Source organism: Pyrus communis, chromosome 14 (genome assembly GCF_963583255.1).
Source record: "Pyrus communis chromosome 14, drPyrComm1.1, whole genome shotgun sequence".
Taxonomy (NCBI): domain Eukaryota; kingdom Viridiplantae; phylum Streptophyta; class Magnoliopsida; order Rosales; family Rosaceae; genus Pyrus; species Pyrus communis.
The window spans coordinates 6,873,222-7,017,400 of NC_084816.1; the positions used below are offsets into that span (position 1 = coordinate 6,873,222).

At 36.9% G+C, this 144,179-nt stretch overlaps 11 protein-coding genes, 1 long non-coding RNA gene, 1 other non-coding gene and 3 pseudogenes across 28 annotated transcripts in view; 6 read left to right on the forward strand and 10 right to left on the reverse strand.

Annotated features, from left to right (window-relative positions):
* The window catches only part of LOC137716217 (E3 UFM1-protein ligase 1 homolog), an 8,316-nt gene extending 7,091 nt beyond the window's left edge, over positions 1–1,225 (forward strand). Inside the window, exons 19-20 of the mRNA XM_068455638.1 lie at positions 40–132; positions 228–1,225. Of these exons, the coding sequence (XP_068311739.1) occupies positions 40–132; positions 228–329 (195 nt within the window). The 3' untranslated portion in view covers positions 330–1,225. The remainder of the gene's footprint in view (positions 1–39; positions 133–227) is intronic.
* A 173-nt stretch (positions 1,226–1,398) lies between these two features.
* On the reverse strand, positions 1,399–9,107 carry LOC137716218 (probable NOT transcription complex subunit VIP2). 7 transcript variants are annotated; one of them, XM_068455645.1, is made up of 15 exons: positions 9,013–9,107; positions 7,385–7,517; positions 6,714–6,819; positions 6,465–6,643; positions 6,253–6,301; positions 5,920–6,138; positions 5,023–5,229; positions 4,844–4,945; positions 3,457–3,545; positions 3,166–3,351; positions 2,360–2,785; positions 2,214–2,266; positions 2,090–2,131; positions 1,696–1,840; positions 1,399–1,605 (listed from the first exon to the last, which is right to left on the reverse strand). In XM_068455645.1, the coding sequence occupies exons 2-15, from the start codon at positions 7,400–7,402 to the stop codon at positions 1,546–1,548; spliced, it is 1,881 nt and encodes a 626-aa protein (XP_068311746.1). In that variant the 5' UTR covers positions 7,403–7,517; positions 9,013–9,107; the 3' UTR covers positions 1,399–1,545. The 7 variants fall into 7 exon arrangements, with proteins under 7 accessions (XP_068311746.1, XP_068311745.1, XP_068311744.1 ...); XM_068455644.1 differs by having other exon boundaries at positions 3,457–3,548; XM_068455643.1 differs by having other exon boundaries at positions 4,844–4,927; positions 5,920–6,301.
* LOC137716663 (small nucleolar RNA snoR35) lies at positions 6,714–6,791 on the forward strand. The gene has a single exon (XR_011065728.1). It is a non-coding gene; the product is annotated as a small nucleolar RNA snoR35 (small nucleolar RNA).
* Positions 9,108–18,908: 9,801 nt separating the features above from the next.
* LOC137715496 (disease resistance-like protein DSC1) lies at positions 18,909–25,381 on the reverse strand (annotated as a pseudogene).
* A 6,083-nt stretch (positions 25,382–31,464) lies between these two features.
* On the reverse strand, positions 31,465–35,010 carry LOC137715495 (putative pentatricopeptide repeat-containing protein At1g12700, mitochondrial; annotated as a pseudogene).
* A 1,301-nt stretch (positions 35,011–36,311) lies between these two features.
* Positions 36,312–42,178, reverse strand: LOC137714759 (uncharacterized). 6 transcript variants are annotated; one of them, XR_011065458.1, is made up of 8 exons: positions 41,353–42,174; positions 41,212–41,277; positions 40,137–40,200; positions 39,924–39,988; positions 38,871–39,594; positions 38,492–38,541; positions 38,164–38,279; positions 36,315–38,069 (listed from the first exon to the last, which is right to left on the reverse strand). It is a non-coding gene; the product is annotated as an uncharacterized lncRNA (long non-coding RNA). The 6 variants fall into 6 exon arrangements; XR_011065457.1 differs by having other exon boundaries at positions 36,312–38,541; positions 38,871–38,957; positions 39,380–39,594; XR_011065455.1 differs by having other exon boundaries at positions 36,316–38,279.
* A 3,573-nt stretch (positions 42,179–45,751) lies between these two features.
* LOC137715080 (receptor-like protein kinase HERK 1) lies at positions 45,752–49,038 on the forward strand. Its single transcript, XM_068454302.1, has one exon. The coding sequence runs from the start codon at positions 46,182–46,184 to the stop codon at positions 48,681–48,683; it is 2,502 nt and encodes an 833-aa protein (XP_068310403.1). The 5' UTR covers positions 45,752–46,181; the 3' UTR covers positions 48,684–49,038.
* Positions 49,039–51,775: 2,737 nt separating this feature from the next.
* LOC137716223 (putative pentatricopeptide repeat-containing protein At1g12700, mitochondrial) lies at positions 51,776–53,822 on the reverse strand. The gene has a single exon (XM_068455648.1). It carries the CDS (start codon positions 53,657–53,659, stop codon positions 51,839–51,841), a length of 1,821 nt encoding a protein of 606 aa, XP_068311749.1. The 5' UTR covers positions 53,660–53,822; the 3' UTR covers positions 51,776–51,838.
* A 3,254-nt stretch (positions 53,823–57,076) lies between these two features.
* On the reverse strand, positions 57,077–58,992 carry LOC137716572 (pentatricopeptide repeat-containing protein At1g63330-like; annotated as a pseudogene).
* Positions 58,993–70,961: 11,969 nt separating this feature from the next.
* Positions 70,962–71,647, reverse strand: LOC137715380 (histone H4-like). Its single transcript, XM_068454684.1, has 2 exons — positions 71,610–71,647; positions 70,962–71,508 (listed from the first exon to the last, which is right to left on the reverse strand). Exon 2 carries the CDS (start codon positions 71,480–71,482, stop codon positions 71,171–71,173), a length of 312 nt encoding a protein of 103 aa, XP_068310785.1. The 5' UTR covers positions 71,483–71,508; positions 71,610–71,647; the 3' UTR covers positions 70,962–71,170.
* A 6,983-nt stretch (positions 71,648–78,630) lies between these two features.
* Positions 78,631–81,970, reverse strand: LOC137715937 (zinc finger protein CONSTANS-LIKE 4-like). The gene is made up of 3 exons (XM_068455300.1): positions 81,497–81,970; positions 80,843–81,064; positions 78,631–79,056 (listed from the first exon to the last, which is right to left on the reverse strand). The coding sequence occupies exons 1-3, from the start codon at positions 81,815–81,817 to the stop codon at positions 78,865–78,867; spliced, it is 735 nt and encodes a 244-aa protein (XP_068311401.1). The 5' UTR covers positions 81,818–81,970; the 3' UTR covers positions 78,631–78,864.
* Positions 81,971–98,422: 16,452 nt separating this feature from the next.
* LOC137714201 (chitinase 2-like) lies at positions 98,423–99,550 on the reverse strand. Its single transcript, XM_068453472.1, has one exon. It carries the CDS (start codon positions 99,545–99,547, stop codon positions 98,636–98,638), a length of 912 nt encoding a protein of 303 aa, XP_068309573.1. The 5' UTR covers positions 99,548–99,550; the 3' UTR covers positions 98,423–98,635.
* Positions 99,551–102,640: 3,090 nt separating this feature from the next.
* LOC137715247 (kinesin-like protein KIN-5D) lies at positions 102,641–108,991 on the forward strand. Of its 2 annotated transcripts, none has more exons than XM_068454501.1 (23): positions 102,641–102,801; positions 103,128–103,320; positions 103,397–103,526; positions 103,780–103,935; positions 104,030–104,506; positions 104,672–104,769; positions 104,872–105,028; positions 105,131–105,200; positions 105,338–105,414; positions 105,512–105,565; positions 105,656–105,736; positions 105,831–105,942; positions 106,258–106,344; positions 106,427–106,602; positions 106,695–106,856; positions 106,935–107,042; positions 107,144–107,302; positions 107,392–107,475; positions 107,593–107,798; positions 107,907–108,008; positions 108,100–108,209; positions 108,295–108,446; positions 108,615–108,991. In XM_068454501.1, exons 2-23 carry the CDS (start codon positions 103,148–103,150, stop codon positions 108,840–108,842), a joined length of 3,159 nt encoding a protein of 1,052 aa, XP_068310602.1. In that variant the 5' UTR covers positions 102,641–102,801; positions 103,128–103,147; the 3' UTR covers positions 108,843–108,991. The 2 variants fall into 2 exon arrangements, with proteins under 2 accessions (XP_068310602.1, XP_068310603.1); XM_068454502.1 differs by having other exon boundaries at positions 103,134–103,320.
* Positions 108,992–111,919: 2,928 nt separating this feature from the next.
* LOC137715874 (putative pentatricopeptide repeat-containing protein At1g12700, mitochondrial) lies at positions 111,920–116,128 on the forward strand. 4 transcript variants are annotated; one of them, XM_068455226.1, is made up of 4 exons: positions 111,920–113,890; positions 114,415–115,096; positions 115,191–115,400; positions 115,506–116,128. In XM_068455226.1, exon 1 carries the CDS (start codon positions 112,034–112,036, stop codon positions 113,864–113,866), a length of 1,833 nt encoding a protein of 610 aa, XP_068311327.1. In that variant the 5' UTR covers positions 111,920–112,033; the 3' UTR covers positions 113,867–113,890; positions 114,415–115,096; positions 115,191–115,400; positions 115,506–116,128. The 4 variants fall into 4 exon arrangements, with proteins under 4 accessions (XP_068311327.1, XP_068311329.1, XP_068311328.1 ...); XM_068455228.1 differs by having other exon boundaries at positions 114,415–114,843; XM_068455227.1 differs by having other exon boundaries at positions 114,779–115,096; positions 115,506–116,126.
* A 3,936-nt stretch (positions 116,129–120,064) lies between these two features.
* LOC137715424 (uncharacterized) lies at positions 120,065–125,440 on the reverse strand. The gene is made up of 3 exons (XM_068454753.1): positions 125,087–125,440; positions 120,666–124,907; positions 120,065–120,308 (listed from the first exon to the last, which is right to left on the reverse strand). Exon 2 carries the CDS (start codon positions 124,794–124,796, stop codon positions 120,678–120,680), a length of 4,119 nt encoding a protein of 1,372 aa, XP_068310854.1. The 5' UTR covers positions 124,797–124,907; positions 125,087–125,440; the 3' UTR covers positions 120,065–120,308; positions 120,666–120,677.
* Positions 125,441–127,822: 2,382 nt separating this feature from the next.
* LOC137714190 (putative respiratory burst oxidase homolog protein H) lies at positions 127,823–131,887 on the forward strand. Its single transcript, XM_068453467.1, has 14 exons — positions 127,823–128,226; positions 128,333–128,498; positions 128,575–128,623; positions 128,721–128,834; positions 128,920–129,723; positions 129,885–129,980; positions 130,061–130,176; positions 130,257–130,359; positions 130,591–130,685; positions 130,783–130,945; positions 131,034–131,207; positions 131,294–131,422; positions 131,510–131,588; positions 131,717–131,887. Exons 1-14 carry the CDS (start codon positions 127,842–127,844, stop codon positions 131,824–131,826), a joined length of 2,583 nt encoding a protein of 860 aa, XP_068309568.1. The 5' UTR covers positions 127,823–127,841; the 3' UTR covers positions 131,827–131,887.
* The last annotated feature ends 12,292 nt before the right edge of the window (positions 131,888–144,179 follow it).

The following is a 144,179-nucleotide window of genomic DNA, read 5'->3' on the forward strand; positions in this document are numbered from 1 at the left end:
TCTAGTATCCTGTCCCTAATAACAACACCATTTTTTCAGGATAAACTAGATGAATCAGCCTTCAAGATCCTGACGGATTATCAAACTGCAACAGTGACCCTGTTAACGTTAATATCTGCTGCAAGTGGAGACGTGAGTAGTTATTTTGCGGTTTTCCCTTGAAGTCTTGATTCTTATGTTACTCATTGGACTCATTATGTAATGCCAGCAATCTCTATTTGCATCAGGAAGAAGATTGTTCATCGGATAGAATTTTGAGCAAAAGGGAGCTTTTGGAGACCCAAATGCCCGCACTCAAAGGCCTGGTCTTGCGCAACTCACAATCTTGACTAACGTGAAATCAAGTTCCGAATGTGAAACGAACCCTTGAAAGAAGCCTGAGTTAAGAGATTCGGGACCCGATGGAGTGCTTTTCATTTACGGTGTTTGTGGAGTGGTTATATCTCCCAACTGATAGGAACAGACATTCAAGAAACTAGAAATGTTCTCAGTTCGGTTTGGTCAAATTAGAGATTAGCGTTCATATTTTAATGTTTAAATATCATCAGTACAACTTTATCTTGCCAAAAAGAGATTACCTAATACAAGCAGCAGCAGGATCGAAGTTCGGTTTTACGAAGCCATTTTGGAAAAGCCTAATACAAGCAGCAGGATCGAAGTTAGGTTTTACGAAGGCATCCGCATGGTGTGCAATGTTGAACGTTGGCAAGAGACGGGGGCAGCCCGTGACAGAAAACATACCGGGGAATTTCATGTGGTATGCTGCAGTATTGACGACTGCCAAAAGCGAAGTAGATCTTGAGAGCCTGGTTGGCGTACTCAGGAAGGGGGTCTAGGAATATGAAGAAGAGCAACCGAACGAGCACTGAGGAAGTATTTCAAACCATCAATCTGTTGGCTAGCCCCTTGGGCAATATGATTCTCCTTTGATTTATTCAATTCAAAAACCGAAAATACACATGGGGCGCTTCAGATGAGAAAGGTGTGCAGAAGTCGTTACCCTCTATAAAACACCAAGGAGATGGTAAGTGGGGCGCTTCAGATGAGAAAGGTGTGCAGAAGTCGTTACCCTCTATAAAACACCAAGGAGATGGTAAGTGGGGCGCTTCAGATGAGAAAGGTGTGCAGAAGTCGTTACCCTCTATAAAACACCAAGGAGATGGTAAGAAAATTTCTCACAATCCATACAACAATGGCTGGAATTTTACAGTACCGGTCACAAGTTCATAACACTTTTGGCCATACAAGCACTTTGATATCAACCTTTTCAAACAATTACTTCACCTCCAATGCTTAAATCTTCGCGCAGCAACTTCCAACAACGGTCGTCGCTCTAGCAGTTCTATTGGTTGCCACAGTCGCATAATTTGGTTAACAAAAAAGGAAAGGGTAAGAAGCTGATTAGCTGAACACTGCAATAAGGTGTATTAAGACAATGGCTTACATTGCTAAATTGAAAGAACATTGATACAGCAAACTGATTTACGTTCTAATGAATGAAATCCATCAACTGAAACTTTACATTCTAAAATATTAAAAAGGTCATCAACGCTGTGGTAACGTCGGTCTCTTCTCCAACAACTCATAATGCACGACAAAATTATCCTGCGCATAATTAAAACATGGGTTCGACTCAGGGAACTACAATGTGTCAAGTTAGGATACCATGCATGAAATATATTTCAATCAGTTCACCTTTCGGACTGTTTCAAATGTATTGGGATCAAAGCAGTGATAAGATCCTCTCTCGTACGTGTTGGTCTTCCCAAGTGGCTCCATGTTCGGTACCCTTATGAACCACAGACGGTGCTCCTTGTGATAAAACCAGCCTCTATTATTACTGCCAACAACAAATGTCATAAAGCGTTTAGTACGCACCATGCAAGACTTGTTCATATATATTTCAGAACATAAGATAACCCACGTCCCGAGAAAAAAAGGCACATAGGATTTAACATGATCTAAAAAAATTGTTCAAGGTCAAAAGTAATTCCATCACTACAAGCTCTTATGTAGACAAACCTATGGATATTATGGGGATTTTAGAAATTTTTATAAAAGGGAAATAATAGAAGAAATTAATGCTTACAGTTCATTGGCAGCATATAATTGGGCTTCGTCTTTGGGCATGCTGCAAACACAAAATAATGACTCCGTGAGTTCAATACTTCAAAGACATGATAATAATTTGAAAAAGGTCCAACAAGAAGCACCTGTAAAAGATATAGAACAACGTTTCCACAGAAAACTTTGAAAAATACCCTTTCTGCAGCCACCAAAATGAGATTAGATCGCACAGAGACAAAATACAGGAAGAAGGTTGAGTTTGTAAACAGATTTAATAAAAAGAACAGCTCACATGTAGTACAGGCGGTTGTTTAGTATAGTAACATTGAGGAACACCAAACTCTGGATCACCCTTAGCTGGCTCATCAGACCACGGGGAACCAAAAGTCTTGTGAAGATTTTCTGTTGAATTCAAGTTTAATCCCAGCGTTGTCAAATCAATTCCAAGTGCAAGCGATGTAAGATCAGGATCGCTCATCCTTATGACACTTAACAATCCAAGCAAACCAAATAGGTCTGGAGCAGATTGCGCTGACTGCATTGATTTCACTCCCTGATCCCTAAATGATTGATTTCCAGCTGACATCTGTTGCAGGCGAAACTGGGATTGATTTTGTTGTTGATACTGCTGAATAAGCTGGTCATATGAACCCATACCAGAAACTGAATTGGCAGAATTCAGAGGTCTTAATCCAATGCCAGGAGGTCCTCCATTAGTCTGAATCAAATGTTTTAGATGTTAGATCCCACAATTACTCAAGAATATAAATAAAAAATGCCTATAACTGAAGCTTTTCCGATCTGAAGATAAAAACCAATCCAACTCTCCAGATGTACTAGAATCGACTTATTTGGACCAGCAAATCATTTTGAATCAATTCACTTTTTGGAAACAACAAAAACAATAAAATTAAAAGAAAAAGAAAAAAAACAGTTTCAAGTTAACCTTTGAACATAAATGATTATCGGATATAATACCTACAATCATAAGAATATGTTTTCCAATCGACGTTGAATGACAACATAATAAAATCTCAATCCCCACGGTGAAATCCCATTATAACATTAACAATAATTTGTGAAACCAAACTACCACACCTGTGAATGATATGTTGAATGTGATGATGGGAATATGTCTGAACCATGCATATGGAGAAAATCCTGATTGTTTACTTGTGAAAACGAGACACCACTACTGCTGACTGATGGAGCATGTTGTTGCTGCTGTTGTGGCCTATGAGAAGAATAAGCTCCCCCCAAGTTAAATCCTGAGGACCTTCCCATCTACAAACAATATACAGAGATATAAGGGCTTATAGCAATTTGCAGGAAGTTATAGTCAAAGGGAAAGGAAGAAATAAGACATTTTATGTCAAGCTTAGAACTCACTGAGAAGTGCTGAGATTGCATCATCGACACAGCATTGTCATGGAGTTGTTCTTTCTGGTGCATATCAATCCCATATTCAGCATTACCACCTGCTGAAGATCTAATAATAAGGTCAAAAATGCGCAAGTGGGCAAGCAGCCTCCCCTACAGGAATGTTGTTCAACTATCAAGTAGTATGTCTATGTGATTAAAACGACAGAATTCTAAGTCCTCGCGGTTTCCTAAGTGGTGAAGGAGGATGAAATGGTTTAGGAGTATGATAGGTCAAGGGTTACATCCCTTCAATTGTAACCCAAAAAAAATGGTAGATGAGATATATTGACACCCATGGTTATGTGACACTGCCTAGTTCCTCAGCTCATTCACTGCCCTTCTATCCATCCTTCCACACCAACCTACCAAAGAGAAAAAATCCCCAAACCCAATTTTTTTCATTACCATAAGTCTACCTCTGTTGCTGTCTAGCATAAGTCTACTGCACTATTTTTTGTGAAGAGGCCAGCATACTAGCACAATGGCAAGTCATTTAGAATTATGTCCACTATTTAAATAGATTAGAACTAATTTAAATTGTGAAATACAAGAGGGAAGTCTGTTTCAAGATAGCATGTGGTCCAATATCCTAGTGGATAGGGTGTTGGGTTTCCATCCGTGTGTCCCAGGTTCAGAACTTTCCCATCCCCTAAATTATTGTAATAGTTTTGAACCCTTACCCTCATAATAATAATAATAAGTCTGTTTCATGATATAGTAGAGGTAGGAGAAATTGACTAGAATAACAAATATCACCAAAAATTGATGGGTCAAATAATATTTACATCTGAAAAGCACCTTACGGAAAACATTTCTCAAACCATTACATTTCAAACTCTAAAATAGATCAAAGTCTTAATTAGCTTAACATTTAAATTAGGGAGATTTAATGAAAAGCCCCTCACTAAATAAAATTTTAACCAAAAGCATTCAAAGAAATTTATTAATCATAAGGACAAAAACCAACAAAAGAGAACCACAAAACAAAACAAATGCAAACCACCAAACCAAGCCCAGCGGCAGCCCACTCATGAGCCACATGCACAGCTGTGACAGAAGACTAAAAGGGAACTTAAGCAGCTTTCAAAGCTGATCTTAGAGGCTTAAAGGAAAGGGAACATTAGCATCAACCAACAAGGCTTACACTCCTACTTTTGTCATGAAATAGGATCAGTTTTTTATATATGACTAATCTCGCACTGATTAAAATCTTGAATTTTTCCATTATTATTAAAAAGTTTAATGTGTTTTTTATTAAAAATTAGTTTTGTTCGGCCCTTTTCATTAGTTTCCTATTTAAATTATGCAACTTCAAAAATGAATATTCTAATCAAATTAAATAAATATATCACACCTTTAAATCCTGGTAAAGCTGGAAAGTCCTCATTTTGGATGCTGAACTCTTGGTTCTGTTGAACAATAGGACTAACGCCAAGGCCTTGTTTTCGTAGTGAACCTAAAAATTTTCTGTATATTATATTCCAATAACAGAAAAAGGATACATTCAAAACTGCAGCAAATTTCTTTACTAACCCAATTGCCCCTGAGGCCCTCCCGCAGAACTAGGACGACTTGTTAATGAAGGGAAATCATTGATGTCAAAAGGAGAACTGTCATTAGAATTCACATCATTCATTATTCCCATAGAGCTCAAATTATTCACTTGGACATGGCTTTGAGAAAGTGGACCTCCAGGATTAGGATAAGAATTTCCAAGCATTGAAATTACTTGCGGAGACCCTGAAACGAGAAAATTATGTAAAGGTAGATTTTGCAAGTAAACTTCAATAAAAAAATAAAACAATTTCATTTCAGCATCAGACATCCATGCGCAATAACAGCCAATAAAGCTGAGTCTGACAGTTCGTGGAACGATATTTACATCCAAAAACTAAGGCACTACACCAAACTGTGTTCCAATAGTTCAACAGAATCAACACAAGTATTAAAAAAAAATTGATAGTATTTAAATTAATTACCAAATTAATAAGCAAACGAACATCAAATAATGAACCAAAGTCAAATTTATTTCAAACTTCAAATCTTAGTAGAAACTCAGTCATATCAGTTTCATAGATAAGGCTTTCCACAGTAGGGCGGGAAATTCAGTTTGTTTCCAATTTCATAGGAATCAAACTCATACAAATAGACCAAAAAATTTGAGATCTGTGAGAGTGATTCTCGAGTTCAATATATTGAACTCATAAGTTTGATTCCTATACAATGAATGGCAAACTTTTTGGAGAAAAAAGAATACCTAATATTAGAGTAACATGGATCCCACAACTAATAGATAGAATTCACCTCTATCAAACTCATACCATTGTAGCACTTGCTTTATAGGAATCAAACTCACCTTAACCACTGCAGAAGGCATAACTATAGTTATAAAGCACTTAAAGAACTAATTCCATAAGGTAGCCAATATACCTTGTGGTAGCACACCACTCATCAAGCGATTTTGCCCTTGGACAGTTAAGCTTCCAGATCCACTATTTGCACTTAAATTTAGACGAGAAGCAAGACCAGGCACTGACAAGCCTCCACCAGAGCTAATACTCCTCCCAATGTTGCCCCCACCAACCATGTTTCCCATGGAACTTGTAATCCGAGGACCTGCATTTCCCAAAATTGGGGACACGCCCAACCCTGAAACAGCATTCCGGTTACCAATTGCAGCAGATGTAGGGAGAATCCCAGGAATAGAACCGCCAATTCCATTTGTGCTACTACTAAATCCAGGGTTTCCTACTACACTTATACCTCCTCTATTAGTGATTCCTGAATGTCCATGGGAGCTTCCATGAGATAACTGCAAAACAGTTTTTTTTTAAAGAAAAAAAAAATGCAATGAGGTAGAGCATGGGATAAGAGGAAAACACAAGACAGAGACAGAGAGGCAGAGAGAGAGGTTCATCGATTCTTTCAATACTCTCAAAACTACAATTAGCATATGAAATACTTATCCCCTGTACCTGAGACAAAGCAACAGGAAGGTTATTTGATGTGAATCGTCCGCCAGAGAGGCTTCCAGTTGGTTGTTGTACTCCACCGGAAGGCACATTATTTAATGTTGAACTTCTTGATGTTAAAGTACCTGGCATGTTGGGAACACTGAAGCTCCCATGAATGTTATGCAATCCCTGAATACTTCCTGCAGAAAGAAACTTGAAATTTCACTAACATTGACATTAACACAAGAAACTCAAGCAATAGTAACCCACCTGAGTGATGAAAAACAGGAGAAGCTGCACCAGATTGACCAGAGAAAGATGACGCAAATCGCCCACTATTGTCTGGAAGATTTGAGGCTGATCCGTTCAGAGAAGACTGCAATTAAAAGCAAATTAGGTTTCACGTGATAAATGAACAAACTATTCAACACATATTAAACATAACAACACTAGAGAAATTAAATTCCTCTTAATTCCTATATATCACAAATGCAACAATAACCGTTAGGATTACAAGATTTGGCACTATCTGTCTAAACATAAAATCAGAAAACTAATCAACATTGTAACATTTCATAATATACTGCAAAATAGTTATAGTTCATCATGCAAAACATAAAAGAAACGAAAGCACATAAAATCATGGTTTTGACCCTAAACTATTTGCAAATAAAGTGCAAATCCTAAAGAGCACCTCACAACAATGCTAAAATTGAAGGGGAAAAAAGTTGTGTATAATTGCTTGGAAAGATACATGAATAGAAAAATGACACATTTCTCTCAAAAGAAAATCCAGAGTTCAATCATTAAACAATCCAAAACATTACATAATTAGACAGACTTGTTGGGAATAAGATAACATTTTGAGTCAAGAAGACAATCTTAATATCTTGTATAAAAACTTTTTACTGTAAAGAAGTGATGTGGACAAAAGACTGTACATTAAGTAAACCCGACATTGCATGGGCATCAAAAGGTCATGCTATAATGCATTCCTTGCTTCCTTGCCGACAAATAACCCTTCCTTGTAAGAACAACTTGATATATCTTCTCTGTTAACAAATAACCTATAGCCTGAAAAGGACAACTTGATATATCTTCTTTGTTAACAAATAGCCTACAGAATGAAATTAACCCAAATACTGCAGCTAAGATAAACGCACAGTTAAAACTATCAAGCAAGCACAATAGATACATCCCTACAACCTGTTCGCTCTTTAAATTCAATAACCTGGCATCAATTTTAGTACAAATAAATCTGTCACACATACACAACCAACATACACACACAAAAATAAGAAAGGTTACGGTAACAGTACAATTTTTTTTTGCATTTTTTTTATAACTCAGGACTCCACATGCAGCTTTGCTGACACAAATAAGAAAGGTTACAGTAACGGTACATATATTTTTTTTTTTTTCATTTTTTTATAATTCAGGACTCCATATGCAGCTTTGCTGACACAGCTTCTAAACTGGATCCAGTGCCCAACCCTACAATCTGTGGGGGAATTGCAAGGTAGGTACCTTAGGGTTTCGAACATGAGACCACAAGATACAAACCCATGTGCTTCAGCCAATCCCACTGACACCCCGTTCGTAGTATAACAATTGCAATAAACTAGGTTTTCTTAGGCAAGGAATTGATAAAATATAATCAGATTTACAGAAACCCAAAATCTTCTACTTGTTCATTTTGCAAAAACTATTTTACTAATGCCATATATCTCCTTCAGCATAAGGAGCCCAGATTATTATGAACTCTCAACTTCCCATACGCAAATGAAACTATCAATTACTATAACAGCAAAAAAAATCAGAGTTGTATACATATAAAAACACAGATGGTATTTTCAATTACCGAATCAAATTCCATAAATTGAAAAGGTAAACTATACAATATTCTAAAGGTGAGCAATCCCAAGAAGCAAATCACAGAGTTCTCCAGGAACTTTCTCAGATTCCCACAGACTTCAACATCTGCTTTCCAATTTCAAATGCACCTTAACTCACTAAAAAGAATTTCTAAGACATCACACACCATTTCAATATCAAAAAACGACTCGGGAATGTAGTAGTATGCTTCACCAAAGATTAACTCATAATTCAAGAGCCGTAAACTATCCATTTCCTAAACACTCATACCCAGTAAGTTGGCAGTTAAGTTTTCTTCTCTGAGACAAAAACGAAACTTTTGAGAAAGAAAAGAAAAACACGAAAGGAAAGATCCCAAGCCATAAATCAAACAAAAACTAACACATAAAGCTTAAACTTCACTACATTCTCGTTTCTTCATCAGTCCAAATTTTCTCTACAACCAAACAAAATGTAACGCAACGGAAACTAGTCTCAGTCATTTCGATGTTAAAATCCTAAAATAAAAAATTTCTCTCCAAAACCCTAGGAGAGAGAACGATGTTGCTAGGGCACCAAAACCTAATTTCCACAGTCACAGGGGCAAGAAGAAGAAGGAACTCGGAGCGTTTGGAGATCAAACTCGGACCGAGTCGGAATCCAGTCCGACTCGGTGAGAGGTGAGAGTCGCAGAGAGAGAGGAGAGAGAGAGTACCTGAGGGAGCAGATCAGCGATAGAAATGGTTTGGGGTCTGAGTCAAACAGCGAGTTAGACTGCCCTAAAGAGAGAAGAGGAGGACGCCAGACACGAAGGAAAATAAAGATTTTCGATGGTAAAGTTTGACCAAGGGAGAAGAAAAAATATCGTATGCGGCCGTGAGTACGAGTGGTGGAGTGGGCCGCACTCTGTGGTCTGCTGATTGGGTGAACTGTTGGATCTGGTAATTTTGGTGGACCTGGGTGGACGGCAATAAAGGAAAGTAAGAGGTAGTCTCATATGAGATTGGTAATCTACGGAAGAAAATCTCGAATGTCAAATATCTATTGGCCGAAAGAAAAGTTATAATTTCCCGCATCTAGCTTGTGAAAATGCATTTTATGTCTTATCTTAATAGATCATGACGTGTCAAATTCGTTATTTTAACAGATTATGTCGTGTTTAATTCATTATTTTATCAAATTTTTAGTAAGTGACCTAGTAACAACCCGACTTGTTAATAGGTTCGTGTCGGCTTAAGGGGTCCTACAAGAAATTGTTATGCTTAATATTTATACATGTGTGTCGGGTTCATTTCATGCTCATTATCCTAACGGGTTCTTAACTGGTGACTCAATAATGACCTGACTCGTAATGCGTTCTTCGCGGGTATGATCATTAATGGGTTGGTCCGATACACGTTATTTTTGGGTCGTTTTGTGCAACCCCACTTTTAGAATTTTTGTAATTTTACATTTATCTTAACAACTTGTGAAATTACGATCTTGTCCCCCTAGCCTTACCTAATCCGGATCTACTTTATAGATTTCCTCTCAAATTCTCTCATCTCTCTACATACCACATGGTAGTTCCCTCACCATATCTTTTATTCTCTCTCTTTTATCCCCAATTCACTCTCTCTCACACATTCTCTCCCTCTCTCGGATGAACTCTCTTACTCTCCCCGATCGACACACACGCACAACAACCTTCGAACCCACACCCTACAAACACCAACCCTCAAACCCAATACCTTCCCTCTCTCTCGCTCGCCTCCGTGAAGCGCGAGGACACCCAACCCAACCCAAGTCCAGCCACCTTCAGCCGTTTCATGACGAATCTCAAGTAACAAACACTCTCTCCTATCTCTACCTTTATTTTAGGTGTTAGATCGTAGGTTAGTTTGGCATATTGTCGTTGACCGGAGCTCGGGAGGCTCCGACCTTCATTCCCGCCGAGAAACGAGTCTTTGACCCACACCCGGAGCCCAAGCCCTTTAAGCCCAAAGCTTTGGCCCAGGCCTTCAAGCCAAACCTATGTATAAACTATTCGGACCCTAGGCCTTTGGGGTTGTATAGAATTGGGCCTTCAGGTCGTTACTGTCATATCCCAGACCGGCTCTGACGTAGCACGATATTGTCCGCTTTGGGCCACGACCTCATGGTTTTGTTTTTGGGAACTCATGAACACTTCCTAGTGGGTCACCCATCCTAGGAATGCTCTCGCCTAAACTCGCTTAACTTTGGAGTTCCGATGGAACCCGAAGCCAGTGAGTTCCCAAAAGGCCTCGTGCTATGTGTAGGTGGGTATGTACATATAAGGCACATCACCATCTTTCCGTTGGTAGACGTGGGATGTCACAATCCACCCCTTTTAGGGGCCTGACGTCCTCGTTGGCACACTCGCACCACACGGCAAAGTGGCTCTGATACTATTTTGTCACATCCTAGACTGGCTCCGCCGTAGCACGATATTGTCCGCTTTGGGTCACGCCCTCTCGGTTTTATTTCTGGGAACTCACGAGCAACTTCCCAGTGGGTCACCCATCCAGGATTACTCTCTCCCAAACTCGCTTAACTTCCAAGTTCCGATAAGACCCAAAGCCAGTGAGTTCCCAAAAGATCTTGTGCTATATGGAGGTAGGCATGTACATATAAGGCATATCACCCTCTCTCTGTTGGTCGATGTGGGATGTCACAGTTACATTCGAGCCCAAACCCGTTGAAACCCTAACCCATAACCCTTTTACCTTGGGCCGGGCTATCTAGCCCAAGCCTATTGAACCCAAACCCAGAGAGAGACAGGCCCTTAGGCCATCCAATTTGGGCCTCTGGCCCAGTAGCCTCAAGCCTAAAACCTTTAAGCCTTTGCCCAGCCTATTGGACCGGTTTGACCCAAACCCCAGGCCCGGTCAACGTTAACTTTTTGTTGACTTTTTCGGGTTTCGGTCGTGACCCTTCCTAAGCTAATTTCGACATCTTGGATCTGTTTTTGACGTTTGTTTTCTAAAATTCAGTCGTTTGAGTATAGTTTTATTAATTAAACCTTTTATTTGCTTAGGTGCATTTATTAGCGGCGATTCCATCAGTCTTATTTCATACGGCTCTTCGACGACAGAGTATCTGTGAGTGGACCCCTTCTAAAATACATGTTTTAATAGTAGAAATGCATACACGAAAAGCATGATTCAAAGGTTATGTTTTATGAGTATATTAGATTTACACTTTATGAGTATCATGTTATACTGAGAATATTTTGGAATACCATATTTTATCGAACTTATGTTCCTTGTAGTATATATAATGGATGACTATATATTATTCCTGAACATATTTTTACACACTCTTTGAAGTATATATGATGGATGACTATATACTACGAAATGGTTTTGAGATATATGTATTTATGTTGGAAAGACTATGTTTAATGGTTTTGTGCTTATCTAGTGGTCACTGTTCTGCCTACAGGCAATGATACTTATATTGCCTTTGGGCGGGCGTGTGTAGGGCACTGTTCTATGCGTATGGGAGATGATACTTATATTGCCTTTGGGCAGATGTGTGTAGGGCATTGTTCTGTGCGGAGATGATACTTATATTGCCTTGGTGTAGGCATGTGTAGGGCACTGTTCTATGCGTATGGGAGATGATACTTATATTGCCTTGGGGTGGGCGTATGTAGGGCACTGTTCTGTGCATTAGGCGATGCTGATACCACTAGTTAGCACATTATATACTATATATGTTTTATGAAAGGTATTATGGCATGCTAGGGTTTTCGGCAAACCTATCACCTGTTATGCTATTAGTTTTCATAAAACTTTGGGGGTTATGTTGAATAACTGTTTTAGTATTATTTGTATATAACTTGATCCACTCATTTTTGTTTTGCGCCCCCTCAAGACATAGGAACGAGGCATACGATCCGAACTACGAAGCATTCCCCTACCAGTGATATTATATCATCCTCTCTGCTTTGACATCTATTGTAATAGCACCTCTCTACTTTACTTTCCACTTGTACTTTGGATTAGTTGTATGCTCTGAACATGTCATGCATTATCATTATATTCATTGTTAGCAGTTGAATATTATTATGGTATTTTGTAAGACTTATATTTGAATGTTACTTTGTATAGTTACGCGTTAAATTTATATGCATATTTCACATGTTCTCGACATATGCATTCATTAAATGGTTTTCATCACCCTCGGGTGTCAACCAACACGTGACCATCCTGATGTCCCTCAAACATCGGGATCAGGGCATGTCACGTTTTGTGTCAAGTTAAGATCATGCAAGAAATTGTGAAACTTACTCTAACTGTTAGATTTAATTTCCACAACGATCTAATATGCAATCTCATCCATTCATTCTCCATTAACCCTGCTTGTAGTGGTTGGCCATTAGGCATGCTGCCTCTACCATTTTGCCCAGTAAAATGCACAAAATAGGAGTCATGATAGTTCAAAATTTCAAGCAGATAGTTCAAAACTTCAAGCATATATACTAATTACTAAAATATCGAGTAAATCGACATGGATTGTCCTTCTATAACATGACACTAACATGAAGGAATCTTGAGTCAGGTCGTCGAATTACGTGATTGTTCCAACCATTTAACATTTGTAAGTATATCGATGCCTTATTGACTACTGACATGTCATTCATATTATTGATACTTTGAATACATGTTTGTTGATATGCTTGTCAGTCCTAAGCAAAAAGTAAATAATAATATGACAACATCTTATTAGGTGCCCCAGATAAACCCACAACCACACTATTAGACCTAAGATTTTCCCCACCATCAAAATCGAGACTTAAATACGATACGCTACTAAGGTAGTATTGCAAACTTGTCATGTGTATATAGTTTAGAGTACCATCAATGTACTAAATGTAGATGAGTCATTCGATGTAGGAGAAAATCTCAAGTGAAACGTTGTTTATCACGTGATAAGTCATATTACTTTTTATTTGACAGAAAGTCCCTACCTAAGTTTACTACCACTTTTAACGATGATGTAATACACAATACGATACAGAGAGATTAGGTTGTATGCTTAATTACTTGCATAGCGTGCTGCAATTGCTGCTCTTCTCCTGATATCACTGCTTATAACACAAACTATGCTCCCCGAGTTGAGAGTCCAACAACTGCTTCTTCACCTGAAGTTGATGTTAAGTCAGAAAAGCCTCAAAGTGCGGATGACAAGGTTGCATCATATGATAAAATGGGATGAATATAAGTCAGCAAAAAGTGCTCTGAACAATCCATTTGCCATCAGTACTTTTGGAAGCCCGTCTAGAGAATTTTCAAATTCTAAATATGGAAAGATCAACCGGTGCAAATGCCTCACCCGTCATAAGGAATCTCAAGGGTGTAGTTCTGGATAGTTTTCTACATATTTAAGATTACCGTGATACCTGCAAAATCGTTGGAATTCTAAACTTTCAAGCGCAGTGATGATCATGGGGGTGCTGGGTCTGTGTTTTCTGGTGACAAGGGTTTCGTTGAACCAGCATGGGGGACATTTGACACTAATGATGACGTCGACTCAGTGTTGAATGCAGTTAGTACCACCAAGGTAAGCCGATATTGTCCTTAAGTTTAGAGTGGATTCAGTTTTTATTTATTAGAACTCATTTCTTTGACATTAAGGTTATGCTGACCTAATCTTGCTTCATGAGTGTTGTTGGTACCACCTGGTTTTTATTTAATCAAGATCATTTTTGTGTTAACATTAACAAGAGATGGTGCCATATCGCGCACATTTTCGAATATTGATGGATTCCAAGTTAATCCATATATGAGTCATTGTTAAGAATAGTGACGGGAAAAAGAAGGGTAAATTTCAAATTAAAAAACTAGCATTCATTGTCATGTTATAAACATTTCTTGTTAACATTCTGTAGCCGATGTAAAGTATCCATTATTTTGCACCTTCCAAGTAGCATGGTTTCAAGGTTCCAGTGAATCTACTTTCCTTTCTAATAACATGTCGGTTACGTAGCACTTTGAAACTTTTTGTTTTTGTTCCGGACTGGGTCATCACAAGGAGATGGCTTTTCTTAGAAGAGCCACATTTTACTTTCGATGATTTTGTTCCTAGCACCCCATTCTCAGCCTTCAGTTCTCGATATTCACCGCCAGGGTACAAAGATAGTTCAGAACCTTCATTTGACACATTCTTTAGGTTTGATTCGTTCAGAAGCACACAAGGTACTAGAATTTTCCCTCAACCAGAAACACTATAAATATTTGATTCTATGCGCAGCAGTAGAGATTTTGGTCTAGGGTCGTGGTTTTCCAACATTTGATGACATCCCAGACTCTTTTGGCTCTTTGGCACCATTTAGTTTGTCACTGGACAGTCAAACTCCAAGAAGAGACTCGAACCCCTTTCCAATCTTCGGTGCCATTTCAGACATCATTGGACAATCAAACTCCAAGAAGAGAATCAGATTTTTTTCGGGTCTTCATCGCCATTTTGGACATCATTACACAGTCAAACTCCAAGAAGAGACTCGGACTCATTTGGGCCTTCTCCATTTAGGACATCATTTGACGGCCAAACTCTAAGAAGAGACTCCGACCCATTTGGTTCTTGAAGGGAAATGATCATCTCCGGATCCTTTCCACCAAGTCCACCAAGGCACACAATCTGTACCTTTGAAATTTGATCCAACGGCTAAAGTTATTATAACTTTTAAGGTGAACTCCTATGTGTAGCCGTTGAATCAAATTTCAAAGGTTTGGATTATGTGCCTTGATGGACTTGGTGGAAAGGATTCGAAAATGATTCTTTCTCGTTCTTGAGGTCCTCTCTAGATGTCAATGGAGATTCTAAGAAAAGACTCTGATCATTGGAGAACATTTTAGCCGGGTAGTTGTTCTGCTTCATTTTTGTGTTTGGTGTACCACTCCGTATACCGATCATACTGAAAAATGTCTCCTCCCTTTCCATTCCCTTATATTTAAATGGTTATGATTAAGCCATGTTAATATCTTGTTTTGAATTTTTTACATAGAGAAAAAGACAAAGAGGAGAATGTGGGATGAGGGAAGGGAAAATGATGGCAATAGGATGTAAGAGAATCCTACTCCGTTTGCTATTTGTCGTTCCAAGCTTTTCTATTATGGGTGGGGCTGGCCTTATGTTTTATGCTTTGAAATCACTAAGCTTTTTTTTTTTTTTTTTACCAGAAACGATAGCATAGCCTTTCATTAATCAACACCAAACGATTACAGAGTGTCATTGGGTACTTAAGTCTAGTGACCAATAAATTGATCTGGAATGAATTTGCACAAAGTAGACAAATAACATTAAACCCCTAGTAGACACCTACAAGGTCAATCACACAATCGCCAAATGCACAAAACTACCAATACAGATCTGTCACAATAAACGATAGCAGCAACAGAGAGATACCGGTAAACACAACGGTCATCGCCGAATAGCGAGGCCACAAAAATGATCGCAAAAGTGTGAGACCACAACAAAGTCATCGTTAGCAACTAGACTCATAATAACAACACACAAAGGTGAAGACCAAATTAGCCAAAACACCAGTGTCATCGCAGTGCACAAGGGTGACAGGAACTAAACTACACCAAGAAAGATCTGATGAACAACTCAAAAGTAGGGGGACCGAGGTGCTTAGGCTTAGACCACTTACAAAATCCGGATAGTGGGACACCGGCGTCCATGCTCAAGCTGAGCCGAGTCGTAACGAGACAGACTGAGCCATAACCAGAAGAGCCAAGTTGCAACAAGCCAAGTCGCACCAACACGTTCAAGCCAAGCTGAACCCCAACGAGAAGAATGTGTCAAGCTCTCAGACCAAGTCGAACCTCCAGAGCAGAGAGCACCGAAGCCGTTGAGGAGGGAGACACCACCATGGAAACCGAGTTAATGACGGGAGATCCAGCCCACTTGCAGCACATATCTAAACCCCATACTAGGAAACGAGCGCCAATTGAAGAAAATCTTGAACGGGCAAGGCCCGGATTGGGGTATAAGGCATAGATCCATGTATATTTGCACCCAAAATGGTGGGAGAGAAGCAAGGGAGGGGAAAAGAGGAAGTGAAAGGTCAGGAAGGAAGGTCGGAGAGAGGTGGTGGGAAGAAACGAGAATGGCGAGGGGAAGATGATGGCCGAGAAGGGGAAAATGGGGCGAATAAAGGGAGGAAGAGCTAGGAAATGGAGGGGATAGGCTGCCACTGGCCCCTAGCCATAGCCAGAGGCCGGCAACGAAGGGGGTGATGGCTAGGGTTTGTTGGAAGAGGGAAAGCTTTTTGGGAAAGGAAAGGGAGGTTAATTTTTGTTTGAAATCACTAAGCTTGTAATGTATCTTTTGTATTTCATTTCTTTGTGTATGCATCTTGCTTTGTCTCCATTCTTTCTTCTTTTAGCTTGTTGCACGACGTATAATGTTTCTCCTTAATTTTAGAATGTTCTTAGTCCTATTGAAGTGAAGATCCGCATAGTTTTATCGTTGTTACAAATTTGATGGTTGTATTGTTCAACTGGGGTTATGCCTTTCTTTTTTCGCCCTTAATTTGTTGTAAGTTTTTACCTTCTCTAATAAAAGTTGTTTTGCTGATCTTTTTTCAGCCATTGAACTATCGCATTTTTTTTGTTTTGTTTTGTCAAATGTTCTAACAATCGTTCTTGGTCGTGAGATTTTTATTTTGCCGTGGGCCTGGCATATTAATGTCTAAGTTTATGATATAAAGGTGAATTTAAAGATAACAAATGTTACACATTTGTCCATAACTTGTGCTTTATAATGTATAAACAATACCAAAATAACAAAAGCCTTGCCTCTGCTATCATTTCGCCTAAAAAAAAAAGCCTTGCCTTTTTCTTATTTTTTGGACAGACAAGTTAGCTAAGTACAAATCTACCGTAAAATTTTTCCTAATCTATTGGGGAATGGTGCTTAAGATTTTGGATTAAAAGTCCGAATCATCTTCGGTTCCACTGGGTTTAGGCCCATGATCATCACTTTGATTTGCTTCGGACTCATCACTTGATCCACCGCCTTCATAATCATCATCTGGTCTTGTTTCTTATACTTTTGGGGTGCGTTTGTTGTACCAGATTATCTCGGACTGAACTAGCTTTAGGGACTAAGCTGGACTGACTTAGACTAGACTAAGTTGGACTAATTTAATGAAGTGTTTGGTGCATTGTATGACTAAGTAGCAGGATAATGAAAATAGTTCCATTTTAATTTGTTTTCTATTAAGATAATTAATCAAAATTAAAATTGTTGGATGAGTGAGACTCAATAAAAAAAATTAAAAAAAAACCAAATTTAGAAAAGAACTCATGAATATAACAAAAGAAATCATGAATATAACAAAAGCACTATGTATTGGAATCTCAAAACAAACAGATTGCAACAGAAGTTACAACTTGTTTAGGATAATGGTACAAAATTGCAGTGTTCTAAAAAACGCTCAAGGCGGCCGCCTAGGCGTTCAACGATGGAAGCCCGCTGCGATTGGGGGAAAATCGTTTAAAAAATCTGTGGGAACTTAGGCGGCCGCCTAGGCGCTCTAGACGGCGCTAGGCGGCGTTCTAGGCGGTCTGAAATTCTTGTTGTCGCACAAGGTGCTCTGCAACTCTCGCCACCACCAAAGGCTCTGCAAAACTGCAACTATCTCACCTCGAACTCTCGTAGCATCTGCAACTCCAAGTTTCCAACACTTGCATCGCATCTCGCACCTTGCATTTGGCATCTGCACCTGCATCAGAAACTATGACTGCTTGCTAGAGATTTCTGGAAAAAGAGAGGGAGCGAGAGAGAGGAGAGATAGCGGTTTTGGGTTTTTGTGTCATGGGTTCACGGGAAGAGTGAAAATTTATGTTGGAAGAGAAATTTTTGTTTGACTTCGCCACATGTGATTTTTTATGACTAAAATAAATATATTTTTAATAAGAGAAACCTGGTCCAATTGTTTTTCCAATTAAAAACAAAGTCCAACCATGATTAATATATATGGGGTAAGTAAATGTTACAAATTTAACAAAAAAAAGTCCTCAAATTATACACATATACTCATATTTTATAATATATATTATAAATTTATGTAAATCCGCCTAGGCCGCTAGGCCCCAGCTTGTTGCTCGATTAGCGTTTAGCGTTTTTTAGAACCTTGCAAAATTGTATGAAAACTTTTTTTATTTTGTATTTTTTTTTATATCTCGTCATACAAGATGTTTCACCATGTAAGGCCCTTTAAGCTCGTAGCCTAATTTCTTATAGTAATGCCAAGTTCCTACTCCCGAAATATCAGCAATCTTTTTCGATCTATGCTCCTTGCTAGCGATCCATTCGGCCTCCACCGTTAAAAGGGTACCATAACCCTGTTTGAAACAATTACGGAATGGAGTTTGATGAGGCAGAACCTGCTCACAGGGCAAAACTCAAGCCATAAGACTCACAAAACAAGATGAAAGTCAGTGAAACAAGAAGTTCCAGAACAATGAGATCCAGAGTTCATCTATACATGCTGAAGCATAAATTACATATTCTACTCAGTCTTACAATCATCTTCTCAAGAATTCATCTTTCATCAGCCCCGCACATTTGCACATAGCAAGAATAGAATGATGATTTCATGTGAAAAAGCGCTTTCACACAACTAAGAGTTATATCAGTTACTCAGATGCTTCACTACAACCCTTGCATAAGTAAGCTTCACACAAAGATACAAAGATGCAAAATTACTTGGCCTCGGTTTCTAGAATCAGTGGGCTATGGTGGCTGAATACAATCTTACCCAAAATTCCAAAGTAAATACGTGTGATATAATATGTGCATGATTGTTTTCTCAATCCTACATTGCAGAGAGGATCATCATTGTCACCAGTTCCCTTGCATAAGCACTCAACTTGGGTTGTCATAAAGAATTCTTATCCCTTCTCAATGCATTTTTGTCCTCGTTTAACAACCTTCCTCCATCGAAGACAAGGACGCGGTAGTCGGTGGGATGGTCAGGCGAGGTCGTCCAACAGGACGAGGACAAGGACGCGGTGGGGAGTGGTGGGTGACGCTGGATTGGTCGAGCAGTTGAGCAGACGCCAGAGAGAGGACGACGGTCTTAGCAGTCCGTGGGTTTTCGGGAGGCTTCGCTAAGACCCTTCAGCGAGCCCCTTGATCCGAGCGAATGAGACTTGATCTCATTAAACTTAGTCCATGTGAGAAACGAACACCGGATTGCACTAATTTTGTGTCCAGTCTAATCCAGTGAACTCTAGTGAAGGGAAACAAACACACCCTTGGTTCCTCGACTCAGACATGATCAAATTTGAATTTCTCAGGATCTTCGGCATACAACAGGCATATACCACAACTTTCCACCTTCATATGGGAATAAGAAGCAGGTTCTCTTCTTAAAACAACCGGGCAGAATTCAACAGAGGCCTCATTGGCAAGTTTGTAAACATCAGGGGAGCATATTTTTGCTACGTCTTCACTTCTAAAGGCTCTATTCCACACATACACGTGATGCTGACCATAACAGTAGCCTTTCTGGCTGCTTCTTGGGATAAAGAATGAAGAAGTGAACAGTTCATGTCTTTCACCCATGAATTTGACAATGAAATTAGCTCTTACACTCAAGTCATTCTGCGGCTTTGAAACCCCAGAAACAACAGCAGAGAGAGCGAATCCCGAGAAACCTTTTCGAAACCAATCTGGACAAAGCTTGATGTTCACTGAAGATCCCTCACTTTGATCACTGAACCAATTTGGAATTTCTTTTCCCGGACATACAACGTTAATACGAGGCCGGGGGTACTTTGACGGCGCAGTTGCCACTTGCATAATTCTAAGCTGTGCATCGTCCATTATGTTGCTCCTTGCGTTCTTGTCCAATTCTGGACAATTAATAAAAAATTTGCAAAAATAATCATATTTATCCCAACCTTGCGTGAGCGCTGTCCTTGAACTTGACACCGTTTTCAGCGATGTGCAATCTTGTGCTTTAAGAAGACGTACTGCTGGGAGCTCTGGTAAATATTGAAGCTGCTTGCACCCATATAAGCAGAGGCTAGACAACTGAGATGCTTGTTTGATGCTTGCAGGGATGCTCCTAATCCTGGTTCCACACAGATTTAAGTCTTGCAATGAGGTTGAGCAAAAGAGACCATCAGGGATTTCAAATATACCGCTGTAGCTGAGAATTAGTTCTTTCAAAGAGAGAAAACCGACGGAGCTGGAAGGCAATTTTTCAAGTGCCCGACAGGCATAACAGTTGAGACTTCTAAGATTTGTTAAACTGTAGATATTTGTTGGGACATCCTTAAGGTACTTGCAGTCCATAAGGTCTAAAGTTTGAAGTCCAATTAGATTTTCAATAGACGAAGGAAGCATGTCCACAGCTGTCCCTTGCAAACTAAGAGACTCCAAATGTTCCATTGGCTTCAAGATTTCAGGGAATTTGGAAAAGCTTGAGCAACCTTTGAGATCAAGTCTCTCAAGATATCTCAACTTACATATGTTTTCTGGGATACTTGAAAGCCATTTGCAACCTTGTAGCTCAATTTTTTTGAGAGCAGGGAGAAACTCAATTGATGAATGTAGCTCTTGGACCGCTGTTCCACTTAAACAAAGAGACTCCAAATGTTCTATTGGCTCCAAGATCTTTGGGAAGTCTTCAAGTTTCGGGCACCCATACAGATCAAGTAACTTAAGATATTTCAACTTACAAATGTGGGTTGGGATACTCACAAGCCTCTTGCACTCCAATAATAATATTCCTGGGAAGCTCAAAAATCTCATTAAGAGATGTGCAAGAGTGTATGAGAAACAAATCGGATATGTTTAGCTTACACCTGTTGCTTGGAAGTTTCTCAAGGTCTTTACAGCCATTAATATTCAAGTAAGAAATCTTTTGGTTAGACCAAACTGATTTGGGCAACTCCTTTATACCACTGGTACATAAATCTAAATATTCAATATTTCCTGGCATTTCTGAAAGATACTTGAGACTGGTGCATTCTCCAAGATCAAGATGAGTAAGCTTGTCAAGAAGTTGAAAATACCAAGGAATTTCAACCAATCTGTAACAGCCACGAAGATTTATGTGCACAATTTTTGGACACCCAGAGAGATTTGGAACTTCGGTTAGATTTGTGGACCATGCCAGATCGATAACTTGTAAGTTCACAAGTCTCTGCAACAAATTAAATAGAAATATCAAGAATCAATAAGCGTGACTTCCTACACTGCATTTTATAAAATAACTAAATAAGCATATATACCTGGTCTTCTTTCCAAAGCTCCTTAACTTGGCTTTCGGGCATATGAAGCTCAACTAGATTTTCAGGAGAAAAGTTTGAGGGCAAAGATTTCAGGGGATATCCACACCAGTAAAGATAACGAAGAGAATCGGGAAGATCTAGAGAAGCGTTTAATTTGCAGTAATTGCCAAACTGTTGAGAGTTGACAACAATTAGCAATGTTAGGTTAGACATCTTTTTGAAATCTGCACTTTTCAACCGTAGCTCTTTAATCTTAGACCAATTAACCAATATGGCTTGAACATTTGGAGTTCTAAGAGCAAATTTTCAACGTGAATAAAACATATATACATAAAGCAAAATCAATCAAACCACAAATCTAGGAATCTGACTTCTTGATTATATATGAGTATTTCTTTGGTGTGTTTTCATCTAAAATTTGCTATTTGTTTTTACTCGTATAAAAAAACAAAACCGAATGCATTTGGCACTTACCATGTTACTTTTCAATACACGATAGACATCCTCATTGTTGAACAACCTATTACGTTTACCAGGATCTTCAATACATTGTTCTTGAACAATTGTCCTTCCCATTTCTTGTAGCAAATCATGCATCTCTATGGTTCCCAATCCCCTTTTTGAAAGAAGTGATATGAGAGACATATCAGTGAGAATTCTAATTCCAGCTACTGCAAAGAATCCACGGATATCTAACAATGGTTTTACCTCATCCACATCCCTCCCTTTATGAAAACATGCTATATCCAGAAATATCTCTTTCTCATTTCTTCCCAATCCCTCGTAACTTATTCTCAAAACTTTCTGGATATTTTCACTGGGGAATCGTTTCAATTTGTTCAATTCATCTTCCCAGTCTTCTTTGCTCTTGCAATCGAAGAACAAGGACCCCATAACTATAAGTGCTAAAGGAACATGTCCAGCATAATACACCACCTTTTTTGCCAACCTATTATGATATGTTCTAAGACTACTGTTATTCTTGAAAGCACGTGAACAAAAGAGCTGAAGAGCGTCATCTGTTTCTAATCCCTCAACCTCGTAGGTCTTATCATCTTCAACAGTTTGTCTAAGTATGCTCCTATCTCTACTTGTGATAATGATTCTACTTCCAGTGCCATATGGAAGATGATTGCCAGCTAAACGTTCCATTTGCAATGAACTACTCACATCATCAAGAATAATGAGAACCTTTGTACGGCTAAGCCTTTTTGAAACACTAATTGACCCTATGGATTGACTTTTTACCTTTAATATCTTTTGAAGAAGAAATTTTTCCAAGAGATCTAGTCCATTTATTTGTTCTGAGATCTCCTTAACATTTCGAAGAAAACAACTAGCTTCAAATTTAGAAGAGAGTCTACGAAACACAGCATCAGCAATCGTGGTCTTGCCAATACCACCCATTCCCCAAATACCTACAGTGATGCGAGCGTCCTGTGAATGAATGTCTAACAACGATTCAATTTGCTCGATGCGGCTTTCAATTCCAACTAGGTCTTCTAAACCGCATGATGATTTGTGACACAATTTGGTCGAAATATCCTCTACAACTTTCTTAACTAAATCAGCATCCGTCCTGGCATATATATATATGATTATGTAGGAAAGTAATAGTTAGTCTTAAATATATATACCTTACAAGATCTTAGCACAACTAAATTTGTCACAAGTTTAATGAAAATTTATATTTTATACAAGTAAAGAATTAGTTGGTTACCTAAAATTTTTTGAATCAAACCCAGATATATTTGCTGCTTTCGTCAGAGCATCCCTCCACTTGCGCACCTTGTCGATACTGTTCTCGAAACGTTGCTCGATTAGATCAAACGCAACCGCATAACTCCCCTGTTGTTTTCGTACGTCCGATGGAAGGATGTCGTAAAAAATGGGTATAACCAACTGACCATGTCTTTCCTTGCATTCTATGATATGCACAAGCTCATCCAAGCACCACGTGGAAGAAGCATAGTCTTTCGAGAAAATGATCACCGAAAGCTCTGATTCCTTGATTGCTTCGAGAAGGGCAGGTGCGATTTCATCTCCTCTCTTAAGCTTGTCATCCACGTAGGTTGTGATTTTTTTCTCAAGCAAGGCAGCGTGAAGATGGCTGGTAAAAGTACGGCGGGTGTCCTCACCTCTGAAACTAATAAACACATCATACGTTTTTGTATCATCAGCATCAGCAGCAGCAGATGAAGAAGAAGAAGAAGCCATATCCGTAACCTCTAGTTTTCAGATCCAAGAAGCAGTTGCTGAGAGATTAACTGTTAATTAGAGGGAGAGAGGGAGACTAGTTCAGAATTAAGGGGGATCCAATGAAGCAAGAAAGAGAGACGGAAACTAGTTTGGAATCTACTTCAAATTGGCTTTTGACTACATTGCACAAAGTTCCGAAGGCTCCTTTAGGAAAATCAATCAGTGAGAGAACAAAATTAGAAAAAGGGGCACATGGGATGGGGTCTCCTTTACGCACTTTACGTGCATAGTTGTGAACTAGAGATTTAGCCGCGCGTTGCCGCGGAAGTGTCAAGCAAATTATAAGTGTCGGTATATGGATATGTAGAGACTATTTATACAAAACATGTACAAAGTATTCACATAAAACCATACAGTAGTTGTTGATAACTTAACCATCTACACTGATATTATATTAAGAGTTGTTCAAAATATAACTGCTCCTATTTTACCGATGTACTCCAAAAATTGTAGTTTTTTTTTTTTTACCACTGAAGAGTAGCTAGTAGCTAAATTATATTTACAGAAAACAACAGGTTAGCATTCTACATTTAAACAATTGTTCAAAATATAGCGGCTTCTAGTATGAAGTAGGAGTTACCCAACTTGTTTGGTGCTGACCTTCAATGATTCTTCACTCTTGAGATTTACTCTTTTTTCTCTGTGGGTCCTCTGTTACAAATTAGATCACCTAAATAAAGAATCCAGCAAAAATTAGTCATAATTTTTCATAAGCTGCATGTGAATAATGGCTATAAAAATAAGTAAGTAAAACAAAGAAATGATATTGGGTAGAAAAATTAGTTAATCCATCCACAACACAGATTGTTGTACAATAATGTGCGAGAAGAAAGAATATGGTCATTCACAGTAAAAAAGATATCATGCGTATAATTCGTTTTAACAAAAAATTATTGTATATGTGTGTACTTATCTTTAAAAAAAAAAAATCAACACACACACATCATATTTGTTTCACAACACTACACACATGCATATAACTACTATCAAAGACAAATAGTATTACTCTCTTAAACTTTGGTTGTTAACCCTTTCTACATATTTTTGTTAAATTGTAACTTAATTGATGATTCAATTACAATATTCTATATGAAAAACACTTATTCTCAAGCCACTTGATTTTGGCATTTGGGTTGGGGGGCACAATTTTCCCCAGAAGGAGCCATCATGTTTTCCACGGGTTCCCCATTATTAATAGAAGGATAAGTGACAATTGAAGTCCTTCGGTTTGTATCACTGAGTAGGACTGCCAACCAAATAATTTTGAAAACATCATGCTTTTCAATCATTTGTCATTGTTCTTACCTAAATTTGAAATTCGGAGACAGTGAGTGATGTTGTAATGATGTATTATGAAATCATGTTGTAATTATGCATGGAACATAGAAGAATGCAGAAAGACGGTTTTCTAGTGCTGTTAATAACAATTCTTAAGCCAATATATTATAGATTTATTGAATTTAAAGAGTATAAATTTATGAGTCCTAAGATAATATATTACTTGAAAAGAAAAAGAATAGTTTTCTCTAATAATAGGACTACTGTTAGATTGAATAAAGATGAATGAAATTGTATATGAAAGTCAGTATAGCATATAATGTCAAATATCTCATGATTTCACAATCCTACTCTTTATATTGTCAGACAATACCATGATTCATAACTCTGAATTAGAACATGAAATGGTTGTTCGAGTAATGACACATACTTTTTTTTTTTTACCTGCTGACAGAATTTCGATCAGATGCTAGCATGTTATCTTTCTTATTCACATTTTAAATTCATCCTTTAACAACATAGCAAGGTAACCTAATTAAAGCATGAAAAAATGTAAATGCTTTCGAAAAAATTCCACTTAAAATTAACTTTCACGAATGTTAGTAAGGCAGAAGAACCTTATAAGTATATGCTAATACAGATTATAATTCATTGCACACAGAAAGAACTCAAATAACCTAAATAAAAAAAAAACTAACACACTTATTAAATCATTCAAAATATATAGAAAGGGAGAAATGTGAAGCAACCTGTTGGAGTTCACCTCTGCGATTAATTTCCATCTAGAATCCTACACCATAAAATAAACATTAAAACAACACCTTAGCTAGCTACCATGCTCTTTAAATTCCTCAAATCCCTTATACATCACAAAGAGAAGCACATGCATCTAGAGAATTGAATATTAGTATCACTACTATGGATTCAGTTTCATTGTTGTTTCTTCTCTTTGTTTTCAATTCTTTTGATCATCCCCCAATGAAGTCAAAACCTATTAAATCAATCTGGTCCAATCGAGTATTTTGGAGTTCTATATATTATTAAATCTTTGTAAAGTTTTATTCTCATTTTTCATAATGCATTTTATTGATCGAAACTGTGTTTATATTTAACCTTCATATTCAAGAGTTATTCTCGCAACCAATCATTCAAATCCTAAAACATACACAAAATCATGACTCATTAGACAAAATTGTAATGAAAATGTCAAAACAATCGAACAACTAATCAATTGTTGGTTTAGCTGATTATTTGTATTCTTGAAAGAAATTCTAAAAGTGAACAATTTGGACCATTGATACACATTGAAAAATAGGATGATCATTTTGTAGAAAACCTGTATATAGGTGAGTATGTTTATGAATTTTTGTAAGTGATTTGGTAAAAGCATTCTTTCCTTTTATAAAAAAAAAAGAATTGGTTTACTCAACAAGAAAACAATTGGTAAAAATATTACTCAAAGGATTGGAAGCTCATAAGTCATAATCATTCGGCTTGTCGGCAAAGGAAGATAGGATGTTTTATCGAATGTGCAATTGTAAAACTTTATTATCTATCGAATGTGCTACATCAGAAAGAGAAGCACATGCATCTAGAAAATTGAATATTAGTATCACTACTACGCATTTAGTTTCATAACAAAGCACATTGAATTGAATTACACAAAGAAATGGACAAATAGAAGCAGAGTATACCATCCAAATCTTCGTCCCCCATCAAAAATCGAGCCAAGTCTCCGGACCAGCTGCCTCTACCTCCTCTTCTAAACAAAACTAAAGCAAAGTTGAAGCGATTTTAGTGAACTCCCAAACCCCTATTAACAGATAGGAAAACCATAATAGTATACCTAACACAACCATCAAATAAAAGGAAGATTACTGCAATTTCAAATGCACTTTAACTCACTAAAAAGAATTTCTAAGACATCAAACACCATTTCAATATCAAAAAACGACTCCGGAACGTAGTAGTATGCTCCACCAAAGATTAACTCATAATTCAAGAGCCGTAAACTACCCATTTCCTAAACGCTCATATCCAGTAAGTTGGCAGTTAAGTTTTCTTCTTTGAGACAAAAAAGAAACTTTTGAGGAATAAAAAAAGAATGAAAGGAAAGATCCCAAGCCATAAATCATACAAAAACTAACACCTAAAGCTTAAACTTCACTACATTCTGGTTTCTTCATTAACCCAAATTTTCTTGACAACCAAACAAAATGTAACGCCATGCAAACTAGTCTCAAGTCATTTCGATGTTAAAATCCTAAAATAAAAAAAATAAAAAAATTTCTCAAAAACCCTAGGAGAGAGAACGATGTTGCTAGGGCACCAAAACCTAATTTCCACAGTCACAGGGGCAAGAAGAAGAAGGAACTCAGAGCGATTGGAGATCGAACTTGGACCGAGTCGGGATCCAGTTTGACTCGGTGAAAGGTGAGAGTCGCAGAGAGAGAGAGAGGAGAGAAAGAGTACCTGAGGGAGCAGATTAGCGACAACGAGGGTTTTGGGGTCTGAGTCAAACATCAAGTTAGACTGCCCTAAGAGCAGTTCCACCAGGGAGATGAGAGGCCGGCACCCAAGCTTTCCACTCCAGCCCAGCGGATAGGCTGGCACCCAGCCCGTGTTGGTCCCTAAGCCAGCCCAAAATCGACAGAGGTGTGGGCTGGCCTATATGACTCCATTTGCTAGGCGTGTGGCAATCACGTGCAACCCTGCGCAAGTAGCCAACACGGAATTAGACGGGGGCCCCACATGTGCAGGCGCACTCAGCCATCATATGGGGAAGCCACGTGGGCCAGCCTAGGCCAGCCTGGGCCATTAGATTTCCAACGGTAAAAAAAATTTGAATTTAAATTTTGATTTGGACCGTCCAATCATAGATCAACGATCCACGTTTGTCCCCCAAAAATTAAAGAAAAAAAAAAAGGCACAACGGTCAGAATTATGACCGTTGTCCACGTGGCACCTTATAGGCTGTTGGATTTGAATATTTTTCAAATCCAACGGTCTAGATTAATTAACTAAATTAAAATTTATTAAAAATTATGAAAAAATTTTAAATTTTTTTTTCTATAAATACCTAACCGTCATTGTCACATCCCGGCCCGAGGCGGATCACTTCCCTGACCCGCTCCACCACCGTAGCACGATATTGTCCGCTTTGGGCTTACCATTCCCTCACGGTTTTGTTTTTGGGAACTCACGAGCAACTTCCCAGTGGGTCACCCATCATGGGATTGCTCTAGCCCCCTTCTCGCTTAACTTCGGAGTTCCTACGGAACCCGAAGCCAGTGAGCTCCCAAAAGGCCTCGTGCTAGGTAGGGATTGGAATATACATTTAAGGATCACTCCCCTGGGCGATGTGGGATGTCACAGTCATCTTCCACCTTAAAGGAGTTCCATCCCTAAAAAAAAACACCAAATAAAATTACATAACCTCACCATATAAACTTAAGAAAAACACACTAAATAAGATTACATAAACACACCAAATAAACTTAAAAAAATATATATACCAATTAAATTTACATAACCTCACCAAATAAACTTAAAAAAATAAATAAATAAAACACACTAAATAAAATTACATAAACTTAAAAAAAAAAACACACTTTATTCTTCAACCACAAGCTCATTTTAATTATCTTCACCTTCTTGCAATCCCCATTAATGCTCAATTAAGTCATTCTGGCAGGTTATGTGCTAGTATGGCTCTTACACTGAAGTGTACCGCTGAACAATCAATTCATTGTTACGTCCATCCCGTTCCAACGGCTCATGTTGCAGGGGATCTTCGGTCCAGTCATAAGCACAGTAGATACGTGTTCTTGAGTTGTTCATCGGATCCGGCTCGTATTCATCGACGACATCATAATCATACTCATCTTCCACAATCATGTTATGGAGAATAATACACGTCATCATGATGGATCGAAGAGCCTTGACATCAAACATTCTAGCAGTAGACCTGACAATTGCCCAGTAAGCGTGCAGGATACCAAAACAACGCTCCACATCCTTCCTACACCCCTCTTGACATTTTGCGAAGTGTTTTTCTTTTTCATTCTGTGGATGTGGCACTATTTTGACAAACGTTGACCACCTTAGGTAAATGTCGTCTACAAGGTAGCATGGTCCGTCATATTTATGGTCATTAACCCAATATGTGCATCTCGGCGATTTTCCTTGCAGCAGTTTGTCGAACACTGGAGATTGGGTAAGGACATTTATGTTATTCTGAGCTTCTGGAACACCAAAAAAAGCATGTCAAATCCATGTATCAAATGAAGCCACCGCTTCCAAAATGATACTTTTGGCTCTTTTTATGTCGCCATAAGCTCCTTACCATGTACTTGGACATTTTTTCCAAGTCCAATGCATGCAGTTGATGCTTTCGATCATCAGGGACTCCAAAACAGTTATTTTTCCCATCCTCGCGATCTCTTCCAGTTGATCTGCAGATACTCCATATGCAAGCATTCGCAAGGCAGCCGTAATTTTTGCTCAGGAAGAAGACTTAGAACATGAAAAGCATCATCTTTTTGCACAAAGTATGGATCATGATTGCAAATAGCACTCATGATTTTGTCGAACAAACAACGTCTAAAAACATGATGAGGGAATACGATGTTAGGAATAAAATAATCTTCCAAGAGATCTTTACCTCGTCTTTCCTTTTTTCTATTGAAGTTTGCGGCACATCTGGGTTTGGCTATCTGACCCACAGCTTCCATGACACGGCGGGAATATGAGGCCCTCTGCCTTCTATGGTCATTATCCTAATCCTCCTCCATTGCGAAGGCCTCATCTCCACCTCCACCTTCCTCGAGATTGACCAATTCTTCTTGTTGTGCCAACAGTCTTTTATGTTGCTCCTCAAATTGTTTATACACTCTCCTTGAAGAAGACATTGTAAAATGAACTCGAGATTTGAAAACGATGAAGAAGGATTCTGAGCTAAAAAGAAGGATTGAGTTTGGTGTGAGGATGGATGTATAGATGTAGGGTTTATATGGACTAAAAAAGAAAGGATGAGGTTCTGGACAATGTCACGTGACACTACGTGATTGGTTGAAAATCTTATCGAAATCTTGGCTAAATTATTGCAAACAGGAAGTGACACGTGGCGCATTGGGATTGGTTGAAAATCTTATCGAAAATCTATCCACAAAATAGTACATTTGGATAATGACACGTGGCGTGATAAAATTGGTTGAAAATCTTATCGTAATCTTGGCTAAATTATTATAAACAGATAGTGACACATGGCACGTTGGGATTGGTTGAAAATCTTAGCGGAAATCTATTCACAAAATAGTACGTTCGGATAATGACACGTGACGAGACGAAATTGGTTAAAAATCCTATCTAAAATTAAAACTATTTTAATTATTTATTCTTGTATAAAAAAATTTAAAATATTTTAAACAGGCTGGGTCCAGGTGAAGATCGTTTGTGCCAGCGTATTTTTTTAGGGGTGGAGATGTATTTGGCCTATTACTGTTCATTTAGGAATGGAATTGCTCTAAAGAGAGAAGAAGAGGACGCCAGAGACGAAGGAAAATAAAGATTTTCCATGGTAAAGTTTGGCTAAGGGAGAAGAAAAAAGATCGTATGCAGCGGCGAGTACGAGTGGTGGAGCGGGCCGCACTCTGTAGTCCTCTATGAGAATGGTAATTTACTGAAGAAAATCTCGATTGTCAATCATCTATTGACCAAAAGAAAAGTTATAATTTCCAGCATCTAGCTTGTGAAAATGCTATTTATTTGTTACTTCGTGTCGTTTTCGTGTTATATATGTTTTCTTAACTGATCGTATTGTGTCAATGGTACAACTCGTTAACAAGTTGATTCTATACCTGCTATTTTCGTATTGAGTAAACAAGTTGTGCTAAAAATTGTCAGGCTTACTCTAATCGTTAGATTTGATTTCTACAACGAACAAACTTCTATCTCAGGCATTCATTTTTCAAGTGGTACATACTATTGAAGAAAAATTAAAACATTTAAGCTTTATGTACACTTTTTTATGACAATTATTATTGGTATTCTGAAATAGTCATCGTGCACTTACCAGAGTTTTAGTTTAGGGAGAGCTTAGAATTATGTTATAACTTTGTAGCACACGTTCAAAAATTCCAAAATGTAGCTTGTAAGAATTATTTGATACTTCTTGTTGATGAAGGCAAACAATATAATAAAATTTCAAACACAACCATGTATGAATACAATTTTGACTCGCACATACATGACACCAACTATAAACATAAGGTTCAAGCGGCCGTTTACCACAGTGAGGGAAAGGAACGTGAGTTCGAACCTAGTCGGTGACTAATCTAACAAAATCTATCATTTGTTAAAAGAACAAAAAACAAAAAAAAAAAAATTATAAACAAAAGGTGACCGGCCGGCGACAAGGAGCCAGTCAACGGTGCAGGTGGCACTCCTTGTAGTGGTTGGGCCATTAGGCATGTTGGCTCTACCATTTTGCCCTATAAAATGCACAAAAATATGAGTCACAATAGTTAAAACTTACAAGCATATATTCTAGTTAATAAAATATTGAGTAAATCCACATGGATTGTCCTCCTTCTGTAATACAACTCTAACATGAGAGAATCTTGAGTCAGGTCGTCAAATTACGTGATTGTTCCGCCCTTTTAATATTTGTAAGTATATCAACACGTTATTGACTATTGACATGTCAATTATATTATTATACTTCGAATACATGTTTATCTAGGTGAAAAGTAAATGATAAAAGGGCAATATCTTATTAGGTGTCTAGAGATGACCCACGGTCAGACTCTTCGACCTAAGATTTCCTCACTAACAAAAATCGAGACTTACATATGATACGCTACAAAGGTGGTGTTGCAAACTAATCATGCATTATTAGTTTAGAATACCATCAACGTACTAATTAAATGTAGATTAGATAAGTCATTCAAGATCGGAGAAATACTTAAGTGTAACGTTGTTTTTCACATGATAAGTCATGTAACTTTTAACTGGACAGATAGGTCCCTACCTAAGTTTACTACCTCTTTTAACGATGATGATACACAGAGATTAGGTTGTATGCGTAATTACCTGCATGGTGTGCTGCAATGACCACAAAAACACAAAGAAAGCTGGAATTGTAATTCCAAGAATTAATGGTAGCTTGCTGCTGTCACCACCACCCAACGACCTTCATCCCAAAAAAATAGAAGCTAAACTTGTCAACAACCAAAAAAAGCAAAGAAAAACGAGAAATATGCGAAAACATAATCGGTTTAGACACTTTTTTTTAATCAAAAAATTAAGATTTGAGGAACACTAAACAAACAATAATATGACACTAAATCGTTCATATACGGTTTATTGTCCGCTAAATTCTTAGTAGAGGACAAAAACTGTAGCTAAATATCTATAGTGTAATATATTAGGAGACATTTTCTGGGAAAATCTTACAATTGAGTTAGTTTAGGTAAGGTGCCAAGAAAATCAGGAACGGCTCCACCCAAGCTGTTGTTGTGCATGTCTCTCCTTCAAAACATAATTTACTAGTGACATGGATAGAATTCGAAAACTATTTATAGATCCCTTTATATTTAATCATATTTTCTAATTTAAAGTATTTTTTTTACCAACTAACTCTTGGTTCAGCGATAGTTTTTTACTTTGGTAATGTTGGAACATTCGAAGCCTGCATCTTCCATTGATGATCATATAGTGATATTTAAATAAGTAAATCATATTATGTTATAAAGCTATTAATAAAATCATCAAGCAATTGTTTCGACGATATCAAAATTTATACTAATGTATCTACCAAGTTCTCTAGCTAAGAATATGTCAAAAATAAAATGCAAAAACTTGTCCCAAACAACACAAAACTGATAATGTGTGTTTTACCTTGGACACCATGGTTGTCAATGGTGCAACAATTCCAGAGTTCTCTGCGATAGTCAGAAGCATCTCCTTCAACTTTCAAAGATGCAAATTAACTTCATTATGATCTTCTAACAGTGGCAACAAAGCAGGATCTACATCATCTTTAGACAACAAATTAACTATCAATTCCGCAGTTGACGCATCTGCAGAAAAACCGCTCTCCACCATTTCATGGATAAGTCTCATCGCCCTTGATGTCTTGTTCTGATTGAAAAATCCCCGGATAATTGTGTTATAGGTGCAACCATTTGGTGAACAGCCTTTTTCTTTCATTTCTGTAAGTAAATTCTCCGCTTCATTTATTAGGCCGGCATTACAAAGTCCACTAATCATTATGGTAAATGTCCTGACATTAAGCTGAAGTCCCTTTGATGACAAACCGTTAAAGAGATCCCTTGCGCATTCAACTTTTCCACCTATGCACAAACCTTCAATAAGAATATTGTAAACCACAATATCTGGATCCAATTTCTTGCCTTTCATCTCTCCAAACAATTCAATTGCCTTAGATAGTTGTTGGTTTTTACACAGACCATCTAGTAATATAGCATAAGTTTGAACATTTGGAAGTTGGCCACAAGCTTGCATCTCGGAAAACAGCTTTTGTGCATCGTGTATTCTACCCTGCTTGCAAAAACCATCTATTAGTGTGCTGTAAGTAACTGTATTCGGAACCAATCCTTCACCAGACATTTCCAGAAAAAGCATCACTGCCTCATCTATCATTCTCTGCTTACAATAGCCGTTTATCAGTATGTTGTAACTATGAATATCAGCCACGAACCCCTTGCTAAGCATTAGATCAAAGACTTCTTTCGCCTTACCCATTTCTCCTCGCAAACAATAACCATCCATAAGTGAATTGTGCGTAACCATGTCAGGCTCAATATCTCTTTGAGTCATCATTTCAACCATGTTTTTTGCTTCCCCGACCAAGCCCTCCTTACAAAGGGTGTCTACCAAGACACTGAAGGTGTGCACATCTGGAAAGATACCTTTGCTCACCATTTCATTGACCAATCTCGTAGCTTCTTTCCACTCCCCTAATCTTCACACTCCATGAATCAAAGAGGTATAGGTAATGACAGTAGGGGCAATACCCTTACTCATCATTTCAGAGAAGAGGTTCAATGAATCCACAACAAGAGTATCTTTACAGAGACTGTCGATGATCGTGCTGTAAATGACAATGTCAGGCTTGCAACCTCCTTCTTCCATTTTCCTAAGTAGTTGAATAGCTTCAGCGTTGTTACCTTTCATGCAAAGGCCCTTTACTAGTGTGCCGAAAGTAACCACATTGGGCTTACAATTACCACTTTCCATCATTTTATTCAAAATCCCGACAGCATCAGCCTCTCTATTCCGAAGAAGGAATCCATGGATTAGAGTGTTGAAGGTCGCAACATTCGGTTCAAAACCAAGTTTGAAGAATTTTCCCAAGACAGATAAACCAAACTCCATTTGGTTGAGATGGGAAAAGCAATTAATGATGATGTTTAGAGTATAAACATCAGGACGAATTCCCGACAGCTCCATTTGGTCATTCAGCGACATGACTGCCGGATAAAGTTTCAACTTGGCGACTTGAGTCAAGACTTGAGTGAAATAGACAACGGAAGGCAGTGGACGCATTTGAAGCATTTCGTCGAACACATGGAGTGCATCCTCAAGATTATTGACTTTGACAAGCCGATGCAATTGGGTGTTTTTAGATTTGGTTGGGTAACAAGGTCGAGAGTGAAATGGAGCCAAGTAATTGTTGAAGAATAGAAAAGGAGTATATTTATGAAGAAGACGAGGCACAAGGGACATACCTCTCACTCTGCTGCCGATGCCATAACCAACCTTCAAAGAAGAAGAAGCAGCCATTGTCGTCGTCCGCATCATCTTCAGCGTCTGGGTTAACAAGTAAGAAGATGATGGTTAGGGTTTTATGCATTTTTCAACGCAAACAATTACCACCAGCCCTTCTTTCTAACCGGTAATGTTATGCATACCAAATTTCTAACTAAATTGTATAAACTAATAATAAGAAGTCTGATGATTAAATTATTAATTAAATATTTATTTAACATGTTTTTTTATAATGATATATTATTTAGTTGTAAATTTAGTCTTTTTAACACTATTCTCCCTTATAAGTTCTCATAACACGAACATGACGTCTTTCTAAGCCTACTTTTGACTTTTTGTGGGAATTTTTAGAATCAACTTTTTATCTTAAACCTTTTTTTCAACATACAACATGAACACACGTCTTTCCAAGCCTACTTTTGACTTTTTGAGGGAATTTTTAAAATCAACTTTTTATCTTAAACCTTTTTTTTTCAAAACTAATATTATTTCAATGTATTGCCAACGTGGCCTTGTCTATATTTCACCGAAAAAGTGGGTCTTAATCCACTTCATAGTGAATAAAATGCGGTAAAATGAGCGAAGCACATGACTTATATTGGATGTGCGAGGTAAATGTGGTAAAATGTGCAAGGCACATCACTTATATTTAGGATCGACTAATAAAAATCATTAATTTGTCATCTCACCTTTATACAAAATATTAAGAGGATTACATAGTATTACGGTTTGTTTGGAGGTGAGACTTTTTACTAGTCGATCCTATCTGTATTATAGAAGTGATAAAATGTGGTCTACCTATTATTAAATCGTTTGCCACCGGCATTTAGGTCAAAAACTACCAATATGTCAACGAAAAGGAAATGACTTCTTTTGCCACAAACATCCTGGTTCTCCTGTGTTCCTTTACAATTTGAGAAGCTTGAGAGAAGAGCAGCCCATCACTCATTTCTCTTGGCGGAATCAGTATCAATTAATTTAATGAAAATAAAATCTAATGCAACAAAATTATATACTACGAAATAGATACGTATATAATTACAAAAAATAAAATTATGAAACGCAATGAACTAACGGAGTTTGCAAATAGAGGCTTGCAGATTTTCAATGTTATTGAAATAGAATTTCGGCCATACTCAATGCTTGTAGTTCTAAGGTGTCAGCTCCACCCGAATTCAATTATCTATAATCAAAGTTTTAGCACCAAAACTTTGATTGTGGCGAACTTTTGTGTTTTTCTTTCTCAGGAAGTTTGTATGGATGAATATTGCAAAATTGACGTATTAAAATGCATATGCACGTTAGAAATACATAGGTAGTCTGATTCAAATTCAAACAGACAACTGTTTGAAATAATCTGTAAGTTTAAAACAATTTAATTAATCCTTAATTAAACGTTCCAAATAACGTCATAATTCTTAGTTTTTACAAAGGCCATCAAGTAAAACATTGTAAGTTTCAACAATCGGAAGTTGGCCACAAGCTTGCATATGAGAGAACAAGTTCTTCGTATCTTTGTAGTCTCCCCATCTTGCATAAACCGTCAATGAGAGTGATAAGTAACAGTATCTGAACCAGTCATTTCCTAGACATTTCCAAGAAAAGCATCCAGGCCTCATCTTTTCTTCTGTGCTTACAATGACAATTTATGAATGTGTTGTAACAATGAGCATCAAATGCATAAGCCCTTAGCTGAGCATTAGTTCCAAAACCTTTTTCGCCTCACCCGTTTCTCCCCGCAAACAATAACCATCCATAACTGAATTGTACGTAACCGTCTTAAGCTGAATGTCTCTTTGAGTCATCATGTCGACCATGCTTTTTGCTTCCCGGCCAAGCCCTCCTTAAAACGGGTGTCTACCAAGACATTGAAGGTGTGCAGATTTGGAAGATACATTTGCTCACCATTTCATTAAACAATCTCGTAGCTTCTTTCCACTTTCTTAATTTGCATGCTCCGTCAATCAAAGAAGTATAGGTAATGACGTTTGGGTCAATACGTTTACTCATCATTTCAGGGAAAAGGTTCGTTAATGCATCCACAACTAGAGCATCTTTACATGACTGTTGATGATCGCGCGTAAATGACTTAGGTTAGGCTTGCAAGTTACTTCTTACATTTTCCAATGTAGTTAAATAGCTCCAGTGTTTTTACCAATCATGCAAAGGCCCCTTCATAACCAATTATGGCTACTAGTACCACTCTCCATCATTTTGTTGAAAAGTATTGCTGCCTCGGCCTCTCTATGCTCAAGAACAAGGAGGTGGATTGTGTGTCCTCCCATTTCCGTACTCTTCTCATGCCCTTCTGTTTGTGTGGTCACGGTTAAGCCACGTCAACATTTTATATTCCTATTACTTTTTGTTTTATTATTTCTATAAAAAATTAATATAAAATGTTGACGAGGCTTAAACGTGACCACACATCATAGGAAGACATGGGGAGAGTATGGAAATGGGAGGGTAGACAAGCCACCTCCCAAGAACAAGGCCATTGATCACAAAGGTCCAGGGAAATGCTAAGGAGTTAGACTCTTTATGGACTCTCCATCACCTCTATTTTTGGTACAATTCCGTGCTAACATTATAAAATATTGTGCAAAAAACATGAGGTGACGGAGAGTATAAGAGTCCCAATTTGAGAGAGTCTGATTAGCATTTCCCTACTAATTTTATAGAACATTGTGTAAAAAAAACAAAAGGTGACAGAGTATTAAGAGTCCCACTTCAAAAGAATCTGCTTAGTATTTCTTTTCATTACAGGTAGGTTAAATAACCACCACGGCCTTAAGTTACGGGCCTAACGGCCCAGTAGCCTTAAGAGAATTTTAATTTGAATTCTCTTTAATGTGAAATACTGAACATCGAAACTGAAGTATTAAAATAAGAGTCTTTATTTTATTAATATATCTTTGAATCAACAATACGACTCTGCAGATGAGATCTGCAACTAAGATTACATTAACTCTTAGATATATACTAGCAAGAGTGCCCGCGCGGTGCTGCGGGTTTTCAAACTGTACAAAACATGTAGAAAGTTTTAAATGTATATATGATATGCCATACTATTTACATACATGTGAAAAATGTACTTACAACACTATCTACAATAAGGAACAATAAGTAGGATTGGACTTCCTTAATCTGATGGGCTTGTTTTCATTTTGCTTAGCATCGTTGACTGAAATTATTAGAGAAACAGAAAAAGAATTTCAGAAATTGTTTATGAAGGAAACAAATTCAGTCCTTATTATATATAATAGATGATCTATTACCTATAAGGAAAAAGACTTGGTAAAACCATTTTACCACATCAGGAAACGTTTGTTTATGAGTTGTAATTCATTGCAACAAATTTATTTCCATCACCAATGCTTCGCACTTGAATGATCTAAATTAAAAAAATAATAGCTATAAATGGACATTCATCACTAAAAATGAAAATCATAGACCCTAAAACTTCCAACATGGTGAAAAATATAAACATTGCGAAATTGGAATAGAAATCAATTCTGAAAAGAAACTGAGCAGCGGGATTACACTAAATGGAAACCGTAAACATAAATTGAAACAATTCTTATCAAATGAGTCAGTCGAACTTACAACGTAGTGAGGAGTGCAATCTTGCTGCCAATTTGCTAAACCAAGACTACCTATACCAAATCAGAACATTTTAATCCTTGAATAAGTTATATTGGATGACGCTAAGCATGCATGCTTAAATTAGACAATGACTTGAAACATCTACTTAAAACTCAAAAGTACATCACTTCAATTAAGAATATCTCGAGACTATCTCTAATCTTTGGTTAAACCATGACTTGGAACATGTCTAAAAAGCCCCGAATTTTAATTGGTACAACAGGACAAAGAGCTTATAGCTCCAACCAGTAATCAAACTCTACTGAAATCAGCTAGAATAATAACTGAAATGAAAAAGAAACAAAAATATAGGAATACCATATTAATTTTCAAATCTTACCACCAGTCTGCAAGGTGTGCCGAAAGCTTGTGTCTCACCATGGCTCAGTCTTTGCTTTGTTAGTAACTTAACCGTCAAATCTTTCAACTGCAATGATCAGTTAGAACACAATCAGAGAAAAAGCACATATGGAAAAGCATACTACTTTCAAAATGCTCATGGAATCCACAGTCGAAACTTTTCACTTTGCTTATATCTGCAAGATACCAAAAGGATATTAACGATGAAGGGATGATAAGAAATCTTATTAAAGAATGCACTGCATTCATTACCAAAGTGTTAACCTGGTGAAAGTATAAAATATTATGGATTTACACAGCCAAATTCTACACTTGTTAATTCCGAAATTTTTCGTTTTTTGGCGTATTGAAACAAAAGTAAAAGGCGTGATCTAATCAATTTGAAAAATCTCAAGAATTCACAAATTATTACAAAACCAAATTCATTGTCAAGATTAAGAGCAACCGAATAACACAATAACAAAACGGAAAAAAAAAAAATTTATCTACCTTTGTCAAACCTCTAGTCAATTCAAGTTGATTGACTCCACCCCCATACTAAGTGGTGCCCCAGAAATTCTTGCAACTTTAGTAGCCTTGATCATGCATGTTTATAAATACATAAAAGAAGATAATTGCAATTTATTAGACTAAAGAATTTGGGATCAATAAACAGCTACTGAAGATAATTTTTCGTGTTGCTACATTGAGAGGGGCACCCAAACCTGATATTAAAAAACAAAATATTTAGTATAATGTAAACAATTCAATATGTAGTATCAGTTTAGGATGCATAATTCAAGGCTCTAAAACCCGCAAAATCACAGGAAAAAAATATCACATCTCATTGTAAAAAAGAAAGAACCGACTTAATCACAGTATAAAAGACATAAATACAAATACAACTTTAACACATGATGATATTTGATATACATAAATTTTTAAAAGGTGATACAAATACCAGAACATATTTATATATATGTACAAACAGTTATCAACATGATTAACAAAAATTTGTAAATTCTAAAGTTTACACTACTTGTCAATCACTTACACTTTTTTTTTCTTTCCAATTTGAGCAAAAGCACTGTAGCTTATATAAATTGTTGTGCCAATAATCTGCAATAGATAACATAGTATAAATAAGTTATACAAAACAATAGCATTGTAATAATCCATTTTTTATTTATTTAAAGCAATAATTATCAATACGATTAATAAAAATTTATAAATTGTGAACTTAACACTACTTAGTAAGTTGGCTAACCTTTTTTTTTTTTCAATTTCAGCAAAAGCACTTTGTAGCTTATATAAATTGCTTTGATAATGATCTACAATGGAAAATGCAGTCACAAATGAGATACACAAAACAGAAATAGTATTATAATGATCTTTCTTTTTTTCGTTGAAAGCATTGCATAATTGGGAAAAGAAATGAAAACTTAAATTAAACTATCAAGAACCAAATGATCCAACACATTTTAGTTCTTCTTAAACTATAACAATACAGTATATCTAACACAAATAATCTGTAAAGAGAACTATTAAAATCTCTTGACCCCAATAAGCATCTTTTACCTCACAAAAATTCTATGGATAAGTGACTTCTTTATACAACATTGCTATTCCGAATACCTAATCTCACACTTAGCTTGCAATTAAATTTTCCAAAGAGTAGGATGATGATGGTAACATACTTTCTTATTAAACAAACCATATACAATCTATTTTTCGTCATATTCTAGAAATGGGTAAATTTTTAATTGCCTTCTCAAACAGTATATCTATATTTGGGCAATTTGGGTAATTGAATCGCCTAGAAAATAAATTCACTGAACAGGATTTCATAAAATAAAATAATAATAATAATAATTGAAAAAAACAAAAAAAGGGTGAAACCGGATCGTAAAAAATGAATCATCTCAATCAATTTCCCAACAAAATCAAAGGTTAGGCTAGGAGGAACCCACATTTTCCTCACCCTCTCCGCCTATTTCGAAAACATTTTTCTTCTTTCCAACTTCCCCATCTCTGTCTCCCCTCTCTTTCCCTTTCAACTCCTTTTTTTCTCTGTTCATATCTTCTTTCCCATCTCTGAAAAACCCACCCTAGTTCAATTGAATAAATCGCAGCAAACTCAAATAAAAATTTGAATATTTCAGACCGAAAACGGAAACCAAACGACCACATAAAAATACGAAAATTGGAGATTTCCCAGATCACGAAAATTGGAGATTGCCCAGATGACGAAATTATGAAAGAACAGTAACCCAGAAGTTAAAATCGGAAAAAGCCGAAAACTTTGTAAGATTTGACCGGGACAGAGTAATTAGAGTTCATACCTTTTTCAAGAGAGAAACAAATAGAAGTCACAGCTACTGCAACTGCTCTCTCTAACTCTGGAGTTTCTGGGAAATTTAGAAAAAATCGTTAGGGTTTCATCCAAATTAGAAAAAATCCTAAACAATCATTATAAAACACACCTTAGCTATATAAGATTGATTCTGCAGAGATCTGAAGATAGGCCGCGCCCAAAGGGATGGAAATCGACCAAAAACCCAGCCACAACCCAGAAATCCCAAACGGAAAAAGGGGAAACAGCAGGAATTCTTTACCCCAATTAAAGATGTCGAAACCCTCGGAACGCAAAAAATCCCAAATCTAAATAGACGCACAACGGCCCGGTCATCCACAGTACCCAACCCCTACGGGTTTTAGTATATATGATATATATATATATATATATATATATTAATATTTATTAATATTTATTTGATATAATCAAATAAAATTTATAAAATATTATAATTATTAAAACTTTATGACATAGTTAACAATACAACCTATATGTATACTATTATGCTTAATATCACCATTGTCGATAAATAATTCGACATGTCTGATATAATTAGTAACGTAATGATCGACAATGGTGATTAATTTATTAATATTCTGTATATAATCAGTATTATATATCCATTCAATAATAATATTGAATAAAGGACAGTAACTGCATATTTCGACCTTAAAATTATTCTCTAAACATTTTATGATAAAATGTTTAATATAGATCTCTGAATCTTTCGGTAAAGAAAGATTTTGGTCAAAATATAGAATGATATTATTAAATTTAACAACCTTCTGAGCAAAGCTACGCAAACAATAATCTTTATAATATTCTAATTTAATAAAAGACTGAAGATCAGATGGAATAGCAGACCAGTAATCCATCGCTAATGGATGACTGAATATTTTTCCGGCAGAATATGTCTCGTCTCTTGCAGAGCTCCTTCTCCTTCTCTATATCAGATGCTAAATGAATTGTGAATTATGACCCTCGCACAAGACGAGTATATATAGGCGGACTCTCCATCACCTCTATTTTTGGTACAATTCTCTGCTAACATTATAAAACATTGTGCAAAAAATATAAGGTGACGGAGAGTATAAGAGTCCCAATTTGAGAGAGTCTGATTAGCATTTCTCTACTAATTTTATAGAACATTGTGTAAAAAAAACAAGAAGTAACAGAGAGTATAAGAGTCCCACTTCAAAAGATTCAAAAGAATCTGCTTAGCATTTCTCAGTAGGTTAAATATCCACCACACAAGTTCTGGGAAAGAAACTTTGAACTGACATCATCTGCCGGTCATTGGCACATACTTGGATGTAGATTCTCATGTCTTGTTCAATATCCTTTTAATTGGTTTTAATTTGTGTCGTCCTATGGTGCATTGCCGCGTCCCTTTGACTAATTGACACTCCCCCACCACGTAACACGTTAGTGATGTAGTTTTCGAGTTTTGTTTTGTTCTATGCGTGTAGGGTTTCCATTTGCCAACCAAAAGAAGCACAGTCCACGGCTGTAGCTTGCTAGCTAAGCTTGGCACACCCATCATCTTACAATTACTATTAACATTCAAATTATAGGCCCACTTGCCAACTGCCCAACAAGGACTTTCTTCCACTTTTTTCTTGTAATAATCTCCATTTGTTTACATTATCTACAAATTCAACTTCAACCTCCTTGGGTATATTGAAAAATAAGTGTTGCTAAACTAATAACTAATTAATTTTATAAAAACTGACAAGTAATGTTGATGAATTGAAAGGTAATATAAAACTATAGCCAGTGATGGAGTCAAAATTTGCATGGTGGGATCAAACCCAATGTAAAATAGTACTACAAAATATACATAAAGCATTATGAATTTTAAATTTTGCTTCACCCACGCGTCACATGTTATGGGCTCAAAAAATTATGATTCCATAATAGGTATACAGAAAGAAGCGCCACTTATGCCAACAAAACATGAGTAACAATTCCTCTATGCAACATATATGAAATAGTACACAAAAGAAAAACATAAAAAGGTTTCAACTCAAAATGAAAAATCTTCCATGGAGGCCAACCAAAAGTGGCTAGTAGAGAAAACACCAAAGTCTAGGTGAAGGATGACCTATTATGGTTTCCATAAAACAAATTTTGCACCACAACGCAACCATTGTTCGCCTTAAGTCATAACGTATACAGACCTTCAAAAGCCCCAAATAAGAAACAAAGTTAAACCACAAACATACAACATCAAAATACCAAAGAAAAACTGTAATTTATCATCAATTAACATACCAACCAAAAGTGGCTAGTAGAGAAAACCCCAGAAGTCTAGGTGAAGGATGACCTGCCGTGGTTCCCAGGTAACCAATTTTGCACCACAATGCAACCATTGTTCGCCTTAAATTGTAACATATGTAGACCTTCAAAAGCCCCAAATAAGAAACAAAGTTAAACCACAGACATACAACATCAAAATACCAAAGAAAAATTGTAATTTATCACCAATTAAAATACCAACTGAAGGGAGTAGTCAAACCTCACAGTTATATCCATTGTCCGAGACCATCAAGAACATAGTTCTAACACCGACAATGTAAGACATGAATTCAAAACCAAAAAAAGGAGGCGGGGAAAGTGAAACCAAGGTCTTGCTTGGATACGGGGACAATGGATGCTTTAGAAACGTACCATTGACTTTGAGTTTATTCTTTAAATGCTAGAGTGATCAAATTGCTAGAGTCATCAAATTGTTAGAGCATATTTTATATGGTTAAACTCATTTTTAAATGATCAATCGCCACACAATGTAAATCACAAAATATAATTTGAAAATTTGACCTCTCTTGTTAAGGAGGTCTGCACATTATATGATACATATTTTTCTATGTGTCTACACTTTATTGGATGATTTTGCTAATTGTTTATGAGATTAATAATTTTTCTGTCAATTATGAGATTAATAATTTGAAAAAACAGAGAACAATGATTAGCACTCTAAAGATTTAATTGTGCGTTAAAAAATTTTTATGTTTACAAAAAGAAATTCTCTTATAAAAGCGTAAATTAGATTTTTAAAGTACCAATAGTTCCGTTGCATTATTGTATAAGGAAAACTAATGAAAATGGTTTGAAAACTTTGAGTTTTAATGATAAGGACAAAATAAAAGGTAAAGTGAATAGTACCAGGATTGACTTTTTAGTGTAAAAATATGGTTTTTCGTTAAAGTGAACAGTTGCGTGAGCTTTTCGTTAAAACTCTCTATTGTATAACTACTATTGTTTTAGCCCTAGTTTGGTACTGAGGTGATTTTGAAAAAAATGGTTATAAAAAAATGCTGGGAGCTTTTTTATGTTTGGTAAACATTTAGCTTCAGCTTTTTTTTTACAGTTTTGGGTGAAAAAAAGCCAAAAACACAAAGCTGCAAAACCCAGCTTTGAAAAACCAACTTTTTTTCACATATTTTCTTTCACATAAAAGTTTATTAAACATTATAATACCGTTTTTTTTTTCTTTTCCAAAAGCACTTTTACAAAAAAGTTTACCAAACACTCTGCTGCTTTATTTCATATCAGCTTATTCTCATAGCACAACAGAAACAATTTTTTTTTTCAAAGTACAGTAATACCAAACCAGCCATTAGATAAAATATGAGTAGTGAATGATGCGGAGGCTGGGAGCTATTACATTGGGTAGAGAGCAGATGTGTTTCATTTATATGTTTGTATAAAAATTAAAAACAGACGTGTGCAACGGTGCTCAAAATTCAAAATAATTCTAAACACAAATCACATGACTCATTTTGGATGAAAAACTTAACTGAGTTGGTGAAATAACAAATTAATAATTTTGGAAAATTTATATGACAAATCACTTAAAATTTTAGTTCATCTGACAAGTGGAATCCGATTTTTTGAAGTCTGTGGCTGCCTACATTATTAAGGAGCTGGTTTTTGAGTTACAAGAATGTAGTAAATTTCGCGAAGATGTAATGGAGTGACTAATAACCTTGCCAAGTCAAAATTATATAGCGGTGATTTTATAGTTTAGTTTGAGGAACCTCAAATGTTATATGGGATGTACTCTATCAAGATTGGTACTCTAGTAGAGGTCTTCTTCATCAATAAAGCTAGCATTTTCTCTTAAAAAAATAAATTAATAATTTTGAAAATTGATATGATTAATTGAGTAAAAAGACAATGGGCAAAAACCTCTTGCCAAGAATAAACCCTCTTCATTATTTATTTTCTAAACTTTCTATAAATTAATAGGGAAAAAAAAAAAACAATGTAACAAAAAAAAAAAAAAGCCTTCATTATTTATTTTCATTTCGGACAGATATTTTTCTGTAGAGTGAAATCTGCACCAAACCCTTTTGTTTGTAATTTACCTTCTCCACCAAGCAGATAGATTCTCAATCTTCACTCTAGTTTCTACCAAACCAAGGTAAGCCCTTCTGAAACTTGGCCGGTTTTTAAGTAATTAATTAATTTAATTAATTAATTACTTATCTATTTATTAATTTTAAACTCATCTCTTTGCACGTCTGACGCCGTTTCCCATTTTGTTTGGTGCAGTTTCGTGGATAGTTTAATGCCTAAAAGAATCTTTGAACCTGTCAGTATCCATCTAGTTTGTCATCTACTTCAAACCAGCTTGTGTTTTGCCAGATTTGCATACAATCTTGATTGTTCTTCCTCTTATTTGCAATTTTTCATAACTTTAGAGGGAGAAAGAGAGAAAAAAAACTGCTACTGAAACCTCAAAAGATTGCATCAGATTTGTTTTGGAGCTCAGTTGATCTCAAAGGTGACATCTTTTCACTTCTCCAATCAATTCTGTTTCTGGGTTTTCATTAAATTTCTGTTTCTGATTGATCAGTAGAGTTCCTGTGTAAAACCCAGATTTTTTTGTTCCCAATTGAGCTCAAGAAACCCTAATTTCTTGGGTTCCTCAATAAATTTCCCAACTTTTGGATGATGGGTTGTTTTAAATTTGATCTGTTCATTTGGGTTTTATCCCCATTGTGTTTGGGATTGTTGTGTAGTGGATTTGTTCCTGCTGACAATTACCTTATAGACTGTGGATCACTTGCCAATACTACAGTGGGTAACCGTGTTTTTCTAGCTGATAACTTGGCTTCCAAATATCTTTCATCCCCAAAAGACGTTGTTGCCAATGTTTCTTTGAAATCAATCACTTCCTTTGATGATTCACCGCTGTATCAGACAGCGCGAATCTTCCCGGAATCCTCTAAGTACACCTTTTCCATAAGCCATAGCGGTAGGCATTGGATCCGCCTTTACTTCTATCCGTTTGTTTTTGGTAGTTATGATCTGAGCAAGGCGAAGTTCTCCATTTCCGCCCAAAACTTTGCCCTCCTTACTGATTTCAGTGTTCAAAACACTTCTCTTAAAGAATTTTCGGTGAACGTGATTTCAGATAGCCTTGTTATCACCTTCACCCCGTCCAGCAACTCGTTTGCATTCCTAAATGCTATAGAAGTTGTTTCAGTCCCCGACCAACTCATCACTGATGATGCCAGCTATGGGTCAGAGAAATTCCAGGGTTTGACGAATCAGGCTCTGGAGACAGCTTGGAGGGTGAATATGGGTGGACCAAGAGTGTCTTTTGAGAATGATACCCTGTGGCGTACTTGGGTTCCTGACCAAAGTTTTCTAGTAAATGAGAACCTTGCAAAAGATTTTTCGAACATTGCAGCTGTTAAGTATGATGTTGGTTTGGCAACTGAAGACATTGCTCCACAAACTGTCTATGGAACCCTTACTGAGATGAACTCGGCAGATAATCCAAACAGCAATTTCAATGTTACCTGGGAGTTCACAGTGGATCCAGGATTCCAATACCTTGTTCGATTTCACTTTTGCGATATAGTAAGTAAATCTCTCAATCAGCTGTACTTCAATGTTTATGTTGACTCTTCCAATGTTGCTCCAGATCTTGATCTGAGTACTGCGACAATTAATAAGTTGGCTGTGCCATATTATCTGGACACTGTTACAGCGTCCATTGTGAGAAATAAGCTGCGTATTAGTATTGGCCCTTCTGCTGTAAACAATGCTTATCCCAATGCCATTCTAAATGGGCTCGAGATTATGAAAATAAACAACTCAGCAGGCAGCCTCAGTGGAACAAACGCAGCAGTTTCTTCTTTGAATTCAAGTTCGAAAAGTAACATTGGAGTAATTGTGGGTGCCAGCGTTGGGTTATTTATTGCAGTGGCATTGGCTGGGGTTCTCTTTATTCTGTGCAGAAGAAGGAAGAGACTGGCAGATCAAGGCCACTCAAAGACTTGGAGTCCCTTTTCCATGAATGGAACCAATTCTCACACCATGGGAAGTAAATACTCATATGGGACAACTGCTAGTGCTGCTTCTAACTATAGCTATCGTTTTCCTTTTGGGGTAGTGCAGGAGGCTACGAATAACTTTGATGAGAGCTGGGTTATTGGAATCGGTGGTTTTGGGAAGGTATACAAAGGAACCTTGAACGATGGAACTAAAGTGGCTGTCAAGAGGGGAAATCCACGGTCTCAACAGGGACTTGCAGAGTTCAGGACTGAAATTGAGATGCTATCTCAGTTCCGTCACCGCCATCTTGTCTCATTGATTGGGTATTGTGATGACAAGAATGAGATGATTCTGATATATGAATATATGGAGAACGGAACCCTGAAGGGTCATCTCTATGGCTTAGGTCACCCCAGCTTAAGTTGGAAACAAAGGCTTGAAATATGCATTGGATCTGCTAGAGGACTTCACTACCTTCACACTGGTTATGCAAAAGCAGTTATTCATCGTGATGTGAAATCCGCAAACATCTTGCTTGATGAGAACCTCATGGCCAAGGTTGCTGATTTTGGGCTTTCTAAGACGGGGCCTGAAATCGATCAAACCCATGTCAGTACGGCAGTTAAAGGAAGTTTTGGATACCTTGATCCTGAATATTTTAGAAGGCAACAACTGACAGAGAAATCAGATGTGTATTCATTTGGGGTGGTTTTGTTTGAGGTTCTTTGTGCAAGACCTGTTATAGATCCGTCTCTTCCGAGGGAAATGGTGAACTTGGCTGAATGGGCAATGAAATGGCAGAAGAAGGGGCAGTTGGAGCAAATCATAGATTCAACTCTTGCAGGCAAAATCAGACCAGATTCTCTGAGGAAATTTGGAGAAACCGCTGAGAAATGCTTGGCTGACTATGGTGTTGACAGGCCCTCCATGGGAGATGTGTTGTGGAATCTAGAGTATGCCCTTCAACTTCAAGAGGCAGAAATTCCAGGCGACGCTGAAGAAAATAGTACCAATATGATTGGTGAGCTATCCCCGCAAATCAACAACTACAGTAACGTCGATACAAATGACTCTGCTGTGCAATTTGAAGTCTCGAGTGTGGATGATCTTTCAGGTGTTTCTATGAGTAAAGTGTTCTCACAGCTGGTGAAGTCCGAGGGTAGGTAACTGTTCCGAGATAGTATATGCTATGAGTTTAGCATCTCCTTTGATAGCACTTCTTTTGTGGTAGTTTGCTGATTAAACTTGATGAAGCATTCTGAGTTCTCCTTTTGTACAGAAAGGGTCCGCGGTTTGAGTGTGTTTAAGATTCATAAGGGTTTTATGTAACTTGTTTATTTCTTATTCATATTGCACACCGTATGAAGCAAAAGTTCTGGTGGGAGATGGCTTTGTAGACCTTTCTCCTCACAGCCATCCATCGCGCGTGGTTCGTATGATCGGTGATTGTGAGAGGAAGGCTTATGCGTATCCCGCTTCAGACTTTTACCATATGAAAGCCGGTAAAGTTTTCATTTTCGTACTCTTCCTTCTGCGGGTGTTTTGGTTTTTTGTTTGGTGATTTTGTGCATGATGGATTGTTTGTCGTTGTTTGGTTCTTAAACAGAAAAAAATAGTGCAAGAGAAACAGTTTCAGATGGTTCTCTGATAGGATAAGAGAATCAACATAACGGAAAGGGAAAATGCAGGAAATTAGAAAAAATTAAAGCAGATTCATCTTTTCATTCATAACCTTGCAACAATGCGTACAACACATATGGAAGGCATTTTACCTAAAATGGTATTTTAGATTGACTTAATTTCGTACTTTAGTCTTTGAGATGTGAAATCATTAGAAATAGTTTTTAAATTTGTTCACCGTCAATCATTTTAGTTCTTTTATGAAAATCTCTGTTAAATAGGGATCAAATTGACAAAAATAGCCTCACTGTAATAAATTATGGGCTAATCATTCAACAAAAATTTAGGTATTTTTGTTATTTTGTTATTATTTAACAATGATTTCGTATGGAAGGGCCAAAATGATTGATGGTGGACAAACTCAAAGACTAATTGTATCGATTTTAAATTTTAAGAATTAAAGTGAGGAGTTATGTTAAACTCATAAATTATTTCGGCCAAAATTTTTAGGTTAGACTATCTTGGAAGCTTTTAGAAGTCCAACAGCCCATGGCAGCTGTAATTGGGCCCAAGAGTAGCCCATGATACTAAGTGATCCTAACATGCTCTCAAACTCCCTACTAATTGGATGTGGTTTATAGAGTTTGACATAGAAACAAAAATGATCAAAACTGTAATTTCTTCCCATTAGTTTCTTATATTATATCCAAACATTAAGAAAATAAAAGACTTTCCATTTTCTCTTTTATTTTTCCATATCTAAAGTGAATATCGTATCGGTTGGACAAAAATAACAACATTGTTAATAGGAAATAACGAACAAGATTAAACAAGGGTGTGCAAGATGAGAAAAATTGTGTGCTTTTGTCATTTTTCTTGTTAGTAAGGCAAGTCTTGCAGCTTAAATGATTAAGATTGTTCACTTCTAACTCGATTCTCTTTATCGGTTCCCAAACATTTCTTTTTTGTTTAAACAGGGGGACCATCTGATGACCGCCACTGTAGTCTACTCTTTCGGAGGCCGAAAAGACTTACAGAGGCATTTTAGCTTTTTCCTGGGCCACCATCGTGTGCTTCACGAGCCCCATGAATTGAAACCAGGATGTGCTGCATAGAATATGGGTTTGAAATTCGTCCCTAACCACTAGGGCAATCCGTGCCGCTACCGTCAATATGTACTCTGGATGTGCAGTTAGTATATCGTCGACAAAGGATCAATAATCCATCACTTGTTACGCCACAAAATTCAGATTTGGAGTGGTTTGTGTACACCACGTTGTAAAACTCTGCATTGGATATGAATCATCAAGAAAAAAGGAAAAACCGAAGAGAAACAACATCCCACGCCCGAAAATTTTTATCTAAACAAACATCATTCGGATGAAATCCAGCAGCATTTGTGGGATAACAAGGCGCTTCTTCATGTGCGGGTTCTATAACCTATTGATCTCGTTGTCAGTTCTTCCAGCCAAGAGAGAGGATACAGCATCCTACCCAAAGTTTGTTTTCGGTTCAAGAAAGTTTTAAACAAAAAGAGTTGTCCGGCTCCTCATAAATGATGTTAAGATCGGCTAGCTCATCCTCGGAATCCGAAAATAAAACAGAGACAAAAAGGATTGTTTCAATGACACATCTAATCATAATCAATAGGATTTCAAGAGCTGTCATGGTTAATCACATCAAATTCAGCAGGCAGGAAGGGCGCGGAAGCTACGTATTGAGAATGCAAGCAAGGTAGCTTGCTTGCTCTCCTAGTAGCGTACGTTGGTGGCAAGGAAGGAGGCACAGGGACCATACTAAAGTAAAGAGGCATTGGGGAAGCAACTAGGTTCAGCTGAAAATTACAATCCCCCGCGTCTCAACCGAATTAATGAGAATCATATATTTCATAATCCATGGCTGGGGACTGCAAGTAACCATACTCAAATCGATCAGCATGTCTCCATTTTCATCCGCAAACAATATGATCCTCCATATCAGAGACTTCGTCATCATATCACACTAAATTTTTTGTAACTTTCTGAGCCCCTATTTCCACCTGAACGTGGAAATGGATGCTCCCGCGAAAGACATTGACATCAACGGTACACACGTGAAGTGTCTCATAAGCCCAAAGCTACTCATGCTTCACTTCGTGCAAAAGGATCACAACATACTATGTTTACAATATTATTAAACACACACAAAACACGTACCTTCACATAAGCGTCCAAGACATCTTCTAGCAACACTGTTTGCTGAATTTCATTCCCTGCAAAACAGTTGGCGTTGAGAAATCTAGCACACCCTTAGAGTCTTCCATCAAGATGAGAAATTAATTATTCAGATCGGGCAAGCCTTGGCACAAAGGAAAGGTTGCTCCTTTGTGACCGAAATGTCACGGGTTCAAGTTGAGCAAAGAGTCTCTTTGCAACTCAAGGGTAAGGCTGCATACAATAGACGTACTCACCCCCCGCGACCCTCGCAAAGTGGGAGTGTTGTTGGCTTGAGTCACCCTTTTATTCTTGCTATGCACCTCCACTGACATAAGCGTAAACCAAAAAAAAAAAAAAAAAAAAGCAGGGGGTCTGTAATTTTCTTAAGCTACAATGTATGCATAGTATTAAAATGCATTTATGGGATTGAAAGGTGCAACACTATCAAAATTAACAATAAGCATTAGAAGGATTTGTTTCAACTTTACAAGATAGAAATTAACTTCATTACGATCTTTCTATCAATGGCAACAAAGCAGGATCTACTTTATCTTTAGACAACAAATCAATTATCAATTCCGTGGTCGACGCATCTGCAGAAAAACCCTTGCCCACCATTTGTTGAATAAGTCCCATGGCTTCTGATGGCTCATTGTTATTGAAAAAGCCTCGGATGATTATGTTATAGGTCCAACCATTTGGAGAACAACCTTTCTCTTCCATTTCTTTAAGTAATTTTACCGCTTCGTTTGTTAGCCCTCCTTTGCAAAATCCACTAATCATTATGTTATACGTCCTGGTATTAGGTTGAAGACCTCTTGATGATAAACCGCGAAAGAGATCCCTTGCAGAGTCAATTTTCCCACCAATGCACAATCCTTCAATAAGAAAAGCGTAAATCATAATATCTGGCTTTAACTTCTTACTTTCCATATCTCTTAACAATTGTATTGCCTCGGGAAATTGTTGGTTTTTACACAGGCCACCCAATAAAACAGCATAGGCTTGAACATCTGGAAAATGGCCGCAAGCTTGCATCTGAGAGAACAACTTTTGTGCATCTTGTGTTCTCCCTACTTTGCAAAAACCGTCCATGAGAGTGGTGTAAGTAACGACATTCAGAATGACTCTGCTACTAGAAATTTCCTCAAAAAGCAACACCGCCTCATCTATCCTTTTATGCTTACAATAGCCGTTTATCAGTATGTTGTAACTATAGGCATCAACTGTGTAGCCCTTTCTGAGCATTAGTTCCAAAACCTTTTTTGCCTCACGCATTTCTCCTCGCAAGCAATAACCATCCATAAGAGAATTATAAGTAACAGTGTTAGGCTCAATATCTCTTTGCGTCATCATTTCGACCATGCTTTTTGCTTTCCCGACCAAGCCCTCCTTACAAAGGGTGTCTATCAATACACTGAAGGTTTGCAGATTTGGAAAAATACCTTTGCTCACCATTTCATTAAACAATCTCGCAGCTTCTTTCCACTCCCCTAATTTGCATACTCCATGAATCAAAGAAGTATAGGTAATGATGTCGGGTTCAATACATTTACTCATCATTTCAGAGAAAAGGTTCATCGCATCAACCACCATAGCATCCTTACAAAGACTGTCGATGATCGTGCTGTAAATAACAATGCCAGGCTTGCAACCTCCTTCTTCCATTTTCCTAAGTAGTTGAATAGCTTCAGTGTTGTTACCTTTCATGCAAAGGCCCTTTACTAGTGTGCCGAAAGTAACCACATCTGGCTTACAATCACCACTCTCCATCTTATTCAGAATCCCGACAGCATCAGCCTCTCTATCCTGAAGAAGGAATCCATTGATTAGAGTGGAGAAGGTCGCCGCAGTCGGTTCAAAACCAAGTTTGAAGAATTTTCCCAAGACAGATAAACCAAATTCCATTTGGTTGAGATGGGAAAAGCAATTAATGATGATGCTTAGAGTATAAACATCAGGACGAATTCCGGACAGCTCCATTTGGTCATTCAGCGAGATGACTGCCGAATAATGTTTCAACTTGGCGACTTGAGTCAAGACTTGATTGAAACGGACGACGGAAGGCAGAGGACGCATTTGAAGCAATTCGTCGAACACATGGAGTGCATCCTCAAGATTAGTTACTTTGACAAGCTGACGCAATTGGGTGTTTGTAGATTTGGTTGGATAAGAAGGTCGAGAGTGAAACGGAGCCAAGTAAACGTTGAAGAAGAGAAGGAGAGTAGATTTATGAAGAAAACAAGGCACAGGCGACATACCTCTGAGTCTGCTGGCGATGCCATAACCAACATTCAATGAAGAAGAAATTGTCGTCGCCCGCATCATCTTCAACGTCTGCCGGTTAATCAGTAGGAAGATGACGAATTGGTTGTGCGTATCGGACTCTTTTTCCCGATGAGGTTTGGGGTTGGTTTGGGCAAATTTTCATAAATAAATGATGATATGCATTTTCAACGAAAACAATTTTTTGTTCTTCTCGACAACTTAGTAAAATCAACGACCGGACTTAAGAGTCCGTTTGGTAGGTTGAGTGAAATAGGAACTTAAAAAATTTATTGGATTGACAGATACTGGTAAGATAGAATTTGTAACTCATGTATAAGGATAGATTAGATAACTCATTTTATTATGAAATTCTAATCCATTGTAACTCATGTATAAGGATCGATTAGATAACTCATTTTATTGTAAAATCCTAATCCATTATGTTCAGTCATGTTCATTTCACAATTTCATACAATAATATAATATATTTTAATATATTTTAATTGATTACAACTTATCCCAACCAATCAATAAACAAGTTTTATTGCTAATGTGTGACCTTTTCTTATTTTTTGAAGAAGATGAAGGGTGACCTTTTCTTAACTTTTCTTCAAAGTTACGTTTTAAGGGAAATATAGGATCAATATATCATTAAGATTTTCCTAACAAAAGCAATGTTTCAATTTGTGATTGAGATGCACGCCACATGGTTAATATCTACGCTTGATATGCCATTAATACATCAGGAGAATCCTTTTTGGATTTTTTTTATGAGGATTTTGAGAATTCTCAAATCATGTCTGTTCATTGTATATTATGCGGTCAATTTTCGTCAGGTATTATTTTATATTTAATTTAAAATAAAAGTATTTAAAATGATTTCTAGTCTCACGATGTACGATAAAAGAACAAGATTTAAGAATCTCCAGGATCTTCACAAAAAGGATCCAGAAAGGATCCTCATTCGTTAATATATAGTCGTCAAAGGATCAACGAATGCAAGTCTAAAACTTCAAAGTAGTCAGAAGAGCGTGTTAAACCCATCCAGTATTGTAGGGTTAGCAACTTGAGAGGCTCAAGCCGTAATAAGCACGGTTACAATTGGTGGGCTACGGGCACAGGCACATATCACTCTAACTTAGAAGTCCAAAGCACCATTCAACATTCGAAAATATTGTACAACCAGAAAGCTTGTGGATTATAACTTATGACATTCAAACATGGGCTTTGCGTCATTCAAGAGAATTGTCAAAAAGGCGATTTGGAAATCATCTGAGGGTGGCTCTGAACTCCGACTTAAGTACGACTATTTCTATTCCGGACCAGCATACTAACCCAAGTATGTTCTACAACACTTATGCCACAAAATTCAGATTTGGAGTGGTTTAAACTCTGCATTGGATTTCAAAACATCAAGCAAAAAGAAAAACATAACAGAAACAACACATCACGTCCGAATTTTTTCATCTAAACAAACATCAGTCGGATGAAATCTAGCAGCATTTTCGGGATAACGAGGCGATTCTTCGTGTGCGGGTTCCATAAATTCTTGATCTCGTTGTCAAGTCTTCCGGCCAATAGAGAGGATACAATATCCCACCCAAAAGTTAGTTTTCGATATAAGAAAGTAATAATTAAAGAGAGTAAAAGATCTGTGGAAGGAATAGAGAGACAGAATGACCTCAAAACTCAGTTATCTGGCAAACCCATTCAATGTTCACTCAATTGTTCACTCAAGCAAAACAAGCAAACCCAATTTCAATGTTCACTCAATTGTTCAGTTGACCCATGTTTTGATTGAAAAGGACAACGGAAGGCAGCTGATGCGTTTGAAGCATTTCGTCGAATTCGCTGAAGGCATCCACAAGATTTGTGACTTTCACAAGCTGATGCAATCGGGTGTTTGTAGATCTGGAGGATGTCGTATGTACTAAAAATACAAAAACTTCATTGTGCTGGGAAGCAATAATGAAAGAAACATCCATTCATATCAGCTTTCTAGACCAGACATCATCTCGGCCGGCATTGCTTGCTTTATTTCATCCCTTGCAATGCAATTGTTATCGTTGTTCTAAAAATCTCTGCTTAGGTCCCGCCTAGATCTTAGGCGGCTGATTATCGTTTCGATTAATACATAGATGTTTGAAAATTAATAAAGGGCTCCTAGACCTGCTGGCGCCCGCCTAAACCGCTTAGGCACCTGCCTAGCTAGGCCAAACTCGCCCTGGACATGCGTTTAAGTCGTGACTCATTTTGATAAAAAATAGATAACTTTAATTTTGCATTTAATTATTTTTTAATAAATTGTAAGAGACTTGTTGAATACTTAAATGAACACATATTATATGTTTGTTTCTCATGTTTTCATTATGTTTCAATACTTTATAATATATATGTCATTCTATTTTATAGTTTAAGACAAAGTTATATATATTCAAGTATAAATAGAAATTTATTTATACGAAATATAATAGATTTATTTAAATCCGTCTAGTCGGTCTAGGCTCCGCCTAGACGCTAGGCACTAACTTGTCGTCCAACTAACGCCTAATGTTTTTTTAGAACCTTCGTTGTTATTGAGAAAATAAGCAACATACTTATACTTGAAGGAAGTGCTCGTTTTCGCCATTTTGACGAATATCATAATCCATGGCTGGCGAATGCTGCAAGTAACCAAAACTCAAATCGATCCGCAAGTTCTCCATTTTCATCCGCAAACGATATGATCTTTCATATCATGGACATCGTCATCATATATCACACTAAAATCTTTATAATTTTCTGAGTCCCTATTTCCACGAGAACTTAGAAATGGATGCTCCTGCAAAATATCATATTGACATCAACGGTACACATGTTAAGTATCTCCTGAGCCCAATGCTATTCATGTTTCACTTCGTGCAAAGGGATCATAACATACTTTTTAACAATATTATTAATCTCACACAAAACATGTACCTTCGCTTCAGCGTCCAAGACAAGACATCGTCTCCTGGCAACATTGTTTGCTGAATTTCATCCCCTGCAAAACAGTTGGTATCGAGAAAACTAGCAACACCCTTAAAGTCTTCCATCAAGATGACAAATTAATTATTCAGAACATGTTTGAATGCAAAAAACCAGTCTTATTCTCGCTATGCACCTAAGGCGACCCTTGGCATAACGGAAAGGGTTGCTCTTTTTTAGGTTACAAGCTTGAGTCGTGTAAACCACCTCTTTGCAAAACAAAAGTGTGTGTGCTATAGACATTTTCACCCCCGGGCAAAGCAGGGAGCCTTGTTAGCTTGAGGTCACCCTTTAATTCTCGATATGCACCTCCACTAACATGAGTGTAATTTAAAAAAAAAAAAAAAAAAAAAAAAACCCCAAAGGGCAGGTGGTCTGTCATTTTCTTAAGCTACAATGTATGCATAGTATTATAATGCATTTCTGGGATTGAAAGGTGCTACACTTTCAAAATTAACAACAATCATTAGAAGGATCTGTTTCAACTCTATAAGATAGAAATTAACTTCATTACGATCTTTCTATCAATGGCAACAAAGCAGGATCTACTTTATCTTTAGACAACAAATCAATTATCAATTCCGTAGTCGACGCATCTGCAGAAAAACCCTTCCCCACCATTTGTTGAATAAGTCCCATGGCTTCTGATGGCTTATTGTTATTGAAAAAGCCTCGGATGATTATGTTATAGGTCCAACCATTTGGAGAACAACCTTTCTCGTCCATTTCTTTAAGTAATTTTACCGCTTCGTTTGTTAGCCCTCCGTTGCAAAATCCATCAATCATTATGTTATATGTACAGGTATTAGGTTGAAGACCTCTTGATGATAAACTGCGAAAGAGATCCCTTGCAGTTTCAACTTTCCCACCAATGCACAATCCTCCAATTAGAATAGCGTAAATCACAATATGTGGCTTTAACTTCTTACTTTCCATATCTCTTAACAATTGTATTGCCTCGGGAAATTGTTGGTTTTTACACAGGCCACCCAATAAAACAGCATAGGCTTGAACATCTGGAAAATGGCCGCAAGCTTGCATCTGAGAGAACAACTTTTGTGCATCTTGTGTTCTCCCTGCTTTGCAAAAACCGTCCATGAGAGTGGTGTAAGTAACGACATTCAGAATGACTCTGCTACTAGAAATTTCCTCAAAAAGCAACACTGCCTCATCTATCCTTTTATGCTTACAATAGCCATTTATCAATATGTTGTAACTATAAGCATCAACAATGGATCCCTTGCTAAGCATTAGTTCCAAAACCTTTTTTGCCTTGTCCATTTCCCCTCGCAAGCAATAACCATCCATGAGCGAATTATAAGTAACTGTGTCAGGCTCAATACCTCTTTGAGTCATCAATTCAACAATGCTTTTTGCTTCCCCAAGCAAGCCCTCTTTACAATGGGTGTCTACCAAGACATTGAAGGTGTGCAGATTTGGTAATATACCTTTGCTCACCATTTCATTAAACAATCTTGTAGCTTCTTTCGACCCCCATAATTTGCATACTCCATGAATCAAAGAAGTATATGTAATGACATCGGGGTTAATACCTTTACTCATCATTTCAGAGAAGAGGTTCATCGCATCATCAACCATAGTATCCTTACAAAGACTGTCGATGATCGTGTTGTAGACAACTAGATTAGGCTTGCAATCTGCTTCTTCCATCATCTTAAGCAATTGGATAGCTCCACTAGTGTTCCGAAAGTAACCACATTGGGCTTACAATTACCACTCAGCATTTTATACAGAAAGGCGACAGCATTGGCCTCTCTATTCTGAAGGAGGAATCCGTTGATTAGAGTGGTGAAGGTTGTGACATCAGGTTCAAAACCAAGTTTGAAAAATTTTCCCAAGACAGACAAACCAAACCCCATTTGGTTCAAATGCGAAAAGCAATTAAAGATAATGTTTAGAGTGTAAGCATTAGGACCAATTCCCAACAGGCCCATTTGATCATTCAACACGATGACTGTCGCATAATGTTTCAATTTGGCGACTTGAGTCAAGACTTGATTGAATCGGATTACGGACGACAGAGGACGCATTTGAAGCATTTCGTCGAACACATGGAGTGCATCCTCAAGATTATTGACTTTCACACGCCATTGCAATTGGGTGTTTTTAGATTTGGTTGGATAAGAAGGTCGAGAGTGAAACGGAGCAAAGTAACCGTTGGGCAATAGAAAAAGAGTAGAGTTAGGAACTAGACAAGACACAGGCGGCATACCTCTCCCTCTCAGTGTGCTGCCGATGCCAAAACCGACCTTGAAAGAAGACGAAGCAGCCATTGTCGTCGCCCGCATCATGTTCAGCATCTGGGTTAATCAGTAAGAAGATGACCAATTGATTTGTGTCTATCGAACCCTTTTTCCGGTGAGGTTCGGGTTTTTTTTTTTTTTTTTTTTTTTTTTTTGGGACAATGGTTGGGAGTTGGTTGATAAAAAAAGGAGTGAGGAAAGTTGTAATATGTAAAGGGAATGTGTCCAATTGAAATTTTGAGGGATTTATAAATTCATGGATTTGTATAGAGTTTAATTCATTTATAGAGATTTAATATAAAATTTTGATTCAATTATTTCAAAATTTAATGGGAAGGGGTGACATTTGTGGATGTTTAAAATACACTACAAAATATTTCTAATTCCCTCTAATTCCTCAACTTTTCCAAATTCTTTAAATTTAAATTCTAATTGAATACACCTGGAATGTTATATATTTCTTTAAAATTATAATTGAAAACACCTGGATTTCTAAGAATTTTAATAAACTATCTTAAAATCATAATTGAATACACATTAAATTTTAAAGAATCACTTAAAATCTTAATTGAAAAAATCCATCAAAATCTCATTGAATACACACTAGCTCTTATCTGACAACAAATTTGTTTGAAGATATTTCATTGTGAAAAGTGCGGCGGAGTGGGGCGCGTTCAAGAAATTAATGGGGCAAAAAAGAAGAGACCCGTGGACCCGGCCCAAAATAGGCAGGGTTGGTCAGGTTCTTGTATTAAAATATGTTGTACCTGGTCTGGCCCGACTCATTTCTTTTAAATTCAGATCCAGTCCGGTCCCTTCAAAATTGTGCTCGACCCTGCCCGTGCCCCAGCCCTACTCCAGATGAGGTAAGCAAGACCCTCTCCTAATTAGGAAAAAAGAGGGAAAACTTAAAAAACCCAACCTTTTATTCCTCCTGATTGGAGTGGATCCCATCATTCTGATGGCGTGGAGCGTCCTAGTCGGCTTACAAGTGGACTCTCTGCTCCCGCCAAAATTGAATATCTTTTGAATTGTTCTTCCAAATTGGTCGCTCAAGACCTTTGGTCTCTATCCCGACCCGATGAAAAAAATGGGACCACTTGTTATTGACTAGTTGAGAATGATTCTAAAGCTGAATTTCAATTCCCTCATCTCTCAAAAGAACGACCACTTGAATCGCTTTTGAGATTCACAATCGTTAGAAAGAAACAAACTAATTAGACAAAAAAGGTACACTTTTTCAAGTAATGAAACCGTGATCACATTACCAGAAATAACATAACTCAATTCGATGGGAAAAAGAGAATAGGACCACGAGAAGGTCATGTGATTCTTATAATAGTTTCGAGCTCTCATCCCTCTCTTAAAATATTAAAATTTTAAAATTTTTTTGATTTAGATGCATGCCACTATAATCAATATCCACGCTCGATATACAGTCAATATATAATCGACCATATATCACCCTTTCCCTTCCTCCCCCTAAGCACTTGTGCCACTTTGTGAAGAAGTCTTTATCTACGTATAGCAAAGTACTTATATGGCGCTCCTGCCTATGACAGGATCAATAATCCATTGCTTGTTACAGGGCAAAATTCAGATTTGGAGTGGTTTGTGTACACTATGTTGTAAACTGTGCATTGGATTTCAAATCATCGAGATAAAAAGAAAAAAGAAAAAACAGTACAGAAACATCCCAGAATTTTTCATCCAAATAAACATCATTAGCAGCATTTGCGGGATAACAAGAACATCATTCGGATGAATTCCAGCAACATTTGCGGGATAACATGGGACTTCCTCATGTGCAGGTTCCATAAATTCTTGATCTCGTTGTCAGTTTTTCCAACCAACAAAAGGATCCAACATCTGATCCAGAAGCTAGTTTTTTATACAAGAAATTTATAAACAAAAAGAGTAAAATATCTATTGCGGGAATACAGGCAACAAAGACAATGTGACCACATAAATCAGTTATTTGGCAAACACATTCAAGCTATGAGTAACAAAACTACTATAAAAAAGAAAATGAAAAAGAAAAAGCAGAATAAAAGAAGGAAAAAAAAGGTTGTGGAAGCACAAAACCTTCCTCTAGGCAAAGCCATTTATCAATATGCTTGCTGAAGCAAACTAGGTTTCTCCTCCCATCAATATGGGACTCATTCTGACGTGACGAATTTTCAAGGCTAATACGTGGACAACACAACGGATGACGTGAAGCGCCTAACACGTGGACAACACAACTATGGAGCGCGTGTTGCCTTTTGGCTTTACACATGGGACAACCTGCTCTAATATCATAAGAAAGTTAAGGTTCCACCATAAAACCAATTGGCAATATGAGGAGTAGCCCAACCTCTTATAAGCCCATGCAAGGTCCCTCCTCCCTTCAATGTAGGACTCATTCTCAACAGTTGATCATTGTTTCGACAACGCTTTTTGCTTCTCCAACCAACTCTTCCTTACAGAGTGTTCAACTAAGACACTGAAGTTGTGCACATCTGGAAAGATACTTTTTCCCACCATTTCATTCATCGCGTCGCTTCTTTGAAGAAACTTCCCAAGACAAACCAAGCCCCATTTGGTTCAGATGAGAAAAGCAATTAATGATAATGGTTATAGTGTAAACATCGGGACCAATTAGTCATTCAACGAGATGACTGCCGAATAATGTTTCACTTTGGCAACTTGACCGATGTTTTGATTGGAAAAGGACAACTGAAGGCAGATGACGCATTGGAAGCATTTTGTCGAATTCGTTGAAGGCATCCTCAAGATTAATGGCTTTCACAAGCTGATACAATTGGGGTTTGTGATTTGGAGGCTGTCGTTTGTACTAAAAATACACGAACTCCATTTGTCCTAGGAAGCAATTAATGAAATAAACATCCCTTACGCTTCCTAGACCAGACATCATCCCCTGCAAAAGAGTTGGTAATGAGAAAATAAGTGACATCCTTACACTTGGATGAAGTGCTCATTTTCGCCCCTTTGGAGAATCAGATATTTCATAATCCCCGGCTGGGGATTCCAAGTAACCAAAACTCAAATCGTTCCGCGTGTTCTCCATTTTCATCTGCAAACGATGTGATCTTCCATATCATGGACTTCGTTATCATATATTACAGTCAAATCTTTATAAATTTCTGAGTCCCTACTTCCAGGTGAACTACGAAATGGATGGTCCTGAAAAATATCATATTGACATCGACGGTACACATGTTAAGTGTCTCCTGAGCCCAAAGCTACTCATGTTTCACTTCGTGCAAAGGGATCATAACATACTATGTGTTAACAATATCATTAAACACAAAACATGTACTTCCACATAAGCGTCCAAGATGAGACATCATCTTCTGGAAACATTGTTGGCTGAATTTCATATCCTGCAAAATTGGTATCAAGAAAACTAGCAACACCCTTAAACTCTTCCATCAAGATGAGAAAATAATTATTTAGATCATATTTGAATGTAAAACCAGTCTTTTTCTCGCTATGCACCTGAGGGCGAGCCTTGGTGCAACGGAAATGTTGCTCTTTTGCGATGAAAGTAATAGGAAAGTTATACTTTCATTTCATGACAGAACAAGATTACATATTTACCCCTATCACCCTCCCCCCCCCCCCCCCCTTTCTCAAACCTAACTAAGGTAATCAAAGAGAGCTTGTCCCTGAGAAAGAGAAATATGTGCTTGGATAGTGCTTTAGTGCATATATTTGCAACTTTATCCTGAGTACAAACAAACAGAGTAGTCACTTGGTTTGCTAGCACTTTTTCCCTATATAGTGGTAATCAATTTCCACATGCTTAGTTCTTGCATGGAAAATTGGATTTCTAGCCAAAGAAATGGTAGAAATATTATCACACCAAAGCTGGGATGAAGAAGGAAGAACAAGACCAACATCAACTAAAAGCTTGCAAATCCATGTCAATTCTACTCCCAAATAGACACAAAACCCATCAGTGGATCTTCGATCAATACTACATCCTGCGCAATTTGCATTTGAGAAAGTAGTGAGGGTGAGAGGCTTAGAACAATTTTGGAAACCACAAACCAAGGGACAATGTGCTTTTTACATATCTGAGGATGCGCTTAACTGCTTGAAAGTCTGATTGTCTTGGACTTTGTATGAACTGACATACCAAATTCACTACAAAGGATAAATATGGCCTGGTCCAGATTAAGTACTACAATCCACCAACCAAGGACCTATATTATTCAAGATTATCAAGCAGAGGAGACTCATGATCCAATTTGGTTGTGCTGAGAGGTGTAATACAAGGTTTGGAGCTTTCCATATGAGCTTTTTTGAGTATATCTAGGGTGTACTTGTTATGAGATATGAATATACCAAAGGATGATTTCTTGACCTTAATACCAAGAAAGTAATGAACTGAGCCTAGATCTTTAACAGGAAATAATGCACTGAGTTGAGACATGATTTCTTGATAGAGTTGAGCATTAGGACTAGTGACAATAATGTCAATCAACATATACCAAAATGAATACCAATGCTGGATCCCTCTGGACAAATAAAGAGTGATCATTTTGTGCACCTGAGAAACCAAGAGACTTTAAAGCAGTGGTTAATGTGGAGCAAAAGATAATCAAGAAAATTATGAAGGTGACATGTGGACTTTTTGGTTAGAATGACAAAATCATCATTGAGGCACACTGGGATTCCCACGCATATGCAACGGACAATAACGGCTCAATCAAGGAAGAGTCAAAGGTGATCAATATGATATTTATTCAAATCCCTCTCATTACTCCTATCAGTCCCTTATTGATTTTATTCAAAAGATAACTCCCAAAACTTCCTATTTAATTTAGGAATAATTGCCATGTTAATTGCAAGATATTATTTCACATAATATCTTGCAATTATTTTCCAAATACCGCCATATATGGCTAGCCATTCTCCACCCTAAGGGTTGGCCACCCTTCTATAAATACTCATCTTATCCCACTAAAATGCTAAGCCATTTTGCTACCACAAACTCCTAAACATATTCTTTTTAGAATTCTGACTTTGGCATTAGAGATTCTTCTGGCAAAGCTCCTCCATTCATCATGGGCACGTGAGGCTTTTTACCTTAATCTTAGGTGTTATTATTTTGCAGGTGCATTTTCGTCAAAGGAGAAGATGATGAAAATTTACATCCATAAATTGGTGCTTTCATTGAGAGTTTGATTCACACGCTCGAAGAAGACTCTCGCATTCAAAGTTTCTCATTTCTCGTTCACTTGTAGATTTTTCTTACGTTCTTATTCCAAGAATTTTTTATAAAGTTCTTTGAATAAACGTAAAAGAAAAATACAATGACTAGAAATTCAAAAACCACAACAAACGGAACTTCCTACGTTCAAGGATTTGGACCAAGCGATGGAGATTGAGGCATAGCCCTACCATGATGATCCACGACGCTTAACACGATAGCTAGTGGAACGGCACCACCCCCATAGGGCACCACCTTGGTAGCCACCACGACAGCAACTACTATGGCAACCTTTGGCGATCCCTCTGCCTACGGTGAGCAGGCAACCATGTAGCAGCAAGCCCAGGCACACCCCACCTTGCAACAGTAGACCCAGGCCAGTGCCACAACGTTGCAAGCCCAGCGCAAAGCAGCCCAAAAGGATACGCCCAGCGAGCCCAAGAGATGCAGGCCCAAAACCAGGCGGCTACAGACCCAAGGCAACAACACCTAACGCAACTCTAGGCCACATAAGCCCATGCCTAAGGCGAGTCGGCTTGAGCGGTGCAAGAAGCAGCCAGAGCCGCGACTCAATGCGAGCTCATCGCACTCTAAGCCTGACGCAAACCCAATTCACCATCGGCCCAACACCAACCAGACCAGGCCGCACCGTGCCCACGCCCGCCGCACGCGGGGCAGCCCACGTACGTGCCCCTCATAGCAGTCCAAACTGGTCCAATACTAGTTTAATCATCATGGCTTTAGATATCTAGACCGACGATTGAACCGGGGGTATTTTCACCCAATTTCTCCATAAGACATAGCCCAACTCAAATCTCGCACCCGGAGTCCATTACACTTCCACTACTCAAGGAGACGCAAACCGTCCAAGCTCTTCCAACTAAAATGACGAACAAAACTTGTCTCGACAAGTCATAGAGTTGATAAACGCCCTCGCACACCAAACAACCTTGGTGAATTAGCTCTTACAGCATATTGAGATACAGTGTGCCCCAGATGAGGTGTCTCGAAATAGGATAAGGGCAGACGATAAACCTCTCCAGCAGTGTCCCGGGCAAACAAATACTTGACCAGTCACGAACTGAGCATTCTGGTAATGTACACTCCCAACTAGGCCCTCGAGATAACGTATATTCTCATCTTAGCACGAGAAGGAACATGCACTCTCGGTTAGGCTCATGGACGAGCATACATTCATGGTTGGGGCCAAACTCTGATAATCAACATGAACAACCTTCCAAGCGAAGTGTTTATTCATGACTAGGTCCGTAAGGAGCATCATCTACCTCACATCGGATTATAACATGATGGATGAAGAGAAGCAGTCACTCAATCTAGCTCAAGTTCAATTGGCAACCTGCGAGTAATTCACTCGCCTATTAGGAACCACACGCACCGCAGCCGCAACATAGACAAGCTGAACACATGGAAGAGTAACCTAGGCCAGCAGGTCACGATCGGGGGCAGCCGAGAGCTCTGCTACCCTGACAGAGGTAAATTTAGGAAGAAGTAGAGAAGCCCATGGTCGAGCGATTGAGCAATTTCCAACGCAACGAGGTCACTATGAGGCACTACGACAGGACATTACCAACATAAACGTCACATTTCATTGACAAGATCGAGCAGACAGAACTATCCCACATACAAAGGAAGATACAATAATTAGCGCATCGGAGGCAGACAAGTACCAGAATGACACACCAGCCCAACCACCAAGAACCAGTGGCAGGTCTTGTTCTCATCACAACTCCGCGCTCAAAGTCTTGCCTACCTGTTCCACATCCCTTGACCGCCCTTGATTTGTCACCATGGCTCTAAACCTTACAGATCTTGCACCACAGCTTACAATTATGCCACTTTGCGACTCCTAAATGCGCCCACCAAGCCCATGGCACTTTGAACTTTAAAGTATCCAACGACGGAGTAGAATACGAGGCCTTACTAGTAGCCTCTGCTAAGGAAAGACTTAATGGTGGAGAATCTTGTAATCTATTCAGATTCTCAATTGACCACCAACCAAGCTTCAGAAGAACACATGATGAAACATCTAAGGATGATGTAATACTTGGAGAAGGTCCAGGAATAGCTTACTATGCTTTCTACTTACACCCTTACGTGGGTTCCATAAGCAGTTTGAAGTTTCAAGCAGATCACTGAACAAGACCTCACAAGTTGAGGATTATTTCAGTTGTCCAATTTTCCTCAGTTGCGTTCATAACAACGACTTTCATGCTCTCTAGTGCGATAGGGTAAAGGAATTCTCCGATACATATATGGGTCAGCTCTCCAGTGTGAGAGGGTAAACTAATTGCTCTACAGCAATTCCTTGACACCCATATGGGCCTGTTCTTTAATGCGAAAGGATAAAATAATAGCTCTCAAGTGCGAGAGGGTAAACTAATTTCCTGACACCCATCTGTGTCTGCTCTCCAGTACGAGATGATAAACTAATTGCTCTCCAGTGCGATAGGGTAAACTAATTTCCCGACATCCATCTATGTCTGCTCTCCAGTACGAGAGGATAAACTAATCGCTCTCCAGTGCGAGAGGGTAAACTAATTCCCCGACACCAATATGGGTCTGCTTTCCAGTGCGAGAGGATAAACTAATTGCTCTCTAGTGCGAGAGGGTAAACTAATTCCCCGACACCCATCTGGGTCTGCTCTTCAATGCGAGAGGATAAACTAATTGCTCTCTAATAAGAAAGGGTAAACTAATTCCCTGACACCCATCCGGGTCTGCTCTCTAGTGCGAGAGGATAAACTAATTGCTCTCCAATGCAAAAGGGTAAACTAATTCCCAGACACCCATCTGGGTTTGCTCTCTAGTGCGAAAGGATAAACTAATTGATCTTCAGTGCGAAAGGGTAAACTAATTCCCTAACACCCATATGGGTCTGCTCTCTAATGCGAAAAGCTTACATAGCTCAAAAGATCGAATACTCAAATACCAACTAAGCAGCACATAGTTATGAGGCAGCAACCACTTCACACTTAATAGTTCACTCATCCGACACTTCATCTTCAACAGCTCTAATCTTGGCAACTTCGTCCTTGATTGCTTCATCTACGGCATATGAGAAATCAAACTCAAGCAGTTTCCTCATTCTTGGTAATGCTGAATGAGATCATTTTGAACAAAAAGAAAGGTAACTTCATCAAAAATCACATGTCTCAAAATATATATTCTGCCAATGAGAATATCAAGACACTTGTAGTCTTTGTAATTCAAACTGTAACCCAAGAAGACAAATTCCTTGCTTTTGGGATCAAGTTTAGAAGTTGTATGAGGCTTCAACCATGGGAAGCATCTACATCCATATATTTTCAGAGATGTGTAATTCGAAGATCTATGAAATAATAATTCCCAATGAGTTGATTTTGTAACTGTTGGCATCATGTTGATTAGATAAATTGATGTGGCAAATGCTTCAACCCAGTATGAATAAGGAACCTTGAAGGCTGCTAGAAGAGTTTTAGCAGATTCAACGAGATGTATGTACTTGCGATCAGCACAACCATTCTGTTATGGTGTGTAAGGGCACCTTAACTGATCTGAAATACCATGCAATTGAAGATAATTAATGAACTTGAGACTAAGAAATTCTCCACCAAAATCAGACCTCAGAGTAACAATTTTGGAACTTAACAAATTCTCAACCAAAGCTTTGAATTGCACAAATGTATCAAATACATTAAACTTGGATTTAAGAGGAAAAAACCAAGTGTATTTTGTATAGCCATCAACAAAGATGATATAATATCGATATCCATTGATAGAAAAAAGTGGTGCATGACCCCATACATCAGTGTGTAGAAGCTCTAGAGGCTTTCTTGATGTACAAGAGACATGAGCAAAAGACAGCTTGGAACATTTGCCTTAAGCACAACTAGAACACACAGATTTATTTAATGAACTTGAAACTGAAATACAGGACTTAGATGCTAGCTTATTTAGTATTTTGAATGCAGGATGGCCCAATCTTTAATGCCAAGTATCATGTGAAGCTTTAGCATATGCTACAAATCCCTGTTGATTTCCAGCAATAAGAGATGCATAAAATAGGTAGAATCCAGCTCTCACATGACCTTTAAAGAGCGTTTTCTCCGAAGAAAGATCTTTCACAATGAAGTGAAAATGATACAAATGAATAGAACATCAATTATCAAGTATGAATTGGTTTGCAGAAATCAAATCTTGCTTAAGATGAGGAACATGCAAGACATTGATCAAAACAATGAAAGGCAATATTAAGTGTAGATGAACTAGAATTGAGCATAGGCACTCCTTTACCATCAACAATATAAACTTGCTCAACCCATTGTATGCCTCAGGGTTTTGCAGATTGTTGTAGGAATTACTCATGTGAAAACTAGCACCAGAACTAAGAAGCCATATAGAAGTAATGGTTGCATTGTGTGCAATTTGAGAATTCTTGGTGCCAAAAGTTAGATTCATGCGTTAAGGGCACTCTGCAGCTTCATGATCCATTCGGCGACAAATTTGGCAAGAGATATTTCTGGGGGATTACCCTGATTGCCTCGATTAAACCTTTCATTACCCTAAAAGCCTTGATTATACCTCTGATTTCCACGATTGTTATAATTCCTAAGGTTGGAGAAATTGCCATAATGTTGAGGACCATAGGAATTAAAGTTGGGTCCACTATGAGTAAGAATGAATGAGAACCTGAATCACCAGTCGGTGTTGGATGAAGGCCAGCAAAAGAATGGAAAGCTTGAATTGATGCCGATGAAGAGGTTTTCTTACAAGTAGTTAACTAAAGCTATTTGCTCAAAAGAAAGCCATGGAGTTCATCAATGGTAGTGGAACCAAGCCGAAATTGGATTGCATCGATAAAAGATTCATACTCAAATGGCACAACATGTAAAATCATAGATATCAACTCAAAGTCTTTGATCCGAGCTCTGGCATTTGCAAGTGCATCAGAAATTTCTTTAATTTGTTGAAGATAGATCGCAGCCGTAGAATCACCATTCATGATGTTACGAAGATGAGAACGAAGTTCATGAATGTGCGATTGCGATGCAGTCGCGAGTCATGATTCCAATTTTGACCATAACTCATAAGTCGAATTGACTTCAGTAGTGTATGGAATGCGAGAATCCGAGAGTGTAGAATTAATCCAAATCAAAATGTTCTGATCATTCTTAAACCAAGTAACATATTGAGGATTCAAAGTAGAGGTGCGATTACCAAACGAGTCAAGAAGAAATTTTGGCAGAGCGGTCATCGTGTCGTTAATGATTCTGGTGAGATTGTACCAGCGGAAGATCGGAGCGAACAGAGCACTTCAGGTGAGATAATTCGTTGTGGTGAGCTTCATTGGAACCATAGATCCAATATTTTGGATCGTAATCGATGAAATTGTCGAGGATGTTGAAGAATTAGGGCAACAATTGATCGAAGCAGGATGAATTAGAGAAGTAGATTCAGAGGAATGAGAACCAGAAGTCGCCATGGCTGGATTTCTAGGGTTTGAAGCTGCAAGAAAAAGATGAGCTGGAAGCACGAGAAAAAGGATCGAAGGTCGTAAAACTTAGGCGAGAGATACCATAATAGGAAAGTTATACTTTCATTTCATGAAAAAATAAGATCACATATTTGGTGTATATATACTAGTGACTCACTCACTTGTGCTAACAACTAATTAGATCTTTATCTAACTAATCACTAGTTAATTACAAAACTGTTATAACAACCTTATAACAAACTCAACTGTTTACAATTTTACCCTTATTAGAAAGGTCAAGGGTTCTCCTTTATGACCTTTGAGTTGTGGAAACAACCTATTTGCAAAGCAAAGCAAAGGTAATGCTACGTACGATAGATGTTCTCTCCACACCAGACCCTCGCACATTGTTGGTTTAAGGTCGCTCTTTTATTCTCGCTATGCACCTCCATTAACATTGAGTGTAATAAAAAAAAAGCAGGGTGTCATCATTTTCTTCAGCTCCAATGTATGCATAGTGTTATAATCAGAATAGACTCTATAGATGATGTAGCTGAGATCATAGAATAACCTAAAAACAACTTATTCCAGAGAAGGTCACACACCAACATTTACTCCCAAATCAGCATCCTTGGCATCCATAGAGTGACTTGAAGAACACTACCTCAATATTTTTTATTTGGCAAGTCTCCTTCAACATTCAAGACTCAGCTCAAATACCATGCTACTCATATAGATTTCGCAATGTTACAATAGTAACATACAAATTTCTCTATCATATGGTGGATTAAACTAACAACATATATAATGTATTTATGGCATTGAAAGGTGAAATTTTTCAAAATTAACTGTCAACATTTGACGGATCTATTTCAACTTTCCAAGATAGAAATTAATTTCATTACAGTCTTTCTATCAATGGCAAAAAAGCAGGATCTATTTTATCTTTAGGTAGCAAATCAATTATCGATTCAGTAGTTGATGCATCTGCAGAAAAACCTTTCTCTACGATTTGTTGAATAAGTTCCATCGCTTCTGATGACTCATTGTTATGGAAAATACCTCGGATGATTATGTTATAGGTCCAACCATCTGGAGAACAACCTTCATCTTCCATTTCTTTAAGTAACTTTTCCGCTTCGCTTGTTAGCCCTCCATTACAAAATCCACCAAGTATTATGTTACACATCCTGGTATCAGGTTGAAGACCTCCTGATGATACAATAGGGAGAGGAAGATTTATGTAAGGAGTTTTAATTTAGTTTCCCAAAAACAGTACCGTACTCTTTAATGGTTAAAAGATCCATATAAAGAAAAACTAAATGGTCAAAATTCAAACAAAACCAAAATTCTTCAGAAAGAGAAAAAGAAAAAGAAAAAAAAAACTCATAATTTGCAGATACCAACACCAAACTCTATTAATTTCTTCAGAAATTAGAATCCAGAGAACAAATTACAAATTGCAACTTTGAGATTGAACCGACATTGAAAAAAACCACTAACTACGACACTAATTACAGCATCAGCCATCGAAACCTAAACCCTAACAATACAAACACCAAATCACCAGTCCTTTCTTGACAGCAAGACTTTTCCCCACCAGAACCCTAACCCCCAAACCCGTACAGAGTCCTGCCCTGCCTCTTGAGAGCGTAAACAACGTCCATCGCCGTCACCGTCTTCCTCCTGGCGTGCTCCGTGTAGGTAACAGCGTCCCGAATCACGTTCTCGAGAAAGATCTTGAGGACGCCACGGGTCTCCTCGTAGATCAGGCCGCTGATTCGCTTCACGCCGCCTCTTCGGGCCAGGCGCCGAATCGCCGGCTTGGTGATGCCCTGGATGTTGTCGCGGAGGACCTTACGGTGACGCTTCGCTCCTCCCTTGCCCAGTCCCTTGCCTCCCTTTCCACGTCCCGTCATTGTTGCGAGCCGAAAATTTCAAAAATCTGAACACAAAATTCAAAAATTAGAAGTCCGAGAGAGAATTTGAAACCCTAATTTGTGAAACCGCAGAGACTTGAGATGTTTAAAGAGAGAGGAAGATGACCTGAGAGAAAGGTTTGCTTTTACGGAATGAATGCTGTTGTTTGGATTCTGAGGGCATTTATAGGGCAATGTGGGATTTTGAGAACGACGCTCGATCCGTGTGCATGCTGGAGAAGAGGTTTTGGACCGTCGATGAATTTGCGTTGACGGTAAGATGGAGGTGAAGTGAGGATCGATGACGTGGGCTGTTTTTAAGTTTCCTGCGCTTGTTTTTTGGGAACGAGGATATCCGAAATTATCTAATCACATTCGTTTATCATACATTGTGTAGTCAGTTTTCGTCAAATATTATTTATATTTAATTTTAAGTAAAAAGATTTATAATTATTTTTGACCGCACGATATACGATAAAAAGATATGATTGAATAATGTTTCTCAGTGGGCTTTGTGAGGTCCAGCTGTTTGCATATCTTTCACTCCACCGTTGTTTTGCGAATGGGCTTTGTGAGGCCCAGTGTATTTTGAAATCACATGTGAATGTGATTGACGATGTTCAATCCAGAGAGCAAATAGTAACCAATGCTAAGGTAAGGATTTTGTAAGGTTAATTGGAAATTATTATATTGATACTGCATATCCGAAGCAATAAGCAACAAAAAATTGTATTTTCTTGACGAAAATTATCATTATGTTTTGAAATTAAATCTTACAAGAACGTCGTAATATTTCACTTCGCAATGTAGAAAAAGACCCTTAGTTGGTATTTCACTTCCTTATCATCATCTCCCGTTTTGAGTAATTGTTGGTGTATATATATTAGTTTCTGATGGATACAAGGACTCATCATCTCCCAATGTTGTTCTTCAGTTGCTGGTAGATTGGACTCGAAGAAGAAATCTAATAATTTCCAGTGCTGCTGCTGCCCCGACTGCAAATGAATTTAGGGGGCCATATGATGTTGCAAACTTAAAGTCATTGCTTCGACTCTCTATGGTGCGAGCTAAAGCGTCTATTTCAAGAAATTGCAGGTAGATAGCTTTCATAAAGCTCAGTCTTGAAGATTTGTTGTCTAACTCATTCAAAAACGCTTACGATTAATGTCTTGCAGGATTGTAATATCGAATGCCGTCACTTGGGTTTCAAGTCAAGGATCTGATATCTGGCAATGATTTGGTTGTATCCCAATCAATGGCTACTTGTAAAAACACCGTTTCTGCTTCTGAGGCAATTGAACAATCAACTGTGACTGCGAATTGGATGCTGTGCCACCTAATGGTAATTTAACATTTCAAGCGTTAAACATTGGGTTGAATGATACTTGTACTGCTAATTCTGAAGTTGAAGTTTCCACTAATTACCAGGATTCAGATATTCCTACTCCTCCCAGTGAAGAGGCTTTGCGTGTGTTGCAATTTGGTTTAAGTTTTTTTGTATATTTCATATGTATTGAACGTACAAGGATACACATATATTTGAGAAGGACTAGTTACAATCAACTATCCTTAGACTAAACCCTAGAGACCGGCCATTCTCCTTAATTGAAGGAAATTACACCAAATTCTAGTGACCGGCCATACTCCTTAATTGGAGGAAACCAACCACAAGTAAGGAGTGATTTACACTTTTCTGTCAAGGAAAAAACAGCAGCCATACTGCAACTAGGCAGCTAAAGTTGACAAAGAAAGTGCCACGATTTCCGGATTACATAATCTGTCTAGGGTTAGTTCGTGACTCTCAATAGCACGTGAATGGTTCTGATACACGAATTGATGTGATGGATGAAATTTTTAAAATGCTACCCGTGTAGAGTAAAGAAGAAAAATATCTGTATTTGAATTCATCGTCATTGCATATTTCAGAAAAAGGAACTATATAGGGAATCTGGAGATGATACAGTTGTACTTGCAAACCAGGTTCCTATTCTGGAGTCTACCTATGAGATAAACATAGCTTGGCAAGGCGATCCGCCACACCATTACAACTACGGGGCATATCCAAAATCGTACACCCGGAAAACACAGCCAACAGCTCCTTGATATCAGCAGCAATGAAACCGAGACTATAGAGATCCGCCAATCCTCCAGCACAAGCAGCCACGGCTTCTAGCGAATCCGTTTCCAACTGCGGAGCACAGCCCACTCTGCTCGCGAGCTTCAACCGTTCACGGATGATATTGTTTCTTTAGCTATCTATCGATTGCCAACGTTTGTTTTTGGCAAGTTAATTCTTAAATTTGCATCAGTTTCACCTTCTATAACGTCCACCCCGAGTTCATCTGCATCTTTGTAGTAATGCTTAATTGTTTCTTATACATGGGTGTTTGTTCGTTTGTTACCCCACTCGTAAGGGTGGGGTGACCCTACTAACCTGAGGGGTTTAGTGCGTGCTTAAAGTGACTTCACAAGAGTGGTGAACAGATTTCAAACACCATGGCCTAACTTGACCAAGATTCCATCACCCATCAATCGCCTTAACGCCCTGCTTAGTTACAAACCTGCACTACCAGGCTCGGCTAATTGTTTCTTATACATCGATGCAGGGAAATCCAGGCCAAAAAGGAAGGCTCCTCATCAAGTGAAGTTTCGTCCTCTTAAGCGATTGTTGCAATACTATACCCTTGAAGAAGGCGCGGAAAAGTAAAAAAAAAAAAATAAGATGGCATGACTGCAAAGATTTTCTATATTATCGGTCGACATAATGAGTTATCAAAAATTAGCTTTGGCACTTGAAAATGGGTGAGTGAATAAACTGTGTTTGTTGTAACGTGAGCCTCATAGTTCTCGTGTTTTTGAAAGCGGCTCGTTAAGCTTTTCATTTCCATGCCAAAATATGAATGAAGTGGATGGCCAAGATATTTATCTGATCATACTTCACCTTCTTAAACGAAGTTTTGTGTTCAAATCTAATGAATTGAATCTGAAAGATATGTGTATATGTTGTGTTCACATTGGCTAGTGCAAAGGGGACCTTTTTGGAGGCATTATCCTGAAGGGGCTATGCAAAATCCATGATAAGGTCTCAGAATCTAGAGACCTTGTGCGTGCAAAATTGTTGTTACTGCTCTTCATGTGCTATAATGCTCATCTTTCTGGTGTCTTTATTTGATTATTTAGTTGTCTTATTTTGTCAAATGTAATGGTTTTACAGTGGTGACAAGACCTTTCTTGTCTTTCTGCTGATTCATCATCCCACCATGATCGCCATCATTAAGCTTTGCCTTTCCCTTTTCCAATCCAGGGCACCAATTCTATTTGTGCCATTTTTACTCAAGTACCGGCCGAAAGAAACTTTAAGAATGATCAATTTTCTCGAGCCTATTTGAATGTAATATTGAATTTGAACCATATATCATATTGACTATTGAATTAGATAAACGACTTAAACTAAGTGACTAAAGACCGCATGAATATATTTATTGGTTAATTATGTGTCAACACTAGTGTCTGTAAAAACTTCAAATAAAATTATAAATTTAGTAGGGTAAATTTCAGCTTTCAATTATTTGCTCAAACAGTCTTGAGTGAACTTTTGTAGTTCAAATTTTTTTGTACTTATTTGTGTGTGCGTCTATCATTGACTGACACATGTCTATAAACTTAATCCTTCTTAACCATGTTGTCATAAACTTAACATGTCTCAATCAATAATGAAGATCATAGAGAGGCCACACACAAAGTAGTGGAGAAAATTTGAACCCCATTGTTTGGGCTACAACCTACGAGATTAAATTTTCTGCACCCATTTTGGGTGTAACCTCTCTATGGCCTCAATCTTTGTTTGATACACATTCAATTTATGACAATAAAATTAAAAAAATTTAAGTTTATAATATGTATCAGTCAACAATTAGAATTATAAAAAAGTCACACTTATTTTAAGTGCAAAAGATTTGATCTCACAATCTACAGGTACATCATTTTTTAGGGGCAATGATTGGCAAGTGGCAGCTCCTGTGTTGGATTTGGAGCTAATAAGATATTATTTTTTATGTATGTTTTTCCGTAGTGTTTAACATAATTAATGGTTTAACCACGGCCCGCGCCCGGCCGACAAAAAATCAAGAGCGCTGTCCTAGAGTTTTGCCTCAAGAACCATCTATAGCCTTTGGTTAAAAGAAAAGGTGGGATAATTGGATTCTAATCATTCTAAATTATTTTTAATAAGGGATATTTTGGATACGGTTCTTAATCTTTAACATTTTTTGATTAAAACTTTAATAGTATTCAAAGTTTGATCAAGATTCCTTGACTTTGTACGCCTCATTATATTACTATTAATATTTATATTTTTATAGTTTTGACATTAATTGTTTGATATTTTATGAGATTTATAATCCTATAAATTTAAAATCCCTCATAATAATACTATTAGAAACGGTTACAATAAAAAAATTCAAACATTTTGATTGAATAAATGCATAAAAATTATGTAAAAATAAGAAATAATAAATGGCAAATTAAAAAAAAAGGGTACATTTTACATAAATTAGGGTACATATAAAAGATTAAAAATTATGAGTACAAATGAATATTTAAAAATATAGGCGCTAAAAGAAATTAATACATGGGTACAAAATAAAACTAAAAAGAAAATACTACAAATTAAAAAAAAAATGTTGCAAATTAAAAGTGGGTACAAACTAAAAATATAAATATATGATACAAAGTTTAGGCATAAAACATAAATATACCATATGTAATTTTTCTATCATTGATTAAATATACAATGTCACATGACGGTATACACATGGGTACAAACACAAATAAAACTTTAAAAAATAGGGGCACAAAAAGAAACTAATATATGGATAAAAATTAAAAATGAAAAGAAAATTGGTACAAATTAAAAAATATTTGCAAATTAAAAATAGGTACAAACTAAAAATAAAAATATATGATAAAAAATTTAGCCATAAATATAAATATACTAATTGTAACATTTTTAACACTAAAGGAATATATTTAAAAATAAAAATATTTTATTATTCAAATAATTAATGATGTTATTAATACTCAAGGACCTTAATCAAAAATTCAAAATGTATAGGATTTTAATCAATGGAGTACTAAAAAAAAGAATGTGAACCTAATTTTTCCTTTTAATAATAATAGTAAGCATCTTCCATCATTCAACATGAACGACCAAATGATCAGCATAAAGATTAGTTATAAATCTTGCCTTAATTATAAACAAGAAATGAAGTGGTGGATGGCTTGTAAAGAGGATGCAAGTGGATTATGGAGCTGCTTGAGCCTTGACCATGCTCCAGCTTTTACTGTTATTGGGTCGGTGTCTTAAACATTTGCTCATTCTAAAGGACTTGTTTGATAAGTGAATGACTAAAAGACCCAATTTTAGAGATAGTCAAGAGCTTTTCTGGAACTGCTTCTGTGACAAGCACTTATGGTTATAAGAATTTCGTCTAAAAGTGCTATTAAGTTAGAGACGTGTCAAAAAAGCCCCAATTTAAGAGGATGCAAGTGGTGAATGGCTTGTAAAGAGGATGCAAGTGGATTATGGAGCTGCTTGAGCCTTGACCATGCTCTAGCTTTTACTGTTATTGGGTCGGTGTCTTAAACTTTAGCTCATTATAAAGGACTTGTTTGATAAGTGTGTAACTAAAAGCCCCAATTTAAGAGACAGTCAAAAGCTTTTTTGGAACTGCTTCTGTCAAGCATTTATGGTTACAAGAATTTCATCTAAAAGTGCTATTAAGTTAGAGATGTGTTAAAAAATTCCAGTACTTTTTTCTAATTACTAAGTTTTTCTGTCAAAAACAACGTCAGAAACGTTTTTTTTATTGTCTAAAACACTTTTATAGACTTGAAAGAGTTTTTTTCCTAGTTAGATATATAGGTTTTGTTTTTGGACTTCACTCGCACGTTGACGAATGTATACACTACTAATTGGCAGGTTGAATAGATTAAACTTCTCTTTGCATTTTGAAAGTATGAGGATGATTGAGATGACATTGATAAGTACTTATCATGCCCAATTTTATTCTTTGTTGATGGTGACTCTCCTGTGTATTGAGACACCACACCTGATGATATAACTGATGATCACATTCCAATAGCCAATTAGGAAATTTGCATGTGGTGAATGAGCAATTTTTTGGTGCGTTCAAAAATCATAATTAATGTCATTATCTTACTTAGAGGGACATTTTAAGAAAAAAAAATATCTTCACTTGTATAATAACATAAATATGTTGTCCCGTATGCCAGATACATTAAAAATCTCTCGTGTTCCTCAATCGCCTCAAACAATATGATTGATTGATTTGCTAGGTATATTGGTTGGGCTTATGCCTATCTAAATCGGCAACTAATCTCATTATTAAAGCGTACACTGCAAATAATTGTTTTTTTTTTTTTTTTTGGTCCAACACAACAAAGTTGTTCAAGACGTAATTTTATATAGATCTCAGTTGATTTTTATCACGAAATATTTGAAACAATACAATTATGGTGTTGATTCCTTAAGAGAATACCAGTCCAAGAACAGTGGATACAAAGAAAAAAATAATAATTAAATAATTAACCGAGTTGTGCTGCATGCCGGAATTTTTTGAGGAGTTCTTTCGAACCCACAAGCAATTACTCTTTATAATAAATGTTACTAAAATCTAAATCGAATAATTTTTTTACTGCAAATACACAAGAAAACTTGGCTACATTTAAACTTGAACCTTTAATGAAGAATTACGAGGTCAAATAGCTAGAGGGCTTAAATACGATTTTAACTGATGATGGTACAATGTGAAAAAAATTAAAATATTGTGGTTCATTTTGAAATTCACCGTAAATCTTGAGGGTGTAACATAATGCAGTTAACCCTAAATTAAATTGACTTGCCAAACAGATTATGAAGTCAATTACTAACTCATTTAACAAAACATAAAGTTGAGAGTTGTGGCCCTGTTTAATCAGCTCTTCTGTTTTTTCTGTTCTTTCTGAACGAAAGTGACTTTGTTTTCATCTTTTCCAATCAGTTGTCACGTACTGTGTTATCCTGGAAACACTAAAGTGAAGCTTGAGCACGATCTTAATTATGTAAAAGCAAATTATAAATAAGTAGATAACTAAAAGCTTCACCCTTGATTAATTAAAGTCTTAAAGTTCAACATTGTCATTAATTCTAACAATACAATCACCTATATTTACATGAACTAGTACTTCAAGCTAAATAGCGCTTGAAGAGCTGCATTCTACATAATAACAATAATTAAAGTTCAAATCAAGCAGCCCAAATTTTGCCTAGCTACTTGCTAAATATATATCATCAGGATATAGAGGTGATCTTATGCTGCTAGCTAGATTACGGAATTAGATTCGATTGAAGAAAATGCATCGAGAAGGTTGATCCAGCTATCATCTTCCTCCTCATCTTCTTCCCCACTCATTTTGCTCCATTGAACATTAGGACTCTTCTCAATTTCATCATTCCTTGCAAACCGGCCTCTGATGCGCGGCCGGCTGTCTGCCAATGTCTTCCTACAAGCATACTAAACACAGAAATAATGCCAAGTTTTAGTGCTTCTTCATTAAGAAAAAGAAAAGGGAGAGAAGGAAATTAAAGGTTTGAGGTTCAAATGTAGTGATATTGTAATAAAGCGTAAGGTCCGTATACTTTTATTACTTGATATAAGGGAGTAGTACCCTTTTCTTAAGATATGAAGGATTCATCAGCAGAAGTGGTTAATTAATTAACTCAGACACATTTTGTGGCTACTTGGTCACTTTAGTTTCTTCAATTAAACGGGTTTCATGCTTTTGCATTTAGGCAATGTGTAAAATTAATTTCCAAATAAAAGAACTTGATGATCTAAGTGTTAAAAAAACCAAAATAAAAATATCACTCTATCTTGGAAAAGTTTACAATTTCAAACAGACGTCCAAGAGTAAGACATAGAGTGTTGAACGTCTGTTAATAGGACCTGCATAGACATACAGATGGAATGAAAGTTGATCTGTCAACAGGATCAGGAATTTATGAAATTGAAAATAAAATTGGCCAACAGAAAGACAAAGAGTTTGGAATGACGTTGATATAAGTATTTAAATTTAGTGTAAACTATCGTTGTATAAAAAATAATTTATTAACTTACTCTGTTGCATTACATGCCACTACATCTATACCTTGCTATTTTATTCATACACAAAAAACTCAAATAATATATACGTGATGAACTTCACAATTAATTACGATAGACACTCGTTTAACTACGTAGAAATGATTATTTCATACCTTGTACGCACTCAAATGTTTGAGTATATGGGGTGCCGCTTAACTCTCGCCCGTGGAGTTAATCTTTTCTATGCACAAATGATTCAACTAGTGTACATTTTAATTGTCATTTCATTCAGTTTTTTCGAACAACCACTCCATTAGTCCATTATAGAGCTAGGCCAAGCTAGCTCCCAAAAACTTATATGTCAAAAATGCACTACCATATCCTTTCCACTATTTGAAATGAAATAGAAACAATGTAGGATGTGACAGACGCAGACCATGGAATCATGCATAGTAGGCAAAAGGAGTAAATTAAGTAGCTAAAATTTTACACTAGAGAATATAATCAACGTGTGAAAATCGTGGGCCAAAAAGCAACAAGAACTAGGCCACCATATACATAAATCTTAAAGTGGCACTAGCTAGTGGGTAGGGTGAAGCAGCAACTTAGAAGAAAGATATATAAGAGGGCAAAAGTTACTTGGTTTCCTCCCATTTAAGAAGATTTTTTTTATGGTGGTGGTATTCACACATTCATTTTTACCTTTTATATACTCTTAAATTTTTGCCATCGGATCATTGAATTGAAGAAGATTAAAAGACAAAATTAAACAAAAAGTGTGTGAGATATAAAAATGAATGTGTGAGTAGACCACCCTTTTTTTAAGGACAAATACAGTTTGATATGAGTACAAAAACTTCTTTTTGTATAGTCTTTCTTAATAATCTTTTTAATAAATGTATCAGACATTTGCAGTTAAAAAGAAACGACAACTGGAGAAATTTTTAGGAGTGCCGGGTACACCAAAAAATTTTGGTGTACCCTCACTTATAATGGTGGACCCTACCCTCACTTATTTTTCAATAAATAAATAAAATCAAATTCTAATGAGTGAGGGTACACCAAAATTTTTTGGTGTACCCGGCACTCCTAAAAATTTCTCCGACAACTGTGTATTTAATCTGTATAAAGTATCTATATATTATGAGGTGCAGAGCAATGTTCAAATCAAAGCAAATAATTAAATAGTTAATTAATTGAAGTAGAGTGGTATTGCCTTAATGGTCTTGTTGAAGTTTCTTTGGTTGCGCTTGCTTCTATACCTCTCAATTCTCTCCTTCTTCTCCTCGGGACTATACCGACAGGCTTTGCTCATCCCTTCTATAATCATACTGCTCTCACTCGACAGCGAACTACTTTCTGATGATGATCTATTATAACCACCATACTGCAATTGCTGCACTACTTGCACCCCATTACTGTTCTTGCTATTAATTGTCTGCATGCATCCACAATATTGTAGCACAAATACACAAAATTATATTAATTCAAGTAAAACCCTAGCTACAACCCGACAACGTCGACGAGTGACACATGAGAGCAAAAATACAAAATATTCTCTTGTCACATTGTGTTAGCCCTAAACCCTCACGTTATTTGGGCAAGCCCCACCACCAACGCCCCAACGAACAAAGAGTAAATCACCTCGAATTATTGATCAAGTTAACTCTTATCTAAATGCACAGTTGCAGTAAGTAACATATAGAAGTAAATTTGGACAACTGAGCAATGATCATGTAAGTTTTTGGTATGGAACTGAGGAAATTATGTTAACTTTTGTCTATCAATGTAATAATAGTCTAGGAACATAAGTATTTTACGGTGTGGTATGAAACTATACGAACTCAATTGTCTCCATATTAAATCGAACCTGCAAATCCAAGTCCCCAGTGCTACAAACCCGGCGGACATGGCCGGTTTCTGACTCCAGCAAGTCGGAGACCAATTTGTGGGTCCCGCAAGTGCTGACGCTTGGCTGAATCATGTTCGGGTCCGGTTCTCCGTAGCACTCGTGAGCCCCGTTGCTGATCGGCGAGGCTCCGTAGCTGCTGGAGCCGCTGCTACAGCTGTTGCTGAACTCGGCGGAGACAAGGTGGTCGTGATGATACGGCAACGGAAGAGCCGCATGCGAGCCGTGATGATACTGAAAATCGGGGGCGCGTGGGAATGCGGTGCTGTTGTGTCCGTACATTGGTGCGTGAGGTGTGTAGTAGGGTTTTGGGAAGGTTTTTGGAGTTTCTGTTCTAATGAGTGGAGCGAATACTGGAGAGTTTGGAGAGATGGATAGATTTACGGACGCGGATGGAAGGCTGGGACTTTGTGTGGGGGTACTTAAAGGGAAGAACGCAAGGGAGGTGAGAGGTGAGGATCCTCCTCGCCGGATCCTCTTTGTGAGATCTGTTTATCGTAAATTGTACGATCAATTTTTATCAGATATTATTTATATTCAATTTTAAATAAAAAAAATTTACAATGATTTCTGACTGCATCATGTACGATGAACGAATATGATTGGAGGATTCTCAAAATCCTTAGTGCGGGCAAGCATCCTTCTGGGTGGGGCCCATACAGAGCAGAGGAGATGTGACCGGAGAGACTGCATGGTGACGTGGATGATGATGTCATGCTTTTAGGGAAAGGGTTGACCTGGTTTTACTCCTGCCACTGCTAGGGTTTGGAGTTTGGGGTCTGGGACATGGAATGATGAGACGTTGGCCTACCAGTACTCACAAAGCGTCCACACATGACCTCTCACGACAATGTTGAAGGCCCCCCTATTAAGACTGGTTTTAGGTAGTAACCTCTCTTGTAGGTGCTCTATGCACTCTTTTAATCTTTCACACACATTTTTTTATTTTCAGTGACCCAATTAAATGAATTGAACAAAATTAAAAGACAAACAAAGTCTATGTAAGATAAAAAGAGACGTGTAAATAGCACCATCCATGTTGTATCTACCATCTTATGTTGCCAAAATGAGTGAATAAAATTGTAAAAAGGGGTGTGATATCCACACCGCCCATTTTACTTCTTACACATTTTTTTAATTTTTGGCCGTCGAATCGGATGAATTGAAGAAGATCAACAGACATAAATTATTAAGGAATGTGTGAGAAGTAAAATGGGGTGTGTGAATAACACACCCCTTGTAAAAATATAGAAAACGATTTATGGCTCTCCAAAAACATTATATTGGTAATCCAGTAGGCAACAGCATATATATATATATATATATATATATCCAACTGACGGTTTGCTTATATTTATCTTAATTGATTGAAGGACAATGAATATTCAAGGGCTAAAATCATCACTTCAGTAAATCACATCGGGGGCCTAATTCTAGAGGGAGGAAGAGAGATAAGTACAAAGGAAGGGGAGTGTGTCCAACGATTTGTACAGTGTCCACAGAACCATCATTTGCATATCCTATGTTCGGGTTGGCAGGCTTGGATATTTTGTTTTTGTGTTGCCAAATTTTATATTTGCTTTTGTTATTAGAACTTTAAAAAAATGTTAATTATTAGATAAAGGGATCCTCTCTGGATCATTTCTACCAAATTCACTCAATCAATCAATCTGGGCCCTAGAAATTTGAACTAATGGCTACAAACAAGGGGCTCCTTTAAAAGTTATAATAATTTTAGTCGTTGAATCAAATTTCAAAGCCCCGGATTAGATGATTGGGTGTATTTGATAGAAGGAATCCAAAGATGATCCCTTTCCAATTACTAGCACTTTAAAAATTCAAATATTCATTTGTTTATTTCATTAAGACAAAGCATGCACAAGTCAATTGCGGAAAATATAAGTAATCATGAACGAGATGAAGCATCAAGAATGGCCGGAATTATAATTATAATAGTGCGGCGGAGTTATTATAAAAATCCTAAAAAATCGTGTTCCTTTTGGATTTCCTTCTTGATCAATAACAACCGCAGCGTTGTCATCATATCGTCTTATCATACCGTTGTCGCGTTTGAGTTCTTTACAAGTACGTACCGGCAATGGCAAGGCCAAGATTTGCCTAGGGGAGGGGAGAAATTCAAAAGAGTGCAAAGTTCAATCAAAGCGGTTGCTTTCACATTGGAGAGTGCAAAGTTTTGAGTCAATATTCATAGCAGAAAATAGTCTCTCCATCAAAGCGGTTGTACGCAATAATATCAAAGCCAATGTAAGAAGCTTAAATTGACTAGGATTAGATCCTCTTAAAATATTAGGCGTTAGTCAAACAACGGACTGGAACCTAGCATTTAGATGCTTAGGCGAGATATAGGTAGGAGCCTAGATGGATTTAAATTATCGTAAAATAAGTATTAAACAATATTTACATTGTTTTTAAAAAGTAATACAATATTTATAAATCATGTGAGACTTTAAGATAAATATGATGAGAGTATTAAAAGAGAAAATAAAAATACATACAAGAATAATAAAAATAATAATAAATGAAAGAAATGGGTTAATAAACCACAAAAATAAGGTGGGGCTAGACGCAAACCAACCCCTTTAAACCCAATACCAAATTTAAAACAATCTCAACTTTTTCTATCTTTGTAACCAAACGCAAACCAACCCCTTTAAACCCAATACCAAACAGAACTCTTCTTCTCCGATGTCTGCTAATCTCCATGCCATGTCTATGGTTTCTTCTTCAGCCCATCTTCTTTCCTCCATCTTCTCTCCCCCCTCCCCCCCCCCCCCAACCTAGCTCTCTCCTCTGTTTTCGTCATTCCTCTGCAAATCCAATCAAATTATCTCTCTGTAAATTCGACCAAGACAGCGGAGGGGCTGAACCAGCGCTCCTAGGCGTGTTTTCTAGCGAGGAGAGGGGCGGCCGCCACTCCTCACCCTCACGTAGCTTTGCCACTGCGTACCGGGCAAATCCATTATATGTAAAATAAAAGATACACATGTAAACCCTAACAATATCATTATCTAGTGATCGATGCATTTAAACCACATTTGAATGTTCCTATAACTTCGTATTGCAGAAAATTCTAACTGCAGCAAACCCTAGCTATCAATAAAAATGATGATACTTGCAGGTGTAGACATCTTTATGATGTCTTGAGTTTAATCTTCTCTTCTCTAAGAGTTCTTTTTTGTATTATTGCTCACAATAGGACAAGCATCAATAATGAACGTATATATCCTGCGAAGAGAGACCGTCCTCTTTTGTAGTGAAACTATAGAGTAGATTCACTCTTCTCCTATTTTCATTCTCTTCTCTCCCCTCTTCTCACAGTGTTATTTTTGTCTTTTTCTCTCTAATATGTTAACGTGGCTTAATCGTGACCGTTTAAATAGAAGTGAAAGGAAAGGAAGAGAGATTAGAAGGGGAGACAATCCTCCTCCCGAAACTACTCCACCTATTATGAAGGAAGTTGTTGATAAAATCGTCCCCTGCAATTTAGCAGAAGGAGCTTTTCCAAAAAAATGTCATCTTTAATGACTTATAGCCCAAATAAGCCCAAGACGCCAAACTGGCAACACTGCGAAGTCAACCTTCTTTAATTCACCATAATCAAATGGCTTGGAAATAACGTCTGAAATTTTGATACAATTATTTTGAGAGACTCACAAATCCACTCCAACTAGAATTACTCCAAAGTTGCTTCATTTTATTGCTTTTTGGTCAAAGTAGATTCACATGTCCTACAATTGAAATATAAAGAAAATTTATCAAAATTCTCTCAAAATAATCAATAAATTATAACTAAACTTAATTACGGTAAAAATATAGAACAATATCGACTCATCAATCTACTTCCTACCGATGTTTTGGTATTGCTTTATTGCCATCCAATTATTGACAGCGGATATGTGCTTAGTTACTCAATTGCTTGGCTAGATATTTTTAGGTTGTTGGCCTGGTTGTGTTGGATACTTACTTGTCAAGACGTCTAAACATACAGGAATTATATAAAAGGACAAGCACCATTTAGCATGCAATAATGAACCTAATTAAATTTTAGCTGTCAAAAACTTTCTCTTGCCTTCTCTCTATATATCTGTCAATCGTCGATACAGATGGTCTGCCAATTTTATCCAATTCAGGTTGCTATCAATTTTTCTAGCCTACATTTGACTCTCTCTCTCTCTCTCTCTCTCTCTCTCTCTCTCTCTCTCTCTCTCTCTCTCATTTTGTATATTTATGATATTTTTGGCTAAAGATAATATTCACTTTAGAGGTCCGTAGTTTTAATTAGATTTCTTGACCTGAACTTTGGAGACAAGGCCTTACTTTGAAAAAATATTTTGTAATATTTTCTGTCATGAATTTATGAATGCATGAACCAATTGGAACATTCGGTCAAACAGCGTAGTAGCAAGGCAAGAGTTGGGCAGAACTTTTTCAAACTGGTCCTAAATACACACACACACACACATATATACTCCCCTCCCTGTTTAGTCCAAGACATTTCCTGTGAGAAATCTAGAAAATCTTTACCCAACTTGCAATTGACAACAAATAAATAACCCCACCACTACTTAGATCCACATGAGAGCTACAGAGTGAGAGAGTTATTTAACACATCCAGCTCCATGTGAGGAGCATAAAGTACTCCCAATCATATGAATATTGAAGTATATTGGAAATTTTGGAAACAAAACATTATATTAGGATTTTATGAAGGAAACTGTTATAATCCATAGCTAGTTATATTCTAAAGACATAGGGCTCTTTTTGAAATACTTTTAAAATGACTGAAAGTATTTTTAGACAAAAAAATTTTGGGTTCCAAAAGCACTTGAAATGCTTTCTGCTTTTTCCAACAAAAACTTTAAGTGCTTTTATAGGATTCACTTGCATTTTTACTAAGGATTGGTTCTAAAAATATATTCACCAAAAGAGTTTTCAGTCATTTTAAAAGCACTTACAAACGAGCCCATAAGCACCAACCCTCTTGTTAGCTAGGAAGGATATCACATATATGGTTAAGATCCTGTGAACTATGATCATCAAAGTGTCATTGTCTTCCTTGTAAATCATCACTATTGGAAAAACATATTACAAATAAACCTGATTTTTTTTCTTTTTCACTTGGATCCCTCATGCTTGCCACTGAAAGTAGAAATTTATTTCAATGTTCTGCAGTGAACCCATTTCTCTACTCCTATCGGAAGTGCTTTTGTAAACACTTTTGAAGTTTGAAAATTACGTGACTGTCAAATATAACATAATTAAACTGTGCAGAAGAAGAAAATTTTCAAAAGCATGCTTTAGAGAAATCAGTATTATTTGAAGTTTGATTTCAAAAAAAAAAAAATGCTAGGCCTTAAAATTAAATGCACTTTAGGACACGAATAATGCTAACACTAACCATTAACATCAGTGTATATATATCAACTTTACTTTATTTTGAAATAGTTCAAAGGGCAGTTTGATTTTGAAACAAACGAGAATATTTCATGTTGGTGATAAATTTTTAATTAAGTGCTTGTCTGACCTCTTCACCTATTACCAATTGTTTTTCAGTTGAATTCTCTCACTCTAACAAACTGAACCCCTTCAAATTTCCTTCAGTCTTCTTAGTCTTGTTGGACGTTAGACCCTCCAACGGCTAATAGGTTTAGACAGTTAGTAAGGATTTGCATGGAGTATAAGTAAGGTTAGGGTTTAGTTAATAGTTATAGCTTATACCTCAAGTACAGTTAATATTCCGGTTTTCCTTGGAAATAAGGGCTCCTGATTCTATCATATTTGAAATGAGATTTGGTGGATCAAATCCTTGACTGCAAAGAATCCTAATGATATCATTATTGGAAGGTTCATTAGGGTTAAGTCGGTATAAATAGTGAGGATAGGTTCGAGTTATACAGTGGTGGTGAGTGTACAGAAGCCCTAGCTCGAGTTCTTGCTGCTGTTCATCTTCACTGTGCCGTCAAGGATGACTTCACAAGGTTTTTTCTTATGGTGTTTCGATCTGCATGAACCAGTTATGTTTTACAGGTCTAACTTTATTCGCAAAAGGAAAAGGACATTCTCTAAATAGATTTCTGGTGTAACTTAATGCCAAACTTAGTATTATCGATCTAGACCACCAAGATATTCTTTCATAACTAATCAGTAATTCCTAATCACCACTAAGCTTAATTGGCATGAGTTTACTAAAATTTCTGTCTCCGATCAATGTTCTTGAAATCTAGGGAACAGAGATATTGCATGCTTGACTTAAATCTCTTATGATGATGTAAACTTTGAAAACTTTCCCAAGGTAATCAATTTAGATGTACATTGACCATGCGAGAGAGAGGGGACCTCTTTAGCATCTTCTATATAATGAAACGTAGGTCCATGAGAATCAACTATATCACTTCAAAAAGGAGTATCTATTGTTCAGAAACTCAGTCACAACAAATCAATTGCCTCCAAGATCCTTTTTCTGTATACACAGCTCACAAAGTAACCAACTGGCCAGGGCAGGGCTTAGACAACAAGACGTTTCGTTCCTCGGTTGGTCAATAACTAGGTTGAAGCCATTCCAAGCCAATTGGATCGAACAAAATTTGTGTACTCTTAATTATTGCTTGCAGCACTATGCCATTGCGTAACGTAAACAACGTAATGTTGCAGTGCTATTCTACCAACTTGCATGATGTACTTGTCCCATATGTCGCTGATTTATTTTCCTTTTTCCCATTATTACTTGCATATATGCATAATATGGTCCGTGCAATACTCAAATTGTACTTATATGTGTGTGTAGATAATACTTTAATTTCCATAGAAGCATGCATGCTGGCCTCAAATATTATGAGAGAACTGCATGCATGGCCTCGAATTTTATTTATACTGCTAAAACATTTAAATTTTTTTTTTATAATGAATGGCGTACGTTTGCAGGTATTAATTTGCATTATGTATTTGTAATACATGAGAGGGATCTTGATGTTTTTCTTCGAGTACTCTTGCGGGACCTTGATACCAATCGGCTGAGACTCATCATAACACAATGCATCGCACTTATATTAAAGCCGCACGCAGCCTCAGATATAACATGGTGAAATTACAAGAACTGTATCAATAAACCTAATACTGACACAAATTTCACGAAAGCAATCTTAAAACCTTGCAACAAACATGAAATCAATCATAGTCTTTATTCTACTAAAAAAACCCTAATAATATATCAAAATCTATACTCTAACATAGTAAGAAACCAAAGTTGATAATTGACTTGCTAGCTTTTCTATTCTTTTCTTCTGGCTTTCTATTTTTTTTTTTTTTTTTCACCTTTTATTTCGTATATACTTGCAAAGAAAAGAATCTTCAGTATCCAACTTCTGCTAGGCTATGAGATCAAAATAATGCATGCCTATAACCTAGTAGGCAATTGTGCTCTTATTCATGTGGTGGACCTTTGGAACATGCAGCTGGTGGGGTTTCTTCTAGATAACGAAATTAGGTAGCTTGTTGTGGGTTTGTGATCAATGGGGTCAACAAGAAATTAGAACAGTTTCCCCACTAGCATAAGTGATTCTGAGACCATGTGATTGTTATCAGCCTCAAGTAAAGGGATTCTCCATTGCGATTAAGAGCTAATTTTAATGAGGTTATTTGTCTAATAAATGTTTATATGTGTTTAAAAAATAAATTATCGTTTAATACAATTTTTTATGAATTAGTAATAAAAGAGTATTGTTCATTAAAAAAATAAAATGAACGACATTCTGTCAATTTTCATTGACATTCACTAGTCGGATCATAATAGTGAAGGTTTTGGAAGGCTTGCAGATATATTATGCTTTATTTTGGTTAGTCCTTTTATTTTTTTGGGAGTTATTATTTTGGTTAGTCAATGAAGCTCTCATGATTGCTTTGATGATACGGCTAGGGTTTTTGGAAAATCAATGTTGATTTTATTTATATCAGAGCCGTAGTGTTCAGTTCGGTTGGAAGCAGAACCGTCAGAAGACAAGTATCGAATCCAAATTGAACTAGAACATGTTCAGTTCAGAAAGTATTTAAATCAAACCAAAATAGCTGGTTTGGTTGGTTTTTCCTAATTGTACAATAGAAAATTGAGGTTTCACTGTAAAACCAATTGGTAATATAGGAAATAACCCAATTTACTTATAAGCACATGCAAGAGATCTTTTCTTCTTGTCAATGTGAGATTCATTTTCAACACACCCCCTCATGTGTGGTAATTTTTAAAGTCTAATACGTAGACAACACAACTCGGATAAGTGGAGCACGTGTGGCTATTAGGCTTCACACTTGGGACACCTGATAACAGTATAACAAGCTTAACAACTTATGATCAAATGGTTGTAATAGTGACAAGTGTAATCATCTTGTAAGGTTTGTAATAGCTTAGGGAGTAAGCAATCTAGTTAGATATATACTCCTGATAACTACCATTGTAATTAGTTAAGAAAAACAGTTAATGAAAAATATCTTCCTCTGTCTAAAACCTCTCTCTCTCTCTCTCTCTCTTTCTCTCTCTCTCTCTATGTCTCTCTTTCTTCGAATATTCTTTTTTCTTCTACAAGAATACAATTCTCCATCTCTGTCTTTACATTTACATGGTGTCATTCGCCAGAAAAGCTTTGTGCTTGATGGTTTATTGATCTAGGTTCTTCTGCTTCCGCACAGATTCTCGATTTAGGGTTTATCACTACCCTCTTCTTCTCTGTTTCTCGGTGCTCGTATCTTGCACACCAGGTGTTTGATCTTACATTTTAAAGACTTTTTCTCTGGGTTCTTGATTGGTATTCAATCATGGTGACTGCAACACAATTGCATATTCTTCAATCTCCTATTACTACTCTAATTTTATCAGTTTCTTCATCCGTATCCGCGAAACTTGATGAATTCAACTACCTTACATGGCATTTCCAGATGGAGCTTCTTCTAGAAGGACATGGAATTATGGGTTTGTGGATGGTACAAACCCTTGTCATGCGCGCTTTGATACTCGGAATTCTAGTGATTCCACTATGTCCCCAAGTGATTTTCCTCCCAAACCTGACATTGACGCATTCAAGATTTGGAATACGCATGATAGAACTCTAATGCAAATCATCACTGCAACATTGTCTCCTTCTACAACATTGTCCGAGAGAGGGTTGCTAAGAAATTACTTCAAGTTCATTGTCTCTTCAAATGAACAATTTGCTGATATTCTTACTAAAGGGTTGTCTACTCCATTGTTTTAGACACATTGCTACAATCTTAGGCTACGTAAATCCCATCCTATGATTGAGGAGGGATGATAATAATATAACAAGCTTAACAGCAATCTAGTTAGATATATACTCCTAATAACTACCATTGTAATTAGTTAAGAAAAACGGTTAATGAAAAATATCTTTCTCTGTCTAAAACAGCTATCTTTCTTCGAATACTCTTTCTTCTTCTGCAAGAATACTATTCTCCATCTTTGTCGTTACATTTACAACACCTTGCTCTAATATCATGTAGAAATTGAAATTCCACCATAAAACCAATTGGCAATATGAGGAGTAACCGAACTTACTTATAAGCCCATGCAAGGTCCATCCTCTCATCAATGTGGAATTCATTCTCAACAAGCCTCATCACGTACCTATGGTGAATTTTCAAGCCTAACACATAGACAACACAAATCGGGTAACGTGGAGCATGTGTAGCCTTTGGATTTCACACAAGGGACAATCGGCTCTGATACCATGAAGAAAGTTGAGGTTCCACCATAAAACCAATTGACAATATGTGGACTAGCCCAACCTACTTATATGCACATGCAAGGTCTCTTCTCTCATCAATGTATGATTCATTCTCAACATGCACGATGTTTGTCTAATCATAATAGCAATTGAGATAACCGATAAGAAGACCCGATATACCTCCAAAAATTGTCAAATATGTCTGAATTTCTAAGAATAAAAGCCCATAATCAATTCATTCCACATTTTGAAAGCCCTTCACTTCAACCCAAACCATCAACCCACCCATACCCCCAACTCCAGCAATTTATTGGTTATAATAAAAAAGGGAACTTTATCTGTACTCCAAAAATCTAATTGTGGATGCCTCATAAGAGTAAATTTCTTTTCTAAATATAGAAAGTTTTGAGTGCACAATTAGATTTTGGAGTGCCAATAAAAATTCCCTAAAAAAATGAGTGTTATAAAAAAAATGTTCAAATTGACCAAACTCATTGTTTTAGTCCTCTCACTTTCACTTTTAAAACTAATTTAGAAGACCAAACTTATCGTTTTGGTCGTCCCTCACTTTCACTTTTAGGGGGCGTTTGTTGCAAGGGACTATCTCAGACTGGCCTAGAGATTGACTTAGACTAGACTAAGTTAAACTGACTTAATGAAACGTTTGATGTAGTGACGGACTAAAAGAAGGATAATTAACAACTATAATATTATATTAATTAATACACATCCAATAATATTTTATTATTAATTTAGTATATTTTATTCAAGCTTTTGCCCTTTTTTTTATGTGTCTAGAACACTCTTTCGTTCCGTACCCTTTATTAATTCAACAATATTTTTATTTTTTTTTTATCCAACCTCTCTCTAGACTCTCTCTTGAGAGTTCTTTCTTTACTTCCTAGTTTCGTCCCCCATAACACTCATTTTCTCCATCATTTGTCCTGCAAAACCACAACCTTCAAAATCATTTTTCCTGTGCAAAATCGTCCTCAAAACTACTCTCTCCTCCATCTCCGTCTCTCCATTGCTCTTTGTCCCAAAGCTACTTTCTCCCCTTCTCTATCCATTTCTCTTTTGAAATTTTCTAGGAAAAAGGAAAATTTTCTAGGAATTTTCGAGAATAAGGAAGAATTTTTCTATTAGGATTGTTGTTGTTATGGTTTTGCATTTTTTTTTTTTTCGAATTTTGGTGTTGAGATTTAGGTAGCGGTGAGGCTAGGTTTCGATCTAGGAAATGGGTTGGCAAATTGAGTTGCCCATAAGCATGCTTGCGAGCTTGCGGACATGCAGTGTTTATAAACTTGCATTGTGCAATTATTTTTGGAGATGAGATTAGAAATCCCATGGTTTTTGGACCCGCTAGTCCCTTCTTTAGTCGAAGCAAGTGAGAGCTAATCTCATTAAACCTAAGCCTTCCAGGAAACAACACGGGACTGGACTAAGAGTTAGTCTAGTTCAGTCCAGTAAATTTTAGTGAGGGCAAACAAACACCCCCCTTAAGGGCCTAATTGACCAATCCCTTCTTCAATGCTGGGTTTGGAGGGCATGACGAAAAAGTGGATGATTTTGGCTTTGGGGATTACACACATGGGTGTTCGCGTAGGGGTTTGCATTAGAGAATCAAATGTACAAAAAATTATGAAAGCAATTACTTATTGTAAGAAGTGGAATTCGGGAAGGTGGGAATAGAAAATGGTGAATGTGAATTAACTTTTCTTATACAAGAAACATCCTAATATTGTTGAATGATGAAAAATACGATTTATTTCCCATAATGGCCTCTTCTAGTTAGGGATGTCTCAACTAATCTTATTTGGGGGACACTTTATGCCTTTATGGGGCGGCTTCATATTGTTTTTTCATAATCTAAATCGTTTACTTTCAAGTCTTCATTAAAAAATCATGCTTGCAACAATAATCTTTTGGATGTAAGACCTAAGAACTAAATAGTTCGAAGCATTCAAATACATTGTGTGTATGGAGTGGATCTATGACATCATTTATGTAAGCAAATGGATTCCTTTTTCTTTGGGTGAAAAACTCATTTTGAAAGTATTATGCGTTCTTTGCAATGATCAAAACTGTTTACTTTTAACTTTTCATTCATAGATTATTCTTGCAACATATGAATTCATTCCAAAACAATTTATTTGTTTGATTCTTATTTTCTAATATTAGCCAAATTGAAAATGTTTGAGCCATCTAATTATAACAAAAGAAGAAAAAAATAGACGAAAAAATGCGAGTCTTTGTGAAGCCCACTCCACTTAATTCTTTTACGATGATCCGAAGTGTCTGCATTTTAAGCCAACATTCATACATGATATTGGCAACCAAAAAAAAAAAAAAAATCAATTCATTCCAAAATCATTTACCCATTTGATTCTTATCAAGATATTTCCATGTTTCTTTATAACTATGTTTGTCAATTCTTTGCTTAGAACAAGATATTATAAACATTTATAATTTGACTAATAGTTTATTAGATTTATCTATATGAATTGAAACTTGAAAAATACACCGTATGTACAAATCATTAAAATTCTATGTGGAATGTGCCCCACATATTGTCCGCATGTATGCAATAAGTGTGTGTAAAAACTTCTTGGCAGAGATCCCATTTTACTATAACAAAAACTAGAGGGAGGGACAAGACCATCATATGTGTGACCACGTATTCACTCTATAAATCCTTTTGTTCACAATTTTTTTCTTTTTTCTTCAAAATACGAGGGTCATATTTATATAATAAATAAAGGAAAGTGTTATTAGCACTTCAAAAATCTCATTCTACACTCCTCACAAGTGAATTTTTCTTTTCTAATATAGAAAGTTTGGAGTGTAGAATGAGATTTTTGGAGTGCTAATAACAATTCCCTAAATAAATAGTCTATACCCGTTTTTGTATTGCTGGAATGAGATTCGTACTCTATTTTAATAATTCGAAACGTTTATTTTTCATTAGGTACTCCTGTTAGAGATCATTCATAGCAAAAACTTGGACAAACTCAAAATTAATAAAATCATTAGCATTTTAGTGTTTTCTTGGATTACCAAATTTTATTTCACTAAACGATAAAAATAATATGTCCAACGACGGACAAATTTTCAAAAGAAGTAGCTCTAGTGATCTAAAGCAATCAATACCTTCGAATCTTCAATAATGTGTCCAACAACGGACAAATTTTCAAAAAAAAAAAAAAAAAAAAAAAAAAAAAAACAAACCTTTCAACGCATTTACAATCTAGAGTGAATCGCTCTCCAACAACAAATTTTGAAGTCCCCGACTATTCACTAGAACCAACCCCTCCCTAGCTCCTAAACCCTTAGAAGTGTGTAATGCACTTAAATAAGATTTAAATATCAAATGTAGTTGGATCTCTTGTATTTACTTTTCATATCCTAGATGAATACAACAATATTCAGATGACTTCCAACCTTATCCGCTTGGCTTGTCCCACCTGCATACATCTCACTCTATTGCGCCTCTTTTGTCCCCCTCAACCTTAGTGTGCCATCCTTGCAAGCCAATATACAATTAAAACTCAAAAATATCGACGTTCGATGATATGGAAATATACACAGATGGTTGCAATTATTGTAAATATAGGTATGCATTTTTGTCTACTGCCCTTTACAACTTTCAAATTTCAATGCAGTGTGGCTACCACTAACTATCTGAAAACACATTTGATTTAAATAATAATGACTTGAAATGGATGTGTTTGATGAACTTTTAAGTTCAGCATGGTCCATTCTCAATTTCACTGATATTATTCTAACTTAATCATATATTACTAGGTGTTGAGCTTTATTCTTGGGAATATTACGATGGAAACTCCCATTTAGCATGGTCCACCCAATATCACTAATATTGTTCCAACTTAACCATCTATTACTAGGTGTTGAGTTTTATCACATAAAGCCTTCAGAATATTAGGGTGGAAACTCTCATATATGAATTGTATATTATTTTGTTATATACCCGATGTGGGATCCTATTCTCCAACACATCCCATCGCGAGTGGTCCACACAGGGTCACAATGGAAACCAATTCCCACGTCGAGAACTGGTCAAGTCTGTACACCAGAGCTAACACAACTTTTCAAGAGCCGGTCAACATTCATTCTCTACAGTCAACGTAACTTTTTGAATGCCCAGTCATTTAATATCCTTAAGCTAGAACTAGCATAGCTTTTCAAAACCCCAACTTAAGGAGACAAATTCGAGCCCAGGACGTCTAGAGAATGGCTAGCTTGCTTTGGTACCATGATAAACTTTTTAGGCTCAACATGGGCCACCACCAACATCACCGGTACTGTTCGGACTTAACCACCTATTACTATGTATTAGATTTTTCTCACAAAAGTTCTCAGTAATATTAAGGATGAAAACTCTCATATATTAATTGTTTATTATTTTATCATACAACCGATATGAGATCTATTCTTCAACAATTCTTTAAACCCTAAACTTCCAAACACATTTGAGCAATGATCAACACTGAGACTGAGGATTGATATAGTTGACCTAGTTGGCAAAAATCAGTCACACTTCTAACAAGAATAGCACTTCTAACTACTTATACCGCGTCGAGTTTCCACATCAACGTCAATCATATTAACACTTCACTCAAAAGTCTTCAGAGGTTAGGTGGCACAGTTGGCCATTACGATAAGAGAAGGTGAATGTTAGGATTAAGCATTCATTATGGTCCTTTTCATGTAAGAGGAACAACAACCAAGTCGATATAATGACTTGATATGGATGAGTCTGGTAGACTTTTTAGGATTAGCATGGTTCACTACCAATATCATCGATACTATCTTAACTTAATCATCTATTATTAAGTGTTGAATTTGATTACAAAATACCTCAGAGATATTAAGGGTAGAAACTTCCATATAGTAATCATATATATGCTGGATGTGAGATCCTTATTTTTCAACATGACTATGTAGAGAGTTCTTTAAACCCTAAACTTATGAACACATTTGAGCAATGATCAACACAGAGACTGAGATTGATATAGTTGACCTAGTTGGCAAAAATCAATCATACTTCTAAACAAGAATAGCACTTTTAACTACTTATACCGCGTCGAGTTTCCACATCAACGTCAATTATATTTACACTCCACTCAAAAATCTTCAGAGGTTTACTGGCACAGTTGATCATTACTATAAGAGAAAGAGAATGTTAGGATAAGGCATGCATTATGGTCCTTTTCATGTAAGAGGAACAACAACCAAGTCGATCTATGTGTCCAAGTAATGATCGGCTACGTTGGATTAGTGTTGAGGACTTTCTTGGCTGTGAAAATTGAAGCGCAAAGGTCAACTCGCAGATTACTTTTCTTAATATAGTTGGTCAGGTCTTTTTGCCCATCAAATGAAAACCACTTTCACAATGATTTGGAGAGGTTTCAATTGTTAAACCGAAGACCAGTCGAGGGGTTCAACATTCACCATATTAGCGAAACCCCTTGTAAGGAGCTTCGAGTATGTTAAGATATTCTATATCAAATCTTCAATTTTCAATTTGTTAAATTGTGTTAAAAAGATGTTTGTATCTCTTCAGTGAAGAGGAAAACGACTGTTGGGTTTAAGTTTGGTAAGATCAAGTAGTACTATGTATTTCTCTTTATTTATAATTGAGAAGTTTCGAGTCCAACTCAAATAGATAAAGATGACATATAATATAGTAACTTAATTCCTTTATAGTAGATTATTGTTGGATAAAAAATATCTGGTGATCAAATGTTAATCAGTGTATGAGAATTATATAGGGTTTGGTAGTAACATAACAAATAGAAACAGCCAATTACTAGGTTGTTGTCTTTAGGTGTAGGCATCAAGCCAACCGAACCAAATGGATCTACTCAAATTGTATTGATCGGTTTGGTTTGGTTTCAACCAAGAAAAAAGTTAAAGTCAAACAATTTAATTAAAACAGAATTGAGATATTTATTTTTCATTTTGTTTGGTTCGGTTTTAATATTTTTGAAAATCGACCCAATCAAACCAAACCAAACCGATCATGTATACTTTAATTATTAGTTTATTTAATTTACACATGTCAACATATATATTATAGATTATTTAGAGGTCTTACCATACATATATTATGAGTCTCAACTTATTATAAGTTGTAATGAGTATTATAATATTTATATGTATTTAATGCTTATGTGAGGCTGTAACTAATAAATTGTTTGCTAGCATGAGATTTCATTTAACTGAAACTCAGTTCTATTTGACTTGATGAATTTTTATGTTCCAAAAAACTTATTATTTTGATCGAATTGGATTGTGTGAGATGTAAGGATATTTAGAAGATTAAAACTCTTGAAATGTTGAACACATTTTTATTTATGTGTTGGAATAGGCTTAAATGAATTGAACCACAATGATTTAATTTTATCTATTTCAAATGGCGGTATTGGTCAAAACCGAACCATAATGTTAGTTCGGTTATATCTTTGGCAATTCATAATGAGGTAAGCCCATTAGAAGCATGCTTTCCTTGTTTGATAGGGATGACTAATTTGGATAGGACTATTAACTACATTAAGGCATTTTGAAGGAAGAAACGGATGAGAAACTTCCATGTTTTGTATTGTGGGGTTTTAGAGCAATGAAATGTATTTTGCCCTACTGCGTACGTCTTAGACCGATAAAAATACAGATAAAAGTTTATAGCATATTTGAAAAGCTGCTTTTGTTGCTATCGGGTCGGTATCACGACACTTGAAAAGCTGCGTTTGCGCTTGATTCCCATGTTCACTTGGCTTACACCTTCTGTCAAACAATATCTCTCATTTTGTGATGTTCCTTCAAGGAGCACATATATATGGAATCCTTTTAGCACCATTTATGTGTTGACAACTTTACCAGCCATCATATAACAATTAGTTTGGATTACTAATATTTGTTCCACCAGATAAAATGCCGAACAACATTGATATCATTTGATAGAGTGACATTTACTCTTTATTTTGTTCATATCTCCCACTCGTTGGATAAAACAAAAAACATAGGTTTGAGTATTGTGGATTCAAAGTCCATCTTGATGTGAGAGTATATGAAAAGAAGAAAGTTGAATTATGTAATTAAAGGCCAAGTTTCAGGCACACTAAAAACTCTTTCATTGAAAACAAGCAAATTTTTATAAAACGTAGCTCTCTGACATATATAAGACAACCTGAAATATGTAAAATAAACTCTAGTACATAGTACAGTATATAATAAGTAGTAACACAATACTCTGGAATCCGATTCCAGAGCCTACTTCTTAATCACACTCATATACAACGCAAACATAAGATCGATCTAACAACATATAGTACTAGTTATTGGCCAAGAGAGATTGCGATTGCTTTTCGTAGCGGAAACCAAGTTTCATGGAATCATCAGCAGACCAAACAAAGATACCACCAAGTTTTCCCTCACTCTTGAGCCTATGGCAGGCTTTAAAAAAACCGTTCTCCGGAGATAATCCGCCGCTCCCGTCACTGATAAAGCTTGCCAAGACCTGTCCGCCGTTGTAATTGGAGCTCTGAGTGTTGAAATAATTGATGAACTGAGACACCGTGGTGCCCTGATCGTATGCATAAAATTGGAAATTGACATAGTCAATCAAATGGCCATAGCTCTTCCACAAGGCTAAGTAGTGACTCTGAACTTGATCATCGTCGAACGGAGCAATGGAAGCAAATGAGATGACTCCATTGTTCTTTAGGGTTGTTATAACCCTTCCAATGCACTCGGAAAATGTATCGGGGTCCGCTTGAAAGTGCTCGTAATCAATGTCGATTCCGTCCAAGTTGTACTGTTGGATGATGCTTGTGAGTGAAGAAACAGCATTTGAAACCCAGGAATCAATCGAGGAAGGGTTGAAGTAGGCAGAGCCACTGCCGACACTGTCTCCTCCTAAGCTCAAGGCCACTTTAACGTTAGAATGTTGGTTTTTTATGGAGGAAACTTGGGAAGGGCTAAGGTTGTCCGAGTCCCAAAAGACATTGAATTTGCCGTTGGTGGGAGAGGAGCCTGAGGGGTCATAGTCTATGGCAAAGGAGAGGATGAAGTGGAATTCGACATTAGGGTTTATGGGGACATCGGAAAACTTGACGTTGTTGAATTCGGCTCCTATGTATTCTCGGAAGAGATCGGAGTTTGCCGGACCGGCTTGGATATGGGATGTGAGGAGGGCTTGAAGGAAGAAAAGGGCGATGACGAGCTTAAGCTTGGGAACTGCCATTGCTAATATTGAAGAGTAGTGCTAGATGTTTTGTGCGTGTGGCGATGAGTGACATTGAACCTTGTTATGTTCCAGTTTTATAGTGCATTAATTACCCAATGTGAGACGGATTATGTGGAAATTAAACAGGATGATTAATCAGGCAGCGTGTGCAGTGCCGTTGCAGTAGTTGTGTTTTTGTGTTGAGCTGTGTCTCGGCAGAATTGCACAAGACAAAATTGTGGTAGTCATCTAGATTGTGTATATCAGTATAATATTTATAGTTCAGTATAATACAATTGGTTGAATGTTTTTTCAAGTTTACAATTTATTGTATTATTACATTTAGTGTACCAAATCATGTTCCCATCACATTGAAAAATTTCATATTTATGGCTTATATATTTAGTGACATCATTTGATAAGGTTTGAAGTAACAAATGTTGAAAGTAAGTAATTCCATGGGGTCATTCTACAAGTCAATTAAAAAATCAATAACCACAGTTGCACCAACCAATTAATTCTATAATACAAACAATGACAAATAATCGTACCCACAACAACTTCTACTTGGGACTTGGGAGCTTTGAAGAGGGAGGATCAAGTTAGGAAAATGGGAGCAACTAGAATAATTTTTAGGGTTATACAATTTATAGTTTGATGCATGTACAAATATATCTCGTTATAATTAAAAAATATTATAAATACATATTCAAAACTTATTTTATCACTAAAGCAAAATGACTTATTACACATGAAAAAAAACCTAAGCATTTTACATTTTTGGAATAATTAGAATTTCTTACATTTTTTTTTCAACTTGTATAGACTAAACATATATTACTGTACAAAATTTGATTAAGACGCTTTGATCACTTGTCAACTTAGCAATTTTCTATTTATTTAATATATATCCACTTAAGCTAGCTAACAACTAATTTCCTACCTAATAAAAAAAAAATCTACAATCTAGGAATTTTAAATTCGTGGCTTTATATATTAATTTAACTATTTGCTCATTATCATTGCCACTTAGTACTATGATCTAGTGGTATTCTTTTTTACTTGTAAACGAGAGGTCTTAGGTTTGCTTTAATTTGTAAAAATTTTACGTATGATTATATAAAAAAATGTATCTAAGACTTATGGTGTATTTGAAAATAAATGTACCAACTTTTTGTACATTTGGATTTTAAATGTGCCAAGAAACAAAATGTATCAGAAATCCAAATGTACGACAAAATTAAATGAACTCATATTAGAGGTAATCTAATGTGTATAATCAAACGTACTCCTAAAAAACTTGTAAAAAAAAATGCTTAATTAAATTATTAAAAGAAACAGATGTTTTATTAACGAAATTGAAAAACGAAACCCCTCATTCAAAACGCTCCTACATTTTTTCATAAGTGTATTTGTTTTTATTTCTATTTTTAATTTTTTGAAGTCGCGAGGAATGTATTTGGCACCAACACGATGTGCCTTCACACATCACTCTTTATCACGTGGGGCAACTTTGCCACCATACACGTACGGACATACCCACTTTGTCTTCCTTTTCATCATCTTCAATTGCGTTTTCCCTTCCTGTCCCAAATCTTTTCACAGTTTCATCACCATGTATTCCGCTTGACTTATCACTATTAAACAATTCCACCAATTGCATAAACTACCAAATCAAACGGTTGGTGAAAATTTGACAAACTTGAACTTTGTTAGATACTTTTATTCAACAACAAATTGAATTGGTTTCTTCATTTATCAGCTCTGCAAACATGCCTCGTTAAATTAGGTTATTTACGCGTTCACGTGTAACTCTTGCATGACACGTTTTTGACTTGTTAATAAGATTATTTTGATAATTTAACAAAAAAAATTAAGCACCCATTATTTTCTTACCCTCTCTCTCTCGTGCTAAAATAATGGATTTAGGTATAATGTATAAATTTTTTAATAGCTGCAAATAGTTTGAAGTTTTAGGTTCATCTCCCTCTCCCCTAACATAAAATATTAAAACTGCCACTTTGTAACCTAAGAGGTATTAGATTCGAATCTCATAAATGATGAGTTTGACACCAATTATTTCCCTTACCACTTAGTATGTACAACTTTCCTCTAAGGTCATTACACCCTGTTAAAAAAATTTATTGACCTCTACTTAAAAACGCAAAATATTGATCGATCCAATTTTATTTCCAATAACATTTTGTGACCTCAACCAAATTACCCATATGATTTTTTATTTTAATTTTAAAATGACTAGTTGATGGCTTAGCCACGGTAGTCTACCCTTCCGGAGGCAGAAAGACTCACAAAGACATTTCAGCATTTTCCTGGCCACTATTGTGCAATTCACCAGCACCAGGAGTCAAACTCAGGACATGCCCCGTGAAATACAAATTTGGAATTTGTCCCTAACTACTTGGCGTAGAATTTGTCACCCATATGATATACATTGAATGTTTAACCAAAATTTAATATGTTTACAAATGGTGACCACTACAACACAAACCTAACTGTGAACATCTCAGATTTCCGAAGTCTCCATCAAACTGGAACCAACTTTCTTAAAGGCCAAATTATTTGTCTTCAAGATTCAAAATTTCAAAATTAAACGACTCCTAAATACGTCCTTTGTCATTTTTCTTCTTGATTTTGTAATCAAAACCCAAAATTATACACTTCACAGTGACAAATATTTGAGCGGGGCCATCATATTTAATTGAGTGGGGCCCAGATTTACCCATAATTAGTTTAAATGCGCAAATTTGACCTAATTAAAAAAAACGACACTAATTAAACCCCAGGTTAATAGAAACAAGGAAGGATATATCCGTAATATCTGGTAACAATAGGGGCAATAATTTAAACCCGGTTCCGTTTCAAATTATTTGAAAGGATCAGCGAGGTGAGCACTCTTTGTCGATTCATAACGGTCGGGAATTAAACTATCTCTGCAAACGGATATTTATTTTAGTTGACGGCGTTAAATAGACGCGTCGATGCCGTCCTCAGAATTTCACACGCTCCCGTTAACGTCTCTTGAAAATTAGCCTAATTTATATTTTTAATTAAGATATTATTATTTTATTTTTGAGCTCCAAACACAAAATTAGGAAACCCTCAAAACACAGTCCCTCGTTAGTCTTTCTTGTTTCTCACAGCTCTCTCTCTCTATACTCTACGACTACGACTTTCTCTCTCTAGGGACCGCCATCGCCGTTGCTTCAAGCATCTCTCTGGACTTGCAGTCCGGCCGGCATTTCGATTTCACTGTAAGTTTCTTCTTCATCTTTTTCTTCATTAATTCTGCGTTTTTGTCTGTGTTTTCTGATTTCTTTGGTTGCATCGCACACATTTTGGTTTCGGTCGTTCGTTTTCGATCATTTTCCGATTCGCATCTCTATATCTGGGTGAATCCAGAATTGCATTGCTCGAATTTGTTTGGCGATCGATCGTTGACTCGAAGATTGGAAATTCAAATTATCCTATTAATATGCACTCATCTTGAATGATTATATATATCTATATATATATATATATATCTATCTGTGTGTGTATGTACGTATGTACACTGGTACTGATGAGTGAAGGTTTTCAGATTCAGAGGGCAACAGAGCTATGGATTCCTCACAGTCCCAACAGAGAAGAGGAGGATTGGTGTCACTATCACCCTCGCAGACGCCAAGGTCGAGCGACAAGTCGGTGCGAGATCTGCGATCCGGGGATTCGAATTCGACAAACAGGCATGAGAAGGAAAAGGGTGTCAATGTGCAGGTCCTTGTGCGTTGCAGGTGAGTCGGATTTCGAGTTGAGTTCAGTGAGATGTTGTCTGAGTGAGTAAGTTAATCCATTAGTTTGCGTTTGTAGGCCATTGAGTGAAGATGAAATGAGGGTGCATACGCCGGTCGTGATTTCTTGCAATGAGAGTAGAAGAGAAGTTGCTGCAATTCAGAATATAGCTAACAAGCAGATTGATAGAACTTTTGCGTTTGACAAGGTTTGTGGCTTGGAATAGTGAAACTAAAATTTCTTGTTTGTCTTCTCCTTCTAATTATGCACTAGGGTCTTATTTGATGAAGGAATTCATGGATTTTGATCGATTTTGGGTTCCCAAAGTTCCGAAATATAAATAAGGATTTATCCTAAATTTTAGTTCAGCGCAATTGGTATATGTTTCCTGTTCTTATACTACTTGTTATATTCTTTCTTTGCGCTGGTAAGTGATCAGAAAGTTGGATAGTGTTGTTTAGGTCTTTGGTCCGGCATCCCAACAGAAGGAACTGTATGATCAAGCTGTGGCACCTATCGTAAATGAAGTTCTTGAGGGATATAACTGCACTATCTTTGCCTATGGTCAGACAGGGACGGGAAAAACATACACAATGGAAGGAGGAGCAAGAAAGAAGGTTGGTTTGTGACTTTAGAATAGTCGGCACTCTGTATGTTACGTTATGATATTCTTTTTCATAATATCCTAATTGGATTTTGTGATTTTTGTAGAATGGGGAGTTTCCAAGTGATGCGGGTGTTATCCCAAGAGCTGTTAAACAAATTTTTGACATATTAGAAGCTCAGGTTGCTGAGTATAGCATGAAAGTCACATTTTTAGAGCTGTACAATGAGGAGATAAGTGATCTTTTGGCCCCTGATGAGAACATGAAGTTTGTAGATGACAAATCAAAGAAACCCATAGCTCTCATGGAAGATGGAAAGGGTGGTGTTTTTGTAAGAGGCTTGGAAGAAGAGATAGTGTGCACAGCAAATGAAATTTATAAAATCTTGGAGAAGGGATCGGCAAAAAGGCGTACAGCTGAGACACTTCTCAACAAACAAAGCAGTCGTTCACACTCAATATTTTCCATCACAATTCACATTAAGGAATGCACTCCAGAGGGCGAAGAAATGATTAAGTGTGGGAAGCTGAATCTTGTAGACCTCGCTGGTTCTGAGAACATTTCACGCTCTGGTGCAAGAGAGGTATGGCATAAAATTAATTGTCTAAATCAATATAATGATGTAAAGCACATGCATATGGTGAGTTCCTTGGGCTGTTATTTTACTAACTGGATCTTATTGCGACAATGTCCATCAAGTTTGTGTTTTTAGCTTATTTAATCTTTACACAGAAACTTTCACTTGCAGGGCAGAGCAAGGGAAGCTGGGGAGATAAATAAAAGCTTACTTACTCTTGGTCGTGTCATTAATACTCTCGTTGAGCACTCTGGTCATGTTCCGTACAGGTATTACTTATATATTTAATCAAATATCCCTGGCTGTTCTTGACTATATTTGCAGACCTCAGAAAGTAAATTTTATTACTATGAAATTGTTTGGAATATCAGGGATAGTAAACTTACAAGATTACTGCGAGACTCCTTAGGAGGAAAAACAAAGACATGCATAATTGCTACTGTGTCACCCTCCATCCATTGTTTGGAAGAAACACTCAGCACCTTAGATTATGCACACCGTGCCAAAAATATAAAGAACAAACCAGAGGTCAGAAATTGATTCAATCCCTGTTCTCATAGATGATAAAGTTGAACTGTTAGTCAAAAAATGATGGTCCTCGTTATGGTTTTTCGTTGCTTATTGTTTCAGGTCAATCAAAAAATGATGAAATCTGCTTTGATCAAGGATTTGTATTCTGAGATTGATCGGCTCAAGCAAGGTTGTTAACTGATTCTAGCATTGATATGCTCTCTCTCTCTCCCCAAAGATTTTTTCAATGGACCAATTATTTAATGATTTTCTATAGTTAGTTTGCTTGAGGCTAAATTGTTTGGCATGTTTCTTATGTTCATTCAGAGGTATATGCTGCCAGAGAGAAGAATGGAATCTATATACCACGAGATCGTTATCTTAGTGAAGAAGCAGAGAAGAAGGTCTTATTCTTATCATTTAACTGAATTATGGATTGCTTTCCTACATAAGTGCACAGTTGGCTGGTTACTCACCTCATTAACTCTTTATGTACCCTAGGCAATGGCTGAAAAGATAGAACGGATGGAACATGATTCTGAATCCAAAGACAAGGTATTTCCATCAAGATATTCCTTTCTTTTTGAATAATATTGACGACAGGGTGGGAACTAATATACATGTTACGTTATGGCCTAAGAGCAGCAATTGCTGGAGCTTCAGGAACTTTACAGTTCTCAGCAACTTTTGGCTGTAGAATTGAGCGATAAACTTGAAAAAACTGAGGTAAAACATTTGTACATTTGTTATATTAACTTACAGAGTCGGCATTTGTTCTTTCTGCTCTTATCCTGAGTAAATTCAACACTTTATACTTCAGAAAAAGCTTGAGGAAACTGGACATGCACTGTTTGATCTCGAGGACAAACATCGACAAGCAAATGCGACCATCAAAGAGAAGGAATTTCTGATAGTAAATCTTCTCAAATCGGGTGAGTAAAGTTCCTGGTATTACCATCTATATATTCAGACCATTTCATCTTACCTTAGTTATAGGGAATTGTTATTGGCACTCCAAAATTCTCCTTCTGCACTCCAAACTTTCTATATTTAGAAAGAAAAAAATACACTTGTAAGGAGTGTAGAGTGAGATTTTTGGAGTGCCAGTAACACTTCTCTAGTTATATAGCTGACATTAGGGTTAATACTACACTAGTATATTTGAGTATATGCATATATTAAATCTCATGCTAGATGGTACACTTAAATGCCTTTTTTTTTACTATTAATCTACTGTTTGCTTCCAGAAAGATCACTTGTCGAGCGTGCATTTGAGCTGCGAGCAGAGCTAGAGAATGCTGCATCAGATGTGTCCAGTTTATTTGCTAAAATTGGTTTGTATTTTATTTTTCATATTCTTCTTGGATCTCCCTCAAAACTTTGGTTATTTGTTTCTGACCATGGCTAGTTTCGTAGAGCGTAAGGACAAGATTGAAGATGGAAACCGGTTACTAGTCCAGAAATTCCAGTCCCAATTAACTCAGCAGCTTGAAGTCCTGCATAAAACTGTGGCAGTTGCAGTGACACAACAAGAACAGCAATTGAAGGATATGGAAGAGGACATGCAGTCCTTTGTATCAACGAAGGCAGAGGTAAGATCTTGACAAGGAGATGATTGTCCTTGCATGCATTTCTGAGATCAAATCCTTTCTGTACAACTTCATTATTTGGCTTGCTTTTGAAGGCTACTGAAGAACTGCGAGGAAGATTAGGAAAGCTTAAAAACATATATGGTTCTGGTATTAAAACTCTGGATGGTATAGCTGGGGATCTTGAAGGAAATTCGCAATCAACATTTTCTCATCTAAACTCTGAAGTTTCTGACCATTCTTCTGCTCTGGAAGATGTAAGCATTAATTTAACAATATTTTTAGTCTTCAGATTTCTTCCTGATTCTGTTAATGACTTTGTTTAAATGATTCAGCTCTTCAAAGGAATCGCTTCCGAAGCTGATGCGTTACTCAATGATCTTCAAGGCAATCTTCACAACCAAGAAGAGAAGCTAAGTGCATTTGCACAACAACAGCGTGAGGTTCGTAATTCATTGTCGGTTTCAGGGGTGCTTTATTTTCTTTAACGTAAAAACTCAATCATCAGTTTTGATGTAATAATTTGGTCTGTGATTTTGCGCAGGCTCATGCAAGAGCAGTTGAAACTGCACGGTCAGTTTCTAAAGTTACTGTGGACTTCTTCAAAACTCTAGACTTTCATGCATCCAATCTGACCCAAATTGTGGAAGAAGCACAAACTGCCAACGACAAGAAATTGTCTGAACTTGAAGAGAAGTTTGAGGTGGTTGCTGTGCACTTCTTAAACTGAGTGGACTGTAGAACAACGTCATTCATCAAATTAAATGCTTGTTTTTTATTATCTCTATGTAGGAGTGTGCTGCTAATGAAGAAAGACAGTTACTAGAGAAAGTGGCAGAGCTGCTGGCCAGTTCAAATGCCAGGAAGAAAAGACTGGTATGATTTGTTCTTAAGCTGTTGCCATTTCCTTATTCCTTGTTCCTGAGGTTTTATGTTAGTATTGGGTAACGACTTTTTATTTGGGTTTCAATTGACAACACACTGTATTTTTAGGTCCAAACTGCAGTAAAGGATCTTCGAGAGAGTGCAACAAGCAGAACCACCAAATTACAGCAAGAAATGTCGACCATGCAAGGTTCAACTTCTTCTATCAAAGCAAAGTGGACACTTCACATGGAAACAACAGAATCCCATTACCATGAAGATACTTCGGCTGTGGAATGTGGAAAGAAAGGCATGGAGGAGGTTCTACAGAATTGGTACATATATTCTGGAGTATCTGGATATGAGAAATTTAACCGATTTTGGCATTTTTCTGCTAGTTGAATTTTTCTAGCCCATTACTTACACCAAACGATATTGTGCAGTTTGAAGCAGGCATCAATGGGTGCAGAACAATGGAAGAAAGCTCAGGGGTCCTTGCTCAATCTAGAAAAGAGAAATGTTGCTTCTGTGGATTCCATTGTCAGGTATGCTCAATATTGCAAGCTCATTCCTTGTAAAAGACAAATACTGCAGGTTTCAATTTAAAATTTTCTTTTCTTTCATCTCTTCAATTAGGAGGGGAACGGAAGCGAATCAAGCCTTACGTGATAAGTTTTCCTTGGCTGTGTCGGCTGCACTAGAAGATGTAGATGTTGCAGACAAGAATCTCCTTTCTTCCATAGATCGTCAGTATCTAGTTTCACGTTTTAAGTTTACATTTGTCTTTTTTGTTATATGTTGTACTACAGTTATTGAAACAGATATTTGCAGATTCATTACAACTTGACCGTGAGGCGTGTGGAAATCTGAACTCAATGATTGTTCCATGTTGCGGGGATCTGAGGGAACTAAAGGGAGGTCACTACCATAATGTTGTTGAAATCACCGAAAATGCAGGAAAATTTCTTCTCGATGAATATGTGGTAAGACTGTTAAGAGTGGTATTGTGCAATAACTGTTTTTCTCAATGAAATTTCAAAAAAAAAAAAAAAAAACTAATCTTAAAAATTACCCAATTAGTTTCTAAGTAGAGTCACATTTTAAAGTATTCTGTGTTCTTTAACGATATTTTCAACCTCTGCAACAAGCAGGTGGAGGAACCATCATGTTCCATGCCAAGAAAGAGGTCATTCAATCTTCCAAGCGTTGCATCCATTGAAGAGCTCAGGACTCCTGCTTTTGAGGAATTGTTGAGGTTATTCTGGGATGGAAGATCGGCGAAACCGCAAGCAAATGGAGACCTAAAACACATCGTAGGGGCGTACGAGGCTGCTCAATCCATTAGAGACTCCAGAGTTCCCCTCACTGCTATTAACTAAAGAGAGGGGGATACAAACATTTAGTGGTCAGAAAAACACTTGTGTACATAACGTATATGGCTTATATATGTACTCTCTAGTCGCTGCGCTACGCAACTCTTATTCGTTGATTGTTTATTGAGAAAATGAACTATTTGTGGATGGAGAAATCGATGTGGTACGTAGGGTTCTTGGGGAACTTCAAAATTGAGTTCGTTGAATTTCCCACGTCTGTAACAAACTGCAGTTGGATTTTTGATGAGGAGTTGAGTGTTTTTTTTTTTAGTGTTTTGTAAGCTGCTTCTTTTTAACCATTATTCTTGTCACCCAAAATGAAACTTTATAGAATATCCGCCACAATATGTTCGTTCCCTTGTTCCATTGAGAGAGATGTATTTTTTACACTAGGACCACATCGTGAAAGGGAGAAAGGGAGAGAGAATACAGGAGGGATGGGCAATGGCGAAGCCATGAATTGTTAGGAGGAGGGGTGAAATTTAAACGGTTTAAGGTCCCGAAAAAATGTGGACATCCATTCGAGACCTATGTGAACTACCTGGGATATTTGTAGAAGAATTGCACTAACCGAAATATTCGAAGTAGGAATTGGACATGACCTAACCTAGGTGGACTAGGCGAATTTAAAAAAATTTATTATATATTGTATAAATAAGTATCTATTTATTATATACACATAATATCTAAGAACATTGACTATAAAACATATAATATATGAAAACATTGACAAATTTTTTTTTATTACTTTGTTGTATTTGACAGTAGGAGATAAAAATTCAAATGATTACAAGTTCGTAATACTTTACAAAATATTTTTTAAAATTTGTATGAATTTATAATAAATTTGAAGATAAATAATAGTGTCAAAAAGTGGCTAAAAATAATTGAAAAAGTGGGCAAATTAATCAAACAGTAATTAGAAAACAAAAAAAATCTCAATATAATCAGCATATTAAATAGCTAGCTATGTGGCCCAAAGTGATTGGGTACAATAGTTGAAAAATCAAAGCTATGTGGCCCAAACTGATTGGGTACAATAGTTGAAAAATCAAATCAAAGTGGGTAATTTTGAAACGACACGTGGGGTGGGTGAAAGAGAAAGTCTATCTTCTTCCTCTTTCTGTTCTTCTTTGTTACTTTTCAGTAGCTGCAAAATGCAAAGCCTGGATATTTAAAAAAAAAAAAAAAAAAAAAAGAAAGTTTGCGCGCAGGAAACCCAAAACACTAGAAAACTAAATGGGACAAGAAGGGCGAAACCACTGGTCCTGGGTTTGATTTTCGGCTTAGGGAGGGGTGGCCGCCCCTCCTCGCCCTTATGGGGAAGGGGAGAGAGGGGTGGGATGGTGGTTCTGGGTTCAGGCGCAGCGAGAGAGAAGTTGGGGGGGGGGGGGGGGGGGGGAGGGGGAAGGAAGGAGATGATTGAGGTGAGGCTAGACCTGTTAAAAATATTATAGTCAATGATTGAGATTAAAAATCATAAAACACGTTAAAAATAAAAATATCAAGTAATTTAAAAATACTAAACACATTAAAAAAAGGAACTATTATTAGCACTCCAAAATCTTATTCTGTATTCCTCACAAATGTAGTTTTCTTTCTAATTATAGAAAGTTTGGAGTATCAAATGAGACTTTTGGAGTGCTAATAACAATTCTCTAAAAAAATTATAATAATTAATTTACATGTGTGAAAAATATGAAAAAAATATGCAAACGCCCGTAGTCGCACCCTTTACGCTTTGAGGATGGGTATATGATCGTTTGAATTTTTAAAACCATACAAACTCTCATGAATAGTATTTTTAAGGGAGTTCAAAATAAACAAAATTCATAATCATTAATGTATAAATCTGAGAGATGTGAAAGCATAATAAACGTTCATAATTGCATCCTCAAAGCTTAGATGATGGTTACATAGTCGTTTAGATTTTTAAAACTCTCCAAATCTCATGAACAGTGTTTTTTTAGAAGTATGAAAAATGTAATTTCTCGTAATGAAAAGTTTTACAACTTTCATGAAGGGGTCAACTCTGAAATTTAGTATTATGTTTTACATTTTTTTCGGTCAAATTATGTTTTTCATTTTCATTTTTATTGATTTAAAATATGTTTTTCTTAACGAGTAACGGATCAGGTCATATTACGTGATAATATTAACGGGTTGATTTCGGGTTGGGTCATATTACCCGTTTACTTTAATAGGTATTACACGATATGACCAGTTAAGCTCTCGGGTATGACATGAAAACAAAAAACACAACACGAATGCCAGGTTTAGGTGAGGCTAGTTTTTTTTTTTTTTTTTTTTTTTAAAGATTTTTAAAAAAATAATATTTAATAATTAAATACTTTTATTAGTTGTTTGACCATTGGCACATGTTGATTGCCACATCAACACAATATGAGCCCTGCATTTGACACGTCATCACTTAACATTAGTTTGACTTATTAATTAACTCAAGTATGACATGACAATGAATTTATAAATTAAGATATGCCATTGTAATGTTAAAAATATGAGGTATGGGAAGTGAGAGAAAGGAAGGAGATGAGTGGGGGTAACGCTAGGTTTTGTTTTTAAAGAATTAAAAAAAAAAATACTTAGATGAATTAAAATAATTTTAATAATTAAATACTTTTATTAGTTGTTTGACCATTGGCACAAGTTGATTGTCACGTCAACAAATATGAGCTCTGCATTTGACACAACATCACTTAACATTAATTTGATTGATTAATTAACGCAAGTATGACATGACAACGAATTTATAAATTAAAATATGACATTACAATATTAAAAATATAGGAAAGGGATCCTTTCCGGATCCTTTCCATCCGAGCCTCTAATCAATAAATTCGGACCCTTAAAATTTGATCAAAGGTTAAAGTTATTATAACTTTTAATGGGGCCCCTTATTTTTAACCGTTGGATCAAATTTCAAGGGTCCAGATTTGTTGATTAGGAGACTCAGTGGAAGGGATCTGGAGAGGATTTCTTTCAAAACATAAGATGTATAAGATTGTAGTGCGATCCATGGCTAAACTGTATATGGTTAATAAAATAATAATATATAACTTTCAAACAGCAAAAGGCAAACGGAAGAATATGCAAGTTGAGATTTATCGACGAAGCCGGTTGGAGTTTTGAGGCTCAACACCCACTCGCTCACCCACTCACAGACAGACATTCTGAAGATGATGCGGGCGGCGACAGTTTCTTCTTCTTCTTTGAAGGTTGGTTATGGCATCGGCAGCAGACTGAGACTGAGAGTGAGAGGTATGCCGCCTGTGCCTTGTCTTCTTCATAACTCTACTCTTTTCCCGTTCTTCAACAATTACTTCGCTTCGTTTCACTCTCAATCAACCAAATCTAGAAACACCCAACCACGACGTCTTGTGATAGTATCTAACCTTGAGGATGCACTCCATCTGTTCGACGAAATGCTTCAAAGGCGTCCTCCGCCTTCCATTCTCTGTTTCACTCAACTCTTGGGTCAAGTCGCCAAGTTGAAACATTATTCGGCAGTCATCTCGTTGCACAACCGAATGGGTTTTTCGGGGATTCGCCCTAATGTTTATACTCTAACGATTATCATTAATTGCTTTTCCCATACGAATCAAATGGGGTTTAGTTTATCTGTCTTGGGAAAGTTCTTCAAACTTGGCTTTGAACCGAATGTGGCGACTTTCAACACGTTAATCAACGGATTCCTTCATCAGAATAGTGAGGCTGATGCTGTCGAGATTCTGAATAAAATGATGAAGGGAGGTAATTGTAACCCAGATGTGATTACTTTCGGCACACTTGTAAAGGGCCTTTGTGCAAAAGGTAACAACACTGGAGCTATTCAATTGCTTAGGAAAATGGAAGAAGGAGGTTGCAAGCCCAACCTAGTCATTTACAGCACGATCATTGATAGCCTTTGTAAAGATACTCTAGTTGTGGATGCATTGAACCTCTTCTCTGAAATGATGAGTAAACGTATTGACCCAAACGTCATTACCTATACTTCTTTGATTCATGGAGTATGCAAATTAGGAGGGTGGAATGAAGCTACGAGATTGTTTAATGAAATGGTGAGCAAAGGTATCTTTCCAAACTTGCACAGCTACAATGTCTTGGTAGATACGCTTTGCAAGGAGGGCTTGGTCGGGAAAGCAAAATGCATGGTCGAAATGATGACTCAAAGAGATATTGAGCCTGACATGGTCACGTACAGTTCGCTTATGGATGGTTATTGTTTGCGAGGAGAAATGGGTGAGGCGAAAAAGGTTTTGGAACTAATGCTCAGCAAGGGCTACACAACTGATCCTTATAGCTACAACATATTCATCAATGGCTATTGTAAGCATGGAAGGATAGATGAGGCACTGATGATTTTTAATGAAATGTCTAATAACAGACTGGTTCCAGATACAGTTACTTATAACACTCTTATGGATGGGTTTTGCAAAGTAGGAAGAATACAAGATGCACAAAAGTTGTTCTCTCAGATGCAAGCTTCTGGCCAACTTCCAAATGTACACAGTTATAATGTTTTACTGGATGGCCTGTGTAAAAACCAACAACTATCTAAGGCAATGGAACTGTTAAGAGATATGGTAAGTAAAAAGTTGGACCCAGATATTGTGAGTCACAATATTCTTATCGAAGGTTTATGCATAGCTGGAAAAGTTGAATCTGCATGGAATCTCTTTTGTGGTTTATCATCAAAAAGACTTCAGCCCAACGTCAGGACATATACTATAATGATTAGTGGATTTTGTAATGGGGGCTTAATAAGTGAAGCGGAAAAGTTGCTTCAAGAAATGAAAGATAGAGGTCATCCTCCAAATGGTTGCACTTACAACATAATTATCCGAGGGTGCATCAATAACAATGAGACAGTAAAGGCAATGAGACTTATCCAAGAAATGGTGGAGAGGGGTTTTTCTGCTGATGCATCAACTATGGAATTGATAATTAATTTGCTGTCTAAAGATGCTGTTGATCCTGCTTTGTTGACATTGGTTGAGGTATCGCGATGAAGTTGATTTGCATCTTTGAAATTGGTAAGAGATCCTTCTAATTATTATAACGAGCTTTGAACCTGTTGCACCTTTGATTAGTGTATTATATATGTTCTTCATTAGTCACGTGGAAACACAACGTATATTTTTTACTGCACCCCAAAGTTTAGCATTTGAGTAGTTCCGTATGCTTATTTTGAAGAGTTTAGTAGAAAAATTGTTATACATCGCAATATTGTGATAACAGGTTGCATAGTGATTACGTTAGTTAGAAGTTGTCATGTTTTTTTCATTTGGGGAAAATCTAGGGCTGATGTTTGCAATATTGGATAGAGACAGTTTTGAGACTTTGAACTTTGGTTGTCTACAGTAGTTATGTAAATTGTTTTTGTTGCTGAAACAATTATTTATTTATTTTATTAGTATGATTATTTGGATGAAAAAAGGAAAAAGCCAAGGCATGTCAACAACAGGGGAAAGTTTGTAGCAACAGTAAAACTCCTTTAAGTTTGTGAAGAGATTCGACAGTAAAACTCACCTTTGGTAAGCATGGATGTATTCTACAGGTTATTTATTAGTACCATGTTATGCCTGAAAGCTTACTTTTGAAGACAAATATATCAATCCCTTGGAATGTGTTGAGTATGATGGTCTACAAGTAACTCTGTGGATGTCAAGCATGATGATCTCTCTCCCTCTCTCTCTCTCTCTCTATCTCTCTCTCTCTTATATATACATATATAACTTCTGATTGTAAAATTAGCTGAAGAAAATGACCAATCCCCTGCTTGTTATACTAAGCTCATGTTAGTGTAGATGGAGTGAACAAGATCGGTTTTATATTCAAACATGTTCTGAACAATTAATGTCGGATCTTGATGGAACAGTATAAGGGTGCCACTGATTTTCTCTATCGCTACTGTTTTGCAGGGGATCAAATTCAGGTAAACAATGTCAGCGGATGATGATGTCTGGTATGGGGAGCTTTTATGGAGGTGAATGTTTCTCTCATTAATTGCTTCCTAGGACAAAAGGAATTTCCCTATTTCTAGTTCAAATCACCATTTCATGGGGGGAGCAATATGATGCGTGCACATGCTTTTGTACATTTGTCGAATGATCTTGTTGATAAAGTATGATATCCCTTTGCACCAAGTGAACTGTGAGTCGCTTTGGGCGCAGGAGACACTTCCCAATTCGGTGATATGTGTATCGTTCATGTCAATATGCAAACTCAGCTTGGTCTTGGTACTCCTCAAACTTTGGGTCAATACTTTTATCTGCCTCTCCTGGATTGGTTAAAAGCTAATTTATCCTCTAATTTGGTTTGAATTGGTGTCAGGTATTTTTGGCTTAAGCTGTTGGTTCTTGTGGAGATGGAGGAATCTGCGAGTTTTGATTCTGATCATATATTTTCCTTGCATGCCGCAAGAATGTGATCTGGACCTATGCTCAAGAGTGGAGGCATTCCAACTCATCATTGCGCTCTAAACCCACCAGAACTGAGGGCCTCTTGGACTGGGATCCTTTATGGTTTCTGCAAAGTTACACGGTTTGTTTTTGGGGCAGAAACTGGCTTGGAGGACAGGTTTTTTTTATTTTTTATCTGTAGAGCTTGAAGTTGACTCTGACAGTTGTTATTGCTCTTGTTAAGCAGCAGGATCTTCCTCTCCAGACTCCGTCCTGTTTACACCTTCATCCGTTGATCAAAATTGGCAACAAGTTCTTTGCAGATTACTTGGCCATCTGAGCTTCAGAATCGCCCTGCTGATTATGGCTTACAGCCCAAAGTCTCAAGGATGCTGCAGGTAACGAAACCGGCACTAAATTTACTAGCGATAGTTTCACATAAAATGACCAACAAAAGAGTTGGCTTATGGGTCAAGGATGTTGAGTGGGCTGAATCGGGCTACTGGAACACACACAAGATCATGTGCTCTTGGAGTAGTAAATCTTGGCCGTTCATCCATTTGAAGAACATCGTCACCCGATCAGGACCCGATAACCGTCCAATCAAAGCACTGGATCATAGCTGCAAGTACCCCAGGTAGCATTTTCATGGTCAAGTTCACGCCAGGGCATGTCCCCTCCTCCCAGACCTCAAGGCCTGGAGTGGACATCAATTTGTCTTAAAGAATAATAAGGTCGATAGATATTGATCGAAAATGTAAAATGAGATGTGAATGGGGCTTTTACATTTGAAATTTGCATCTTCCATTGGAGATCCTCTTATGAAAAAGACAATCACAAGAAGTAACTAACAAGTAAACTTGGAATCTCATTTGATGGCGTTCGGTTTATCGGTCTTGCCTGAACCATAAACCAATGAACTAGGGGCTAGGGCTTATTAAAAAAAAAAAAAAATTTAAAAAAAAAAACTAATGAAAAGGGTTTGAAAACTTTGAGTTTTAATGATAAAACAAAATAAAGGGTAAAATGAATAGTATCATGATTGATTTTTTAGTGTAAAAATGTGGTTTTTAGTTAAAGTTCCCTACAAAAAAACAAAAGCAAATATACAGATTCAGTAACACTAATGACATTTATCTTTCCTTGTGTTCGACTATTGTAATGGCAATTCGCAATTAATTTATTTTTCCACCCCGTTTGTGTAAATATATTGTAGTAAAATAATAAGAAAACTAAGTTCTTTTGTTTTGTATTTTGTATTTTTTTTTTCTTGTTTTTCGAATATTTTTGTTGTTGTTGAAACTAATAAAATCAGTAACTAAATTGGATTTGATTTATCTGTCTTGAGAAAGTTCTTCAAAATTGGTTTTGAACCGAATGCGGCGACCTTCAACACTTTAATCAACGACTTTCTTTTTCGAGATAGGAAGGTTGAGACAGATCTCAACATTTTTCATTTTTCAACAAAATGATATAGGGAGGTAACTATAACGCCAACAGGATCCTCTCCGAACCTTTCGGCGAGGGTTCTGGAGATTTGTAAATTGTGTTCGTTTATAATACATCATACTGTCAGTTTTTATCAGGTACTGTTTGTGTTTAATTTTAAATAAAAATATTTAAATGATTTCTGACCGCACGATGTACGATGAACATACATGATTCACGGATTCTCAAAATCCTCACAAAGAGGATCCGGCGAGGATCCAAATTCACCATAATGCAATTGTGATTGCTTTCGGCACAATAGTATTAGTAACTGACATTCATGCAAAAGGTAACAATAGTGATTCTATGAATCTTTTCGGTTTCTAAAATGATGAACTGCTGTGGCCAAATCATTAGCTGATCCATTTTTGTCATTTGATCTTATTTAATTCATCCGATTCGACATCCAAAAAAAAAAAAAGAACGTTTAGTAAGTAAAAAAAAAATGTGAATATCACATTCCAATCAAGAGTGTATGAGAAGTAAGGGGATTTAAGATGCAGCTTGCAAGCCTAACGTAATCATTTAATTCCAGCCTACAAACATAATATTTAGATAAGGTATAAATGATTATTTATTTAATTAAAGAAAATATTCCCGCTTTCAATATACTACAAAATAATAAAACATAAATACGACTTTCAATTACTCTCACTCTTTATTTATCAAACAACCCCCAACTCCGAATCTCACCGGAAAAAGGGTTAGATAGACACAATCAATGCATCATCTTCTTAACCCAGATGCTGAGGAGGATGCAGGCGACGAAAATGGCTTCTTCTTCTTTGAAGGTTGTTTATGTCATCGCCAGCAGACTGAGAGTGAGAAGTATGCCGGCTGTGCCTTGTCTTTTTCATAACCTTGCTCTTTTTCTATTACCCAACGGTTACTTCGGTCCGTTCCACTCTCGACCTTCTCATCCGCCCAAATCTAAAAACTCCCATTTGCAACGGCATGTCAAAGTCAATAATCTTGAAGACGCACTCCATGTGTTCGACGAAATGCTTCAAATGCGTCCTCTGCCGTCCGTTGTGAAGTTGAAACATTATTCGGCAGTCATCTCGCGGAATGACCAAATGGAGCTGTCGGGAATTCGTCCTGATGCTTATACTCCAAACATCATCATTAATTGCTTTTCTCATCTCAACCAAATGGGGGTTGGTTTGTCTGTCTTGGGAAAATTCTCCAAACTTGGTTTTGAACCTGATGTCACGGCCTTCACCACTTTAATCAACGGATTCCTTCTTCAGAATAGAGAGGTTGATGCTGTCGGGATTCTGACTAAAATGATTTAGAGTGGTACTTGTAACCCAATGTGGTTACTTTCGGCACACTAGTAAAGGGCCTTTGCATGAAAGGTAACAACACTGAAGCTATTCAACTACTTAGGAAAATGGAAGGAGGTTGCAAGCCTGACATTGTCATTTACAGCACGATCATCGACAGTCACTGTAAAGATACTCTTGTTGTGGATTCATTGAACCTCTTATCTGAAATGACAAGTAAGGGGTATTGCCCCCAATGTCATTACCTTTACCTCTTTGATTCATGGAGTGTGCAAATTGGGGGAGTGGACAGAAGCTACGAGATTGATCAATGAAATGGTGAGCAAAGGTATCTTTCCAAATGTGCACACCTTCAGTGTCTTGGTAGACACCCTTTGTAAGGAGGGCTTGGCCGGGAAAGCAGAAACTATGGTTGAAATGATGACCAAAGAGGTATTGAGCTTAATACAGTTACTTACAATTTGCTCATGGATGGTTATTTGCTCATGGATGGTATGGTATGTCAACAAGAAATTGGATCCAAATATTGTGGTTTACAATATTCTTATTGAAGGTTTGTGCATAAGTGGAAATGTTGAATGCTCAAAGGATCTCTTTAGCGGTTTATCATCAAAAGGACTTCAGCCTAATGTCGGGACGTTTACCATAATGATTAGTGGACTTTGCCAATAATCTTGCCAAATGATTGCACCTATATCACAATTATCCGGTGGTTCATCAATAAGAACGAGACGTCAAGGGCGATGAGACTTATCCATGAAATGGTGGAGAGGGGGTTTTCAGCAGATGCGTCTACTGCGGAATTGATAGTTAATTTGTTGTGTAAAGATGTTGTGGGTCTTGCTTTGTTGCCATTGTTAGAAAGATCATGATGAAGTTAATTTGCATATTTGAAAGTTGAAGGAGATGCTTCTGACTATCACAGTGAACTCTGGAATTGTTGCACCCTTGACAAGCATGGTGTCCAAGGTAAAACCCACTATATCAGATTGTGTTGTTTAGGGCAAGTTTTTGCATTTTATTGTTGACATATTATTAGCCAGAGAACTGGGTAGATATGTTTGCATACATTGTGATATCATTGAAGCAACTGCATAATGATTTTGTTGGTAAAATTACTGATTGGCTTGCGCTCGAACGTATTTTGCCTGAAAATCATTGAGATTGCATTGGAACACAGATCCATTAGTTTCCGGCAATAGGGAGGATAAAAAACCAATCCAACATCCAAAACTGTTTTAGATTTCTGGACAGAGCGGAAGCTCCAAAATGGCGCGTTGTTGGCTTCTTTTTCGTGTTCAGGTGTTTTAGCTTCCTTTCTGATGGACATAGTTCAATTTACTCAGCTAGTTTTTCGCTGCTTTTGCAGGACTCTCGCCGAACTGGTGTCTACATGACTGCAATATACGTTTTACCCTTTGAGTTTTTAACTTTTAAGATTGTCAAGTCAGATGGAGACGTGGATTTTTGGACTGATACGATCAGATTAAAATGCATCTCTTAAGATAATGCAAGTTGTCATATAGGAAAAAAAATACACGTGGATTTCATTAGGAGATTGAAAGTTAAAAAAAAAATATATATATATATATATATATACACACACGTGGATTGCTTTTAATGACTTGGCGTGCCACATCAATTGTCATATAAGGTGGTTTATAATTAGGTTTTTTGACCAAAATGGTCTCTGAAATTTGTATAGCTCCTCATTTTGATCATTGAGATTTAAAATCAATAGAATCATTTTGGCCAAAATGACTAAAATGATGCAAATCTCAAGGACCATTTTGGCTAAAAAACCTTATAATTATGATCTACAAAGATGTCTTTGTATGCGCAAGTTTGTTATCAAACCGTTAATCAGAACTACATCTTCATCTTGGATATTGTTTTTCGTGATGTATATGTTTTTTTTAGTCAACGAAAACAACTCGTCTAGTTCCTCACAATTAGTCCTAAACCATATATGCATAAACAACCGAAACATGGAATTGGCCATTTTGCTCACTTAATGTACACGACTATCAAGTATCACGTTATCAACTGCATTTTTCTCTTCTTCAAGATCTAAATACATAAAGACAAATATTTTGTTTATGGAAGGCAGACTCATGAGCCTCGATCAAGACTAAATTTCTACTCTACACATTTTCCTGATGGAATCAATATTATATGCAAAAATACTGCACCTTCAATGTATGACACGCTCCTTGACCTGGGAACAACCATGTGATCTGCAATCCGCGGTCCGATGGGAGGTTGGAGTGCTATGCCTGCAAAACATATCAATGTTCTTCGTCAGAACCCTACACGAGGCATGGCAAAGTACAGTTGATTAAACGTAAGTTACTTCTCCTTGTCACAACTATAAGCATGCACCACAAAGGGGAGAAACCCCGATTTATTATCTCTGAGAACCTTTTGATCATAGTAATTACTCAACTGTATATAATATATCTGACATTTCTTCGTGTAAAAGGATACCTAACGTGGGTTCAATCAACAACAGCTTTCATGAATCATATTAATAGCATACGAATAAAATTTCAATCCAAAAGAGTTACTTGCCAACACTAAGACACAAAGGAGACAATATTATTTGGATAATGCAAAATACCATCGAAAACTACCTGAAGATAACCTCATAATAAGCTTGCACTCAAGAGCCCAACTGTTCTTTCTCTCCCAAACGTTTCATCATCAAAATCTTCATTTGTGGAATTTTCCTGACACAACAATTTGTTTTCACGCGTTGGATTTAAGCCAACACCCTCCCAAAGCATTGGATCACCTTGGCGCATTTCATCTTGTTCAGACCCGTTATTGGTATCCGTATTATCCTCCACATCTTGTTGCATATCATCCAAACATGATGGCTCGACATTGAGATCGGAGCACACATCATATCCAGTTTGTTCCTCAGTCCCATGATAAGCCACAGTCACTGCTCCTTGGTCAGGTAGATCGCCAGCATCCTTTTTCTGCCTCTTCCATTTCTTCGTAGATGAAGTACCATCATCCTCAAAATCTTCTTCTTCTCTTTCCCTATGTAAGTAGACCCATAATTTCCTTTCCCCGTCAAATTGCACACAAGGATCACGCTCATAATGCAACCGATCAAGGGCTCCACTAACAACTTGATTAACTTGTGCATCAGACACGTCTTCAACAACGTACTGAGAATCTCTTATCAAAGTGCAAACATCTGCTCTGGTGCCAATACTTCCAGGCAACCTTGCCGCTGCATCTCTCACAAGACAAAGAATTGTAACATGCGGTGGTCGATCACGTTTCAGCATAAAGTGATCTCGGGCTTTTGATGTTGGCTTACCACCGCACCTTCTCAAGGGAGCAACAATGGATTTTTTACCATCAGCTGCTGTGTAAGAGAAGGCTCTGTCTGGAATTGAATACCTAAGAACCTCCTCCTTCCGGAAATAAGCCCTGACTTCTTCAGAACTTGGGCTAATGGTGTTAAGACTCTTTTGAGCTCTTAAATCCCTGAACCTTTCTTTCTCATCCAGGTTGAGCTGCATCAACTCCAAGGGCGGTGCCGGAAGAATTCCAATTTGTTGAATGGTATCTTGCCCGCATTTGAGCCAATTAGCAAACGAATCCACCAGCTTGACAAGCATTTTGTGCGGAAGACCCCATGCTTCAGGAGATATCACCTCCTCATTAGCGTCACGATCTGAAGAACTCTGAGAAACTGGTCCAGTCCACGACCAGCTTTTTGTTGCTTTTTCAAAGGCAACCAGCGTCTTCCAACCCTTTGCTCCTAAAGGTGCTGTTTTTGATGAAAATATCCTTAGAACTCCTCTCACAAGATCCTGAAGTGGCTCTTGTGTCTCAATGATACAAGGGTCTCCTGGATTCGAGCTAACACGGTTCACAATCTCCTGAACCGTTAGAGAAGGCATATTCATTTCTCCAGCAAGCTCTGAGTTATTGACATCCGCCTTTTCACAAGAAAGAACCCCATTGACAGCACCCTTGTGATTTTTGTTTTGCTCATCGACAGATTCCCCAACAGTACCTTCCGGAACTGGAGTGATCATTGCCAAGCGAACAGCTGAAAGAAGATGTATAATTGAGAATGAGAAACCAGTATGAACTGTAGGTGTAATTGGAGTAAATGCCTTTTTCTGGGGCTTGGTTTCCGGCTCCATCTCTGTTGCTCCCAATTCTGTAATTGGGTGCTCAGAAATTTCTACATCTGAACTAACATTCTCATTCTCTAGCTTCCTCTTTGCCCTTTTTTTCAAGGAACTGGAATCAACGATGAGCTGTGAATGGTTAGACTGGAGATCACCATCTTCATCTCCTCTACCAGTATCCAACACATCCACCTTCCCTTTCCGCTTCTTTGCCGCCATGTTGCACCCTAATAATGGGACCTCAATCCTTTCATGGCGATCACCCTCAGAGTCTTCAAAGTTCTGACCTTTCTTCCTGATATTACCCTGTCCACTACCATTCCCTAGTAACCGCATTTCATGTGAATCATCCTCCTCATCAACCAAATAATGAGACTCTGGCACAGAACGATGATGGCCAACTTCTCTTTTCTGCTTTCCAGCGTAGACTTTCCATGAGGGTGTATGTAACCTTTCACCAGCTTCCCCTTGAAATTGGGCATTCTTGCCCATTTTGTAGATTTGTTTCTGTTCTTCATAATCGTCACCTTCATCATTAAACTTGCTCAAGCCCGGGATATAATGCTCTTCCAAAGCTCTAGTCGAAGAGTTATGTAAGGGACTATTGTCTCGCATCTTACCCTTTTGTTTTGCATTGGAAGAATAGTTCCCTAGATTACGCATATGCCCATGTTCCACAAAACCGCTCATCTTACTGGAGTAATTGATCCCATCAAGAGCCTGTAAACTATCCTTCACCTCTTTCTTCGAGTTTTTGGCCCTTTTTGCATCTAGAGTGGGATTCAACAAAGAAGATGGAGAAGGTTCCATAACACCACTGGGATAAGCCAGCTTGCTCCTCAACAACGGGTTGCTATCCTCATCGTCGTCAAATTGCTCCGATGAGTCTGATTCCGTATCTTCATTTTTAACAAACATTCTATTACCTTTCAATGCTGCCATTTCTGATCCTCCATTTTGTATTCTCTTCTCTCTTGTCTTCTCTTGCAATGGTTTTGCTCTAAATTCAGAAGATATAAACCTATCATTCATCTGTGGTGGGGAAGCTCTATATGATTTGTAATTTAGATCCTCCCTCCCTGCCTTCCATTTCTTGCTCCTAGCATTCCAATCATCCGCTCTTAAGGGAGAATCCATAGAAAAAGTCTCCCCTTCAGTCCTTTTATGCCAGAATGGTTCTGCACGTTCTGATAAGTCAGCTCGATCTCCTCTGAGAGGTGGCTGTGAAAGTCTGGCTTTCGAGGACTTCATCTGATCCCCAGCTGTAAATTGATGAATATTTTCCGGATACTTGGCCTTTTTAACAAAATCATAGGGAGCTCTTAAATTAGGAGGCTTTGCTGTTAACACCTTTGCCTCTGACAAAAGGTTTACACTGTGGTTCCTACCATAGGCATAAACGTCAGCCTTTGAGGAAAGAGGCAGACCCATCAAACTGTCAATGTTTAATTCGTCACCTCTTAAAAGGTCATGATTCTTTCCCACTTTGAAAACACCAGACCTATCCATAGAGCTACCACGAGACACATTTCTATCTCGCTGAATGCCAATTCCATATGCTGTGTCTTCAACATCATCACCGCTTATCAATTGATCCCTCATTCTAAATGCTGCCCCAGCATCATACCCTCCTGCTTTATGCTGCCGAGGAAGAGCTACTGCTGAACTGTATAGTCCTGAATGGTTTGCTAGCTCTTTTGCTGAAGGAGTCTTGGACCCAGCCAACTTCAGTATACCTTTTGGATTCTGCTTTCCATATTTTGCAAATTCCATAGCCGATGACAGCCCTCTTGATGCAAGTTCCACACTTGTATCCACCCCATATGGAGAATAACGAGCCATTTTCTGTGCAGTTTTCCTGTCCTTGATTTTGTTGCTCCGTAAACCTTCACCCGACTCTCTTTCTGATGAGTCAGCCTCCATATCTTCCATCTTCTCACCCATCAAACTCTTCTGGATTCTCATAATATTCAGCACCCGGAGCCTCTCCTCAATACTATATCCTTTGCAATTAAGCCAAGCATCCCTTATTTGACACAGATTACTAACCATATTGTTCTGATGTTTCCTCAAAAGATTGTAGTGCTGCCGCTTCTGAAAGAAATTCAAACCCTCCCGGTAAAGAGCAACTCTTGGCTCGCACAAACCTCCCTTCAACATATCAAACAACTGCTTAACAGGGCTCCCAAAATGAAAGTTGCAACCTGTAAAAAGCTCTTTCAAGGTAATCATAAAGCTCTCCTGGTCCATATCAGGCAGATACTTAGTGAGGCCAAACTGCTCCTCCTCACTCAAGCACTCATTCCACACATCCACTGACAATATGTCTTCAAGGCTTGGAAGATCATACAGCTCGAAAGGAATGCTACAAGTCTGATTCCCAACTTGGCAAAACTCCACACCGGTTTCCCCCAATTCCAACAAATCAAAGTCATCAGACCCCGCCCCCGAGTCGGCATCATCAAATTCATCGTCGTCGTCGGATTCCACAGCAGAGCTACGCTGTTGTAGCTCATCCTCATCACTAGACAAACTCTTCCTACTGCTGGGAGAAAACTCTGATTCAAGCCTCGAAACCTTGAAGTTGTTCTTCTCAATTGCCATGAATCCCAACACAAACCAAACCCAAAATCAAAGAGACTCACAAATTTCACACCAAGCCACCTCCAGGTTTCACCAAATCCCCAAATTTCAAACCGCCACCGAATCAAAACCCTAATTCAAAACACAAAAGATAAAATCCTCAACATTTGCACAACCAAAACGAAAAAAAAAAAAAAAACAGAATACACAAATCGAAAAGCAAGAGTATCACGATTCACAACTTAAACCAAAATTTACCCTAAATCACAAAAAAATCAATTAAAACGACTGAGATTCGAACGAAAGAATACCTGCGGCGAACTTCAATGGCGAAATTGACCAGCAGAGCACGGAGTCCTCACCGTCGGAGGTGCGAGAATTGACGGTGCGTAGAGAGAGAGAAGAGAGAGATTGCGTTTGGGTGGAAGACGAGAGAAACCCTAAAAGGCTATAGAGAGCTAAAAGACGAAGCGGTTAAATTATAATATAGATGTGTGCGTAGGAGAGGTTGCAGTGGGGATGAAGAAGACGATGGTGACGTGGAGAGGGGTGCGCCGTCTGATTCCGCGAGGACGAAGATGGGAGGGGGCGAAATTACGAAAAGGGGCACCGAAGCGGGAAAGAGGAAAAAGAGGGCGCATGCGTGTGGCAGCGCAGAGGTAGAGAAGAAAGCAACAGCAGAGAACACAGAGAGAGAAGGCCGAGTTGACTCGGCGAGTCGCTTGACCGTTGCGAGTTCCGAGTCGTGTCTTCTTTTTTTTCTGTTCTTTTTTTTTTGCCCGTTGCTTTTTAGGGGCCGGCCCAACATTTGGAGAAGCCCTACGGGCCGGCCGGTTTTACTATCTGTGACCCGCTTCGATGTTACGACGTCGTCTGGTTGGTTGTTTTTTTTGTCTTTTCGGTCTTTAAAATTTCTTATTTAAATCTGAAAAATATCAAGAATCAAGACGTTATTTTTGAAGAGTGGAGATTTTGAAATATTCTAATTTTTTTTAATTATTTATACCAAAATGATGTAAATTTGTTGCTTGGTTTTGTAACATGGTTCATTACACATTTGCTTTTTTATGACCATTGAACTCATTCACTAAATTTTAGTGCGCTCCATAATTTTCCTGCCCTAAACAGTTTGATGCGTGGTGTTACCTGATTAGCTTTTTATAATCAAGTTTGTATATTAGTATTAATTTTGGATACATTTTAGTTTTATTCATAATTTTTATAAACTGATATTGACATATAAAATGTCTTTAAGCACAAGAAAGAAGTTTCACAAGAAGTGTTCATGATGACTTCTTACTTTTTAGTAATACAATAAAACCTATATAAGGTTATAAAGTTGGATGGAACCAATTTGATAACATTAGGGAGGCTATTACTTAATAGAGGTGATATATTATTTTGCTGACTTATTTATCCTTAATAATATTTATTTTCTAAATAAGAGTCCAGACAATGACAATATAAAAATATCAAAAGTTGCATGTCAAAAAGCTAAAAACATGCTTGAGAAGCTAGAAACATTTTGGCTTCAACAAAAAGTGTCAATGTTGACGAAGTATTATATACCTGCAAGCTCAAAGACGTGACATCAACTCTAAAAACTAAAACATTTATCAAACAAGAGATATTTTAGTTCATCTTAAATTTTTACTTGTGATACTGCATATTTTTGTAATCATTGACAATTATTACCACGTGAACTATCTCAAGTAACTGCCACATGTGAACCATTATTCAAGCTGCTGAAGAAGAATGTTTCCACCGAATGGACAGATGAATGTCAGCATGCCTTTGACAAGATGAAAGAATACTTGTTGAATCCACCAGTATTGCTCCCGCTAACTCCTCGAAGGCCTTCTCATATACCTACCTGTCTTAGAGTCGTCAATGGGCTGTGTCCTCGGGCAACATGTATGATGAGTCAGGCATGAAAAAAAGTCGGTGTTTCCTTAAGATAGATCAAGAAAAGTTATAACTCATTAAAATGTGGAGTTTCTTACCATACATAAATGGTCCTAGTTGTGACCGGAATGTTTTTATGACTTTAAAGAAGTTATTCCTTTAGATAAATTTTACTGTATAAGAATGAAATTTCTCAAAATCTTTTTTTAAAAGCATAATTTTTTTTCTTGGGGTGGAAGACAATTTATTTGGAATTGCCATGTACTACCATTGTATAAGACGTCTTAGCATTTATGTTTAATTTGGTTCCTATTGTTCACGGTGAACTTTTTATCATTTGATTACAATACTTAAATGTATTTGATATAATCGCTATCTCGACGTTTAAATGACAATTATATTAAATAAATATATTTACATAAATTTATATCGAGGGTCAAACTGTGGTTGTCTTAAATACTAATCCCAACCTTTTGATTTATAAATGAATTTTTTTTAATCTTAAAAAAAAAAAAAAAAAAAAATCTTCATTATGCACAATACCGTGCCCGTGCCCGTGCCCCCTCTAGCTCACCATTGCCAATAAGACCTGCCTTAAATGCATAACATGTATAAGGTTGCCAGTGCTTAATTAGGGTTGCTTATGTTAAATGTATAACATGTTTAGCTATCCCATTGAAAGTTTTTGTCTTTGTCCTTACAAGTGAACAAAAATATTACTGTTAAAATCGTAAGACGAGTGGCAACATAATTATTATATGTTTAACAAGCGTGTTTTTATTAGCAAGCGGTGTATTGCTTTGTGGATAGGTCTTCCCTTCAACTTACGGCATTTTGAGTTCAAATCTTCCTCCCTCATATCGTTTAGACGATTATCCTATCCGTTGTAAAAATAAAAATCAAAAGAGAAAATATTTTGTTACAAACATCATTATACATAAGATATCAAAATAAAACAAAATAGTGATAGGGTTCTCCTATTATTAGACAAAGAACCACCAAACTAATTGAGCCTTCCATTACTCTTCCCTCCTTTCCACACATTTGACCCTTTCAGCTTTGTCTTCTCTCCACAACCTTAACTGCGCCCTTGCTTCTCTAGTTTCCACATCTATCTTTCCCTTCACAAAGACATGTAAATTTCAGAGGTAAAAAAGTTTCATGGTGGCAATGAATATGTCAAACAATGATGACCAGAAAGACCCCAACAAATGGAAGCTTGAAAGAATTGATGTTGACCCCATGGTGGATATTCCTTTGAGTAACAATGACACAGAAGGCAATGTGACCAAAAGTTCCAACAACGTGACGTTGAAGAGGAACAACAGCAGTGTAAGGAAGAGAAATGGGGTTCAGGGAAACAATCATGCCAGCGTGGGAGGTAGGGCGCCGGTACCAGGAGGGAAAGAAGGGATTAAGAGCTTACGGTTTCTCGATAGGACAGTCACGGGAAAAGAAGGGGAGGCATGGAAGCAGATTGAGAAGCAGTTTAATCAATACGCGGTGGCTGGTAGGCTCTCTAGGGATAAATTTGGAGCCTGCATTGGTAAGTACTCTTTTGCTTTATTACCCATTTGTAAGTTGTTGTATGCATTTTGAAATGGAACATGGAACACAATGTATGTGAGATTTTAGAATCTTTCGTTTCGTAGGGATGGGAGGAGAATCAAAGGAATTCGCAGGCGAATTGTTTGATGCATTGGCTAGGAGAAGGATAATTTGCGCGAAAGGTGGGATAACTCTTGAAGAATTGAAGTTGTTTTGGGAAGACATAACTAATGAAGACATGGAAGCAAGACTTCAGATATTCTTCGACATGTAAGGAAATACTCTTTGTGTTTAATTTAAATTATTAAACACAAATTAGAAATGAGTGAAGTTGTTAATTTGTTAGGTGTGACAAGAATGGTGATGGGATGCTCTCCGAGGATGAGGTAACAGAGGTGAGGATGGAGACCAAACTTATATGTTTCGTTCTCTCATTTTTTTTTTTTCTTCGTATGTTTGTGAATCGGATTTCTAAAATTTATTCTGGAAAAGGTTATAGTTTTGAGTGCCTCCGCGAACAAGCTGGCAAATCTTAAAAAGCAAGCAAAATCATACGCAGCTTTGATCATGGAAGAGCTTGACCCTGACCACCTCGGATATATAGAGGTGAAATATATGTAGATGGTTCATAGCATTGATTAGAAATAATTTCTCACTTTCAGCATCTTCTTACATTCTAGTTTTAATGCAGATGTGGCAGTTAGAAACCCTACTGAGGGGAATGGTAGTATCTAAAGATAATCAAAAAATTGGAATGATAACGGAATCTCTCACGAGAGCCATGATTCCCAGAAGATACAGAACTCCCATTAGCAGATTCCTATCTACGACTGCAGAACTTGTGCATGAAAACTGGAAGAAAATATGGATTGTGACATTGTGGTTAGCTGTCAACATAGGCCTCTTTACTTGGAAATACCGCCAATACCAGACACGAGGATTATACAAACTCATGGGTGAATGCATCTGCATTGCAAAGGGCTGCGCTGAGACTCTCAAGTTCAATATGGCTATCATTCTCATTCCAGTTTGTAGGGGAACACTTACCGCAATTCGATCATCATTTCTCAGCAACCTAATCCCTTTTGATGACAATATCAAATTCCATAAGTTGATTGCACTGGGAATTGTAATTTCGACTTTTATACATGGAGGTTTACACATAACTTGTGATTTCCCAAGATTGGTAACATCCCAGAAAAATGAGTTCATGGATGTTGTCGGGACATATTTCAATTATAAGCAGCCAACTTACATGGACATGATTAACAGTATTCCAGGAATAACCGGGATTCTGATGACGGTTCTAATGATTTTCTCATTCACGCTAGCATTAAATTCAATGAGAACAAATGTCAACTTACCGTGGCCACTCAACAATTTGTCAGGGTTCAATTCTTTCTGGTATGCACATCATTTGCTTGCGTTGGTGTATATGCTCTTCGTCGCACATGGTTACTTCCTAGTTTTCGCGAGCGACTGGCACAAGAAGACGGTATATACGCTACTTAAATTTAGCTTCATATTCTCTGAATCACTATAGTCACTAAGCTACTGGATGCACATAGACAATTTAACAAGTTCCCGAAGTTTTATTGCGAATTCAAGATTCAAATTCATCCTGCTGAAACAGTTTGCATTGTTTGTTTCTTGCAGACATGGATGTATATCCTTATTCCAGTAATACTGTATGCAATTGAGAGTTTTATTATACTCATTAAAGAAATTAATCACCCCGTCCATGTCATTAAGGTCAGTGCTCGAAACTTTTACCATTCACTAAAATATCTCGAAAACTTGATCTGATTCATCACGCTTCTTGGATATTTCAGGCCGTAACATATACGGGAAATGTTCTGGCTCTGTACATGAGCAAACCTCCTGGATTCAAGTATAAAGGTGGAATGTACCTCTTTCTTAAGTGCCCTGATATATCAGGTTTTGAATGGTAATAAAAATTACATAGTTGCTGATCATGATCAGAAACCATAATATCTTTACACAAATTAAACGCTTCATTCACTTCAGGCATCCCTTCACCATCACTTCTGCCCCAGGAGATGACTACTTGAGCGTCCACATACGAAGCTTGGGAGACTGGACTACGGAGCTTAGAGAAAGATTTGAAAAGGTAATGTACTTGTATTAGTATTAATGTGCTTAAATCATAGTACTTATGTTCTAATCTATATTTCAACATCCTACTCTCTAACAGTTTGATATCTGAGGCTACTTGTTCATTTTTCACTTAGGCTACTTACTAAATCATGAAGAAATTTAGAAAACCGGCCATTTATTTTAAGCAAGTGTTAAATGCACTCATTCTTTTATCTCTGCTGCAAACTTATTCAAAGATATGCAGGCATGCAGCCAGCTTCAAAGTACACAAACTAGAAGGGGAAGTCTTGTTAGAATAGAAACGAAAGTTTATTCAAACCACGGTCATGAAACAGAAGGGTGAGAAGAATCTTAGCATGAACCATATGTTTCTCATGATGAGTCAAACCAAAAGCGAAAATCAGTAAATGCTATTCAATTTTTATTTTGATGGCAGATATCCGAAGATCGTCATAAAGGGACCATATGGTGCACCGGCTCAAAATTACATAAAGTTTGACATCTTGTTGCTCATAGGTCTGGGAATTGGAGCAACTCCCTTCGTCAGCATCTTAAAAGATATCATAAACCAGATAAACCTCAAATTGGCTCATAATCCTGTGAGTCCAAGAAGTGAAAAAGATTAAAGTTTTGTCGAGAATCTTATGAGAACGATAACTAACAATTCAAATTAGTTAACTTATGCAGGATTCAATAAACGGGCATCAAGAAACATCCGCGGAAACCAAATCAAACAGCATGCCAGGGGAGGCATATAAAAAGGGTCCAGAAAGAGCATACTTTTATTGGGTAACAAGGGAGCAGGCTTCCTTTGAATGGTTTAAAGGTGTCATGGATGACATTGCAGAATGTGACAACAATGTGAGTTTTTAAAATAAAAGTCAGATAACAACCCTAGCCGCATTGTTTTTTTCATTGTTTTCTTTAACATGAACCAAATGTTGCAGCATATGATAGAAATGCACAACTACTTGACTAGCGTGTACGAAGAAGGAGACGCGCGGTCTGCTCTCATTGCCATGGTTCAGAAACTGCAACATGCTAAGAATGGAGTTGATGTCGTCTCAGAAAGCCGGGTATTAAACTTCGAAACATTGTCAACACGCAAAGCATTGGTCCTGGAGTTATAGTAGTCCTAATTCTGTATAATGTAACTGTGACAGATAAGAACTCATTTTGCAAGGCCTAACTGGAGAAAGGTGTTTTCCGACTTGGCTACCGCACATGAATCCTCCCGAATAGGTGAGCCTAATTCTGATGAAATCTCGCATTTCTTTTATCCATAACGATTATGAAGTCTTCAAGGTGCAACAAAGTTTTGGACATTCTAAGCATGTATAAGACGGTTTCGATTCACTTGTTTGTTGCAGGAGTTTTCTATTGTGGAAGTCCAACACTTACCAAAACACTCAGGAAGCTCTGCCTAGAATTTAGTCTAAACTCAGCAACTCGGTTTGTCTTCCACAAGGAGAACTTCTAGAACAGCTTTTCCACAGTGCAGATGCAGTCCTTTTTGTACAAATACTTCTCTTTTTCTTTTTCTTTAATGCACATACTCTTCTTCTCATTAACCATTGTACATCCAGAAGGAAAGGAAAATATATACATATATATATATATATATAATTTTTGTTTCAATATTAATCATCGAAATCATATTCGATGGGGAGTTGCCTCCCAAATCTTAGTTTGCTCAAACAATGTGTTACGTATTTTTTAACAGCTTATAAACTTTAATTTTAAGGTCCGTAATATGACATCCGAGTTCTAGTTGAAGGAAGTCCTTGATACTAACTACTCCCTTGTTTCAACTGGATAACGATGACAATATATGACATACACCTTTTTCTTCATAGAACAATATTCTACTCTAAAGGAATGAGATATTTTACTATAACAGGAGAGGAAATTGGGATAAGTCACATACATGTGAGTCATGTATGAATATATCTGACCTATAGAAGTCGATAAAAAAGCCATGATCGTTAAAGCTAACATTCTCCGCTCTATCAGATCCTCAATGATCAACAAAAAATAGATTTCGGTTCAATATATCAATGAGCTTCTTCTGTGATTGTGAGGAGAAACCTTTTATATAGACAAACAATCCCTACGATTTTCCTATTAGAATCCTTGTACAAAACCAACATTGTCTTCCAGTTTTAATATCAGTGAGTAATTCAAGATCCATCGTTAGTTTCAATCCCTTACAAACTAGGACAACCAAAACATCTTCCAATAAGATTTTTCTAAACAATTATGAATTAAAAAATCTGGCCAAAATATACCTACACATGATACCACTATGTTGTACTACAAATTGGTATATGATATGTACTTAAAAAAAAAAAAGTGATTTCTGCAAAGATCTATTGGAAACAAAACGGAATATTACAAAATTAACTAGGTTAATGGTTCGACTTCCTTCTACTGTAATAGGATATAGGTTAATGATTCAACACATCACTACTACAAAAGGCCCTTATTGTGTCGGTGGTTGGTGTCGGTTTTATATAATATAGTGGCGGATAAGACATTCCGACATCTACATAACATGGTGTCGGAATTTTTGTCGGTTATAACCGACATAAATTTTAATATTTTTTAATAGTGGTGTCGCATAAAAAAAACCATGTCGCTTTTAACCGACATAACGTTAGCGTCGTTTAAAAGCAGACTGGTGTTGCTTATTCCTGACAATAATGATAGTTTTTAAATATTTTCAAAGTCAGTGTCAGTTGTAGCCGACATAGGTTATAATTTTTATTAAATATTTTGAAACCCGGTGTCCCTTATAATCGACATAAAGTTAGCGTCAGTTAAAAGAAGATTGGTGTCGCTTCTACCCGACACTAATGAAAGTTTTTAAATATTTTCCAAGCCTGTGTCGGTTGCAGTCGACTTGGATTTTAAATTTTTTTAAATATTTTGAAACCCGGTGTCAGTTGTAGGCAACAGGTGTTTTCTTCTCCCCCTCTCGCATCTTTCTTATTTCTTCTTCCAATTTATAAACTCTCCCACGTGTTTTGTTCTTTCTCTCTCTCATCTTTCTTATTTGTTCTTCCAACTTCATTAATTCCTTCTTCATAGTAAGTTTTTCTTGCTTCTAGTATTTTTATTTTCTCCTCTTATGCTTAATTTTTATTTACAATTTAATTTTACAGAGATTTTACTTGAGCTGGTTGAGTACATAAAGAATTGATAGACGACGAAATTCTTCCATAATTCAGGTTTCTATCAATAAATTCCTTAATTTTTAAATTGTATAATACACAAGTTTATTTATTTAAAAATTCTGATTTAAGTATTTAGATAAATTGCTACAATTTATGTTAAATTAATAAATATTTAGTCAAATTAATTAATTTTGTCACTTGAATTGTTATGAGAAAATGGAAATGAATAATATTTATACGTATTTCTGTTAAATTAACAATATTAAATATAACATAAACTAATAATATTTAGTGATATAAGAATATATTATGTTATTATTATTATTATTTTTTTTTTTTTTGCACTCTAATTGTTATGAGGATATTCAAAACTTGAATTTAACAAACAATCAAGATTAGATGAGCATAATTTTGATAACTTTTTGTTGTTATTTTAATTTTTTTTTATTATAAGAGGTGTTGGAAATTAAAAGATTGCAATTGTGATAGAGTTCGAGGGTTGAAAGATAGAAATTGAAAATTCTAGTAGTTATGCCTACATGATAGGGATTGAAAGATTGTAGGGATCTTAGTGTCAACGTAATATTTTGCCTCATAAAGTGGTAAAACATGGACAAGAGTTGATTGACGATACCCTGAAATTTGGAATCGTATATAGCTGGAATTAATTGTTTTTGGATCAAGTGGGTGCAAATGGTGTTGGCCCCGATAAGTTTAGATGTCCTTGCAAAAGATCTCGTATTGTATGATATGGATAAAGATTATAAAAAAGCTTGGTGGTGACATCATGGTGAGCCCAACATTGGAGACCAAAATGTGGCAATTGGAGAAGAAGAAACAGGAGATGAGGTGACTAGTATGCATGATTTTCTTAATGATGCATTTGTCCAACCATTAACATAAGAAGGTGTTGGGCCGTCTACTGAACCCTCTATTAGGGAAGGGTGGCCAAAAGAGGTGGAGACTTTTTTTAGGTTGCTTGAAGAGGCAGATCAAAATTTGTGGTCAAGTTGTAAGAAGTTCAAGAAATTGGAAGCGATTGTAAGGCTGTATCAGATCAAGTGTTTAACGGGAATGCCAGACGAGATCTTCACCACTTTACTCCAGTTAATTAAAAGAATGTTGCCCGAAGGAGATTGTTTGCCCAAATCTTGTTATAAGGCAAAAAAACTTTTAAATGACTTGGGTCTGACGTATGTGAAGATTGATGCGTGTCCCAATGATTGCATGATCTATTGGAAATACACTTAAAGTTGATCGTGTGCTCAGTTTGTGGTAAATCAAGATATAAAATTACCAACGCAAAAGATAGCTCGAGGAAAAAAAATCGCAGCTAAGGTTATGTGGTATTTTCCTTTAAAAGCACGATTGTAGAGGTTTTTATGTTGAAGCATATGGCTGAACATATGAGGTGGACCGCAACTGAATGTCCTAAGGATGAGTTTATGAGGCATCCTTCAGATTCTCCAGCATTGAAGGATTTGGATAATTTATATCCAGAGTTTGCGTCAGAAATTCGAAATGTCCTATTAGGGTTGACCAATGATGGATTTACTCCTTCTGGGAAAATGATGCATGACCATAGCATATGGCATGTGGTGTTTTCTGTTTACAATTTGCCGCCCTGGATGTGTATGACACAACCAAATTTGTTGTTGTCTATATTAATACCAGGATTACGTAGTCCTAGTAAAGAGATTGATGTGTACATGCGTCCATTGATTGACGAGTTGAATGAGTTGTGAGAGGTATAATTGTAGGTATTTGCAAACATTGAAGCACTATTTTTCGTAATAAGGGTCGTCTTAACTTTAATTAATAATTATAATAATTTGTGTTTCGTTTTATAATTGTAGGTATTTGCAAACATTGAAGCGCTATGTTCGTAATAAGGGTCGTCCTAAAGGTTCTATTGCTGAAGCATATTTGGTGGATGAGTGTTTGTCATTCTGTTTCATGTATCATAGAGATGTCAATTCTCGTCGCACCTGTAGAGGCCGAAATGAAGATGGTATTGGACGTGGAGTATCTAGTGGGTTATCAATTTTTGACTCCGAAGGATGTTACATGGTTTCAGGAGAAAATGTGGAGCTCGATCTAAATGTTCTTGATCAGAACCATAGATACATTCTAAATAACTGTGATGAAGTTAACCCATTTAGAAGGTAAGAACGTTTAATCATACGTCTTAATGTTTGATTGGTTTTCTTAACTTTGAAAAATTAATTATCTAAATTTGGACATAATTGCCCAGGCAACATGAGGAATTCTTGAATACTAAACATCGTCGAGAAAGGTCAACTATGCGACAAATCAATGAGCTAAGCAAGAAAGAATTTCAAGAATGGTTCAAGCAACATGTGAGTTGATATAACAATCACATTATTTATTTATATTTTCACATTTTAATTATAACATGTTTATAGCTATCTTCATTCTTATTACAGATGAATTCAAGATGTCATCGTAATAACACGTTGATATCTCAAGACTTGCATTGGCTAGCTAATTATCCTAGTAGGGTTGCGAGTAGATATAAAAGTCACATTGTTCATGGGTTCAGATTTCGTATAAAATCTGTGGATGATAAGCATAAGAATCAAAATTGTAGTGTCTTTGTACCTGCAAATATTCCTGGTGCAATTGGGCAAGTGAATTGTTATGGTAGAGTTGTAGATATGTTTGAGGTTAAATATTGTGGTCATACTGAGTAGGAGATAGGGGTCGAGCTGTGATGTCATTTAAGTGCAAATGGGTTAATAATGAAAGTTCACGAGGAATGAAGACCGATCAATATGGATTCACTATGGTGAACTTCAATAGATAGGGATTTTAAAGAGAATCCCTTCATATTAGCATCACAAGCATCACAAGTATTTTACGTCGAGGACAATAGAAAACGATTGGCACATAGTTGTTCGAACGCAGTTGAGGGATTTGTTTGATGTATTAGAGGATAGTGATGCAATTGATGATTATGCCATACCTAATTTGGATGATCGAATACTTGACATTGAAAATTTCCATACAAGGGTTGGCGTGGAAGAGACTCCTTTTCATGAATCATTACCGTTGCCTACCGAGTACATTAATTATGCCAACGCCGACGATGACCTAACAGATGATGACATGGAATAAATATATTAATTATTTTATGTATTTTAAGTATTAATTAGACTATATTTCAATTCGTATGTGATGATATTTTATCATAAAATTATATTTTTGTTTTTTATTACGTATTTTATTTATTAAAATCTTAAAATGTTATATGAGATAACAAAAAAAAAAAAGCTGGTTATTTTTTTTTCCTTTGGGTTAAACATTTTTTATTTCAAACTAGTTTCTTGTTACTTTTAGTTGACGACATTGGTCAGATAATTTGAAATATTTAGGCAGGAATTTTCTCGCTTGTTTTGCACGAGGAAATGGATTGAGAAGAGGAATTGCAGTCAGTGTTAGACTTAATGTCGGTTTTAACCGACGCCAAGTACACTTAATTCGACACGAGTTACATTGAATTTGATATCAGGTGAGTAATGTCGATTGTAACCGATGCTAGGATCTTTTAATTCGATGCCAGCTTCATTTATTTCGATGTCATGTGAGTAGCGTCGATAAAAGTGACGTAAAGTTGACTTGGGAAGTGGACCATCAGTCAGGAAGTCAGTGTGTCAGATATCATGTTGTTTTTAACTGACGCAAACTCCATCTAAACCGATGCTATGTGCAATTCAATAAAGTGTGTCAGAAGCTCGTGTCGGTTCAAACCAACACCAATTTTCATTTAAAACGGCGCCACATGAATTTCAATAAAGTGTGTTGGAAAGTGGCTTCATCTAATTCAACAACGTGCATATCAGTAAAGTATGTCAAAAGTTGGTGTTGGTTTTAACCGATACCAAGCTTCATTTATTTCGACACCAGTGGCTTTTAATTCGACGTCAGTGCAGTCAATGTCGGTTTTAATTGACGCCAACTCAGTATCCATATTTAAACCATTTTCTTCCCCATTTCATATATGCTTTCATTTCTCCCCCAATTTCAGTCTTTCTTTTTCTCCTTCCCCGTTTCATCCGTTCTTTCATTTCGGTCTCCACTTGTTTAATTCCCTCTTCCCCGTGCGTCCCTTTCTTCCCCCCATTACAATAAAATATGGCTTAGGTGGCAACAAACATTTGTCACATAAACAAGAAAATTCGTCACATTTGACTATATGTGACGAAATTCTAGCATCACCACTTTCATCACATATACACAGTCACCTATAGTCTATGTGACGAATTTTATTTTCGCCACATTTTTTTCAGTATACGTGACACAACGTTCGTCACTTAATAACAATATCTGTGACGAATTATACATCACAAAATACAAAGTTTTGAGACCTATTTTTTCGTCTCGTATCAGGTTTATAGGTGATGATTTTGTAGTCACCCAATATGATACCATATGATATAGTTTACACTAAGTGACGCTGAAAAGGTCACATATTCCTTTGATATGTGGTGCAACTTACATCACACATGTTTAAATCAAATACCTTTTTAGAAATAATAACGACAAACTAATCGTTTTTCTTGTTTCGTAATCTAGAATTTTCATTAATCAACAATTAAAACACATAAGTCAAATACATTCACCAAATGTACATCCCAATAATTAAAGTCATGGTGACCTATCTCAAAAGAGAAGTTGAAAATAGCTTGAGGTGCTTAACAAATGACAGCTTGAGGTACTAACAAAAGTCTAAGCCAGAATAATCAAGAGGAGTAACACCTATATATAGACATCTTGGGTACTAACAAATGACAAGTCCAAGACACATTTAGATGCTAACAAAAGAGGTGCTCCATGTGCTAACAAAAGAGGTGTACCATGTGCATACTTGAAACTAACCGCAAAAGACACAATATGGACATCATTCCTCTTCCAAATCATGTTCTTCTAGCTCAAGATAAGTATTTTCACCCTCTAAAATATCATCATCAGATTCTGTAGAGTTGTTGATCTTCTCCTGACTTGCAGCAAAAAATGCCTTGATTTTTGTGAACAGATTTTCATCATCATTACATAAATCCAATCGAGCTCTCAATTGTTCATTCTCTTGTTGCAATTTGAGGAAACCATCTGACAAAAGCTTGATCTGAGATCTCATATCAGTTAACTTGGAACTTAATGCCATAGAAGAAATGCAACTAGAGGTATCCGTACGAGGAAAAACACCTACAAACTAGAAATAAACAAGATTACAAATATACTTGACATAATTTGAAAAACAACAACAAATTGTTTCTATTTCCTTGCTTCCTTTGATCAATTCAATGATCCAAAATCACAACAATTTGGATATGAGATAGTCACTTAACTAAATTAATCATTCATGTCTTAAGTTGTTAAGACAACCTGCATAAGTAGATTTCCATGGACATTAAGGCTACAACTTACATATCCAAGTCTCCCACTATCATATACAATAAGACTACACGAAACCCAATTGGGCCATGAAAGACTCTCATGCTGCTGCTACTGTTGGTTGGAGGGCGCAAGTAACTTATCTGACAAAAATTTATCAGAAACATGTGGAGATACAAGAGAAAAAAAAATTAAAAATTGAGCACTATCCCATGTGTAACAAATAACAAGCTCACTCAATTAATCTATACTCGAAGTGCACAAATTCTAGTTCGGCATAGTTCAATTTTCTGCCAAGGAAAGTAAGGTAAATAACAAAGATATGTCAAAATTTAATTAAAACCCAATCCGAAACAAACCATTCCTAAAAAACAATAAGACCAAAATCCTTAATTCCCACATGATGACTAGCACTACAAGAGAAAAGGGCTATAAACCATAATGGATTAGATAGTCATTTCAAAAACTAGCTAGATATGGCTAACTTCCGTCGTTAGTAGATAATGCTCTTAACTCAGCCTTATGGTAAACAGGAACTGATTGACCTGTAAGATCTTCATAATTCTGTTTTTGTTCTATACTAATCAACTAACAATGCTTTAGAGAATGAGAGATTACCAAAATCAAAGATACTAAGATTTGGAGTTAGCTTTATAGAGATTACATATGTCATAAAAATGAAATAAGATCAACCAAAGCACAATAAATAAAAATGGATTTCATGAAAACACTACTAGACTAATTACAGAGTAGTAGCAAATAAAGATGACAAAAAATTACCAGTGCTTGGCTCCAAAACAGGAGACCCTATTCTTATTGTTGCCATGATCCCTCAATCATCACTACAACAAAAATGGCCACTGCGCACAATAAATTATCAGTGCCCTTTGAGGCCAAAAAGCACCAACAATTGTTCCCATAGACCAATAGCAACAATGCGGCAACTATATTTGTATTTGTGCCCTCTACAGGCGTCACCTTTGATTAGAGGGCACGATACGCCCATGTGTGCTCAAAAAGTTGAGCACAATAAGGTTTATATTGTGCCCTGTTCTGACACCAGTGTTAGATGCCATTTCAAATTCACGTTAGCACAATTTTTGTAATTGTGCCCTGTCAATTAAATATAAAAAATTAATAATAATAACAAATTTGAAATACCCTACAATCTGAAACAAACATTTGAAAATGTATAATCATCCTTGAAAACGTATATTCATCCTTTCAAGCAGTCATCCTTCCGATGGAGGCGCCTGTGCTCCACGCGCCATCCACAACAATGCCACATGCAACGACAGTGCGACATGCAGCCACGCCAGGGGTTTCAGAGTCCATTTTGGTCCAAATCACAACCATTTTCAATAATTCAAAAGCTAAAACAAAGCTACAAAGGTAAGTATTCGAATTTTACCTTCTTCAGGGCCATTGGGTAGCTAGTGATATCTTAAAATCAGACTAAAAATCATAGCCCTAGTTGGAAATCTGGGGAATTTGTCCCCTTGAGTTGAAACTGCATCCAAATTTAACCAAATCAGGCATGCAGCGCAAAATGTCTCTAAACAACTTAAAGAACCTAACTAAGGTGTTTTCGAGACTCACTCATACTGGATTCGACGGAAAATCTCGCCGGGGAGTCAAGCTACAACGGAGCTTGTCATTTCATCGCGTCAATTTCGATTTCCAGAAAGCAAAAGGTAATGGGGAGTCTGCAGTGAGGAGAGGAAGGTGACGCTGGTGGTTGCCTCGCTGGAGATCGCCAGCTCCGCCAGCATCATTGCTTATGTGCTTCTCTGTGTCAAGGAAGAAGTCGAGATGGAGAGACAAAAAGATTGTGAGAGAGCGAGGGTGGCAGTGTAGTGTTTGGGTGGTGGCAAGGTTCGCCGAAGTGGCTAGTTAAATAGAGATGGATGTTGCGATTTTTTGTGCAGTGAGCACAGAGATGGTGAGGGAGATGATAGAGAAAAATGTGAAGAAGTAGAGAAAGAGGATTACGTGAAGGAGGGAGACGGAAGAGTGATGGGGTGTAGAGAGGAATAGAAGCACAGGGAAGGGTGAAGACCCATGTGGGTGGGTCCCACGGTACACAAAAACCCATCAGAAAATTTATAAAATAATTATATACATAACTGTGTCTATACAACAAATAATTATATATACATGACCAGGTGGGAAGGGTGAAAACCCACGTGGGTGGGTCCATGCTGCATCAGCCTGCTAGGAAAGTAAAATGGGAGAAGCCTTTGACTTCTAGAATCCTCCCTCCCAAAATTACCATTTTACCTTCTAACTTTAAAAATTCGTAACTTACTCGTTCTAACTCCGAATTCACATCCATTTGTGACCACGCGTTCATTAAGATAAATATTATTTAAATAAAATTTAATATTTATCACCAAGTGTCTTGAACTCGAAGGTCCCACAAAAGATGAAATTACCCACCATCTTATTTGTTTTCCAACGAGTTCCACATAATCATACAAAAATGAATAACCAAATCATACATCTAAAAATACGTAAGGTATTACAAATAAATTGTGTACATTTGTTTTATAGGTGCTATGGGTACATTTTCATAATTTTATTGACATTTGTACATTGATTTATATGGTAGGATGTGAGAATAAAATTGAAAAAAAAAAAAGAGAAAATTGCATGAACAATATGTGACAACTATTAACATGTATGTACAAAACCAAACATGACGTTCGAAAATATTGATGACTTAAACAATTAATTTCCAGAAATATAGAAATATCAATCACTGTTTTTCAAGAATTGTGGTCCATTTATTTAAATGCAATGGCGCCTAACAATTTTTATAACAAAATGGGCTTATGATAATCTAAATGGTGCCACATTTTAAGGAGCTAGTTTGATCAAAGGTCTAAAACACACAAATGTCAATCTAAATGCCTCACTAATAGTTCAAGTTGATTGCAATTAGATATTTTCACAAATTGTGAATAGGGAAAAATAGTTGGGAATAGGAAAAAGTAAATGTAAAGAACACAAAAACATTTTTTTTATTTAAATATATTAAAATAAAGGGCACAAAAGCCTTTATTGTGTCTGTGTAAATTAATAAAAAAAAAAATTCATCTCTGACATGCAAGTTGGACACAATATTTTGTGTTCAAATTTTAATAGGCACAAGTACCCGACACAAACTAATGTGCTTTTATGTTAGAGGGCACATTTGAGGTATTTTGGTGCTCAATGGAATTTAAAAAGCACAAATATATATTTGTGCTCAATGAAAATGAGAAGGGCACAAATCAATTGTGTTCTTAGCCCATTTTTGTTGTAGTGCATCTTTCTCTCACCTTGAAACATATTAAAAACAACAAATCAGCTTTCCTTAACCTTGAAGCAGATTTCAAGCATAAAAAATAAAAATAAAAATAAAAACACTTAAACTCCCAAATAGTAACAATTAACTTTCCAGTTTCCAATCTTTGGACAAAGAGTACAAGAAAAGCTCTAAAACATTTCACGTATATTAAATATTCCTCAACAATGTAAATGTATATTCAATTATAATTATAGCTACTGGAAACAAGTAACAAATCAAGGCAATCAAATATTTTATACAAATGGATGTATTGGGCAATGTCAACATTGATAAGTGTTCTTATATTATGGAGACCAGTTTATAGCACATACCCGGAAGACAAACAATAAATGTCTTTCGCACTCACAACTACAAACATCAAATTGACCTCAATAATATACAATTATTTTTAGGAGGAACATGTTTGATTTAATTTCTAAAGTGAAACTATAAAGCCCAAACTATATCAGATTTTCTTTCTTTTGTTCATTCATGTGTATGAACAACCAACCAAATTGTTTTACCTTAAATCATCAAGAAAAACCTAAGAACTTAGGAAAATTCCAACCTGCAAGTTCATACCAAACAAAAAATATTCTGGAAAAAAAAAAGACCAAATAATTAAGAAAAAACTACACATGTATAAATTAATCAGGTAAATAATTTCAACATTTTGTGAAAGAAAAATAATAATTTCAACATTTACGGTTTACTCATAATAAAAAAAATTAAAAAAAAAAAACAATTTTACACAAACAGAGACATTGGAGGGTGAATTCGTAGATGTAGAAGTGAAGGACTACTGGAAGCTCAAGATTGGAGACAGATATCTGTGAATCCAACACAAAAATCATGATTAGAACAAAAAGAGAAGTATTGGACGATAGATCGAGGTAGTCTGGGTGTGGATTTGGCTTGTTGGTTGAAAGGGTCTCTAGGGTTTTCAGTTGTCGAGTGTGATAGAGAGGGAAAGGATGAGAGAGGGTTTGAGCGATTAGCTCAGAAGATCCTGGTACTGTCATAGTAGAAAGAGAAGAAGATTGAGAGTTGAGATAGTGGTTGCTGCCATGATGTTGGGTCACGGTGATGGAGAGAAGGGAGAAGTCTGAGAGATAGAGTATTCTAAAAAATATTAATATTTGATTCACTCTTTTTTTTTTTTGTTGGAACTTTTATTCTCCGTTCAAAATGTGACGACCATTTTCCTCACAAAGGATACAAATATGTGACCCACTTTGAAATTCCTCACATATTGTATTTCGTAGGGTACCATTCTTCCCCGCCGTATATTTTAGTAAGGACTTCGAAAATTTTATGTCACTACTTTTTCATCCTTAAACATATAAAATAATTATGGGTGATGCTTGTCATATTCGTCACTTAGTTTTGGAATATGTGATGTATTTATCATCACATAAGTGTTTTCAAATTCCTTACCTAGCAAACCAATTATGCATGACGCATTTAACATTTCGTCACATAATTTTTCTATATGTGACGAATTTTTGGGCGTCACATAGAATTTTGTCACCTATTCCATGTTTTATTGTAGTGCCCGTTTCAATTTTCCTCATTCTCCTTCCAGTAACTTTTGCTATGGATCAACATTTTGAAGGTCAACATTCTGAGGAACTCCAATTCAAAGAGGAAGAGTTCGAAGGTGGTTCATTTTTAAATTATTATGATTATTAATTTTAGTTTTTGTTTTGTATTCTAACTAGTATTATGCTTAAATTGAAAATTTATTTTTGTTTCTTGGTTTTTAATTGTTTTTTTAGTATTTATAAGGATCAACTCAACGGAGATGGGGACCCTCAATTCCCAATTGGAAAGAACAACCTTGTTCCTTTGATTCATTTGGAAAATGGATTAGTGATAATTCTAGTGCTTTTTCAAAACATGTAGCGGTAG

Coding starts and splice junctions, on each gene's coding strand:
- LOC137716223 (XM_068455648.1), bottom strand. CDS start 53,659: ATGATGCGGGCGACGACAATTTCTTCTTCATTGAATGTTGGTTATGGC.
- LOC137714190 (XM_068453467.1), top strand. CDS start 127,842: ATGGTGGCAATGAATATGTCAAACAATGATGACCAGAAAGACCCCAAC. Junction 130,177..130,256: donor GATATATCAGGTTTTGAATG/GTAATAAAAATT, acceptor CATTCACTTCAG/GCATCCCTTCACCATCACTT. Junction 130,946..131,033: donor TCAAATTGGCTCATAATCCT/GTGAGTCCAAGA, acceptor TAACTTATGCAG/GATTCAATAAACGGGCATCA.
- LOC137715080 (XM_068454302.1), top strand. CDS start 46,182: ATGATGGGTTGTTTTAAATTTGATCTGTTCATTTGGGTTTTATCCCCA.
- LOC137715380 (XM_068454684.1), bottom strand. CDS start 71,482: ATGACGGGACGTGGAAAGGGAGGCAAGGGACTGGGCAAGGGAGGAGCG.
- LOC137715937 (XM_068455300.1), bottom strand. CDS start 81,817: ATGTACGGACACAACAGCACCGCATTCCCACGCGCCCCCGATTTTCAG. Junction 81,065..81,496: donor CTGGGGACTTGGATTTGCAG/GTTCGATTTAAT, acceptor GGATGCATGCAG/ACAATTAATAGCAAGAACAG. Junction 79,057..80,842: donor ACTTCAACAAGACCATTAAG/GCAATACCACTC, acceptor TTCTGTGTTTAG/TATGCTTGTAGGAAGACATT.
- LOC137715247 (XM_068454501.1), top strand. CDS start 103,148: ATGGATTCCTCACAGTCCCAACAGAGAAGAGGAGGATTGGTGTCACTA. Junction 104,770..104,871: donor TCTGGTCATGTTCCGTACAG/GTATTACTTATA, acceptor TTGGAATATCAG/GGATAGTAAACTTACAAGAT. Junction 108,210..108,294: donor TCTCCTTTCTTCCATAGATC/GTCAGTATCTAG, acceptor AGATATTTGCAG/ATTCATTACAACTTGACCGT.
- LOC137715424 (XM_068454753.1), bottom strand. CDS start 124,796: ATGGCAATTGAGAAGAACAACTTCAAGGTTTCGAGGCTTGAATCAGAG.
- LOC137716218 (XM_068455639.1), bottom strand. Junction 5,230..5,919: donor GAGTGGTGTGCTACCACAAG/GTATATTGGCTA, acceptor TTCTCGTTTCAG/GGTCTCCGCAAGTAATTTCA. Junction 2,267..2,359: donor AACAACCGCCTGTACTACAT/GTGAGCTGTTCT, acceptor TGGTGGCTGCAG/AAAGGGTATTTTTCAAAGTT.
- LOC137714201 (XM_068453472.1), bottom strand. CDS start 99,547: ATGGCAGTTCCCAAGCTTAAGCTCGTCATCGCCCTTTTCTTCCTTCAA.
- LOC137715874 (XM_068455226.1), top strand. CDS start 112,034: ATGATGCGGGCGGCGACAGTTTCTTCTTCTTCTTTGAAGGTTGGTTAT.